The sequence below is a fragment of the Leptosomus discolor genome, chromosome 25 (genome assembly GCF_034619465.1).
Source record: "Leptosomus discolor isolate bLepDis1 chromosome 25, bLepDis1.hap2, whole genome shotgun sequence".
In the NCBI taxonomy this organism is placed as follows: domain Eukaryota; kingdom Metazoa; phylum Chordata; class Aves; order Leptosomiformes; family Leptosomidae; genus Leptosomus; species Leptosomus discolor.
Genome location: NC_141415.1, coordinates 7,086,247 through 7,219,070, shown reverse-complemented (window position 1 = coordinate 7,219,070; position 132,824 = coordinate 7,086,247). Strand labels below are relative to the sequence as shown.

At 60.3% G+C, this 132,824-nt stretch overlaps 11 protein-coding genes across 14 annotated transcripts; 4 read left to right on the top strand and 7 right to left on the bottom strand.

Annotated features, from left to right (window-relative positions):
- The first annotated feature begins 659 nt into the window (after positions 1-659).
- On the top strand, positions 660-1,442 carry LRRC3C (leucine rich repeat containing 3C). Its single transcript, XM_009954726.2, has one exon. The coding sequence runs from the start codon at positions 660-662 to the stop codon at positions 1,440-1,442; it is 783 nt and encodes a 260-aa protein (XP_009953028.2).
- A 21,489-nt stretch (positions 1,443-22,931) lies between these two features.
- Positions 22,932-55,127, top strand: IKZF3 (IKAROS family zinc finger 3). Of its 2 annotated transcripts, XM_009956736.2 has the most exons (8): positions 22,932-22,983; positions 25,681-25,734; positions 26,936-27,046; positions 39,854-40,111; positions 40,806-40,973; positions 42,667-42,783; positions 49,121-49,237; positions 54,424-55,127. In XM_009956736.2, the coding sequence occupies exons 1-8, from the start codon at positions 22,932-22,934 to the stop codon at positions 55,125-55,127; spliced, it is 1,581 nt and encodes a 526-aa protein (XP_009955038.2). The 2 variants fall into 2 exon arrangements, with proteins under 2 accessions (XP_009955038.2, XP_086333989.1); XM_086477863.1 differs by lacking the exons at positions 22,932-22,983; positions 25,681-25,734; positions 26,936-27,046 and having other exon boundaries at positions 39,943-40,111; positions 42,667-42,787; positions 49,125-49,237.
- A 7,475-nt stretch (positions 55,128-62,602) lies between these two features.
- LOC104350935 (retinol dehydrogenase 8-like) lies at positions 62,603-64,683 on the bottom strand. Its single transcript, XM_086478100.1, has 6 exons — positions 64,587-64,683; positions 64,322-64,483; positions 63,716-63,895; positions 63,543-63,636; positions 63,268-63,451; positions 62,603-62,842 (listed from the first exon to the last, which is right to left on the bottom strand). Exons 1-6 carry the CDS (start codon positions 64,681-64,683, stop codon positions 62,603-62,605), a joined length of 957 nt encoding a protein of 318 aa, XP_086334226.1.
- Positions 64,684-65,661: 978 nt separating this feature from the next.
- On the bottom strand, positions 65,662-69,106 carry GRB7 (growth factor receptor bound protein 7). Of its 2 annotated transcripts, none has more exons than XM_086478114.1 (14): positions 68,961-69,106; positions 68,633-68,780; positions 68,387-68,543; positions 68,156-68,277; positions 67,956-68,033; positions 67,690-67,860; positions 67,496-67,606; positions 67,278-67,376; positions 66,928-67,008; positions 66,722-66,838; positions 66,568-66,628; positions 66,369-66,456; positions 65,894-65,987; positions 65,662-65,808 (listed from the first exon to the last, which is right to left on the bottom strand). In XM_086478114.1, exons 1-14 carry the CDS (start codon positions 69,104-69,106, stop codon positions 65,662-65,664), a joined length of 1,620 nt encoding a protein of 539 aa, XP_086334240.1. The 2 variants fall into 2 exon arrangements, with proteins under 2 accessions (XP_086334240.1, XP_086334241.1); XM_086478115.1 differs by having other exon boundaries at positions 67,690-67,827.
- Positions 69,107-73,561: 4,455 nt separating this feature from the next.
- MIEN1 (migration and invasion enhancer 1) lies at positions 73,562-75,541 on the top strand. Its single transcript, XM_086478123.1, has 4 exons — positions 73,562-73,650; positions 74,237-74,334; positions 74,790-74,866; positions 75,291-75,541. The coding sequence occupies exons 1-4, from the start codon at positions 73,562-73,564 to the stop codon at positions 75,372-75,374; spliced, it is 348 nt and encodes a 115-aa protein (XP_086334249.1). The 3' UTR covers positions 75,375-75,541.
- Positions 75,542-77,034: 1,493 nt separating this feature from the next.
- On the bottom strand, positions 77,035-87,223 carry ERBB2 (erb-b2 receptor tyrosine kinase 2). Its single transcript, XM_086478113.1, is given in 28 exon segments — positions 77,035-77,378; positions 77,517-77,790; positions 78,019-78,189; positions 78,292-78,389; positions 78,485-78,631; positions 78,713-78,788; positions 78,898-79,053; positions 79,147-79,332; positions 79,412-79,510; positions 79,606-79,728; positions 79,838-79,976; positions 80,122-80,169; positions 80,286-80,446; positions 80,544-80,634; positions 80,760-80,892; positions 81,015-81,214; positions 81,333-81,423; positions 81,508-81,581; positions 81,692-81,818; positions 82,023-82,139; positions 82,243-82,384; positions 82,502-82,614; positions 83,189-83,276; positions 83,278-83,483; positions 83,486-83,521; positions 83,906-84,092; positions 84,173-84,324; positions 87,151-87,223. Coding segments are annotated over 28 exon segments (3,852 nt in total).
- Positions 87,224-89,650: 2,427 nt separating this feature from the next.
- PGAP3 (post-GPI attachment to proteins phospholipase 3) lies at positions 89,651-94,145 on the top strand. The gene is made up of 8 exons (XM_086478117.1): positions 89,651-89,849; positions 90,759-90,856; positions 90,952-91,104; positions 92,021-92,083; positions 92,274-92,335; positions 92,828-92,964; positions 93,069-93,273; positions 94,046-94,145. Exons 1-8 carry the CDS (start codon positions 89,651-89,653, stop codon positions 94,107-94,109), a joined length of 981 nt encoding a protein of 326 aa, XP_086334243.1. The 3' UTR covers positions 94,110-94,145.
- Positions 94,146-95,125: 980 nt separating this feature from the next.
- PNMT (phenylethanolamine N-methyltransferase) lies at positions 95,126-97,201 on the bottom strand. Its single transcript, XM_086478119.1, has 3 exons — positions 97,048-97,201; positions 96,619-96,826; positions 95,126-95,561 (listed from the first exon to the last, which is right to left on the bottom strand). The coding sequence occupies exons 1-3, from the start codon at positions 97,199-97,201 to the stop codon at positions 95,126-95,128; spliced, it is 798 nt and encodes a 265-aa protein (XP_086334245.1).
- A 1,758-nt stretch (positions 97,202-98,959) lies between these two features.
- TCAP (titin-cap) lies at positions 98,960-100,050 on the bottom strand. The gene is made up of 2 exons (XM_086478122.1): positions 99,902-100,050; positions 98,960-99,215 (listed from the first exon to the last, which is right to left on the bottom strand). Exons 1-2 carry the CDS (start codon positions 100,048-100,050, stop codon positions 98,960-98,962), a joined length of 405 nt encoding a protein of 134 aa, XP_086334248.1.
- Positions 100,051-101,948: 1,898 nt separating this feature from the next.
- STARD3 (StAR related lipid transfer domain containing 3) lies at positions 101,949-118,766 on the bottom strand. The gene is made up of 15 exons (XM_086478116.1): positions 118,655-118,766; positions 115,601-115,880; positions 112,675-112,752; positions 112,295-112,372; positions 112,150-112,203; positions 111,930-112,047; positions 110,720-110,818; positions 109,946-110,001; positions 109,055-109,147; positions 107,606-107,668; positions 106,471-106,566; positions 105,856-105,935; positions 105,405-105,509; positions 103,959-104,052; positions 101,949-102,124 (listed from the first exon to the last, which is right to left on the bottom strand). The coding sequence occupies exons 2-15, from the start codon at positions 115,814-115,816 to the stop codon at positions 102,020-102,022; spliced, it is 1,335 nt and encodes a 444-aa protein (XP_086334242.1). The 5' UTR covers positions 115,817-115,880; positions 118,655-118,766; the 3' UTR covers positions 101,949-102,019.
- Positions 118,767-122,777: 4,011 nt separating this feature from the next.
- PPP1R1B (protein phosphatase 1 regulatory inhibitor subunit 1B) lies at positions 122,778-126,630 on the bottom strand. Of its 2 annotated transcripts, none has more exons than XM_086478120.1 (8): positions 126,550-126,630; positions 125,454-125,514; positions 124,924-124,946; positions 124,378-124,453; positions 124,073-124,201; positions 123,356-123,427; positions 123,003-123,152; positions 122,778-122,866 (listed from the first exon to the last, which is right to left on the bottom strand). In XM_086478120.1, the coding sequence occupies exons 1-8, from the start codon at positions 126,628-126,630 to the stop codon at positions 122,778-122,780; spliced, it is 681 nt and encodes a 226-aa protein (XP_086334246.1). The 2 variants fall into 2 exon arrangements, with proteins under 2 accessions (XP_086334246.1, XP_086334247.1); XM_086478121.1 differs by having other exon boundaries at positions 123,356-123,424.
- Between the last annotated feature and the right edge of the window lie 6,194 nt (positions 126,631-132,824).

Sequence of the window (132,824 nt, the reverse complement as noted above, 5' to 3'; positions counted from 1 at the left end):
GGACAGTGGTGCCTGGCCACCCACCTGCACCAGTCTCCCTCAAAGGGGAACACCCTGCGTGTGTCTGCGTGTGCCCGGGCGCTGCCGGAGAGCGGAGCTGGGGAGCGGGAACCAGCTCTGCCTCTGCCCGCATGTGTTTTCCATTGCATTCCCGGGGGGCTGCCTGCAGCGGCTGCCTGCCTGGAGCCAGGGCTCGCCCGCTGCTGCGTCCCGCCGGCCGCCGCTGCAGGATGTGTTGGCCTTCGGCGAGCGGTGACCTTGGCGGGCGGGAGCTCACCCCCGCCTCTGGCTCAGCCCGAGCCGTCTCCGTATGTTACAGCCCAGCTGCCGGCACGCAGGAGACGTGACTTCGCTCAGCCCCTCGGGGCCTGATCCTGCCGCACAGGAACCCCGAGCAAGGCCGCTGGTGGCCGGGGATGGGAGCAGGTGTGAGCCATGCCGGCTGTCCTGCTCCCTGTCCCGGTCCCTGTCCCGTGGCCAGGCTGCACTGGGGTGGGTGCGATGCTTCCAGCTGGCACAGTGGTGGTTCTGCCTCTTGGCACCCCTGCTCTGACGCTGTCCTCTTGCTGTCTCCGTCTCAGATGCCCCAAGTCCAGCCGAAACCACCGCAGGTGAGAGTTGCCAGGCCGGCAGCTGTGTGACCAAGGCAGCGCAGCACCATGCCTGCGGCAGAGCGCGTCCTCCTCCGCTCGGTGACCATGTGGCTGCTCCTGCAGAGCCTCCTCCTCCTGGCCTCCTGCCTCCGCTCGGCCGCTGCATTCCCCAAGGGCTGCTACCCCTCGGAAGAGGAGGGGCTGAAGACTTTCCGCTGCAGCAACGCTCGTCTGACCGAGGTCCCCAGGGACATACCCAACGACACCAACAAGCTCTACCTGGACTCCAACCGAATCCCCTTCCTGCCCCGCGACGCCTTCCGGGACCTGCCGCTCCTGCTGGAGCTGGATCTGTCCCACAACGCCATCACCAGCGTCGAGAGCGGGGCTTTCCGGGGCCTGGCAGAGCACCTGCACTCTCTGGACTTGTCTTCCAACAGGCTGGTGTCGGTCAGCAAAGACACCTTCAGCAACCTGAAGGCTAAGGTCAACCTCTCCGACAACCCCTGGCGCTGTGACTGTCGGCTGCAGGAGCTGATCCGCACCGTGGACCTGGCGGCCGGCTCCTCGGGCGGCATCATGTGCGACTCCTCCGCGCAGGAGGAGCACGTCGGCAAAGCTTTCCTGCAGGTGATCGCCGACACAGACTTCTGCAACGTGTACAAGAAGACCACGGACATCGCCATGCTGGTCACCATGTTCGGCTGGTTCGCCATGGTGATCTCCTACCTGGTCTACTACGTGCGGCAGAACCAGGAGGACGCCCGGCGGCACCTGGAGTATCTCAAGTCCCTGCCCAGCAAGCAGCGGAGGTCGGAGGAGTCGTCCACCATCAGCACCGTGGTGTGAGGCGCCGGCATCCCGCAGGTCACGGGGACCCTCGGAGCTGGGGATCGGCCGCTCCGCAGGCTTGCCGCAGCTGCAGGAGCTGTCACGAGCCACCGTCATCGCACAGAAACAGTCACAGATTTGTTCTGTTCTCCTCGGGGAAGCGGCGTCTGGCAGCGGGGCTGCGGCTGGTGAGTGCCTGGCTCTGGCACGGCGAGGGGCGAAGCGGCTGTGGCCGGGGGTGATTATCAGCGGCGAGCGCAGAGCAGCCTTGGCATCCGCCCGCTGCCTCTGTGCTGTGAAGGACCAGAGAGACCCCAAACATCCCCCCGGCGCGCGGCCACTTCTCCAAAACCTGGACGTTCAGACTTCATTTGAAACTTTTATATTTCCTTTGCAGAGATCCCTTGGGGCATTAACGAAATCAATGTTTTAATCCCTCCCCGGCTTACCCTCAGCTGCCTGAGGGATGTTCCTGGCAGCGCGGGGCAGCCTGGGCCTGGCTCCCTGCCTGGACGGGCAGCGGGCAGGGCTGGGCCATGGGGACGAGCGGTACGGCCACGTGGCCAGTGTCCTGCAGGGTCACTGGCCCCGGGAGGGTCAGGGGCTCTGACCGCAGCCCGGCAGGACCAAAGGATGGGGCAGGAGGTGGGGACACGTCGGTTGGGAAAGGCAAGAGGCAGGTCTGGGGGTGCCCCGCTCCAGCTCTCGTGCTGGACGCTGCCACCCCATCTCCCGTCTCAGTTCCCGCTGCTCCCTGCTCCTTTCCCGGCACCCCTGGGCCAGGCAGAGCGAGGGGTGTGGGGGGGTCCCGCTCGGAGATGGGGGGCTGGTGGGCAACCCCAGCACCTTCCCCCTTGGAGCATGAAGTTTCTATGAGAAGCAAATGGGAAATGAGCTCCCCGGGGGCTGAGCCCTCCGGGGCCACCAAGGGAAGCGGGTGCTGATGGAGGGGAACCGAGGGGTCCAGGCGGGGGGTCCAGCCCTGCCGGGATGTCAGGGGGAGCAGGTTTCCCCTCGGTGCTCCCTGGGGACCGCACGGGTGGGTGTTTGCAGCTGGGCAGCACCCCTCAGCAGCCTGCTCCGATCTGCCGCCGGAGGAGAGCTCCCACCTCTCGCTCAAGGACTCACAAGCTGCCGACCGGTCACTGTGACGGGAAGCAGGGACGGAGGGAGCTGCCGCGGCCCCTTCGGCCTCTTCCCCACTCCGATGCCGCTGGCAGGAGCCTGAATCTTCCCTAAAATGCCCCGATGTCCCTTCTTGGCAGTATTGGGCTGCGGGTTCCTGGTGTCGGTAGGTAGAGGCGGGGCCGGGGGGGCCGGCGTGGGTGGGGGTGGGTGCCCACCTTTGGGTGCACAGGGTCCAAGCGGTGACTCAGAGCAAAGCCAGAGCAGACCCAGACTTTTCCAACTGAGTGTCTGGCCCCTGAGAGAGCTGGTTTTGCTGGGTTTGCCCTTTTTTTTAAACCAACTGAAGTCAAATTGCCTTAATTCACCAAGAGCACCAACCAAAGCTGCTTGAACATCCTCTGTACCAGGCCAGACCTGGCTCTGGCTGCCCCGGCACAGCGCGGGGCTTGTTGCCAGGTCCGGCCTCAGACCCTGGTGCGGGCAGCGCGTTTCGGCGCAGGCAGAGCTCTGGCTCCTGGCTGCTGCCCGTCCTCCGGTGCCGTCGGGAGCCGTGGGACGGGGCTGGCCGGGAGTGGCGCCCGCACCCTTCCACAAGTGCCTACTCTCCCGGCGCAGACCAGGGGCTCTGCAACGCACAACCGCCTCAGCCCCAGCTCCGACCCCGGCATCCCCTGGGCCCACAGCCCCACGGCAGCTCCCCCCTCCGTACGACCGGCCGTGGAGAAAAGGGGCTGGGGGGGACCCGACCGAGCCACCGTGAGCCCCGGGTGCTGCTTTCGTGGCCGCGGCGTGCGGGGGTGCCCGGGACCGTCTGACCCAATATGTGTTTTGTTTAAGGGACCTTTTATGTTCTTTATACGACAATAAAGTTGGCTTTTACTTTGGAGCCTGTGCCCAGTGTGTGCTGGTGTGTGTCCGTCCAGGGCGGGCACAGGGCGCCGCTCTCGCGGTTTTGACACGACCCCCTGTGCCAGGGCTGCCCTGCTCCCCGGTGACATCCTGGCCACCAAGGAAGGACGAAGGTGCCCTTGACAGCTGATGTCTTCCCAGAGCCCCGTCCTGCTCTGCTGGGTGCTCCCGGGCTGGCGCTTCCAGAAACACGACACTCGGTGCGCCGGTAACCCTGCCTTCGCCTTCAATAAATGAACACCCCGCGGCTCGGCTCTTGCGGCACGGCTCAGGTCACTGGCATGGTGCCGGTCCCTGAGCCACGCCGTGCCAGGACCCTGTGAAGTGGTTTGCCAGGCCCTGCTCCGCTCCCTGCCCTCCCGTCCCCATCGGACCAGACCCAGGCGTCGTGTGGCATCGTGGCCTGGCAGGGACAAGCCCTTCCCGATGCCCAGGGTCCCCCCTGGTCCCCACAAGCTGCCTCTTCGGTCGCGGCATCCGCAGCAGTCCCGTACGGGTTTGCCAGCACCTTCCCCTGCGTGGTGCACGCCGAAGCGTGGTGCCACAGAGGGTGAAACCCGGGACCTAACGCGGAGTGACAGCTCCCGCTCGCGGGACATTAACCTCGTTTGTCACTCGGCTGTCTCCAGACGCGACGCGGCACGGCGCGGCCACGACAGCCCGCAGACCCCAGGCTCCCGAGCAGATGGCTGCCGTCCCCCACCCTGGTTCACTCCCTGGGGACCCTCCTCCTGCGGCCCTGGGAGCAGCTGGGGAGGTTTGGGGGACGCAGCAGGATGGGCAGCCCCGGCTGCCACCCTGTCCGTGGGGCTGTGGCTCCCCGGGGCCCGCCGGTGTCCCCCCATGGGGCTGGACAACACCCAGCCCCTAGGGGCCAGCCCAGCTCTGGTGCCTGTCCCGGCTTGAGGAGTTATTGGGATGGAAACCACCCGGCTCGTTACAGCCTACGCTAACGAGCACAGGGGAAAGGAGGTGGATTCTGGTGGCAGCCCCCGCCATGAGGGTGGTTGGCTGGTTGTGGAACAGCCGCCAGCCTGCGTGGGTGTACAGGGAGATAAAATATATAAGAAACCCTGTAAAAATCTGCAATAAGCTTCAGGAAGTTATCTTGCTCTGGGACAGACTGAATGGCTCTGGATTTATGCTGTTTAGCAATGCTGGGTATTGAATCAGGTGTTGCAGGGAATGGGGGAGAGCAGAAACCCAGGAGTGCGGGAAGATTTCCAGGAGGTGCCTGGGTGTCGGAGGGGTGTCGGGGGGATCTGGCCGAGCCCAGGAGGAGGCTTGGGGCCAGCAGCCTGCCAGGCGCCTCGGGCAGCTCCCCACATCCCGAGGAGGGACTCTGCTCCCCTCACCCGTTCCCCTCCAGCAGCGAGGTGCTGTGGGAAAGCTCCTGCCGGGGAGCTGGGAGTCGGCGCTCGGCGTCGGTGGGTGCGGGGGGGGCTCAGCTCAAAGTCAACACTTGGCCTTAAGCGAGGAAGTAGAACCATCCATTTTCATGCTGCGTCTCTGGGTAATTCGTTTCCCGGTGTACTGTAGATTTATCTGCTGGGATCAGCAACGGGAGAATTAGCAGCGTGACCTCCTTCTGCACCGTTCCAGCACGCCGGTAAATCTCGGTTATTAACTTCCAAGGTGCTCTGCCCACCCATGCCGGGCGGGTAATTAACCGGCCTGCCCGGGGAGGGCCGTTCTTCCTCACCGGGATGGAGGAAAATGTGTCACTGGGGCAAGATTCGAGAGCCGGGTCCTCACTGGCGGAGACGCCTCTTCTGCTCGCCTGGCCCTGGAACCCCGCCGGGAGCCCCGGGACCGAGCGGTGCCCCCAAGCTCTGCCTCGGCCCCGGCTCCGCTGGGTGTTCGGCCGGTTGCCGAGCTGCCTGGTGGGCAGCCTGGCCGCAGGCCCGTCCGTTCAGCAGCGGTGATGGAGGCTCTGCTCCGCGCCAAGGGCGAGCGCTTTGCTTTTTTTTGGGGGGGAGCTGTTTTAGGAGAAAGGTGAAGCAATATTTTTCTCAGCCCATGAGTGAAGCGTGTTCAGCAGCGGCAGCCCCAGACTGCATCCTGAACTTTTAACTGATTAGATTTAGAAGAGGGAAGGAAGGATGTCTAATTGTTTAATTTCCACAATTATAAAAATATTTATAAATAATTAGAACTGATGGCAGCAATTACACTGTGATTAAAGCTGGTCTACACTTCATCAACGGCCCTTCAGTTATATAGCCTTATTTATTTATTTTCACCACAAAAAATCCATTTGCAGCGGCCTTGCTGCCAATAATGAATCATACTTATTCACTGCCTGCAAAGGACTCATTAATCTGATGATGTTGCTTGTTAGAGGATCGGTGCTGCGCCGAAAATGTGGTCACTGGACTTTGGCAGAAGGAAACTTCATTTCAGTGGGTAGGAAACCGAAGCAGAACTAAAAATCACAACGTTTCTTCCCGTGCGTGTGGGTGAGAGCTCAGAGTTTCGGCCGGCCTCACGCTCCCCTCCTGACTCGCCGTTAATTTTCCCTCCCACCCCTCGTCCAAGTTGGGCATCGCTGGGCAGAGGGGTCGCTGCTCTGATCGCCGTTTTTCTAAGACGAGGTTGTGCCTGGTAATAAAAGAGGGAAAATCTTCCCCTGTCAGAGGGAAAAGTCTTTCCAGGCACTTTTCCTGCCTCGGTGGGAGAGGTGGGGCTGCTGGTGTCCGTGTGCTGGGGCTGGTGCTCGTGTCCGTCCTGCCCTCCCATGGGAGCAGCGCCGGGCTGGGGGCTGCGGCACCCGCCGCCTGCCCACAGCCTTGCTCCAGGCCAGGATTTTGGTGCCAGAAAGCAGCACAAGCTCTTCTATTTTTTTCTTTTCCCCGGTTCCAGTTCAGCAGAGCGCCTGAAAATACCCGTAATTTTATATAAACAATCGGTCCCATCGAGGAACTCCCTGCGGCTGCTGAGCCCAAGTGGACTTTGCCGTTCGCACGAGCCCCTCGGCTCCCAGCCGCCGGCTTTGACTCAGCAAAACAGCCGATGCCCCCCAAGCGCGACGTCCCGGCCCTCCTCCCGCCTCCACGAGAGCGCGGCCGCACGTGGGATTTCATCTCTCCTAACACACGTCCTCGTCCTAACACCCAGCCCCGGTGTCACCTGGGGGCTCCTGGGGACAGAAATGACACCCTCGACTCTCGGCCAGGCTTCGTTTTCAAGCCACTTCCCACCAAAGCAGCTCTTGTCCCAGGTCCCTGGGGGAATCCCCGGGGGGTGGATTAGCCGGGGCTGCACCTGGTGTTTCCTTGGCTCAGCTCCCCCGTCCCAGGTGCAATGAGTTCCTGGGATGTGCTGATCTCAGGGCACCTGGTCCCGCTCCTCCCCTGCCCTCCTTATAATCTGCCGGGAAGGCTGGTGCCCTCCAGTGTGGGGAGGTGAGCTGTGAGCTGCAGCGTGTCCCGCTGGTGTCCTGGGCAGCCCTGCAGCCTGTTCAGCTCCTCTTGGCTTAAATTTTGGGGCACAGCTCGCTCGTGGGTCAACAGAGGTGCTGCGGGGAGTTTTGAGACAGCCTTCCCACCGGAGCGGAGGTGTCACCGTCGCCCTGGCGGACGCGGCCCCGTAACCGGCTCGCTGGCGCGGCAGCTCTGCAGTGAGTGCTTTGCCGTGTGTTCCTTAAGTGTTTCGCGAGGGGTTTGTTCCAGGCTGGGAAAAGGCAGCTCTGATGCTAAAACAAGGGGCTGCGGCTTCCAGTTGGTGGATTAATTTTGTCACTCGTGGATGTTTAAAAGCGCTGTGCGCTGTTGGTGTGCGGCAGGTGGGAAGGGCTGCGCTCCCGAAGGCCTGTGCGGGGAAAGGGACAGGAAGATTTCAGTTTGAAATTTATTATTTGTGAGGAATCCTCGCTACCCCTGAGGTGTTGCTGTCGTCCTTCGCAGAAAGCGAGATCAGAGCTGCGTGGCCGGGGCAGGTTGTGGCTGAGCCTTGTGGGAGCAACCAGGGCTTCCCCCGCTGCACCGAGAGCACCGGCTGCAGCCCGTGTTTCCAAGAGCAAGGGGGGTAAAACCAGAGCAGGAGAAAAGAGGATTTAGAGAGGTGGGGAAGGCTCTCGCAATCCCTGGTGAGCGTTGCAGCTGGGGGAGGCAGGGAGGGATCCTAAAAAGTAAAGGTGAGGGAGAGTGAGAGCTGATTAGAGCGATTTGTAAATCTGAGGTGTGACAGCAGCTCAGGAGGAGGGGAGGGAGTTGTGAGGGATGGTGTGTCGTAAATAAAAGGTTCAGCTGCGTTTTGGGCTGCCGTAGGGACCGGAGGCTCTGGCTGGATGGAGAGAACTTTCACACAGGAAAGGTCAGAGCGAAGCCGTTTCGCATCAGGTTTTCATGAAAGGGTCCACAGAATTAATGACACAAACGCCTTTGCAACGCTGAAGTATTTGACCTGTTTTTCTACTCCTCGGGCCCACTGAAAAAGTTGAGGCACTCTAAGAGCTTCCTGTACCTCCAGTTTTAGAAGGAGGAGGCCGTAAGTGTTCGCGTGACCTCACTTGCCGCTGCCCTCGGTACCTACTTGCTGCCATTTTTCCCCCCCGATCGTTTCAGCGTGTGGTGTTCCTCGCTTGCGAAATAGGCCAAGAGACGCAGGCAGCGATCGCCGGGCCCGTCTGCTTAATCTGTATAAGCCCGAGCCGTGCTCACAGTGTCCAGTTGGCAGCTAAGATAATCAGCCTACAGGCAGTTTAAATGCTCGTTACAGTACATGTTATTTGTCAGTACTTAATAAGTAATGATTCTGAAAAGCTCCGAGCGTGGTCTGTGCCCGTACCATCTCCTGCTGTGTTCCTGTCAAAATGGATAAGTTAAACCGGGTTGAATCTGGTCGATTTTTGGATGAATACACACCAAGGGATTTCTAGATGCCACAAGAAGTTGCGGTTATGGAGTAGGAGGTGCTCTTTTGCTTGACTTAGTCCCACGTAATCCTTTCTGTTTCGCACTGGCTCCTGCACCGTGGCACAAGCGGCTTTGAAAGGGGCCGTGTGGGTCGGCTGTGCTTCAGGAGGGAAGGGAGGGTGGGAGGTCTCTGGGCTCCGTGGACAAAGTGAGCCGGGCAGGCAGCAGCTCCGGGCAGGGAACAGCTCACAACGAAACAGGTTCTAAACGCCCGTGTTCCGGTTGCTGCACCGTGGGCTCCGAAGCCTGTGGCCGGCTGGCCACTCCGGGGGGCTCGCACAGCCCCTGCTCTGCACCGCACAGGGCCCGCAGAGAAGTCGGGGCTACCTGGGGAGCTCGAGAGCAGTAAAATAAAATCTTTACTGACAGCGCTTTGTGAGCAACATGATCAACTGCCGCAGGTCCAGCAGCTACCCTTCAAAAGCGGATCGGCGGAAGTCTGCTCTGGGAAGAGAACTTTCCCATTATCTCAGCGCTTTGGCAATTTGTGTCTTGACTTGTTACTCATCCGGTGAACTTGTTGGGAATTTACAGCTGGGCTAAGAGGATCATCTGCTCGTACGGCCCAGAGCAGGGCCAGCAGAGCTCTGCCGTGAGGATTGGATGCAGCTGAAGGAAGCTCTGCAGCCTCTCCGCTTCTCCCCGGGGACAAACCCGCTTCTTTCTGGGGAGCAGTGGACAAGGAGAACCGTGAAATCTGGGTCCTTAATTCTCCTGAGTGCTGGGCTGTAGGATTTGTTATTAACCCCCTCTCTTGCCTCCCAATTTCACTTTCCACTCTGCTGCTGCCTGCTCCTCAGCAGAGCTCCCGCTGGCAGGGTGGTGCAGGCAGCCCTGAGCAGGCCGGGGTCTGTTAACGGGCGAGTTGTGCAGTTTAGCACAGGGCAGGCTGGAACGCTTCAGACAGGGAGAAAGAAACGTGGAAAAACGAAGGGAAGGGCATTCACTGTTTTTTTTTTATTTTAAATCACGAAGATTCGATACTTCTGTTAATATCTGCTAGAAACTGCTCAGGGATTCTGGCGCACGTCCCCCCGCAGCTATCTGCCCTTTCCCTGAATTGTTTAGAGCTCCTTTATGCTCTCTGAGCAAAGCTGCGGCGTGTCTGGTGTCACCACCAAGAAACTCTACACTACAGCCACGTGACAAACTTTTTTGGTTGCATTACTTTACCTTGCATGGACACTTCATTTTGTGCGTCGCTGTTCCAGCCTCCGTGGTCCCTGAGTACAGAAGATCCAGGGGTGCAGGAAGGATGATGTTTGGTGGTGGTTCAAAAACGAATGTCGGATTCCAGAGCTGGCAGCTAGAACCGCAGAGGACACCACGACCCCGGGAAGGCTTTCACAGCTGCTCTGCGCTTCTCCAGTCCGTCCTCAGTTTATCAGCAAGCTCTTGCTCCGCGCTCTCTGACTCAGCCCTGTACAAATCTGGCGGGTCACTTCGTTGTCAGGGCTGTGAGTTCTGGGATCGCAAACCACTGCGGAGAAACCACAGCCAGCGCTTCAGCCAGCTCCCCTCGGCCTCAGCCAGTGCCGCACCATGTGCCTCCCTGATGCCGTGAGGGAGATCTCGTCCTTCCCGAGCTCGCGGAGCCTCTCGCTCAGGAGCTCCAGAAGGAGCAGTCGCAGCTGTTGGCGGAAGATCTTTTAAACCAGCGGATTTTTCCAGCAGCATTGCTGCTAAGGTCCTTTTCTTACCTGCTCTGTGTCCTGAGCAGAGTCACTCCCCAGTGACCTGGAAGAAAAACCCCTGCACGGCTTCCACTTACTCCGTTTGGAAACACGGCCGCACCGAGGAGCGCGCTGGGGCACGCTGCCAGCTTGGCTTCTGCTTGGTCGGGTTTTCTTAAATCCACGAGGTGACTGTCTTTCCAAAAGATGAGTGGAACTATCGTCACTTTGGACCCGGATATTTACCGAACGCCCTTCAGAGCAGCCTGCGATCGGAGCTGATAACCTCCATTTAAACCCAATATTTTCATTTGTGTAATATAGAATATTATTTCTATTTTATGTTTACCACAGCAACTACTGCAGTTCTTGTGGGTCACATCACTTTTCCCAAAACCTGATTGACAACTGTCAATCTGAGTAACTGAGAAACCATTGCCCATGTAGGGTTCTGCAGGAGCAGTCTGACACTCGTGAGCTGAAGCGTAGGTGTGCTCCTTGAAACCTCTCCAGTTCCATCTCCAGTTCCATCCCTAAAATAAAGAAGTTGGGTGTTCTTACCAATTTTAAAAAAATGTTGGTACATGCTCTGTAGTCCTGATTTCCACTCCCCTGCTGACCTGTCACCTGAACTGGGAGGGTCTTCCTTTGCCCGCAGGGCGCCCGGGATCGCACCCACCGTGCCATCCGATGGTGTCCATGGATGTTAAGAAGGCGGATCTTAGAAATCAGCTGCAGCAGACTTGCTCTGAACTGTGTTGCATTTACCAAATCATAAATCAAAGATCTGGTTTAGAGAGCTGGAAGTTCAGAGCACTGATTATAAATACTGACTTTATAATTCTTTATTCGTAAAAGTAAATATAAAACAAATAATGAGCCTGAGTTATTTTTAAACTGTTTGGATCAATTGGACTATTCAAAACAGTTTTCCATCCTGAACGGAATGATTTGAACTCCACAAATCACCATTTGCAATGATATTAATCCCATAAAAGCTGGATTACTGCCAGCCAAATCCGTAGCTGCTGAGGCAGAGGTTTGTGCTCACTGTGCAGAGAAGACACGAGGGCGGCTGACACACAACCTCTTGAAACTCTCATGTTTGTTGCATCTTCACAATCGTAAGGAACCTGGTGTTGAACTTCTTCCCATCCCGGTGTGAAAGGATTGGCTATGGGTGAGGGGGGGAAGAGAGACATGTGTACGTGTGAAGGACATGTTGCGGTGATCCCTGGTACCTCAAGCAGAGATCTTCAGGTTCGTTGCAGAAGACATCGACAAACAAACTGCGCTACTGCCTTTGGCACCTTCCAGTGCCCACTGCATCCTGCCATACCCTTGGGATTTGGCCTCTAACTTGTGAGGAATGGTGGGGTTTTTCTTTCACCTGCCACCATCTGCAGCCGAGATCATGTTTTGAAACGGTTCTTTTGACAGGGCGCGTCTGAACGTTGGAAAACTCCTGATGGATAAAAGGGGAGAAGCTGGAGCTGGTCCTGGTGGCTTCTATGCAGTTACTTAAATCGCTTTGTTCCTGTAAGAGGCAGAGGCCAAGCAGTGAAACAACGTGGGGAAAAAAATGTGAAGCTGACAGGAAGAATGGAACTCAATTCTCACACAGTACCTCAGGTTACAGAAAGGGCTGAAGTTTCACGTAAATGTAGAACTTCCGGGTCCTCGGTTTGTTGTGAATATTTTTTGACTTTACGGAGGGGAAAATGGCCCCAAAATTGTTCCATAACCTGTTGGATAGTCCTGCTTGGCATGTGAGGAGAACAGACACAGGAGCAAACGTGATCAAAGCGTTAATGAACAACGTCCTTTCCTCAGGGATAAAACATCCCTAAATTAGGGCAGCCACCAGGGTTGAGTTAACCCGCTTTGCAAGGCAATTCGGTCACATCAGCATTACCACACGGGAGCTACGAGGCTCTTGCTTTTAACCTCTGTGCAGTTTCCTAGAATCAACTAAACTACAGAGGTCATCGACTTACTAAAAATCAAATAATGAAAACCAAATTGGCCATTTTCCTTCTTTACAAAAAAAAAAAAAAAAAAAAAAAAATCATGGCATCTTATCAGCACCTCCTTCCACCAACCCTCTCCAGCTGCACACCTTGAGAAGTAACGTTCCTCGCTGAGATTGCAAGGACAATACTACAAATTCAACATATCGACTGCATTTTAGCTCCATCTGTGGGCTAGTGAGAAAAAATACAGGGACTCTGCAAGAAAGGGGAACTGCTCCGGAAGGTGCGTTCCGGCGTGGTTCGGAGGCTGCCTGTAGCACTCCCGGGTGGCTTCCAAAAAGACGTGATCCCTCCCAAGCAAACACTGAAACCTGGTGCCTTGACACCTAACCACCAGCTCCTGCAGGAGGCCTTGGCTCGGTCTCTGGATAGAATGACACGGGTAGGAAGGCTCCACGATGTGACACGTCACGTCAGAGACGATGTTATTTAAGATTTTCTTTGGTTCCTCAGAGAAGCGTCTGCTGCCTCGCGTTCCTTCGTAGCGAAGCGAACAACCCCCGGTGCGCGCGGTCAGCTTCCCTGTGCGCTTGGAGAGAACAGTTTGGGTGTGAGTTCTGGGGTGTAATCGCAGCCTGAATCTTATACAGAGCCTTATCGTCTGCATCTCAAACTCGGGCTCTTGTTCAAAAGTAAACAAATACGTCAAGCTTCCCCACTAACCATGGCAGAACGCATTTGTCTGTGCCAGAGCTGACTCAAATAAGAGACGCCTTGGTCTGAAACATCCACTGCTTCTGTTACCGGGCTCTGCTCCCAAACAGCGAGACAAAAAGGGGGCAAACAGTGAAGTAACGCAGAACCAGTGTGTCTGCAGAGCTGGGTGACTGGGCTGGACTGGGCGGCTGCAAAACCGTTCTGTGCAGTTACGGTGCAGCAGTGAATGGTTTTTAAATGGTTGTAAAGCTTGGTGCTTCTCAGGGATTTTTGGGATGCGGTTTTGTGGGTGGGGAGCTGGCACCGGTGGGAGAAGGCTCGAGTGTGCAGCCGGGGCAGAGGGCTGGTTCTGCCCCAGCGTGGGCTCGCCTTGGTAATTTCTCTCATGGGAGACTGCGCTCGGACACGAGCTTCCTTTTCAGACCTCGGGTGTCACCAGAATTGCTGAAGTTCGCTTCGTTCTTGTAAGGGTCGAGATCAGTTTATCCTTTGGGTTGCCGTGTGTTCTTGGTAGCAGTTCTTTAAACCTTTCCAAAACTGGGAGACACAGGGTGTGTGTATAAATATGAAAAAATTATTTTCTATTCTGGGAGAAAGGGTTAACTAATAATTTTTTTATCGAGCCTGGCCATAAGCATGCCCCTCACAAACCCACCGAACTACAGAGGCTACGTGCAGTAGCTTGCTAGAAAGTCACCAATCTTACCGCATACCATAAATTCATGCGCCTCAAATATTTCTCTCTCTTCTTGTGTTGTAGTTTCTATGATCTTGTGAGAGAGGGTGCAAGGGCAGCCTCTGGACGTAGGCTCCTTAAAACCCATCACCATCAGCTTTCCTGTTTCTGCAAGATTCACACATCTTTGCCCTAGAACAGAACCAGGAAACACTTGATTACGGGAGTTGGTCGGTCTCTGAGGCTCTGCTCATCCAGAACATTTGAAGATGAGATCTTGCTTATGTACATAATGACGCTGATCCATGTTAGTCTGAAACATTCTAAAATTCATGACCTTTAGGACTTATTGCAAGTTTCCTTCCCTCTCAAGCATTTGAAAAATTTAGAGGGGGAAGAGAAACACGGTGTAATGTCAGAGCTCATGGAAAAAATTGACAAATGACCAAGTGACTGTTTGGACCCACCATCCTACTGCAGGGTGGTGTTAACAGAAACAAGGAAAATATGTGATTTCACGTACAGTAACCTACTTAGCCACCTGTGGTTGGCTTTTTCCCTTATAAATAGAAAACAGAAACTGTTTCTCTGTCTCAGCCTGTTTTCCTGATCGCCTCCCCGCCCTCCGAGGCAGAGGCTGTTCCTACCTTTGTGAAGAAAATCCTGTCCTATTAGTGTCTGGGGAAAAAATGGCTAAGGCCAGTGGAGTGGAAATCCTTTGCAGTCCGAACGCAGTGACTAACCTGCTATTTTTTTTCCATCTGGACCAACCCACAAATGCTTGGGGTCCATTACTTCTTCTCAAGAATGAGCCAAATCTGTACATACCAGAAATGGGCTATTTGTGGGCACCTTGACATGGATGTTGACTGTAACGCAAGAGAACAAGGTGAATGACATGAGATGCTTACACTGCATGAAATCGCCAGAACAGTCGTTTCAAAAATCTATTCAACGTAACGCAAAGTTTATTCTTCACGTTTGAACGGTGGGAGGTTGATCTTTGATCTCCTCCCGCTCTTATTAATGTCACGGAACTGTCCACGGCGCGGCTGGTGCTGACACTGCGCAGGAGACGCGCGAGTCCCGCACGAATCCCCTCGCAGGGTCACGCAAAACACCAGATCTTCAGCCCGTGGCTGAGCGGGACCCTCGTGTAGACGTTCAGAAGCGCTTGTAGTAACCGTGGGACAAATGTATTTCTGAACCCACCCCCCTCGTTACTGCGGTACATCGGGAGCGGGTTCTGTGGTCTCCGGTGCCGCGTTCAGCTTTGTGTCGCTTCCATGTGTAGCGGCATCTACGTGACGATCACTGCAATTCAACCTCCATTTTTAAAGTCCAGGAATACCTAGATATGTGTATAAAAAAAAGGACAAGTTTACCTTCATATTTGGTGTTGCCATAAACACAATTCTTTTCAATTAAATCAACAGAATGTTGCTCTTCCTCAGGTACAGCTCTCGCTGTAGGGAAAAGGACTTGTTACAGGGAGAAATCTAAGTGTGTGGCTGTTAACCATTTATTTCATCCTGGCGAGCTGCTGTCTCTTGCCTTACTTCTTCTTTCTCCCCAAGCCCTTTTGTTTAAAACAAGGGCTCCCATTTGTTGCGGACTGGCCAGTTTTTGTTGCTTTCCTGCCCAGGTCGCAAATCTGTCTGGATACATCAGGTTCCAAACCTGCCGAGCCTTTCTTTTTACAAAAAGCCAGCAAACCGGTTATAAAATCTAGCTAGAAAGCTAAGGCTGGTCGTGATGACCCTGGGGAGGGCCAGGACGGGTGCAGCGTGGTGACCGTGGGAGGGGATTGAGCCTTTGAGCATCCGTCAGCCTTTCGGGAAAGGGCGGGCAGGCGACTCGGCACGAGGGTTTCTGTCACGAGAGCCCTCGCGAGAGGTGGAAATCATTAGAATTTGTGCCGTTTTGGGCCACGGTGTCAGCCCAGCCCGACCGCCACCGGCCCCAGCTCAGGTCCAGTGGGACAAGGGCGCTGCTGGCACCCGTCGAAAAGGGCCTTTAAGGACGGTCCTGGGGAGGCCAAACGCTCTCCACAGCCGGTGCCCGGCGGCCCCAGCCCTGCGGCCGCCCCTCTGGCGGGACCGTGCCTCGGAGAGGACACCCGCCGCCGCGGCCCTGCTGCTGCCTCCCTCGGTGCCTCCCCTCAGGGCACCCAAGCCCACCGCCATCACCGCCATCGCCCCCGCGCCAACGGCCGCCGCGCGGCGCCAACCGCCCGCCCCGGGCCGTGAGGGGAAAGGAGCGCGGGGGGGGGGTGGGGTGGGGGGGGGCGCTAACGGCCCGGCGCTTCCCGCCCTTTTCTTCCCCTCAGCGCCGCCGGGGGACGGCGAGGCGGGGGCGGCCTCTCCTCGCCTCACCGCAGCGCTTCGGGCAGGAAGGGGGGTCCCCGGCTCCTCACTCTTGCCTTCCTCACCCACACCCTGTGCTTTTTAAAATTACTATTTTGGGGGTTTGGTTTGTTTGGTTTTTTGTTTTTTTTTTTTTTTCCTTTTTTTCTTATCTTCGCAGGCTCATAAGGCCGATGGGGTGAGTGAAGGGATGGCCCCGCACCCTGGGCTCCTCCGCTGTTGTGCTTCAGCCCCGCGCTTGAGAAACTACCACCTCGCTCCTCCACAGCGCGGAGCGAGATTTTATTTTTGACTCGAAGGTGGTGTTTCCAGCGGCGTGGGCCAGGGTAGGAAACTACAAGGGCGGGGAGGGGAGGGAAGAGGTTCAGGCCTGGGCGCGCTGAACCGCAGGGCCGGCCGGGCTGCGGGCTCCAGCTCCGCGTTGTGAGGTTACTGCAAGCTTTGCACGCCAGGGTGTTCTTCAGCTGCAGGTTTCTGGAGCAAGTCATTATGGGACGTGTACTTTCAGCTTAAAAAAACATTCCTGCCACTTGCTGTGAGAAAGACTGAAAATAAGAGCTGGGCATATCCTGTTGGCTCGAAAATACAGCCGAATGCCGCATTATTACTTCAAGTACTTGGTGGTTTTTAAGTCGGTTACATGTTTTGGAAGACTTGCTTATGACTTTTAAACTCTTAAAAGTAGAAATGTTTTGTTTCTAGAGTGAGCGTTATAAAAATCCGTAGGAAACGCAGCTGGACAGGGACGGGCGGGTGCTTGCATTTGACCACACCACACATCATGAGACGCTCAAGACCAGGAACTGTGGCCAAGCCACGGGTAATGAGCTAAATCATATTTATCGTGCAGCCCCAGACCATGCCAGTGTCCAAAAATGATGTAATAGTATTTGCATAACAAATATGGACCCAGCCAAGACAGGAATGATAGTTATTTTTGTAGCTGTAAAAGTTTTAATTCAATGCTTCCATGTAAAAAAAGCACTGAAGTTACGAGTTTTCTTTAATGAAGCATAACAAAAAAAAGTGTGAAAGAAAAGGTATCAAATTATTGACAGAAAATACTTTTACTCAAGCCTGGTGGTACTTTGAAGTAGCGTCCTTCTCATTTCATGTCTTGCAAAACTCATTGCTCTACTGGCTGTGTGCGCTGCCTCATTATTTCACTTCTCTCTCTTTGCAGGGAAGCGGCCTTGCTTTCTTCTGCCTCAGACCTAGAGATTAACTCTCAAGTGGTCGGTGAAGGTGTAAGAACTATGTCAGGGTTTTCATTTTTAATTTCCTTGAGCTGCTGGACAGTTTGTAATTGGGACCACCTCAAAAGATCCAGCGTTCCCATGTGTTGAATGTTTTCAGTTTTACTCAAAGTTAACATTTCACGCGTACGCCGCATAAGCAAAATGATTCAGTTTTTAACGTGTCTGCTCTAAACTAGTCATATTTCAGTCTGAACATCCTCTGTTCCTGAGGGTGTTTGTAGCCCATTGGCATGTAACTGCCCTACAGAGCCCATCAGTCCCCACCGCGTTAATCATCCCAAAGCGGTATCTTTACTGTAAAGCTTTGTCTCCAGTTTTGAACCTTTATAAACTTAGGCTCCTAGTCTGTGTCTTTAGTCAAACGACTCATTCCTTTTCCAGTCTACGATATTTCTAAGCTACAGACCGGTGAATTGCCATTACAGATGTGTAAACTCGGGGAGGGAAAAAAGCTGGTTATTGTTAAAAAGAGGGTATTGGCAGGGGGAGGATTTGACAGGACAGGGTGTGAAGTCACATGTTTATGAATTACTGCGTATTCTTGCTAACAGCTAGAAGTTCTGTCAGTAGGAAATGATAGAAGAGGAAAAAAAATCTATTGTAAACTTCATTGTGGTGTGAGTAGATATTAAAAAGGCAAATATTTTATACTAGGAAATACGTAGAGAGATTTCTAGGAGTATGGGGTGGTGTGAAGGACGTCTGGAGCTCTGGAGAGGTGTTACCTGGGGTGCAGAACAGAAGCTTTGTCTCTGAGCTTTGAGGCAGGTGACCTAAAGCAGGGACAATGCGAAGGACGGCCATGATGAACGCGGTGCCATTTCTTACAGGCTGGCAAACCCAGGCCCTTTTGATTTCTGCCCTTGAAATAAAAGCAGAGAGAAGACGTGATTGATTGTCTGATGGTAAGTGTGAGGGAAAGTAAAGATTTAAACTGGAAAACAGATCTGGCAGTAAGAGAAAATGGTGGGAAATAATCCTGGGAGGGAAAACAGAAAGAGGTTTCTGATCATCGCACAGTAGATCCCAGGGCTCCCTCGAAGTTCAGCAAGAAACCGGCCTAATTATTACATGGTTCTGGAAGGGGAATACAGAGATTGTCTGGAGTAGCAGAGAATTGGGCTTGATTAACCCAGATATCTTTTTTTTTTTTTAACATTGTCTTTCCAGAACCTCTTTCCAAGCGATGAAAATGCATCGATTTCAGAAGTAGTCATTGGCACAACACAGAAAGTAGGTAGGAGAATCACATTTCCGTGTTGTCTTGTTACTCCACACCTGAGCTATGGTAATTCGCACTCGCTGTCTTGGTTTGATGTCCAGGCGATCAGGTCAGCTCACAATTCCGTTTGCCACTTGGTTCACTTGTGGATTCTCAGGTCTCCTGACTGTTATTACTGATTTCTGGACCTCTTTGTGGAAAATGTGGTAAAGGACCAAAATCCATTAAGCCTCTGTCAATCATCTTACCCCAAAACATTCATTTCTCAGTTTTAAAATATAGCTGATTGGCAGAGCCAACCCAACCCAACCTAAAAGCACAGTGTGATGAAATAAGTACAGAACTGTCATCAACAGAGGCAGCAATAACCCCAGGGGTCCAGAAGTGCCCCTGCCCTGCTCAGGCTGCAGCTCACCAGCCAGCCTTCCATCTACCCCATCTGGGGTTTGTTGTTTTCCTCTGTCTCTCGGGTGTCTCTGGCTCATCAGAGTTCGAAGCTGCAAACACAAGCAATGTTGATGTCAAAGCGTGCCAGGTACAGACTGTTCTGCACTGATGTTCTGTGCTGATCTGAGATCTAGGCCAGCTATTACCTTTTTAGGCCTTTTCTTGGTAAATAGCTCTGGGCTTTGGGTGAAGCAAAATGCCATGACTAGTGCTTAGCTTGCACGTAAAGTTGAGGCTGTGTTGGTCTGGCACAGCTCGCGCTTCCTCGTGAATCACAGACAGGTTTGGGTCGGAAGGGGTCTGCAAAGGTCATCTGGTGCCACCCCATGCTGCGGGCAGGGATGTCCTGCGCTGGGTCAGCCCCATCCCAGAGCCTGCTGCTGAGGATCTGTACTAGATGTTCCAAATCATTATTTAACCATTCCCTGAGTGCTTTGAATTTCCTATTTGCTTTAATATACGAAACAATTTTGTAACTTGGATTTTCTTCTAAACAGCAATGCTGTTTTGTTAAGAGCAGCTACCTTAAGAGTAAAATACGATTTATCTCAGTCATTTAACGCCCAGTCTGAGGAGCGCGAGCTGTTAAGGAATAATACAAAGAAAGCAGCGTTTGTTTAACCATGGAGGCTGCCTTACCGTGTTTACACGGTGTTAAACCAGAGCCAGGACAAATTGCACACCAAGGAAACGCGGCGTGCAGAATGGCACTCACTCTTTCATGTGTGTGGGCATCCCAGCACCCAGTTCTAATAGAGGCTGAGGCTACTCGGCCCTGCGGTGTCAAATACAATGAGTCAGAGTCTGCCCACGCAACGTCGCTCCGTGTCGCCCTGCGACACTCTCCGTATGAATGGCTGTTGTCCCCTGAGTGACCCGGCCCAAGGCATCGCAGCGGCGTTCCCGCGCTGGCCTGGGCGTTAGTGCTCGCCGCAGGCTGCCGAGGTGCAGGGCTCCCCGAGGGGCTGCCTCCGGGATGGCTTACGGGTCCGTTTGTCTTGCTGGCGAATCCCTTCGTGAAGGGGCAGGCCAATGGCTTCCCGCCTGGGGAAAGGGGTGAAAGGGAGCTGGGGGGAAAGGGAGCTGGGGGAAAGGGAGAACGCTTCTCCTTGGATGCATGTGTGAACAGCGATGTGGGTTCCCAAGCTCGAGACATGGCGGGCAGCTGGGGGTCTGTGCCATGGCGGGGCAGGGTTACTCCTGTTTGTCTCTCCTGGGGCTGCTCCCCCTGGTCCCACTCCTGACGGTATCCCCCACCCACGGACCTGCAGCCTCTGATGGTGGGCAAAGAGCTCATCTCCCGGGGAGCTGAGCGGGACATTTTCACTGAAGTTTTCTCAGGGTTTGGGTTGGCCCCTTGGTGCTGTGGGCGAGCAGGGGGGCTCCCGGCTCTGCCCGTGCTGTCTCAGCCGGCCGTCGCCCCTGAGTCCCCGCCGCAGGACGGCCTTTGCCGCGGTGCTGGAGGGGAGTGGGGCGCTGGGACTGGTGTCAGCTCCCTGTACTGGAGATGCCCTCCGCGCTCGGATGCCATTTGTCCTAGAAAACGTCTGGGGCCTCCCTCAGCCCCCCCAGAACGCACGCTTTGCCCTCAGCGCCCCCCCCCCCCCCCCCCGTCCCGCCGCTTTCTCCCCCGAGGGGCCCCGCCGGTGCCGCTGGCCCCGCCGAGCAGCCACCGCTTAGCACCGGCGGCGAGCTCCGGGGGCGGTCGGGCGGCCGGCACCGGGAAGCGGGTCGGCTCCGCTCGCCGCCGCCCGGCGCCGCTCTCCGCCCGCCCAGTGCCCCGCCGGATGTCGCGGTGCCCGCGGGAGGCGCGGCGAGGCCGGTGAGCTCCGCCGACAGCCCCGAGCCCGGCCGGGCAGGTGGAGCCGGGAGCCGCCGCCGGAGCATGGAAGGTGAGAAACGACCCCGCTCTTTCCCCGAGCCGGGGGTTGGGGCGGGGGGCGGGAGGCGCTGCCGCTCCCCCCGTGCTCCCCGGAGACCCCCGTCGGGGCGCTCGCACCGCGCTCCACCTCCCGCTTACTTCCAAGGGGCTTCTTCAGCGCTTTCTGCCAACAGATTGCAGCCTCTGGAGGAGAAATCTGTTCGCGCGTTGCAATTAAACAGGAAACGAACGGGGCTTTTTTCCCCCTTCTGTTTCGTTTCAGAAAGATCACAACGCGGATGATAAAGTTGGGTGGTAGAGCCCGCTTTAGCTGCCGCTCCTATCCCAAGTTTTAACGAATCAAAGGGCGTGTTGGTTTCTTTTCACTTGGAAAACGCACGTGTAACTTTCAGAGCCGGCTAAAACCAAGTCGCGAGTTAATCTTGGGCTACAGCGTAATTGGCTTTTGAAGAAAAGCAAGATCCCGGGTTTTTAACAAGCCTGGGGAAGCAGCGTTGCAGAGCATCAGTTGATTTGTTATTTCCGAGGTGGATATTCTTACTTCGACTCATCATTTTAAGGGCTTGGGTTTAGATTCTGCTGGGCTCAATGACTTCAGGTTTTCTGTTATTTTAAGTTCGATGCAGTAGCCTAGTTAAAAGTGCATTCTCCTTTGCTAAAGGCTTTTTAAGTGTTTGTGTTTAAATAATCACTCTCATCGAACCTGAACGGAGGCTGTCGCTGCTTGAGAGACGTAACTGACGTTTTGAAAGAGTGGGTCTGGTGGCAGTTTGGCCCTTGAAAACGCAGCCTCGTTTTCTTGATCAAGTCGAGCCGCTGTATGTCTTTGCTGGGAGAAGGCGGCTTTTTGGGTATGTCAGTACAGCCTCTGATCAGAAAATGAGCAGGTTTCTGCCGTTACAAGTGAGGTGCTTCAAGAAGTCTCTTTTCTGTGTTCCTATTTCTTGTGCACTTAAAGTTAATGTGCAAATAATCCTTTTAGTTCTGCATGGGGGGATTATGAGGATCAGTGAATGTGCTTGAGCTTGTTATGTTTGGGATGAAGTTAACGCAGAAGTGTTAGACTGCGTTATCCCTGGATGCGATGGCTGCCGAGTGGCTCTGCTTCCATGGGTCTTGGGAAAATCTCTGTTCCACTGGAGCCAATGGGAAATTTGTCCCGGAGGACAAAGGGGCAACGCTTCTGTCCTCAGCTTCCTGTGCTCAGAGTGAGGAGACTCAGTTCGGTCACTGCCCAGGAGACGGCAAGAGCAGGTGTTTGAGACCTGGCTCTGGGAAGCCAAAATCCACAATCTTTACTTGGTTGCGTCTCCTTGTGACTTTGTTTTTGCAAAGATCGCAAGAACTGACCTCATGCTGTCATTTCCATTTGCTGTGCTGGGATAGACATTGAATTACTGGAAGATACTCTGCTGCTTTTAGAAGGTCCTATGCTACAACGTGAGAGAAATGATATCCTCAGTTAGGCACTGCTGACTAGGATTTCTTCCCAAAATGACATGTGCACTTAAAATGCCCCTCTCATTTCAAATGTTACCTGGCGCTTGAGAGCACCAAAGCTTTAGAGACCCTGCAAAGAGCTTATCGGGCCCCCGAGGCTGTGAATGCTGCTGAAGGCCGTTCAGTGGCTTTCCCGCTGTAATGGTCCACTGCCGGTTGAAGGTGCAAAACGTGTCGGGGTGGAAGAGGTTGGCTGCTGCACGTAGCAAAGGCACTGGCTCTGCTGCCAGAGTTTGGGGATAAGGCTGCGGGGGTCTGCCCCTAGGGCAGGGGCCAAGGTTGGTGTGTGGTTTGTTTTGGCTTGCTTGTGCCATTTAAGACGGTGCAAAGATGAGGAAACAATCCGTGTTTGCTCCTTGTGCTGTGACACAAAGACTGAGAGCATGTGGGATTTAAAAAGTGTCCCCTTTGGGCTGAAAACTGCAGCTGGCAGTAAAAAGGCAAGTGCTGGTTTTCACTCTGGCGGCAAACAGGTAAGATTATAATAATCCAAGGTGTACCTCCCATTCCGTTGGCTACAGCTGTATCAACAATAGAAGGGTCTTAATGTTATCATTTGTTTGAAAAACATCATTTTAAGGAGGTTAAAATACAGGCAGGCTGTTTTGTTTCTTCTATGATCTGGTCTACACCAGGGATAAAGCATTAATACAGCTAGATATTAAAATGCCAGAGCGCTTTTTTAGCAAGCCATTTGAATATTTTTGCTCGCTTTGGCTATTGGTGTAGGACGCAGGATGGCTAAGGATTGGTTTCAAAAGCACACGAATTTGACTTCTGCTTTGTAAATGAACATTGTGCGTCAGCTGCAGCACGCACAGGACAAGCGTCTTCTGTCCATGCACCCTGGTCTGTGGATCTCTTTGAAGCTTGGGAAGACAAACGTGTTCTGTAAGTGATTTCCCACGTTGTGCTTTTCTGAACGTTAGGCAGAAACATGGTCTTACGTGTACCGAATCGGGGGTGGAAAGAGAGATCCTAGACCTTCTCCTTCCAGCATACTTATGTGGCATAGTGAAGGATCTGGCTTAAAATACTTTACTTGCGAAAGAGCCCTGAGGTTAGATATTCCAGGAGCACGAAGGCTGTCAGAAGCTGCTCTAGACCAGTATCATAAAGAAACCAGGTACTGAGGGGTGGATGTTGGAGGCTTGAAAGCGATACAAGGGCCGGGGTATTTCTCAACAGAAAAGGGAAACGTTGTGCGCTGTGTTGTCGTTCTTATCTCCTCAGAAGGACTGTACTGCCCAGCAGGGACAGGAACCTGCTGTGCCCCACAAAGTGTAACTAAGTACACAGAGACCACCTCAACGTGAAGGAGATGAGCGTCTGGGGACCGAGCGGGTCGCACTAGGCTGCCGCGTGGTTCAGGCGGTGCCATTCTCCAGCAAGGGCTCCTGCGGCTGCGGGTCGGAGGTGCCCTGCTCGGCGCCGAGCAGTTGGCCGGCTGGCGGGGCGCTGGGCTGAGCCCTGTGCCCAGCAGCTTGTGCTGGTGTGATTTACCCAGCGAGCTGTAGCCCTGGAGGTGTCCCCAGTGGAGGGGCTGTGCGCTCGGGAGGCGTCCTGGGGAGCGCAGTGGTTTCTGAAACAGGGACGTAGCCGTGCAGGAGCACATGCAGAGTTATCTGCTCTGAAGCAGCCCTGCAGGGGCTCTAATTCTTCGCCTCAAGACCTCCCGGTAGCCCGGGGAAGGCAGAGTTGCTGCAGAGTTTCCAGGCCACACCTCTCGCCGCAGCCAGCAGGCGCCTTGTTTGCTGAATCCCGGGGCTTTGAGCGGTTGGTTCAGTGCTTTATCACCCAAACGAGGCGACGGCACAGGATTTCTGAATACGATTAAAATCAAATTCAAGTATTACAGAGTAATGGGGATTTTGTTGTCTTGCCCAGAGCTTAGTTATTTGCACAGTCACAAGGGTTTGTGTAATTTAAGTATCTATATTATGTCAATGTAAAATGAAAATCAATACTAGGGAGAATTTTGTTTGTGCATTTACTGATGCCATTATTCACAGCATAAACTGGTCTGTTTGCTGCTTTGTACCTCACTTTTCCTGGTATGGTAAAATGAAACCATAAGGCAAATTAAGAGCCGTAACTGTGGAGTTCCTTGATCTTATTTATTTTAAAAATACCGATTTAGTAAATACCTGAACTTTTTGGCATTTAGTCCTGTGGCTATGACAGAAGGCAGCGTTCTTGGCTCTAATAAAAGACACTTGATGAAAAGCTTGCATTCGTGCTAAATTTGCATGAAAGTTCAGGAGCTCTGTTTTAATTTTAGGATACATTTTGTAAGTGCTAATTGTTTAACAGCTTGTCTCCAGTCAGGAGCTACACCCCGAAGAGCTCAGGCCACTGCTGCATGGCTGGTGTCATTGATAGTGGGGTTTTCTGGCTGCTCTCTGGTAAGAGCTACTTCAGAGTAATGAGAACTTCATGCACGATGGGACTCTTAGACCCATTACTGAGCAATGGGAGCTGAATGCTTTCGTTTAGGAAACAATGGAACCAAACATTAAAAAACCCCTTCTTTGGACAGTTCTATTGTTGCTTTTTTTCTTCTCTGAGTTTGCCTTTATTTTGTTGGAGGCATCAGCCCATCTCTTTGTGCAGTTTTTTGGACAGCCTCACCTGATACTAGGCGGCTCTGCTGCAGAGTTAACAGAGCTTTATATTTTGATGTTGCAGAGACCACAAAAATGTTCCATGTGCAGGAGTGGTAAAGCAAGATAATTATGGGGTAAATGTCACTGGTGGTTAACACCTCACGGCCACTGCGTGTGTATTTCTGTTATGTAACTGCCAGGAATTAATTTTACGAGTCTTGGAGCTATTGTCGTCTTCGCACATAAAAATGAAAAGATTTTCTGGTATGAAAAAAAAAAAAAGAGGAAAGAGAGGAGGAAGGAAGCAGGTAGCTGTGCTGCTGTTGAGAAAGTCAGCCCTCCTATCAGTGGCATCTCAAGGCATTGGGTAAAGACAGCTGGAGAGGTCAGGTCTGTGCCTCCGGCTGAACTCGCCAGCCTCGATTTGGGCACTGAGGTGGGAGCTGTAAATACCTCAGGGCAGCCTGCCGAGGGCTCAGCGCTTCTGGAAGCCAGCCCAAGGATGCGGTCTCCTAAAACTCTTAAAATTCCCCATGTTTGATCCCTCTCAGAAGTTCTAAATGGGAATTAGACTTGCATTCACGTGGACACCGACCGGATCTTGTGAAGATAACAGGGGTTTCCCTTTGTGTTGGAAAAGGGATGTAAAAATATCTTGTGCTTTGTGCTTTATAGAAGTTCACTTCACAGAGAGTCACTGCCTCTGTGCTGTGCTCACAGGGTGCAAAAGGAGATGTTAAATCGAAAGTGTAAGTTATTCTGTTCTATAGTCTATGGGAGTTAGAAAATAACATTTAATCCCTTTTCTGGGCACGTGCCAATTATTTGTAAATAAACAATTATTTCTATTTATTTCTTTGAAAATTTTGCTTTTTCAATTTTGCCTTCGGTCAAGAAAACGGGAGTTTATAAGACTGTAATAACAGTGTCGTGAATGGTTCTATGTATCAAGCTACTCAGGCTGCTTTTCTGTCTCTTGCAGATTCACAGGCAGGCATGGACCTAAGTAATTCTCAGGAACAGCCCATGGCTGCAGGTACGGTGCTGTTCAAGTGATGTTCTTTCACCCTCTCTTGCAAATTTTAAATTTAAATGGAGAAAAATATACAAATTGCAGCTCGTTTAGATTCCCAGGACACTGAATAGCACAGTCACAAATACAAAGATGGGCATTAAAGGCAAAAAGTAAATTCTAGAATTGAATTAAAACTGTGGAAGTTCAATATAATATTGGAAAATGATACTAAAGGGAAAAAAAGACTGTTTAGTAGGAAAGGAAATGTTTTCAAAAGAAAGCTGGAAGTTTTGATTAGGGAAGCAAGAATAATGTGATTCTTTTGGTTGACTGCATTTCTGAAAATAGGAAAACAAACCTCTTGTGTGAGTTGAACAAGGGTTTTACTTTCTTTTAATCAAAAAATAAAACCTTTTTTTCAGATCCAATGTAATATTCAGCCTGAGAATCATTGGGTTTTTTACTATCCAACTGTTAATAAGTTAAACAGTTTTGACAGCAGTTTCACAGCATTGCTGTGAACTTTAAAAACTCACAGGATTGTTGAAAGAAAACTGTCCTTTCTTTAACAAAATACTGATCAGAAATTTACAGAAAGACGCCTGATACTGAGTTAGTCTGTATTATGGATTTTATGAAAGAGGCTTTATTTGAAAAACTTCACCAAAATAAATTTGGCTTTATTTCAGAGAAGAGAGGCTTGGATTTCTGGGACACGCTGTGCCGCAGTTCTCAGCAGAAAAGTTTCTGATAATGTTGATGTTTAAAATGACACATGTGAAATAAGCAGGGAGGTGCAGCTGGGTTCAAAGAGGCTTCCGATGAAACGTGCTCAAGCAGTTTCCTGGCCTGGGGCCAGAATGATTGATATTTTGCCCAAATGAACCAAGCAGAACTGTGATCTGATCCCTTACCTGCTAGCTGCAGAACACATAGGATAGGGTTACATGTACGGAAGTTTATTCCTGTTTTGGTGTCATTTAGAACAACCTCCAGTATAGTTAAACCTGAGCAAAAGCTTAAGACCGAGTTAAAGGCGTGTGCTCTGGGTGACGGCTTGTCTGTGACTTCAGGAAGCAAATTGCTTCAACCCAACTGCAACTAATGTGTCTGTAGGAAGAACGTTGGGGGCATTACTGGGAGTTTGCAGATGCTTTGAGGTAATCACATGGAAATATTCTTGGAGCATAAATAGTTAATTATTGGATTGGGTTTTTTTCAGAAGGACAGGAGGTTTTGGCAGACTGTAATCTGAACAAATCCCAGGAAATGGAAAGTATGGATAATGCAGAAGATATGAAGGAACACAATCAGTCTAATGAAGAAGCAGGAGGTAAAGTGTCGATTGAATTCTAAAAAATAATAGTTATATTGTTTTTTTATTCATCAGATTATGCTATGAGAGTGATTAGAAAGTTTTTTATGGATCATGGCTCTGCATGTCTGTGGAAGGAATAGTGCTACCGTTACGGTTTAGAGCATTTTAACGTGCAACTGTTTTCTGTCAGGAAATCTCACGTGCATTTTATAAAGGTCACTTTTACAGGGTCTAAGAAATATGGATAGCAAGAGAAAAAAGCATGGGCGTATGGTGAGCTCTCTTAATGTGCGTGTCACCTACAAAGTCTTAGAAGTGGTTTGCATGCAACAAATGCGTGTGTTACGGCTGCCCTTTTTGTCAATGTTGTTGAGCTACTCTGCTATCTGAAAAATAACTTGGCAATTTTTTTTCTTTTGAAAGAAAGGACAAGTTGCCTCAGATTCATAGGACAACTCAGCCCTGTAGAGTTTAAACCCGTAGCGGTAATCCTCTACTTTAAACTGGGAGTGTATAGAAGGCTGATCATTTTGCCGTTTATTGTTCAATTTGAACAGTAAACCCTTCCCACACAACTCTGAAAGAAGACACAGATATGAATAAGATATTAAACCAATATGCACTATTTGTAACTTAAGAGGGGTCCTCCATAAATGCGTATTTCTGTGTATCTTTAAAAACTAGTAGGCCCTCTTCGCTTCACGGATAAAAGCAGCAGCTCCTGGACTCAGCAACTGTAGAGGCCCCCAGCGTTCGGGATTTGTGTGTGTGTATGTGAGACAGATGTAGCACAAGAGACTTTGAATGTCTTCCTTGATCTAGAAGCACATAAACTGAAATCACAGCCTTAATAACCATTCCTGCCAGTGCGCCGAGCGTGTTCATTTATGCCAGTCTTCAACCACAAACAGTGAAAAACGCTGCCTGGCAGAGGATGTGGTGTGCGTACGCTGGGGAAAAGACACACGTTGTTTTACCAGTTTCATGTCGCCTCTCAAGTACTGCATGTCCACGGCAGTGCCTTTAGTTGGCAGGTTTGAGGTGGTGTTTGTGTGTCACATGGTTCAAGTAAATCACTAAAGAATTGTCTCTTTTTGGTTGCCCAGGTAGCCTTGGTTGTTCCCTGTGATCACATCAACGTGATGACTTTATTTTGGACTAAAACGAAATGTTCACCTGTTGAAATTTTGCATTATTAAAGATTAAATTTTTCTATTTAATAACAACATGAAACACTCAAAGGAGTGCTGCGCTAGCAGGAGAGTCTATGAGGAGGGTGAAATTAATCTCACTTAGGTATCTACAGCACCAGTGTCTGGAACCGTACTGGTGTCTGGCCTTTCTTGACAGTCGATGGAGAGAGAGCACGCAGGTTTTCTGACCAAATTTGGGTGTCTGGCTTTGGATGAAATGCCTCGTGTCCCCAGAGTCGCTGCTGCTCAGCAGGACTCCGTTTACATTCAGTGGAGAGCAGCTCAGTGTAGATGTCAGCGGTGCAGAAGATGCCTTAGGCAGGTGAGTTCTGCTCTGCTTACCCTAAAAGGAGAAGTTTAATGGGTTTATCCACACCATGGACGCTTGGGCCGTTCCTGCATCCAAGGCATCTGATTGCTCTTTCAGATCGCCCAGCACAGAAAATGTCCCCAGGCGCACCCCAGCTGTTTGCCCAGCCCTTGCCCCATTTCCACTGGCGCCGGCTCGCCTCTGCCTCTGCTCTCCCAGTGTCCCTGCCCCTGGCTCCTCCCGCCCACTGCGTGCTGGGCACAGGAAGCCAGGGCAGGGGTTCTTCCACAGACCCCTCCGTTTGACCATCCAAGGGGAGTTGCTCCAGCTCCTCCCCACCTTCCCAAGCCAGGAGCCCAGTCTATACCACTCGCACGCACGGTGTCGTGGCATCAAGCAAGACTTTTTTCTGTTCCTTGCCTACCCTGTGCCCGTCAGCTTCCGTACTGTTTCTCAGGCTCTTTTCCACAGGTATAAGTCAGGTGCAACTTCAGCGCTTGGGAGTGTTTATCTTGATCCTGCTCTTGTATACCATTCATTTTTTATATTGCTGCTGATCTCTTAAAGTCTTTTTACAATTTGTTCTGGAATGCAAACACTGAACATCTGAATCTCAAAGATAAATATCAATAAAACATCGTCTCCCTCTGATGGACTGCCTTACCATTAGATCTTTCATTCGTTATAAAGTGAGTACAAACCTCCTCAGTACCAGTGCTCTGATCTTTGATTCTCTCTGTAGGAATGAAGACATGATTGCTAGGAGAAAGCTGTTTTAAATGCACAAAAAAGATAGCTACAGAATCTTAGTGTTAAATGGCACAAAATAAAATACCTACTGTGTTCTCTTCATTGCTTCACATACAGTTCTCTACAGTCATTCTGATACCGGAAGCACAATAAATCTTAAATATTTAAGGACGCCGCGGTAGAACTCCAGGTTGTGCGAATATCAGTAGGTGCACTTGAATTTCTTCCTAACAGCACCAGTTCAGCTGCTGTTGGATACTAAAATTCAGAAATAATCTTAGCTTTCACATCCTGCCTACTGCATAAGAGTGGCAGCCACGTTAGTCACTGAGCAGTCCTTGCAGGTCAGTAACTGTCTGTCTGTCTTCTAGATAAGTGAAACCACATTCTGACAGTGCTGCCCCGAGGGGAGTATAATCGTTTGGCGATCGCTAACCCTGGTAAAAATGAATATGTAATATTCTCCAGAATCACAGAATAGAAATATTGTCAGTATTGGTGATGGCTCTTGGGAAATGGATTATGTCCTGCCCACACCTGAAAAGTCTGTCTGTTTAACGAAAAAAAAACCCAACTAAACAAACCCACCTCTATTTGGCACTTTTCCAGGTGTGATCGCTAACACCCTCATTATGTATCAAATTTAAAAGAAATAATGAAAAACCTTTCTGTGGTTCTTATAAATGTTAATCACGGTACTTGTGAGGCAGCCCTTCTGTGAGTGAGCAGGTCGACTGCAGTATCTGCACAAGTCATCGCTGATGGTAGCCTGCAACACAGAAAACTCCTTTTTTTAGTCCTGAACCCCTGCGTGATCCACACCCGCAGGGTCTGGTCCATCTGCTGAAGGCCGTCACAAGAACTTGAGGCCACTGGCTCGTCCAGTGCAATCAAGCATTCCACAGGCTGCTTCCCACTGCCTTGGTGAGTCTGTGCCGTGGTGTTCTGTGGTACAATTATGTTAAGTTTTTTTGTCTTTCATCAGCCGTTCGTAGGAAGTAGCAATCTCCCAGTTTCTTGGACTGTACGTTTTTTGTGACTCTTGCATTAGTAACGGGTGACACTAAACACACCGTGGGGGCACACGCTGAGCCTCTGAACAGAAGTTGGAGCTTGGTCAGAGCTGGATGTTGTCTGACTCTAGTTTGGTGGAGCCTTTTATGGTAGGTCTGCAGAAAACTGTGCTGCGATCCTTTCAAAGGGCTGCAGACATCTCATAAAGGCACTAAATAAACGAAGGTATCGGGCTGAAACGTCATCCTAACTGCTGCTCATCTGGCGTAAGAAACCTCACTTTTTCAGCACACAGTTCCGTGTCTGTACTTCTCCGAGCACACGCAAACGCGCTGCCTGGCGTGTCCTTCGTTCTGTCTGTGCCAGAGCTGACAGAGGTGAGACGCCGCTCAATGAGAACAGCCCAACCCGTCCTGTCGTACCCCCCTTTTAGACGGGCTTCGACTGTGATGATCGCTGAGTATAGGGCAAACAGTTAGGCGGAAGGCTACAGTAATATGTTCGTTAAAGTCTTGATGGAGAAGAAGGAAATAAAAAGAAAGAAACCCCCTTTTTCTTGCCTCGAGGGCATGGAAGCTGCACGCTGCGGTGCACATGGGGTGTGCTTGCCTGCAGCCATGAACACGCGCTGTTCCCACGGCGCTTCCTGTAGCTAGTCTGACAAGAGACAGGCAGAGCGCCAGGCAGGGGAGGCAGCGCTCCATCGCCCGGCGTTCTGTGGGCGCCTCCAACGCGGTTAGCTTTGGTGGCCAACACCGAAGTGTCCTTAATTTGAAAATTAAATTTAAAAAGCCACGTTCTTTGCTCTGGGAGTCGCAGTCACGCACAAGTGGTTGTGTCTTCATTCCCTCCGCTGTTGAGGCAGACAACTTTTTGGGTGTTACGAATGTTAGCTAGCTTTCGTGGTGGTGAAATAAAAAGAAATGGAAGCCGCATTTGTGGTTTATGGATGCTAATTGCTGCTGCACCTAGGTGTGTGAAAGGGGGCGGTTAAAAGGCTGGAGTGAGGCAGGAGAGGATGACAAAGCCTCGCTCAGGCGTGTACTGAGGTTCCAGTGGTGCTGCTAGCACACACACTTATCTGCTTGAAAAGGAAGTGCCGTTTTTTATCAGAATATTACATCTCCCAAGCCCAGATCGAGCCCTGCTGCTCATGGGACTCAGGGGTTATCTCACAACATCAGCAGTGCTGTGCTGCAGAAGTTCACTTAACCGGGGATTTCTGTATGTGTTAAAACCAGGCAAGGAGTCGGTGCTGCTTAACTGTGTCAGGCCTCTGCTCTGGTGGCTGTGCGTGAGCTGAAAGTCGCATCGGAGTGTTATCAACAAAAGATCCTCTTGGCTTTGTTTTAGCTCTGCAGCAGCGTGTTCTCAGCAGCAGGAATGCTGCCGAGCATGTTCAGTGACATCAGCACGGCCGGTTGTGTCACCGCAGCCTGTACATGATTGACATCAGCTTGGACTGGCCTGCACCGTGGGTAGCCCAGGGGGCTGATACAGAAACTCGGATATTCGGAGTGCCTTGAAATAGGCAGAAGAGTGCAGCTATTTCTTGTTCTACTTAACCCATTGTAGTCAGCAGAAAATAGCATTTGCTTTTGAGATGTCCTGACTGTCGGTGTAACCCATCAGACAAGACAAGGTCTGGAAGGAGAAGAGATGCACAGCGTTATTCAGCAGATGACAGACTCCTTTCCCTGACTTTTAAAACTGCGTTTTTCTTCACTTGTTCCACAATGATTGTCTTGGATTCGTACAAAATAATTCCTTGGAACTAAAGGTGAGAGAAATACTTATTCCTTTGGCATCAAAATAAAATCTAGTCCAGGGTAGATGAGTTGTGGTGTGTTCCCTCCCCAGCAGGAAATAAGTGAAGATGAAGAAAACGGCCCTATGAACTCAAATCACATGTCACTGTAGAAAATAATCCATTTTTAGAAATACGGGTTGGTGGAAAGGAAATCAGTTAATTAAGATGACTCACGTTTTGCCCCCAAACTGAGTTGCTCCTTCAGCACAAAACATGAGTGTAAGGGGCAGGTTCAGCGCTGTTTGTGCTGCTGGAAAGGTACCGGAAAGCAGAAATAAATCCGCAAGAGTCAAAACTTTGCTAAAATGCAGCAAATAGTTCCACGAGCGTTGGAACTGATGAGGCTCGCTTTCCAGAGGGCTTGTGTCTTGTTGCTGGTTGGCTGTTAATTGAGTTAGGCAAAGTTTGGTTTAATTCTGGTACCTTAGGCCGGCTTTGCTGTGTTCTCAACACCGTCTCCCATCAGACTGCGTTCAAGTGCTCCGGTTCTTGTTCCTCCGGCTGCTCTGCAGGAGCCGTCAGGAAGCTGGTTTAATTCAGAGCTCAGTCCCGTATATTCTTGTTGGACCGTGCTGCTGCACCTCACCTGCCGAGGGTGCCAGACGCACCGGCCTTCTCCCGGTGTGGGAGCACCACCTCCAGGAGTGGTGCTGGGAGAGGCGGGTACCGCCGGGCCGTCTGTGGAGCAGGCCAGTTGTCAGAACAGAGGAGTCCTGCGAACCTTCCCCTCTGCCAGGCAGGGCTGGAGTTGGGGTGCGGGTCTGAACGGCACGGAGGGAACACGCTGCCGTAGAAGACCAGGCTAAAAGCAAAGCGCGAGTGTTTGATTGTAAAAACATCAATTTGGAGAGAATGTACTTGTGATCTAAAATTCAGGTCTTGGAATCTGGATTATTTACTGCTGGGGAGTTTTTTATAGTTGGCTCAAATCAATACACTTGGTTTTGTGGAGATTATGGTGTTCAAGTATTTTGAGCAACTTCTTAACCAAGCTCCTGTCTTCCGTTTATAGGTGCTAAAATTCCACGGAGATTTACCACAGATTTCCCTGTTCCTTGTATTATTATATTACATTTTCTCTTCATATTCTATTTTTCTAGTGTCAAACGCAAGAGTGTATTGCATTGGAAGGAAGACTTTTGGGCGATGAATTAAAAAAGGCTGAAGAAAACTAACCTATCCGCTTCCAGATTTGAAAGAGCAGTTGACCAGAGACGATCATGCCTGAGCGGTCGTGTTAGTAATAGGTCCCTTGATATAACTAATGGAGGCGATTATCTGAATTTAACATGTGGCCTTTTTCAGTCTGACTGTTGGGTCCAGATGTTCTCTGATTAACTGTCTAATTGAAGTCTGATTTAACGGTTGTGACTGTATCTGCCTTTCTGGACTTTAGGAATTGTAAATTTAGAAATGTTTTCTATGAGTGATGTTAACTGTAACGGAAGGGAAGAGCTTGCACAGTTTCATCTTTTTCTGGCTTGGTTTTTTTTGGGATTTTTTGGTTTGTTTTTTTTTTAAGAAGGAGACTTTAGAGATATTAAGATTTGGAAGGATAATGTTAACAGGTGTCATAAGTGAAACAAAATTCATCTGGGACAGGCTGTGGAAAACCTGGGTCCTGTCGGCCCGGGGATGACGTTCCCTCTGTGCTCCTGTGCGACGCTGGGAGCGTAGGTGGCTGAGGAAGAACAGCAAGCCAGTGACCCTTTTTTTAATTAAAAAAAAAAAATATATCCTGTGATAGTTTTAATTTAATACTAACTGTGTTTTTCTAGCCCCCAGTCATCTTGTCGCAGGTAATAACATTCTGCTTCCCCAGACTCTGTTTGTAGTGTCCGTTAAATGCATTATTTTTCGTTTCCTTCCCCAAACCATGGCCTAATGCCGCCTGGTGTTGCACTTGCCCTGGTTAACTCCAGCTTTGGTAGCAGATTTTCCTTTATCACCATTTCTGTTGGTATAACTTTAACAGTTACATTTTAGAAACCCTCTGAATGGAAATCCTAAAAGCCCAGTACATTATTATTAGGCAGAAATTGGTAATAGATGGGCAGTATCAGGTATGAAATTAGAGATTTACACAGGAATATACATCTTCATAAGAACAATCCTTGTATATGATTAAGATGCTTTAAGAACTGGTTACGTAATTGAGGTTTCCTGATTCACGTGAGCTTGGAGATGATGTGTGCTGTTTGATTTTTTGTTGTTGTTGTTGTAATTAATTGTACAACTAGATAAATTATACTGTGTTTTAGTGATAGAAAGACACTGGTATTAATGAAGTAGAAAATACACATCTGAGTGCTTGGGAAATGATGCCTGCTTTGGTTTTTTTTCCTTCTTTCCAATTCTCAGTGCTGCATTTCAGTTTGATTTGTTTCTATTTTTGTTTCGAGTCACAATAAAAACAGGGAAACTCATTACCATAGAGCATGCACTCCATAAAGGGGAATTATGAAAGTTTCTCTCCTATTTTTAGAAGTGAAATTTCCACCAGGTGCACACTGCACTGGTTCATTTAGGAACTACCACTCAAGTGTGCTTTAATCAGTATCTAGACAAAATAGATGCTTGAGTTTTGCACAAAAATGGATACTGAACGGCAATCCTGAGAAAATGCGGGAAGATAAAATAAAACCAAAGCCAATATGTCCAAGTAGTAATTTTTGATAAGTCCAGGAAGCGAGCTCTGTGGATTGCCCGTGCGTTGTAGGGCAGAAGTCTGGATGCAGCACTTGGGATTTTGAGTGCAGAGGAATCTGCCCCGGCTGCAGCGGCACAAAGAGGCACCTCGGCTCTAGGGACGTGCCCGTTGATGGCCGCTGCGTCTCCGTTACCGCTGTTGCTGGGTGGTTGCTTCTTCCTTTGTTGGCAAACAAGGATCTCGTAAAAGCATCGCTGCCGTTGTGAAACAAGGAGCTTGTGAGTGGAGTCAGTGGGAGAAACAAAGCCAGGTTGGGCCAAAAAGGCTGGAACCCCTTTCCCTTCCCTAGAATTGGTATCTGCAGTGGTGTGGGACACAGACGTGGAGAAAAGTTGCCTTATCTCTGACCGTCTTGTCTCTAAAAAAAATAATAATCTCACATTGCTGTTGTGCCACTTCACAATTTATAGTTCTCCATTACTTATAGTCTCCAAGTTTTCAATATCTACGTGTCTGTCATGTGTAATTGGTTTCTTCGTGTTGTTTAAGGACAAAACCCGTAGGTATAGCATTGATTTTCTTCCCCCCCCAGTTTATGATCTCGGTGGGATGTACTGCAAACCTCCCGTTATCATTAAGGAACATGGGCAGGCTTTAATTCGTGACATGTCTTCCCCCACAGGGCGTTAATTCCATTGTAGGGGTGTTTTTCATAAACACGCAGGATTCTGACTTGAATTTGGAAACTCTGCTGACTTTTTCAGTTTCACCACGGATGTCGGTTCTGTTTCAAGCTGGTTTAGTTAAAGGAATCTCGCACTGGAGGGCACCAGCTCTAGTATGGGTACGCTAGGTTTTGGGTTTGTACTGCTGTTGCTGGGGACAATTTGTGGAGATAACGGTGATGAATCATCACTTAATACCTGTCAAGTCCAGGTAGTCACAAGAATCCTTTGCTATGCACACGTACAGACTCCCATCTTGTTCTTTGGCATCTGAATGCTATTAACAGCTGTCAAAACCTGGTAAACTATTTATATGCTTTCACAATTTGTTTAATTGGATAGTTAGGAAATGGCGTACGAGAAAAGCTTTTCTTTTTTCTTTTTTTTCCTTTAGTCTGGCTGAACATCTGTAGCATTAGGGGCTCATTATCTCTGAATTGGCATAGCAAATCAGCAGCGTCATTAAAACGCCACATTAAGATGATTAAGTTTCTTTGTTATCCAGTTGACTTTTTGCATGTGCTGAGGATTTCACGATTATGACCCCACTCCTTGTAAAACACTTGAGCAACATCACCCTTTTGTGCCGTTGTCTTTAATAGCTTCTGGGTTTTATTCTTTGTGCTCTTCATAACACTACTGTTAAACTTTGCTTAACACAGTGCAAAACTTATGGTTTTTTCTCTATATTTGATGCCAAGGTCTTGGATTAAATATAGTAATTGAGGGGTTTTCCTTCTGAGACTTCCTCCTAGAGAGAATAGCTAAGATAACGCTCTAGCTTGTCCCAATTGTTTGCTGCTATCAACTGCTTTTTTTTATTCATGCCTTTTACAGAAGGTATGCAAGCACTGTTCGTGCGGTGACTCAGTCTGAAGTTGCCACCACAGCTTTATTTTGGATTTTTTCCAGAACCCATTGTTTTTACAGTGTTTCAGGTGAAACAAAAATATTACTCTGGAGTATGTCTTTCATCTTGTAATCATCTCCCCAGGAAATGAAACCATGTGCATCAGCCTTAACGCATCACACTGGTACTTTGTTGTGTAAAATCTACAACATTTTGTTCTGCGGTGTGTATTGCCTTCGTGAGCTGCCTCCAGAAAAATAGTTACCTGGCTTGAACACCAGGAATGTTTTTTTCCTCTTACAACTTCTTTGCTTTCCTAAGCATAGAAGAGATGACAGCACTACTTTTTTCAACTGGTGGAACTTTGTTAGCGGTGCTAGGGATAATTGTGTTTTTCCTTAGTTAAATTATCCTTTTCTACTTGAAGTTACAGCCTCCTTCCTCTTGGTTAAGGTGGACCAGCCTGGAAACTCCCCAATCTCATTAAAGTACATTGATATGATTTTTAAGTGACAGATGCAAACCTTTCACACAGCTGCCAATCTCCTGATCCCCCAGTATTCCCCGTGCATGCCAGTACATAGAGCAAAGGTCAGGGCTGAAGAAGGAATCTGGTTGCTTCAGACCTCTGCAACCGCTTGGTTCATTTTAGGCTGAGCTGCACTGATCCGTCTTTTCCTCCCGACTGCTTGTACCAAAGCTTTCTTCCGTGTTGCTGTCAGGAAGGCAGAGTAGACTCTGAACAATAATGGCCGTGTTAGGACAGAAAAATTCCAACCCTTCTAACGTTTATTTGGTTAAAAAAAGCCTTTTCCCTAGTGGCTTCTGCTCTCTGTGTGCTCAGTCCTCAGAAGGTGAATTTTTCTGTTGAGGTTCTTCAAATGTCTACATGCAAACCGAAAAGCACTCGAGCGCTGGTGGGATGTGACTGACGGCTGGAGTGGTGTTTGCTGGGGGGAGGCGGCGGTGGAAAAGCCTTGGTCGCAACTCAGGTGCATCCTTCTCTGTTACTATAAGAAAACACAAATATTGCAACCAGTCAGCGTGCGATGCGGGAAGTGCAGAGATGATTATTTTCCACAGTGGAACCATAGGATGGCTTGCCCAGTTTGTGCCAGTCAGCAAGTGCTTGCCACGGGGAGCTCACACCGGCGTTGGTGCTGTGCTACGGGAACACCGGCATAACTCTGTAGAAGAGTGAAAAGCTGAGAGCCATGAACCGGTGGTGAGAAACAGTAGAAAACGGTAGAGTTTGGAGGTTACAACTAGTCCTCCACTGCTGCTAAGCAGTTGGGTTTGCAGACAAAAGGTGAGACGTTGAGTAGAAAGTGGGAATTGAAATTGTTTCTGAAAGTACCAACAAGGTGCAGCTGCAATACTTCCTTTTACCATGCTGTGCAGGATGTAGCAAATGATTTTGGAACTGCCTCCTTTTGAGAAGGAAAACAAACCAACCAACCAACACACCAACCAAAAAGCCTTTTTTTTTGGGGGGGAAAGAGATTCTGCTGAAAGCTGCTTTCAGCAACTGGCAGTGGTTTTTCCTTAGAGTGATGGAAATGGATGCATAAACTAATTTTGAGCAGAGTCTTGATAGCAGGAGCACCCTCATGCCCTCAGACATGAAGCTGGCAGCAGAAGGTACCTGCAGAGGAATCCCTGTTTCAGTGGAAGTAGGAATCCCCGGGGTGTGAAGCAGAGCCAGTCCTGAAGAAGGTGCTGAGAAAAATGGCCCATTGGTGGGGGAATGTAGAGCTCCCCTCTGAGCAAACACCCAAACCTGTGTGAGCTCTCCTGGGACCAGGGCAGCCAGTCCCAGCACCAGCCTCTCAAAACCACCTAGGATAGGGGGATAAAACCACACAATATGGGGAAGAAAGCCGTCTTTCTATGGATATCATCCCTAGGGGGAGCACCGAGAGGGATCTCAGAATTTTCCACACTACGGTGGATTCTTGCATAGGATGAAGAAATTATCACCTGCCTGTTTCTTCTGCGTCAGTTCGACCCAAAGTAAGACAGATTGGCTGGGCTTAGTGCAAACATTTAGGACAGAGGAGTGATTTTATCACTAAGATATGGCTGAAAATTTTGATTTCATGGAAGTATTGGTTGCCAGATATTTATTTTTCAGTGCTGCTTTTATGTTGCCACCTCATTTTCACTGTCACCCATTGTTTGTTCTCGGCATTTGATGTGGTTTATTACTCAGAACCAGAGCTAATACATATTCAGCAGTCCATGTTCTGTACTTTGGAGAAAGGACAAGTGTTTAAGTGCCATATTTAACTGTCTAACCCTCAGTTTGAGAGAGGAGCAGGTGGCCATGAGAACAACACTTTCAAACAGGAAACTATGTGTTTTATCTCTTTGTGCTTTTCTTCGCTTGGTAGCCTGAGGCATAACTCCAGTTTCAACCATGGCCTAGCTCTCGTCTAGATGGAAAAGTCAGCTTTAGGCAGAAAAAAGCTGTCCTGTCTATTAGTAAGGATTTTAATGCAAGTGCTGGTAATGCTGGAGTTAACAGCAGAAAGGAAACTCAGCAACTTAAGTTGGGAATCATCAGCTGTTTATATAGTGTGACCAATTTGCTTATATTTTTACATGGGAGCATTATTGTTAGTAAATTATTAGCTACTTGTTACATTCTCCTCTTGTCGTGAAATGGCATTCGTTAGACAATGTCTCTGGTTTTCTTTGGACCTGGCTGCAGGTCCAGGAACCTGTTCCAAGACCATGGATGCTGATCTTCATGAGTCTTTGGGTTCTTTGCCACATACTTGCCATATGACTTTGGACAAATCTTTTAACATTTCTGGGATACATTTCTTTATCAGGACATCGTTACCCTGCCTCTACTGGTTTTACTCACGTGGTAACCTTATGATACAGGTATCAAGAGTATCGGGCACTCCTCACACATTCGAGATCTTTGGATAAAAATTGCAATTTTCCAGTGAAAACTGGGGTTATTGGCTAGGCTTAACTGATGAGAATCTGTACCAAGGGAGCACTGGAAGTCTTATACTGGATCAGGCATATTTCTTAGGCACGTTCAAGCACCAGAGGTTCCACAGGAAGATCCAAGTATCCTTTTGAATTTGTGTCATTCTGTATTTCTGATTCACAGGAACAGCCTGTGACACTTGTCTCTGTAGGGGTAATTGTGAGTCGTGGGAGTAAGTATTTTCGTTTGAATCCTGAATAGTCCCCTGTAATTGCAGGAGAAGTTGGGACTGTGTTATACTTTTATAATCTGTAGAAGGAAATTATCCACCAAAGGTAATTAGCAGGCAGATCGATATTTTTAAAAGTTACCTCAGCGTGGGTATCATTAAGTGTACCTGACCCGTGAAGATTCGTGTCTCAACTGCATTTCTTAGTCTTTGGGGTTTAAGTAAAACTTTCAGAAAGATTGATAATGTAATTTTATGTAATTTTTGATGATTTTTTTTCCTAAGACATTTCATTGTGCCTAAGATGAGCATTTTTTCACTTTTGTGCTTTGTTTTGCCTGCAGATGATGTGGTTAAAGTGAAAGGTGAATACAGTGAAAGAGAGGAGAGTGCTTTAAATTCAGAGCCTATGGAAAACCCAGAAGAATCGGAAATGCCTTACGCCTATCCCAGAGAATATAACGAATATGAAAGCATTAAACTGGAAAGACATTCTGGTTCATATGACGTCAGGCCAGCTAGTGGGAAAATGAACTGTGATGTCTGTGGATTAGCCTGCATTAGCCTCAATGTCTTGATGGTTCATAAGCGTAGCCACACTGGTAAATATCCCTATGTTGTTCTTGTAAGAGCTGAATACTGAAAGGATAATCATTTGTAATCTAGACTACTTATTTTAAAGAAAGATGCCAAAATCAGGATTTCCTTGTTCTGTCCTTGACGCCACTGTGATTTCTAGCAAGTTACTCACTTTTCTGTGCCTCGCTTTACCCACCTTTCTTCTTACCAGGATTGAGTGTTTGTAAAAGCATGTTTGTGAGGCATTTTAAGAATTTTGGATGAAAGGCACTATGTCATTTAAGTATTTCAGCCACAAAACACAAGTTAGATTGGTTTTGTGCTGCCATTTCCAGTCTCAGTATATATTTCTCTTCGTGCTGTACTTTTTGGCAACCAACCAGTGAACATCTTAGGTTTCAACCTGCAGTAAGATCAGACTTTTTTTTTTTTTTTTCTCTTCTAAAAATTGCAAGCTTGTTGAAATCAGCCTCCTCCAGAATGCTTATTTCCATGGAAAAACCGTGCAGCGTTTTCCATAGTCGTACATGTTACAAGAAGCTCTGACGCCAGAGTCGCATGTAACTCCCACTGAAGTCAACGGAAGGGCTGCGGGTGTTTCTATAGAAAGAAAGTGATCCAGTATCTCATTCTTTCCTCTTCCAACAAGGAAAGGGTATGAGGACAGCATGATACCCACGTAACCATTAAATGTCCTTTTTTGTATGTCATTTTAAGGTGAACGGCCATTCCAGTGTAATCAGTGCGGAGCTTCCTTTACTCAGAAGGGTAACCTCCTCCGCCACATTAAACTACATACAGGGGAAAAACCTTTTAAATGTCATCTTTGCAGTTATGCCTGCCAAAGGAGGGATGCGCTAACAGGTCACTTAAGGACACATTCTGGTAAGTGACTTCAAAGACACTTCACGTGTTTTAGATGTGTGTCACTAGGGCACTAGGTGTGGCAAATCAAAGAGTCGGTCAGCAAAATTTGCTCAGCCGGTCGAGTTTTGAAGAGGCGACGAACAGCCGTGACCGCTTGCTCTGCCTGCTGTGCTGCTGGAAGCGTCTCGGGCCTCAGCCCCGCTCTCAAGGCAGGAGGAGCCACAGGGAAACCTGCTGTCACGGCTGTGTGCTGTGAGAAACAGCCAGCCTCGGTACCTGCTCGCACTAAGTAACCCCTCGGTGTTTCCCAGGGAGTGGAGCCAGCTCTGCCAGTGAGCTCCGCCGCTGAGGAGCAGCGTGGAGACGTGCTCTGCTGGGACTCCTTCCCTTCCTGTCCTGAGCTGTTGGGATGGCTCAGGAGCATCGTTCAGTGACTCTATTGCCGGTTAACACCTCGCTGTTGTGTAGTGCCTTTCATCTGAATGTCTTAACATGCTCAACAAATGCCAGTGGGTTTTCTCAAGACTGGTAGGGTGTTCCACCCATTTCAGAGATGGGAGAAATGGAGGCACAGAGCTGAGGTGACTTGAGTAACAAGCCAGGTATAAATCGATTCATCTTAGTTCCCCCAGTTCTGCAAGAGCCCAGTAGTGCTTACTCGTTGGTTTGTGTGTATCCTGTGTTATTCAGGGACCTGGAAAGAAAACATTCATTCTGAATGATAGATGTTATCTCTGCACTGCACTTTACAGAAAAAAAAAATTCAACCTCACAAAGAATCAAAGTTAAAAAATGACGCTATCTGGCGTGGATAAATGAGATTCTGATTAAATCAAGAGCCAGCACGGCGGTGGTGGCTGTCCCCCACCAGCACAATGCTAAAACCATCACGCTTCAAACGCATCGTGTGGTTATTGTGACTGCAAAGTTTTTAAGAGCTGGCTTATAAAACAGTATAAAGGAAATCTTTTCGAGTCGATCACATTAGTAAGCGAACAATTGCCTTGGCAGTAAGGAGTGTGGTCTTTTTGCGCAGGATACAACGCAAGGCTCGTTATATTTGTGCTGTGCAGGGACGATATTGTGCCTGGGCGTGTTAGAGAATGTCTGTTCACAAAACAGTAATGAGATAATTGAGCAAGTGCTTCCAGTCCTTGTGTATGAGGCACTGGGAGAGGCTGTGTGATATCCTGAGTTACAAACAGGTTTGCTTTAGCTTACATGAATTTGGAACATAATTCGCTTTACAATAAATGCCTTTGGAAATGAAACGAACCTCACATATGGTTTTGGTTTGGTTTAACTTCATCAATTTCATGAAATCCTTGGAAAATTCTATATAGCCAGGACCCAGGTCAGGCAGTCCCCGTTTAGCGGCGGTACAGTTGCTCTTCCCTCGGGAGGTTGCGCCAAGAGAAGCTGTCAGCTGGAGCGGGGCGCTCGGAACCTGAGCTCCTGGGAACAGTGTCGAGTTGTGGGTCCTTCTCTGGTGCTGAGCTCAGGGGTGAGGAGGAGCTCTGCGTGTCCAGTGGGATTCACCCTCACGTAGCCCCAATGTGGCGATGATTGCAGTGCTCGTAAACTTAACAGAAACTCAGGGCATTCTCCATGAGATGAATTTATGCTATTAGTAACTACACACTTGGCTGGCAGGGAGACGTGTTTTAGCGGTCTCCTGTGGTTACTTTACACTGTGCTCTTGTTTTTCTAGTGGAGAAGCCGTACAAATGTGAGTTTTGCGGAAGGAGCTACAAGCAGAGGAGCTCGTTAGAGGAGCACAAGGAGCGGTGCCGTACTTACTTGCAGAATGCTGGCATGTGCGAGGCTGGTGAGTTTATCACGTTACGGTGGCTTTGGGGGTTTGGGATGTGACAGTGCTTAAAGAAGGGCGAGCTGGTCATTCACAGCGTGAGAACAGTTTTTAGTGCAGTCCCGTGCAGTAACGTGAGGGGCTGTAACGTCTTATAAAAGGGTCTGGTGTAATGCATCCCTCAGGCAACTAGTTAAAGAATGCTTTTGTCTCAATCACTTTTCTTTCGCAGTTACTTTGAATGAAACATCTAAAATACCTTGTACGCAGCATTTCTGTAGGTGACACTCACAGTAAGTTAAATTATTCCTACATTAACGCTATGGTGTGGCTTATTTTATTGGACGAGTGGATGCCCATGGGTGTTGACGACAGCTGTCCACATGTCTCAGTCCGTTTGCTGCTTCCTTTTCTTTAGAGTAAGAGCTGTTGGTCAGGATGGGTTAGAATTGTAGAAGTTTTAGTGGCCTGGGTCTAGGGCATGGGAACGGGGCGGTACCCCAGAGATCACTGACAGATCAACTTAGGAGGCAGAGAGGGGTAAGGGACTTCTGTAGGCAGAGGGCTGACTTTGAAAAAGGCTGAAGGTAAAATGTGTCAAAACACAGGTTTTCCTACTTTCCTTTCAGTCTCAGTGCTGAAGTTCTGAAAATACTTTGGTGAAAAATAACTACCGTAACCTTTGAGCTTGCTTCACCTGAATATTTCTAATCCTAAAGTGAACTTGTGCGATTTAAGTCCCACAATACACCAGTAAGTCAGGAAAGAATTACTTCTCCCGTTCGGAGTCACGGGGTGGTTGTGACCTCCCAAAAGATTATCCAACTAATCCATAGTGGAGCTGAGGCTACAATTCCAGAAGTCAGGTTCCCATCCTTTTCCTACGCAGCCTTAAAATACCAACCAAACAATAACTTTTTAAGGGCTAGTTTTGATTGTGAATTTAAAATTGAATGTTCTTTTCGAGGAAAAGGCTAAACTGAGTTGTCAGAGGAGAAAACTAAAATGTAAAGTCAGAAAACTAAAATGTAAAATCCTTAGAGAGATGACAATGTTAACCAAGGCCCTTTAATAATAATAATTTTAAGAGATGTATTTAGTGATACGATTATCAAGCAAAGATTCTGCAGGCATCATCCCAAGCTGGGCCTGCAAACCAGTGTGAAGCCCTGTTGATACATGATGATAACTATGGGGGTAGGAGAGTCCTTTCCCTGTGCAGAGTGAGGAGGTTGATGTGTCAGGCTTTACGGCACGTGCACACACAAAAACCGCCACAAAGAAACAAAGATTTAACCGAGTTAGAGTTTTATAGGGTTTTTTCGTGGACTATCTTCTTTCCAGCAGATGACGTGTTTTTTGGAGCATTAGTAAAAGTAAATGGTTATCAGAACGTCAGCAAGTTTTGGTTTTCATGAGAACCCCTACGTATTGTGGCTGTGGTTTTATGTTGCAGTACATACTCCCATGATGGCAATCACTCCGAGATGTCCACCACATGAAAATGGAAAACGTGATACCTACTATAGATTTCTGCTTTTAGATGATCCTCATGGTTCATATTCATTTTGGGATAGCAACACTTCACTTAGCCAGAATCTGCAGCAGTACAGTGTGCCTTAAATTGGTCACAGAGGAAATGTAAAGTGCCAGGATGACACGGCGTGCTGTGCCCTGGGCCTTTAAGACCTTTGCACTTTGAAAAATATTGCCGTGTTTTTAGTGGAGTGGTGAGTTTTATGGAAAACAGGAACTCCAGCCTTTGCGAGGCATTGCCATGGAGCGCTCTGGTCCCAGCGCTGTCAGTGGCAGAACCGAGGGAGGGGAGGCTGGAAGGGCCCTCAGGAGGTCATTTAGTGCATTCGATGTGGGGTTTTTTTTTTCCCCTAAGAGCAGCATTTTGCACTTGTGTTTAGTGAACATCGTTTTTTGATTTCTGACCATTTTCCTACTTCTCCGCCTCGCTTTGAGTCTTGGTACTTTTCTGAACCCCTTGCAGCCTTCTCGTGTGGAGCCATCTGCGAGCGCAAGTGTGCTCTACGTGCCATCATCCAGTAGTTAATTAAAACACTGAAAAGCATCAGGACTGTAGTAACGGTTCTAGTTGCTTTTAAGTACGAGGTTTGCATGTTCCAAGTGTAGCAGTGTGGAAATATTTCTGAAAAAAAAAAGGTTTTATGTAACAATATTGTTAGAGCATTGCTCAGTCCCTGATAAAAATCTCTGGTCACATTGTTCTCACTGCACAGTAACCCACCTCTCTGTTCCACTCTCCATTATTTACTGACCACACAGAGATGCTACAGGAAGCAATGCCTCTAATTTGAGCTCTGCTTTGAACCGCGGGGTTTTGTTAACGATGCCCGCATGTTCTAAAAATTATACTCGCATTTACGGTGTGACAGAAACCACACCATGGAAACAGTTCAGTAAAGGCCAAACAACGTGTGTTCGCGCCCTGGGCTGGAAGAAGAGTGTCCGCTCTCTGTGCGTCTGCAGGATGACACGGTGGCTCGGTGACAGCACTGCTTTAGGAAGGGGGCTCGTCACCCAGCGATCACATGAAAGCATCCGTGGTCGTTCGTATGGACAAATCGCATTTGCACAACAATTTTCTTCTGGAAGGGTTTTACAAACCTAAGATCACAACTGAAGTGTCCACACGGCTGCGGTAGGCAGGAGCACTCCGCAGCACCCCGGAGACATCTCAGGTGGCGAGCAGGGAAGGCCGTCAGCAGTCACTAGCGTTAGCACAGTGGGAGATGGTGACCCGAGTTGAAGAGCGGTCGGGACATGGGAGCTAAACCCCGTCCTGCTACTGTGCAGAATGCCATGGCTGGGTGTTGGCTTTCCAGAGGCGCGTGCGAGAGCACTGATCAGGTCTGAGCAAGAGGGAAGAGGGTGATTTGTTTGATCTGCAGAGTTTCTTTCAGCACCCTTAGAGTTTTTGGTGTTTTCTGGCCGTGGCCCCTCAGAAGCATTTGGCTTGCAGGGCATTTCAAGATCACAGGCTGAAATAGGTTAAGTGCTTTGGAAGTCTGGATTTTCTTTATAACTGTTTGTTATTTCTCAGTGTGACTTTGAGCAAAAGCACTTGACCATTTCTGTCAGTCCAGCCTGAAATTTATTTTTAGGTCTGTGTTATAGGTAGATAATTAGTTCTTTAAACTAGTACCACAGTGTGCAGTGGGATCATCCAGTGGGGAAAGTAATTGAAGAGGGAGACAGGGCATGATTATTCCTCTCTGTTTGAAAAGTCTTTAGAGAATTTTGAGTGACTAAAAAAAAATGTTTCCTAAATATTAAGTATTATTCTAGGATTGTTTAATAAGTGATCCAGAAGGAAGAGGTGGATGAGATAATTTTAATAGCTTTTGGGTAGAGAGAGCAGTGTTGTGGGAGAGAACCAGTGTAACCGCCTCTGCCTCAGTGGGAGCAGTTTCCCTGAGGCTGTATTGTGAAGACATTGTCAAAGACCTTTTGTGGCCCATCAACAGAGATTTTTTTTATTTCTTTGGGAAAAAACGGCCATTAGTAAGGAGTGGAAGATCTTAATGTGAAAGAAAAGATCCTCAGCGCTAAAATAAAATGGCATGCAGGCGTCAAGCTGGAAGATTGATACTTAGAGATGCCCCAGAACATGTTATGTAGGTCAATGGTTACTGTCTCTTCAGCAGTCTCGTCTGAGGAACGACTATTGTTACCTCTGCAGGAAGCTGCTCGTCTGCCCTCTTGACACTAATTTAATCAAGCTCCCTTGGCGGCACATAAATAACGTTGACAAGACAAGTAGTCCCTGATGTGCTCCACGCAGCTTCCCGTGTGCTCCCAGGGATGGCTGAGAGGAGTCAGAGAAACTTCACTCTGAGTTCTGTCAGAAGATAGAGAAAAAGATTCTGAAAATGTGAAATTAAAGTTTTAGTAGAACGTGAGTACAGCTCGTGGAGGTAAAGACTTGAGAAAAAGAGGAACTGGAAGAACAAAATAAGGCAAATGAAGAAATGGTAGGACCAGGGAGCTGCTCTTATGACACGGATTAATTGTGTTTTCTTTCTTTTTCTTTTTTTTTGCTTTAGGTAAATTTTTGCATATGCAGCACTGTTTGTATTATTATCTTGTTCAGGGTAGTTGTGGGTTGTTGGGTTTTTTCAAATTTAAATTACTGTTATTAATAATGGCTTGTGCAATGATCCGGTCAAGATTACAAGCCTTCTGGGTTGGGGATAGTTCAAACACTGGACGGCAGTTACCTAAAGATAGTACAAAGAGCTCAGACAGCACAGCGCAGTTTTTGGAGCATGAGCATTAAAGAGAAGTTCTGAAATTAAAAATCCCGTAACATTATTCTCAAGAATTAACTTGAGTTTCTGGCCAAAATCCAAACGGATGGTTGTGTTCTGCCTGCCTGCCTTGCCCTTCTAGTTTCAGCTTCATCTGATATTTTGTCTCACTTGAGGTGAACTGTTACGTAGCGTCTTGGTATTTCGTGCTGGAAGCAGGTGCATTTTAGCAGCTGATGAATATATTTATGTAAGTCTCTAAGCATCCTAGAGTAATCTGGAATGAAAATCAGACTGGAAAAGCAGTGTGTTATTACCTTTAAGGCACTGTGCATGCATGGCCGTGTGTGTCACGGGGGTACAGCCTGATGAAACAGGACTGAGGCAGTGCAGAGCTGAGCCCTGTTATCCCAGCCGTCCTGAGTCATATTCGTAGCAGTATTTATGGCATCGAGTACTTAAGAAGCACTTTACATTTTCAAGACGCTGAACAAACATTAACAAATAGTTCTGGCTGAGGTTTGGTGAGTCATGGTTTGTGCTGCCTGAAACTCATATGATATCAATAACAGCAATAATAAACAAGTGAGGGGTGACTGACTCTGAAGTTTATAGGGAAACGCCGCGCACTGAGCTGTGGAAGGGTGACGCTGCGCTTTTATCACTTGCTGTACTTGGCAAACTGCAATTTAAGCCCAGCAAAACTGCATTTAGCAGGACCGAAGTGATGCCGAAGGGCTGTATCATTTTCCTCTGGCATTGCTTCTCTTTTACATAGGTTATGCTTCCTGTATTTAGGTATGCTAGCTCAGTGGTACAGTAGCACAGCAGCCAGGATCCTTTCATGGTGAGATCTGGCCTTTTGTATTAACTCAGGGAAGAAAATTACCCTTCCTTGTCTTCCTTTTCCTCTGCTTAGATCCCAACTCTTAAAGGCATGGGCGGTCTCCTAAAATGCATCTAGTTCTCGCCACAGGGGTCCCTGATGCTGAACCTCTCGGTGCTGCGTTTTAACCTAAAAGCGCCACCACCGACGCGTGGTCTGCAGGCGACGGCAAGCTCCTGGGGGGGAAGCCGCAGCGGTTACGCTCGGTATTAGTCTGGCGGTAGCGATATGAGGTGGCAGCCCTTGAGCCTGGCTGATCCAGCTCGAAAGCCTGCGCAGCCTCTGGGAGGTGAGAGCGAGCAGTCATTTCCGTGAAGCGATGGGCACTGGTTAGCACGGCCACAGGAGAGCTCTGGAAAATGGTGAGATCCTTAACACAGTCAGGGGTCCAGTCTCAAGGGAGTGGTCGTAGGGCACGGGGACTTTTCCTGAGAAGAGACGTTCTGGAGGTTGTAACGACCTGTAAAACACCTAATGCTAAAGCTCACAAGTGTGCTGGAGAGAAAACATTCTTAATTCATTTTAGCTGTAGCATTTAGGGGGAAAAATAAAAAAAGTGATAATGACACCTGGAAAAAAATGAGTTAGAAGTGCATATTGCAGGGTTATATTATTTTGACTTCAATGGAACGTTGGTGTATTTCATACAAGTTTCTCAGTGAGGAGTGAAGGAGGTGTCTGCGTATGAGTGATACCTAAAAAAGCGCAGCAAGAGGGCTGAGCGTCTTATACCAAAGTCTGAAGCACCGTGTCAGTCTGCAGGTGTCACCCAGTCTTACTCAGAATAAAAAAGAAAGGCTGACAGGGTTTTGTCTCCATCTACATTTTGTAACCAACCCTTCCAGCCGGTTTATTTTACACTTCCTCTCGCTAATGAAGCTGCGGGGTTTGTATGGCTCGTGCTCTCCTCGCCTGAGCTCGGGACTGCACGACTAGTGTCTGTGGCTGTGCTTGGTTCCACTGACCGCAACTGGTGCCCGAGACGCAAAGAGCAAGAACGGCAGAAAAAGCCAAACCAAGTTTACATCAGCTCTCCAAATTGTTTCCTCCCAGTTAGTGTGGCAACCTCCGGAGATTAAACCATTCATCTCTTCCTTTTTTCTTGATTTTTTTTTTTTTTCCTTTTCACCTACGTGTTGTTTTTTGTTTTGTTTTGTTTTTTTCTTTCTTTTCACGTTTTCCAAACTAGCAAGCGTGGAGGCAAGGCACATCAAGGCAGAGATGGGGAGTGAAAGAGCCCTTGTGCTGGACAGGCTAGCGAGCAACGTGGCAAAGCGAAAAAGCTCAATGCCTCAGAAATTTATTGGTAAGAACAAAAAACCTTTTTGTGTGCAACAGTTAAATATGTGCAAGTTGGTAATGTATATGCCTCTGCTTATTTTAAATATCTTTCTCGAGTTTATGATCTAATACAAGAGAGTATAAGCAAAGTAACTTTGATTATTCTGATGTGGTTTTAGTGATTTGTTGTAGGGTTTTGATTAAAATAAAAAGAATATGTTCTGTTAGATACTTAAGCTGGATGGAAGCTACCATTGGCTTTGTGTCTGTTTGTGTAGGCAATTTATAAATATGTTTTATGAGCTTCCATGTGTTGTTTTCTGTACCTGTGCATTTGAAATGTTCCCTGCTAGGTTCTTCACGGGCAAAGAACAGGAAGGCTTAATGCTGCTGAGAGCTGAGTGCTCTTTCTAGTCAGCAGGAGCTGAAGAAACTTGCAGGATGCCTGTGTGGAATAAGGCCTAAAGACAGAAAAGTGCTGGATTTCTGTTAGTCGTCCCGCTGAATTTGGATGTGACTAAAAAATATCTAATCCTTTCTTGTGGTAGTTGAAGCAGCAAGATGTTTCCGAAGCATTTTCTTTGCATTGAATTTTATGTGATCGCAGTTTTGCACGCCGGGGATCTTAAATAGTAGCCTGGCAGGTTCTGTGTTTCAGCAAACGCCTGATCCTCTCGGCCGGTCCCGTTTCATTAACTTGCCTTTTAAGAAAATGAGATGCAGCTCTTGTGTCCTGAGTAAAGACCCGACTTAGCAGCCGTGTGACGTTAGCACTAGTGATGCCTCGCTCCTTGTAGTCTCCAGGGCTGTGCAAGGCACCGAGCGCTTCTTTCCCTTCGTGTAAACTTTGCCTTCAGAGTAGGGGCCTGTGCGGTGGCTGGTGCCCCCCGACACGACTGGGGAGGGGAGGGCATGGGGCTGAGCGTGCGGGCAGGGAGCAGCGTCTCTGACAGACCCACCCGGCAGAGGGATGCTCTGAGGACGGGGCTTGAGCGCCCGGGGCTGAGGTCCAGCCCTGGGTAAAGGCGCGCGGCTGAATCCGTACGTCCAGGAAAGCAACTTCATTTCTGAAGGTAACGCAGCTCTCACTGGGTTTGGAGGGTGGCCCTGGACTTTCATCTATGAAACCTGGCAACTTTTATTTAGACGTCTTAGCGTGGCTGTAAGGAGGTCACCTTTTCATCCCGGGGTGAAGCAGCAGCAGCACGCTCCATCGGGGTGCCTTCGGGTACTTCATACTGAAACTGTTGACTGTGTGATTTAGACCTCACATGTCACGCTGTGGTTCCAACAGTAATACTAATGCAAATGTTTTTGAAAATCTTTAGCTTCCTTCTTGTTAGCGCTGAGATCAGCCTCACCCTGTCCTGTTTTACAATTGCTACCAATTCCATCTTCGTGTATTTCATTAACCGTATCCGCGGCGTGACGCAGCCGCTCAGCACGCGCGTGAGGTCAAGCACTAGTGTTTATCTGACTTGTTTTACCAGCGCGCTTGTTACCGTGTGGAACAGATCCTTTTCTGGTTTGTGATCGTGCTCAGCAACGTGCTCTGCAGATGGCATGAACTGATACCACATCACGCAAGGGGTTTAGTGGAGAAGCTGGAGGACCCAGGGCAGGTCACCTAAAGGAACAAAATAACCGATTTCCGAAACTCACTGTTTTTCTAGAACCTATGTGATTGGCATGTTCTTGTTAGGTAATGTGTGAAAGAATTACTCACTTGGTCCCTTTTATCCCTGGGAAGTCTGTTTGCAAGAGTAGTCTGTGCGACCTTGGTTTGACTTTTGTGGCTTTCTGAACTGTGTGTGTAGGAGTGCGAATCTGCCAGGACAGCTTTGTGATTTCTTGGGAAACGGCGTTCTCGGAACGGGTGCTGATTTTTCATTTTGTCAGGAAGAAGGGATGGAGATGTGTACTAACAAGGCATCTTTGTTTGGCTCATTTCTGTGAATGAAGGCTATTGATCAGAAAAAAAAAAACCCTTTATTATTATTTGAGGGCTCTACAGAGATTCATACGAGATTCATACAAGCACCAGGAGTCTTGCCCACTTTATTTTTTCGCATTTTCATCTTCAGTAGCTACCCCGTGTGCACAAGTGTAAGCCTCAAATAAGGACACAGATCAGCAGACCATGTACTTGACTCCTAACCTCTGCACTAGGGCCCCCATCAAAGGCTTCTGCTGCAAAGATTTTGTCCTCAGCTTTTCCTTTAATTACCAGGGAACAAGGATTTGAATGGAAGTTTATGATTTTGTGTTTCCTGTCTTGCTGTGGATTTCTATTTTGTCTCTATATAGACCAAGTCTACAAACCCGGGCTTTTCGTACTTCCTGCTTTGATCGATCAACAGATATTTAAAAAAAAACCCAACCCAAACAAACACCAAAAAACCCCAAACAAAAGCAGCCCAGCAGAACAGGTACCTGTGCTGGTGGCACTCCAGTGCTGCGTGAAACACTCGTGGGGCCGTACCTTCACTTGACGCCGGTGCAAGTAGCCAGTGCAGTCCGTGCCTCTGCCCGGTTACACCAAGCCGAGCGGCTTGGCCCACGGGCTTTTCTATTTCTTCCTTTTTAAAAACAAGTTCTCCCTGAGACCGGGAGTAAAAATATGTTTCTCACAGTGGTAAAAGTGCGAGTGCAGTTGTGACACGGTGACAGCACCCGTGTCCCCCGGCGCGCATGAGAAGTTGCCGGCTTGGTTAGCGGGCGGCAGGAAGCCGGGTCACTCCCTGTTGCCAGGGTCTGCACCTCCTCAGGCTGCAAAGAGCTACGGACGTTTTAGGGTAAGTGAAGCATCGCTGAGCAGCACGTGAGCGTGTGTCACACGCTGGGGCTCGTGGGGGTTCTGAAGGGGAAAGCTTTTGCATTGCTCTGAGACAAACAAACCAGAAAAAGAAAAAAAAAGAGGAAAGTTAACCAGCGGCTGCTTTGGAAGTGAAAACTAGAGAACCTGTGCGTTTGAGTTCTGGTGTGGTGTTTTTCAGTGCCCTTGTGGTGCAGATAGCAGCTCAGCTCAGAACAATCCATCGTGTTGTCCTGCTGGCCACCCAGATAAAACACCAACCTCTTTCGGCACAGGCCAGCTTACCCCCGTGCCCCTGGGCTCCTTTCCCTTTTTCTATGTCATCGACACCAGCTGCCTCCCGACTGATTGCTGTCGGTTTTGAGTGACGCTTTTTGTCCCCTTCCATGGAAAGATTTGCTGTATTTGACTGAGGGGAAACAAAACAAACCATCAAGAGCGGCCCCCCCCGCATCCGACTGCGATACGGTGCCATCGCTTGACGCTCTGGACGGGCGATCAGCGCTTTCTGTGGCACTTGGGTGCGGATTCAGCCTACCTAAATCTAGGCACCTTCCCGAGGTATCGCGAGCAGCCCTGTGCTTGCCTGGGGGTGTCTGCTGAGACAGTGAGGGGGGTGAGTGGTCGAGAAGCTGTCCTTACGTGAGGCCTTTTTCTCCCAAAGTATCTTAGAAATGTCACGGTCTGGTTTACAGCCGGGTTTCTTGCCCTCGCTGTAAGGAGCCCACAGCTGATGTGCCGTGGCCTTTTGAAAGCAACGTGACGCGTTGATGTACCTCAGAAGAACATTTGGGTCCTTGTGTTTCATTGGGTATAGCTGGGGATTTTGGGGAGACAGAACAGGCTCTCTGGGGACTCTAGAAAGCCACCAGCACCGTGGAATAACAGAATCATGTGAGAACTTCAGCGACCGTACGGTGCGGGTTTTGTTCCTGGCCTTACGGCAGTGAATCCTACCCCAACATTTCTAGGGAGTCCTGTCTAATTTTGCTTTTGTTGCCTTTTTTTTTCTTTTTTTTTTTAATTTCAAGTGTGTTCACACCTTTTGCTTGCCTGGAGCTGGTTTTATGAGTCGTACGAAGGTGCTGTATCGTTTTATTTCCTTCTGTGTAGAGCTGGATAGTGAGTTTTGTTGAGGGCTGGAAGCAGTTACACTCTTGTGGTTCGCTAACCTTTTTGAGTCTTTTGTAAGAGAAACGTGAGCTCCTGGTTTTCTGCCTCTGCAGTGAAACCTAACGAGTTTCATACACATTGAGTCACGGTGTTGACAGGTGACTGATAAACATCTGCACGATTTGAGTTACTGTAACTCAAAGATTAGTGGATCTGATGTTTGCACATCGCTGGCACATGAAACATTTGGTCTGGTCCGTTTTTTTTTTTTTTTTAAAGCGATGAACGATTTTATGTTTTGTGTAACCGCAGAATTCGGTTACTTATTTCTAGACATTCACCAAAAAAAGTGACTTCAGGCCTTTTGGGGTGTGGTTCTATTTCCTCCCTGCACCAGGCACGGAGAAGGCCAGTTGCAGTGCGCTGCCCAGCCCACCCTCCTCGCCTAGAAGCGGCGTGAGCGGAATTTCAGGTAGACGCTCGCTCGGCTCTCCTCCCATTCTGCCTAGCTGAGAGCTCTCGAAGCCCTCGCACACCCAGAGAGGAACACGTTTCGCTCTTCCTTCACTAGCCCCATGTCAAGTCACCCTGAATGTGTTGCTCTCTACATACGCCCATCGCTGCCCGCGTTAGATTGTCTGAAAACCTGTGTGGAATCCCCAGAAACCGGGCGCGGTGCAGAGGAAGCTGTAGTTGTCAGAGGACAGTGGGAAAGATTGACTTCGGTGTGCAAGGACGTGTACAAGACCGTCAGCTGGGTGAAAGTAACGAGAAGTGCCTCAAATCTCAGCCAGCAGCATTTGTCTTCACTTTTTCTGTTAGAGGGGAGCACGCTTCTCGAGGGACCAGTCAAGAGCAAAAGGTTGCAGTCTTGTCCTGAAAATGAAGTATTTCTGTTCATTATCCATTAGCTCTTTTACAAGTATTTTCATTAATGATTATTTGCATTCTTCTGGATGGAGAAAAGATGAGAGGAGTTAATCTGTGAAAGCTTTAATAATATTCTTCCCCTTAAATCCAGAATAATTTAAAAAATTCAGTGATGGTTTGTCCACTAAGCGTCCTCACCACCTCCTCTATTAGATTTTTTTGCCTCCAAGCCTGAGCTCTAAAAAAAAATAACAAGACCCAAAAACTACTTGTGTGTATGAGCGGCCTTTTTCCGCAGAGAACATTTTGTGCCTCTCTGCTTTCCAGAGACTGCTGCCATTTAGAAAAGGCATCATGGAGTGTAAACACTTCTTCACCCACCCGAGTAATTTAATGTCTCTCCTCTCTTGCAGGTGAGAAACGACACAGTTTTGATGTGAATTATAACTCGAGTTTCATGTACGAAAAGGAAAGCGACATAATGCAAGGACGCATGATGGACCAGGCCATCAACAACGCCATCACCTACCTTGGGGCTGAAGCCTTGCGCCCTCTCGTGCAGACGCCGCCAGCTCCCACCTCCGAAATGGTCCCGGTCATCAGCAGCCTGTACCCCATACCGCTGACCCGCACCGACATGCCCAACGGCACCTCGCAGGACGCGGAGAAGAGCCATGCCCACCTCAGGGACAAAAGCCTGTCCTCCGACAGAGGCCTTTCCCCGAACAACAGCGGCCAAGACTCCACAGACACTGACAGCAACCACGAGGAGCGGCAGAATCCCACCTTCCACCAGAGCCAGATGATCCCCGCTCAGGCCCGCAACGGCCTCCAGTCCTTGAAGGATTTCCCCAGGCCGTACGACATAATCAAACCACCCGCCGTGTGCCCGCGCGATGCCTTTAAGGTCATCAACAAGGAAGGGGAAGCCATCGGGGTCTACCGGTGCGACCATTGCCGTGTCCTCTTTTTGGATTATGTGATGTTCACCATCCACATGGGCTGCCACGGGTTCCGCGATCCCTTCGAGTGCAACGTCTGCGGGTACAGAAGCCACGACCGATACGAATTTTCCTCGCACATAGCGCGAGGAGAGCACAGGGTGGTGCTCAAATGAAGGGACGGCTGCTCCGAGGTCGAAGGCTTTGCTTTAGATCGGGGGGGGGAGGCTTGTTTGGTTGGTTGTTTTTTTAATTAGCGTAAAGAAATTTCTTGGGTATTTTTCTATGCCGGGTTTTCAATGTCACAGGGAGATGACACCTTTCTAAATGTGACAAATAATTCCGTGTTCTGTAGCGCTGGGCCTAGCGGCTGCGGTGAGTGGCACGGTGTGAAACACCAGGAGCAGAGACCGATTCTTAGATGAACTTTATTTTTGTGAAAATTAAGAGCCATTCAAGATGTTTTTATTTTTTAAGATGCATTTGGTTTTATAATGTATGCTTTAAAGGTTTTTACGCCCTGCTGCCGGTTTCCCTGCTTGGTCAGCTGTGTTGTCAGCGTACACAGGAGGAGACTTTCCCAGCTGGTCTCCCGCTGGTCGATCACCCAAACAAGGCGAGCGCGTCTCTGGGAGGGACTGTCAATTCCTCCTGAAAGGTTTTCCCCTGAGTCTCAAAGAGTGTGTGGCCCCACCACACTTTCATTTTTCTTCCCGCTCTGTTCACTTTCTTTGCAGTCACTCCCACGTGCAAGTTAGTAATAGCAAAGTCAGAAATGAGCCCTGGTTTGGGGTCGGGGGTTTTTAAGAGCGTGCGTTTTTGGGGTACCCGGTGAGAACATGGGTTGGCTCATCCATGCAGGCTGGGGGAAATCCTGCTTTTCGCTGACGGGAAGTCCTCCGTTCTGATGGATGCCAAGAACGAGGACGACGCTGCGCTGCGCGTCGTGCCCCCGCCGGGCTCCTGCACGGCCCCAGCAGCAGAACCGGCGGCCGAGCCATCCGGCCCGCGGCCAGCCCTGCCACGCGGCGTCCCCGCGGGGGGTGGAAGGCGTTGGGCTGGGAGTCGCCCTGTCCTGGCAGCAGACACCGTGAGAATCTGCATACGTGAATGTGTGGGAGCTGACAGCTCAATCACGCCGTCTGGTTTTACGTGGGGATATCCCTCGGAGTGAAATGTGCTGTTTTGCAAAATGAGTATTTACCATTACTTTGAAGCTGGTGTTTAAAATAGTTCTTTTAATCTAATCATTGCTCTGCAGCTGTATTATTAGTCACTGTGCTGAAGATAGGAGTTTGATAACAGTTTTGCTGAGTGAATGTTTATTCTTTGCAAAGTATTTTTGTATCATGTAGAGTTAGGTGTGTTCTGATGGACTGCGTGCATCCGCTGTACGGTTTGGTGTCGGCCTTGCTCGGGGACCTTTCCAGCGTTGCCGTGCCAGTGTCCCTGGTGAGCCGTCCCTTTCCACGAGGGAAGGTTGGGGCACAGAGACCTGGGTGGAAAGAAACACTGAATTCCATTCCTCCCTCTGATCTGGGCTCGCTCTTTCAGCTCAAATATCTTCTCCCTCCCTGATTTTTAAGGTACAAAAAAGAAAATTATCTTCATGTTTCCCAATAAGGGTACGCCTGAAGAAGGATAAGTGAGTCTGCCAAGTGCTGGAGTATCTAAAGTGCTGTAGAAGTGCTAAATCCTACATCCTGCTTATCTGGGGAGCGAGGAGACCTGTGGTGCTGCCTCGTGTGACGGTACATGCGTAGTTACAAAACAGGCGTAGGGTCTTTTCCAAGAACCGGTTTCCCATCGTGAGGCGCCTACAGCGAGCGGGTGGATGCTGGTTCTTCCCCGACAGAGTCCCCGTTGTCACGGGCGTGACAGACGATCCTTCCGTGAGCGAGGCCGCCGCTCCACCGAGGGCTTAACCCCGTCGCCTGAGGACTGCCTTCGGGCAGCAGCCTGCGTGTGGAAAACCTCCAGCCCCACGTCAGCGTGTGCGAGTCCGTCGATAGCTCCGGCTCTGCTGCTCTTTCGTGGGGGAAGCGACTGAGTTACATGCACATCGTGGCTGCTGGAAACGCTCCTCACGGTTCGACAGAAATGAATACGATTACGTGCAGTAAAATGTAACTTGTCGCTCGCGCAGGAAGCTCCTCGGATCGCCGAGCGTGTGTCACGCGGCACCGCCGGCTCCTTTCTCACGCCGCTACCGAATCCTTGAAAACGCTCTTCAGGTTGCTCTCCCACTCCTCACCTACCGCCAGGCAGGGCTCCAGCCACCTCCCCTTGCTTCCCAGATGAGGTGAGCCATCATCCGCTGCGCCTCCCAGCAGCTCGGCGGGAGCGATGCCGCCGGGGTTTGGGAAGGAAGGAGGGAGGTTTGCGCGGCGGCTGGCCTAGACGGCACCGCTTTCCCACCGCTGCTGGGGCAGAGTCGTGATTTCAAGAGAGGCTGAACCAGAAGTTGTTCCCTGTGCTGCCTGGAGCTGACGAGCGGGAGCCTCGTTACAGCTCTGCTCTTGAGCAATCGCCTGTTGTGGAATTTCGACCCAGTCATTTATTAAAAAATATAGAGAGAGATTTTTCCGAGTACCATTTATCTGCTCGCCGAGCGTGTGCCTGCGCCGCCCCGAACCGGGGCCAGACCTGGCTGTAGCTGTCTCCTGGGAGCAGGGCTGCAGAGCTGGACTCCCCAGCCCCACACCGTGCCAGGATCGGCCCCCTCTGGGCAGGGGGACCCCGTCCCGCAGCGCTGCCCCAAGCCCCCTCCCTCGTGGGCCAGGCCCCGGCGGCGCTGCCGTGGGGAGCAGGAGGCCCGTTGGGCCCTGCCCGTACGTCGAAGGGCTGCGCTCGGTCTCGGAGCTCAGAGGAGCTTTTGCAAATCACCTCACCTGGGAAAACGGAGGGGGTGAGAGAAAAAACCGCTGGTGTTTGTTGTGAGCCCGAGTTCTTCTGCTCCTGGTTTGGTTATTTTGGTACAAAACAAATTTCTGTTCGGACCGTTCCCTTTGACCGCGCTCCAGCAGCTGTGCGTCTGCCTCGCTTGGTTCCTTTATTTGCTGCTGAGCTGTACCTAAGCAGCAGGCAGCACAGAGACGGCTCAGGAAACTGGCTTTTAGTGTAAGAAACGAGCCTTTTGTGCTGAAAAGCTCATTGAATTTTTTTTTAACATTTCAATAAACGCTCAGACAGTTAAAGGGACCCCAGGTGCTGCGCTGTGCGGTGCTGCCTCCCCGCCCCGAAGCTGCTTCCTTCAGCCGTGACAGCGGAGGCGATGGGAACGCTCGGAGCTGGAAAGCGAACGGCAAAGGGGGAGCGAGCTCAGGGGAGCGGGCGCGGAGCGTCACGTCTGGCTGGGGTCTGTCAGCGCAACCGGCCTGGAGCCGTGGTGCTGCCATTCGGGGCTGCCGAGCGATGGTGATGGCTGTGGCTCGCAGAGCACCAGCTCGTTACTCAGCTGATGGGCTCTGAGATTCAAAGATAAGGCAGTCTGCTCCTCTAACTGCTGAAAAATGGCATTGGTCTTTAGTTTTGGTGAACAGATGACTGATACGGTCCAAGGAAACGCGCTCTTCTCTGACCTGGGGCTGCCGCCGGCTTTCCCAACCTCCCCGGCGAGCCCAGGATGAGCGTTCGAGGGAGGGGAATGTCCCAAACGTGCCCCAGTAGAGCGGCAGCGATTCCCGCAGGACGCCGGGGCTCCTGCCCGAGCGTGGGGGCAGGCAGCCGCTCCCAGCCCCGGGACTCGCTCCCTGCGACGCGATGTGTCACCAAGCGCCGATCTCCTCGCCCTGGTGTTACCGAGCACAGTCAGAGCGAACCCGGGCACCGGTAGAAGCGAGGAGCCCTGGTGTGTGCGGCGGCGGTGGTCTTGGCCGGGTGCTGAGCCGTGGTGCTGGCACACACTTGGGGCTGGGTTCGTGCCTGGGGTGCCAGGTGTCTGCGGGTGATGCCGGGGCGCCCCCCTTGCAGGCAGTGCCGGGGAGAGGAGCGATCGGGAAGGGGGCGGTGGAAGGAGCACGCGCCCCTCCAATTCCTCCCCACGCAGCCATGCTCTTGCCACGAGGCCTGGAGCAATGGCCGGCGTCCCCCGTCACGGGCTCGGGGACGGGTCTGCTCCCCCTGCAGAAGCGTGGGGTGAAGGTGACGCTCGGCCCCACGTGCCTGCGCCTGCCCCAGGACGTGTGGGGTGGGCTCGGGGTTTCCGTGGGGTGACGGGGGCTGCGCCCACCGTGCCGGAGCACATCAGTCAGACGGAAACGTCCCGGCAGGCGGGGAGGGCGGAGGCTCACGCCAACCCTCCCGCAGCCCTTTTTTAGCACCTGTGTGAGCAGGTTGACGTTATTCACACTTATTTCATACGCTCCTGACACCGTCTGCCACAAGAAGCTGGACACACTTGAAACGCAGAAAAGCAAAAAAAAAAAAGTGAGGATCCTTTTTTTTTTTCTTTTACCTTCACTTCCTTCCTAGCCCGGGTGAAACACAAGCACCGAGAGTTATTTTCCCTTCGCTGCGAGGCTGCCAGGTGACTCTGAAGCGGGTGCAAGGCTGCCAGCGCTCGCAGCCCCGCGCCAGCCGAGGGGGCAGCGGACCCCGCAGCGACTCCCCAGCCTGGCTTTTCCCTCAGTAGGAGCCGTTGTGATGCTAACCCCCCCCCTCAGCCCTCTTCTGCCTGCAGCCAGAGCCCCTTTGAAGCAGCAGGCTTTTACAGACGTTGGGTTGCTGTTATGACAGAGAGATCCTTATCTGCTGATACGCCGTAATTATGATAGAGCAGAGAGGAACTCGTTCCCCCCCGCGTCGTGTTGAAACACGCTTTGTAACGCACAAAAAAATCCTACAAAACTCTGCCGGGAGCTGAACCGCATCCTCTGAGCATCCCGGCCGGCTCCTGCTCCCCCTCAGGGACCAGCCCAGCACCCAAAGACCAGCCACGCCGGGAGGGACGGAGCTGGTGAGGAAGGACTGAGTCACTGCTGCCACCTCCTCCTTGTCCCAATTCTCCAGCCTTTCACTGAGTCACGCTCCTCCGTGCCATCCCACTGAGGACCCGCCGGTGTCCCGCAGCACCTCCGCGTGGGCTGGGCGCCTCTGCCGGGCTCCCGCTGCCCCCAAAAGCCGTGGGAGGCGGCGGGTGAGGTGTGAGCAGGGCGCTGGGCCACCTCTGCGTGCCCAACGCCTGCCAAGGGGGAGCTTTGCAGCCCCGGCGCAGGCAGCCGAGCTGGGACAGGGCCGCCGCTGCCACCGGGGCGCCACGAACGGGGGGGGCAGCAGGTTCACGTCACGCCTGCTGCCCCCCTCGCCTCGCCGGGAGGGAAGTGAAGCCCCCGGGGAGCCGCACACTCCTGCGCCACCGAGCCATTCCCTCCGGCGGGGTTATATCTGGCACCCCATTTGCATGGCAGCAAGCCGGCGCACCTGGGCAGCCAGCGAAATCCTCGGGGGAGCGAGAGCGCGGGGAGAGGCTGACGATTGTCACACGCAGGGGGAAGGAAAGTCCCGGCAGACGATTGTTTTTAGAAGAACCTGCTTCCCACCCCGGCGCCTTCGGCCCCTTTGGGCAAAGCCTCCGCCCCGAGCGAAGGCTGGGATGAGGATGACGCTCCGGAGCTCTGCGGCGCTGCTCCACGACCTGGGAAGATGCTCCCGGGCTGGAGATGATGCTCCTCAGCCCTAGACATGGCCCAGGTGTCCCCCACCCATGGAGGAGCCCCCCCCTCAGCCCACCCCACAGCAGCTCTCTGTTTCCCTCACCTCTTTGCCTGGGACCCCTTTCCCGCCGTGGGTGTCGGTGAGATGGGCTGTGAGGGGGGGGGTGAGGCCATTGCAGCGCTGCTGCCCCCCCGGACACCCGCTGTCCCCTCGCTCTGCCATGAGTGTTGGGGACAACCCTGCTCCCCGCCCCCCCCATTGCTTCCCCCAGCAGCAGCCCCATTGCCACTTCCCTGGGGACTGGAGGGACAATGTGGGGCTGGGGGTGTCTGGGGGGGTCCTGTCCTCCCCCAGCCCCATTTCCCACGACCCTGTGCTGGGGCGGGGGCTGAGCCACAGCCAGGGCCCCCCCACCTTGCTGCTCCTCATGGCTGGGCGCAGCCACCCCCCCCCCTACGTCCCTGCCCCCCAGAGTGGAGAAAGTTAGTCAAATCTGCAAAAACCGCAGCTTGGGGGGGGGCTGCGTCTCCCCCGCTGCTTTGATGTCACCCCTGCACGTCCCGCAGGTGCTGTGCCGTTGCCATAGCCCCGGTGCCACGGCCCCCGCCACCGCTTTGCCATTAACTCGCGCGAGAAGGGGGGGATAATGCAAAAATATTTCCTTTTCCCCCTCCACCCCACCCCACCCCCATCCTGTCCCCAAGGTGCCCGGAGCCAGCCAGGCCCAGGGAGGCCACGTGCGTGGCACGGGCTGGTGTGCGGTGCTGCACCCACCATCCAGCCCCTCGCACCTGGGGCTGGGCGTCCTGGGAGGTGTTTAGGGGGGGGGCTGCACGGGGGACCCCGCATCCCTGCCACACGTGCGTCCCCGCACCCTCCATCCTGGGCACTGGCAAGGCCGTGGGGCGTCCCTGGCTCCCGTGCAGCCGCGCCGGGAAGCGTGGTGGGAGCCAGGGAGGTTTCTGAGAAACGGCCCCACGGCGTTGAATCATGTCGGGCCTCCCTGCGGTTTCCCCCTGCTCTCATCTCCCGGGCGCAGTCACGCCAGGCGCCCACACACGAGCACCCTGCGCCCAGCCTGGAGGGGCGAGGGGGGGGGGGGGGGAGGCACGGGCTGCACCCCCTCTGCCATCACACCCCCCACCCCGAGCTGAAGGGGAGCCCCCAGGGCAGTGCAGGGTGCCGGGGTCCCCCTGACATGCCTGCTCCTGGTGCTGCACCCCATCCTGCACCCACCCTGCACGCTGCACCCGGCTGCAACCCACCCTGCACCCGGCAGCCCTGCACCCTGCTCCCAGCCTTCACTGTGCAACCCACACCCACTCTGCACCAACCCCTGCAGCCCCTTTGCACCCACCGTGCACCTCCCGAACACACCGCGCACCCTTTGCACCCCGCTCCCCTCCCTGCAACACCTCCTGCACCCAGCGCTGCAGCCGAGCCGCCGGCGGGGTGCCCTGCAGCCCCCCTGTGCTGCCCCAGTGCCGTGGGGCTGGGTGCTGGGGGGGGGGGGGTGGGGGGGGGGTGGGTGTAACACGGCCCATTGTGCAGGAGCCCCCCACCATGCAACACTGCTGACCCCGCAGCAGTGGCTGGGAGGAAGGAGGACGCAGCCGTCACCGTGGGCTGCGGGGGGGGACCGAGCCAGGGTCCTGGGGTGCCGCACGCCCATGGGTGCAGGGGGCCAGGTGGGCTGGGTGCCCCCAGGGAGCGGGAGGCAGGCGAGGGGGCAGCTGCCAGCCCTTCCCAGCCCCGTCACGGCCGCTGCACTCTCGGAGGAAGCCGCTCTGCTTTTTCACCCGGCGCTGGTTAAAAATACCACTCCCGATTTTAATACAGCAGCGGCGGGTGCTATTTCGGGCCGGGAGCGGGAAGCGAAACCCCATGCGGGTCCCGGTCCCGCTCGCCCCCCACCTCCGAGCTGCCCCCCGAGGTGAGCCGGGTGCCCAGGCGGCTGCGCCGGCGCCGTGCCCCGAGGTGCCAGGGGCCGCGGGGGCTATTTGAAGCCCAGCAGCCGGGCGCCTTCCTTCACCTTCTGGGCCTTCCAGCGGAGCAGGCGGATGGCACGGAGGCTGAGCCGCAGCACCGCGTCGTACTTGAACACCAGCTTGTAGAAAGCGTCGGTCATGAGGGCGCCGCTGGGGTCGGCGTGCTTCAGCGCGGCCATCGGCGTGTACGCCACGTTGGTCTGGTGCCGGAAGGGCGGCCGGGCCGACTCGATCACCCGCAGTGTGTGCTGCATGGGGGGACGTTACTGTCCCCATCCCCGTCCCCTCCTCATCCCCATCCCGTCCCCATTCCCATCCCCATCTCCATCTCCAAACCCTTTCCCGTCCCATCCTATCCCCATCCCCATTTCCATTCCCATTCCTACCCCATCTCCTTCCCATTCCCATCCTATCCCTATCCCCATCCACAACCCCTTCCCATCCCATCCCATCCCATCCTCATCCTCACTCCCAGCTGGGCTCAACCCCATCAGGATGGAGCCTGCGGGGAAGGAGTTGTCGAGCTGGGACCCCTCCCCACTGCCAACTGGGGGTGGCTGCTCCTCATCAGGGCTAATTGAGGCTTCCCTAGACAGCCCAGCCAGGGCTGCCAGGCTGGGGGGTGGGAATAGGGCAGCCCCCAGCCCAGCAGGGCCACCCGCCTGCCTGTCACCTCTGCAATGTCCTCGGGGGTCTGTCCTAGGCTGGCGAAGACGTCCTTGGAGTTCCTCAGGTAGAGGTTGGTGAAGATGTCGGCCGTCTCGGGGTCGGTCCGTGAGTAGTCGGCACGTTTGGCTTCCTCGTACACCTTCGCCTCAAACTCCGTCGTCACCGGCCCCGGCTCCACCAGGCTGATCCTGACCGGGGACAGGACGCTGGGGACCCCGGCACCCCCCAAACCCCTCTGTCCCGGAGGGACCACGCCAGACACCAGCCCCCAGCACTCACGCCACGTTGAAGCGCAGCGCCTGCACCACCAGGCTCTCGCAGAAACCCTCCACCGCAAACTTAGAGGCTGCATAGATGTCATTGAAGACGATGCCTGGGCAGGAGGGGGGTCCTGGTCAGCGCTGGGTGGGGTGGGCTGGTCCCACCAGGACACTCTGTCGTCCCCCCCCTACCCTGCAGGCCCATGATGCTGCTGATGACCACGATGTGGCCCCCGCGGCGCCTCTTCATGTCGGGCAGCACCTCCTTGACCAGGCGGACGAGGCCGAAGAAGTTGGTGTCCATGAGGTTCTGCATGGCCGCCAGGCTCTGGCACTCCAGGGGACCCGCCATGCCCACCCCGGCATTGCTGACTGTGGGCACGGGCCATCAGTGGGGTGTCCCCTGTGCAGGGGGGCTCCCACGCCCTGTGCTCCGAGGGTCCCCGGTGCTTGGAGGGTCCCCAGCATGAGACGCCCTGGGTGTGGAGGGTCCCTGGGACACCGTGTCCCCAGCACAGAGGGTCCCTGGTGCGGGATGTCCCTGGCATGGAGGGTCCCTGGTGCATGGGGTCAAGGGGTCCCTGGTGCGCAGGGGGTCCCTGACCCGGAGGGTGCCCAGCACTGGGTGCACAAGGGGTCCCCAGCACGGGACATGCTTGGCTCAGACAGTCCCCAGCGCACAGGTTACCCCTCGGTGCATGGGGTGTCCCCAGCACGGCAGGTCCCCGTCACAGGGCTCCCCAGCACAGGGCACCGTGGGGACACGGTGGGAGGGGGGTGGGGGGTCCCGGGGCTCACCCAGGACATCGATGTGGCGCCCGGGGATGCTGTCGAGGCAGGCGCGGATGGAGCCCTCGTCGCAGACGTCCAGCTGCTTGATCTCCAGCGTCCGGCCCAGCGCCGGCCCCGCCGCCGCCGCCAGCGCCCCGCTCCTGCCCACGTTCCTCATGGTGGCGATGACTGGGGACAGAGGCGGCTCAGCCCCGCATGGCATCTCCTCCAGGAATGAAAAGGGGGGGGGGGGGGGGAGGACAGCACAGGGTTCCCCCCCCACCCCGCTCACCTCGGAAGCGACGCTGCTTGTCCCGTGCCAGCCGGACAGCCAGCGCCAGCCCGATGCCGGAGGAGCAGCCGGTGATCAGCACCGTCTTGGGAGCCATAGCGCGGCCGTGGCCCCGCTCCCTGGCCCCCCCCGCCTTTAATAGCAGCTGGCCCAGCCTTGGACACCCCCCCCCAAATCCAGGCCCTTAATCCTCCCACATTAATCCCACACACACCCCCCCCCACCGCCCGGGGAGATTTGCTGGCGGCCCCGTGGCTGAGCCGCACGTGGTGCCCAGGGTGCACAGAGGGGCCTTTGTGCGGGACCTGGGGCACCGCGGGGACACGGTGGGACGTGGGGACGCTGCCAGCCCTGCGCCCGCTGGCAGTGGGGGGCTGTGGGGACAGACACACACACCCCCCATCACCCCAGGTTTTCCTTTAGAAGGGGCGAAGCGGGAGCTCTGAAAAAATAACCTTTATTTTCACTGGTATAAAACACGTCACAGTTCAACTGGCCTTGTGGGGACATGGGGGACGCGGTGGTGGGTGCCCCCCCCCTCACCCTTCCCACCCCCGGGACCCCGTTCCTGGGACTGGGTACCCCCGAGCCTGCCTGGCCTGGGAGCAAGGAGTGCCAGGCCCCCACGGGGACACTTGGGGACACTCGGGGACACTCGGGGACACTCGGGGACGGTGCTGGAGAAAGTGCTTGAGTGGGGGGGGGGGGGGGGCTTAGTGGCGCTGGCACCCCAGGACCCCGCAGGCAGAGCCGGCACCTGGGGCACAGGGCAGGCGGGTGGCGATGGAGAAGCCGTCCTTGTCCCTGGCGGCTGCGCCGAGCTGGCCCCAACCCTGCCGCCCCACGCCGGGCTGCACCAAGCCGTGCCGTATCGGCAGCGCCAGGCTGTGCCAAGCCGTGCCATGCTGGTGGTGCCGGGCTGTGCCAAGCCGTGCCGTATCAGCAATGACAGGCTGTGCCAAGCCGTGCCGTGCTGGTGGTGGCGGGCTGTGCCAAGCCGTGCCGTATCGGCAGCGCCAGGCTGTGCCAAGCCGTGCCGTGCCGGCCACGCCACGCGGTGCTGGCGGCGCCAGGCTCAGAGGGCCACGCAGGTGCAGTAGTGCCGCAGCTTGCAGGGCAGGATGCCGCGGTTGATCTGGTGAAACTCCACGAGCTGGATGAGGTCGGCGAAGCGGGTCTGCCCGTCGTCCATGGTGAAGTAGAGCCGTCCCTCCTCCTCGCTCTGCCGGGGGCGGGGGGCATGGGTCAGGAGCCCCGCACCCCCCTGGCAGCCCCCGGCCCCTCCCGGCCCCCGCCGCGGCACTCACCGGCAGGATGAGATAGTGTTTGACTCTCTGCAGGTGGCACAGGGACAGGACGAAGCCCTTGGGGTTGCGCTGGCTCTCCCGCACCAGGAAGACGCTGTGAGCCCCAGGGGGGGTGTCACCGCTGGCACCGGGCCCCCCTCTGCCACCCCATGTCGCCCCGGGGGTCCCAGGTACCCCCAACCCCGAAGCCCTGGGATTCTGTACCCCCTGGCAGCCCCGGGGGGCCTCTCTCCCCCCACCCAAACCCCAGGCTCCCGAATCCCTGGGGGCTGCAGATCGCCCACACACCCTTGGGGGTCCCAACCCCCCTGCCTTCCCCCCCCACCCCAGCAAGTCTCCCCCCATCCCTGCAGGTGTCCTGCATCACCCCACGGGCCGCAGGACCCTCCAGCCCCCGGGGTCATGTACCCCCGCCCAGGGGTCCCATGTCTGCTGCATGAGCCCCAGGGACCCCCACCCCCCTGGGGTCCCCTACCCGTCCACCAAGCCCTGACGGCCGATGAGCTGCTGGGTGTCCTCCCGGGAGATGCGCCCGTGGAACCAGGGCTGGGTGCGGTGGATGGCTGCGGGGAGAGGGGCATAAAGCTTGGGGGGAACCCCCGCCCGGGGCAGGGACCCCCCCTCGGCACAACCCGGCTCTGCCAGACGGGACCCCGCGGCCGGGCGCTGCTCACCGGCGCTGAGCGGGGAGCTCTGGCAGGCTGCCGGCAGGCTGTACCGGTGCGTCGTCTTCTTCTGGCCGTGCAAAGCAAGGAGCGGGCGTTAGGGTGGGCTCAAGGGGGGACACCCCCCCCACACCCCCCACACCCCCCCCTCACCCCAGCTCACCCTCCAGGCCTGCGCCTCCTCCAGCGCCACCGTCAGCACCTCGCTGGGGTTCTCAATCACCCGGCCCGTGCACCCCGAGAAGTCCATGGCCACCAGCGCGTTGTCTGAGACGCTTCGCTGCGGGGGAGCGGGGGGTGATCGGGGGGGGGGGCTCCCCAGGGGATGGGGGCTGTGGAAGGGGTGTGGGGGTGGGGAGCAGCGCTCACCAGGGGCGTGGGGCCGATCCAGGGGGGCTGGCTCAGTCGCGCCTGTGCTTGCTGGTAGTTGCGGTAGAGCTGCATGCCGTACTGGGGGGAACAGCCCCGTGAGCTGGGGAGGGTCCCGCGGGGTCTCTGTCTCGCAGTGGGGTGGGGGAGCACCCGCCTGGCGTGGGGACCTCCACGTCCACCCGGTGTGGGGATGGGGGACTCTACATCTACCCCCCCCCCCCTCCATGGGGATGAGGACACCCATCGTGCATTTTTCTAGCACAGGGATGGGGACATCCCCCCCAGCATCCCCCCAGCATCTCCCCAGCATCCCCCCAGCGTGAGGCCGGTAAGACCCTGACGGTCACCTTGAAGAGGCGAAAAGCTGCCATCCAGCAGCTCCGACTCTGCTCGTCCTCGCTGCAGAGCAGCTTCAGGCCCTTTGCGCCGCTCCGCACCTTGTAGGGCTGCGGGGAGAGGCCAGAGCCATCACGGGCGGCTCTTGGGGGGGGGCAGAGACCCCTTGGCAGGGGAAGGCACACAGAAGGACCCCCAGCCCCCCCAGCCAGGCAAGGACATCCCCCACCTTGATGCAGAAGCCGAACTCGGTAGGCGTCCCGTAGTGCTTCTTGCCCTGCGTCACGTAGTAGATGTTGGACTCGGTGAGGTCAGCGAAGTACTGGAGGTGTCGGGGGTCCTGGGGTGGGGACAGGGAGGGGGGTCGTCAGGGTCAGCCCCGCTGCACCCCCCCCCTGGCCGTGCTCCCACCCACGCCCTCACCTTGGAGGTGCCCTTGGTGGAGTAGTAGAGCCCCGAGCGGCGCAGGGAGAAGTAGAAACGCTTCCAGACCTTGCGCCTGGCCTCCCGCAGGTGCAGGAAGCCCTGGACCTCGGGGCAGCTCCCGGAGTTGAGGAAGTTCTGGGGGAAGACGAGGGCTGAGGGGCACGGTGGGGTCCCCACGTCACGGCAGGGTCACCACGGCACAGCAGGGACCCCACGGCACAGCCGGGGTCCCCGCAGCACAGCCGGGCACGGTGGCCCCGTACCTGGATGAGCTCGGAGTGTGCCATGCTCTTATTCGCCTCCAGGCAGCTGGACACCATCACCTCGGGGAAGAGGGACTGCTGGGGGGGCGGGGACAGGGGGGGTCAAGGGAGTCCAACGGGGCGCTCGGGGTCCCCATGGGGCATCCAGGTCCCCGTGAGACACCGGGGTCCCCGCAGGCTTTGCTCTGGTGGCCACGTACCGCGTTGCTCTTGAAGAGCTCGTACTTGGCGAAGTTCTTGCGGAAGACAAAGCGGCTGTCGGCGCCCGGGGGCCAGGAGCTCTGCACCTCCACCACCGACTCGTGGTCCTCCAGGCAGCGCTCTGCGGGGAGGGGGGTGAAACGGGGCTCAGCAGGGCCGGTGGGAGTCGGGGGGGGGGGGGGGGGGGGGGCTGTGGTCCGGTGCCACGCCGTGCCGTGCCGGTGGCTCACCCAGGGCCAGGTGCTGGTGCAGCTCGACCAGGGCCCAGCTGTGGTCCTGCAGCGCCCGCGTCCTCCGCACCAGCGTCTCGCAGAGCTGCCGCGCCGTCGTCCCCGCCGACGCCTCCAGCGAGCGGCACGCGCCGTCCTCGCCGAACACCTTCACCACCTGCCGGCACCCGCCAAAACGGGCGTGAGGCGACGCCCGCGTCCCCAGAGGGGGAGCCCCTTTCCCCAGCCCCCTGCTCCCCAACTTACGTGGGGGGTGCCTCCTTCGCGGGGGGACCCCTGCCCCAGGGCCGGGCTGCTGAGGATGGGCGAGTTGGAGGGGCTGCAGAGCTCGGGGAAGGGGTTGGGGATGCTGGGCAGCGACGAGGCGCGCGGCTCCTCCTCCGGCAGCTGCCGGCTGCGGGCAGAGAGGGGGCTCAGCACCCTCAGAATTCCCCCCCCCCCCCCCCCCCGCAGCGCCGGGTCCTGTGCCCCCCATCCCCATGTCCATTCTCCCCCCCTCCTCAATCCACTGGACACCCCCCCCCTCCTTCAATCTCCGCGGGAGCCCCTCGGCATCTGGGCGCCCCCCACCCACCTGCTGCCGTGGATGAAGAGGGGCTGGGAGCGCTTGACTTCGGGCGGCCCCTCGCCCCCGTCCCACTCGCCGGGGACCCCCTCCTGCTCCACGCCGCCCGGCCCGGGGGGCTCCCGGAGGCTGCTCTGCTGAGCCCCCCCGTCCATGGCATTATCTGAGGGGGGAGAAGAGCGTGTCCTGCTCCACACGAGGCCCCGGCTCCTCGTCCCCGGGGGGCCAGCAGGGCCACGGATCCACGGCCACGCGTGGGCAGCCCCCACGGGACGCCCCGCCGGGCTCCACGTGGGCCGCACGCCGCCAGCCACCGACGCGCCGGCGCGGGCAGCCGGTGCCGCGGTGCTGCCGGGGGCTGCCCACCCGTGGCACCCGCCCGGCTGGTGTTTTGGCGGCGCCCAGACAAGCGGTGAGTCAGCGCGCGGCGGCGTGACTCAGCACCGCCCCGCCTGCCCCCCGCACCCCACGGCTGCCCCACGGTGTCCCCGTCCTTCGGGGCAGGAGCCGGGGGACAGGAGCGTGAGCCCGGTGGCGGACGCAGCCTCCTACGAGACACCCGAGAATCCCCCGGTGCCCCCACGGCCCATGCGGGACCCTCGCCAGTGTCCCCATGTCACCGCTGAGCCTGGTGGCACTGGGAGACACCGACTGAGCCGGGCTGGGGCCAGTGGGGCCGAGTTGGGCTGAGCTGAATTGGGCCAAAGTGAGCTGGGCTGAGCCAGCCGGGCTGAGCTGTGCCGGGCTGAGCTGTGCCGGGCTGAGCTTTACCAGGCTGAGCTGTGCCGGGCTGAGCTGTGCCGGGCTGAGCTGTGCCGGGCTGAGCTTTACCAGGCTGAGCTGTACCAGGCTGAGCTGTGCCAACCTGAGCTGTACCAGGCTGAGCTGTGCCAGGCTGAGCTTTACCAGGCTGAGCTGTGCCGGGCTGAGCTTTACCAGGCTGAGCTGTGCCAGGCTGAGCTGTGCCGGGCTGAGCTTTACCAGGCTGAGCTGTGCTGGGCTGAGCTGTGCCAGGCTGAGCTTTACCAGGCTGAGCTGTGCCAACCTGAGCTGTGCCGGGCTGAGCTGTGCTGGGCTGAGCTGTGCCGGGCTGAGCTTTACCAGGCTGAGCTTTACCAGGCTGAGCCGTGCCGGGCTGAGCCATGGCAGGCGAGCGCGGCGCCGGCGGGAGCAGGAAGCGGAGCGTGGCGGCGGCCCAGCCCAGACACCTCCTCGGGTCCTGCCAAACCAGTTCTGGCGGCCGCTCCCAGCTCCACCTCACCGCGCTGGCATCCGGGCCGGGGCGGCCGCGCCGGCAGGCCGGGGGCGAAGGGTGCCAGCGCCCGCGCCCACCGTGGGAACTGCCCCGAGCCCACCCCCCGGAGCAGCCCCCGGTGCGGTGGCGTCAACCCTCGCCCTCGCCCGGCCGCCGCCAGCGCCCGGTGCCAGCGCCCACGCGGTGCCGCCGCGCTCGGGGCGCGCATCGACATGGGCCAGGGCTCCGGGTTCGGCCCCAAAATGATTCGCGACGGGGCCGCGGGATGGGCACGGCCCTGGGCCAGCCCTGCCGGGGCACGGCTCGGCACGGCTCAGCTCGGCACGGCTCGGCACAATCGGCCCCAGCGCCGGTTGCCCGGGCCAAGCAGGGGCAGGCGCAGCCCGGCCGCGGCGGCGCGGGCCCGTCCGGCACGCGGCACACGTAACACACGCGCGGCGCCCACGGCCGGGCCGGCGGCACTCGGTGGCCACGGGCACGCGCACGCCGGCCCCCATCGCTGCCGGGAAGCCACCCGGGGCCCGGTTAATCATTCACCCGCTGCCCATCCCTGTCCCCAGCCCCATCCCCCGCCTCCCGGCCAGCTCGGGGTCCAAGTCCATGGCTGGGCAGGGACCGATGCCATCCCACGGCTGCCACCGCCATCCCCATCCCATCCTTGTCCCTGCCACGTCCCCGTCCCTGCCCTGGCTGTCCCACCGGTACGTGCCGGAGGGGCTGGGCTGGGGTCTCCCTGCCCGGCCAGGTCCCGGGGTGAGCCCGGGGACACAGGGGACAGCCAGGGGTCACGCGGGGTGATGCTGCCCACAGTGGGACGCGGTGCAGGGCCGCCACGAGCCACACAGGGGACACCAGAGGATCTGATGGGGGATGTGACAGATGGGGACCCCAAGGGGCCCTGGGACAGTGGCACAGCCCTGCCACCAACCCGGCAGCCCATCACCGTGGCCTCAGGTCACCCCGATGCCAGCCCTGTCCTGGTGGCCGTGATGAGGCTCTGATGGGGTGGTGATGATGGTGGGGACACAGAAGGTGTCCCCAGGGTTTGGGACAAACAGGGGGACTAGGGTTGTGGGGCTAAGGGGTAAGGGGACCAGCGCCACCAGGGTTATGGGGTGGGGGAGTGGAGGGTGTCAGATCTATAGGGCTGGGCTCCAGGGCCACCAGGGTTATGGAGCAGGGGGACCAGGGCCTGTGGGTTTAGGGGATAGGGTCCCAGGGCCACCAACATCAAGGGACAGGGTCCAAGGGCCACCAAGTTTAAGGGACAGGGGACCAGGGCCTGTGGGTTTAGGGGATAGGGTCCCAGGGCCATCAACATCAAGGGACGGGGTCCAAGGGCCACCAAGTTTAAGGGACAGGGTCCCAGGGCCACCAACACTAAGGGATGGGGTCCCAGGGCCAACAGGACTGTGAGGCAAGGGGACTGGGGGATGTTGAGGCAATGGAGTGGGGCCTCAGGGCCACCGAGGCTGTAAGGCAGGGGGACCTGGGCCACCAGGTCTATGGGATGGGGTCCCAGGGCCACCAGGGCTACGGGGAGGGTCCCAGAGCCACCAGGTTAGGGGACAGGGTCCCAGGGCCACCAGAGTTGTAGGACAGGGTTCCCAGGGCCACCAGGGTTACGAGATGATTTCCCAGGGCCACCAAGGTTATAGGATGGAGTCCCAGGGCCACCAGGGCTACAGGGCAGGCTCCTAGGGCCACCAGGATTAGGGGACGGGGTCCCAGAGCCACCAGAGCTGTGGGACGGGGTCCCAGGGCCACCAGGATTAGGGGCCAGGGCGCCAGGGCCACCGGGGCTATAGGACGGGATTCCCAGGGGTCCCGGTGGGTGCCGAGGCGATGGGACGGGGCTCCCCCCCGGCCACGGGAGCTGGGGGGGGTGCTTGGAGGGCGCGGAGGCTGCGGGACGGCGGCGAGGCCGTGTGTGCCGGGGCGGCAGAGGAGGAGGAGGAGGAAGAGTCGGGGAGGAAGATGGGAGGGAAGGGGCGCGGGGGGTGCAGCGGAGTGGGGCGCTGGGGGTCGCGCTGGCTGGCTGAGGCCGACGTCTCGGGCCGGCCGGCGGCCCCACGGCGCGGGGAGCCCCCCGCCCCAGCCCCGCTCCTACCTGCAGGCTCCCGCCGCGTCCCGCCACCCTCCCGCCGGACCGGGGATTCCTGTTCTCCCCGGCTTTATCTACCTGCGCCAGCTCCCGCCCCCGCCTGACATCATGCCGCCCCGGGCCTGCTGCCCGGCTCCCGGCCCCCCACGACACCCAGGGGTGCCCCCCAGCCGCCCCCCCCCCCCCCCCCCGTCCTCCTCCCCCAGCTCCGGGATGGGGCATCCAGCCTGGCCTTGTGCCACCATGGGGGATGGAGGGGGTTGAAGCCCCCTGAACCCTCATCCCACGAGCCCACAGCGAGGATGGGGAGTTTCCCACAATGCACTGGGGTGACCCCAGGAGCAGCTGAATTGGGGGGGTGGGCAGGGCCCTGGGGGTGTCCTGGGGGTGTGGGTCAGGCAAAGCCCAGCCCACCCCCCCGCCCCCGGGGTTCCCAGCCCCAGGCTGTGGGGTTTGGGTTGAGGGTCCCCTGGGACCCCACAGTGGGTGGGTGGGTGGGGGAAGGGCTCCATGGGGCGGCGGGGGGGGGGGGGTGTCCCAAGGGGTCAGCCCAGGGACTGGGGCAGGTGGGGACGGTGTGGCGTGGGGGGCTGGTGGGGAGTTCGTGGGGGTCTCGATGGCAGGGTCCTCTGGGGTTTGGAGGGATGTGGGGACCCCAGCGGGGGGAGGGAGCTATGGGATGGGGGCGGGCCATGTGGGGGTCCCTTAGGGGATCTGTGGGGGTCCTGTGGAGGCAGAGGGTGGGGTCCCTTATGCGTGTCCCCATAAAAGGTGTGGGTACCCCACGGGGGGGGGGGGGGGGGGGTGTCACCACAGGGTGCTTGGGGGTCTCGTGGGGCCAGTCCCCCCAGAGGTGTCCCCATGCCTCCTCACGGAGGTTCAGGGGGTCCCCGTGGGGGATGCTGAGGGCCCACGGGCTGCGGGGGGGGGGGGGTCCCACGCGTCCGCGGGTGATCCCCTGGGGTCGGGGTGGGAGGGGGCAAAGCCCTTCGGGACTCCCACGGGGAGGGAGGTTGGGGGGGGGGGGTGTGTCAGAGGGGCTCCCATGGGTCTCTGGGGGTCCCCAGGGGACCGCGGAGCTGGGGGGGGGGGGGGGGGGGGGCGGCCCCGCCGCTGTGCGCCCCTCCCGCCAGCAGGTGGCGCGCGCGGTCCGCCCGGAGCAGACGAGAGGCGCAGGGCAGCGCGGCCGGAAGCGCCGCGTCACGTGGCGGCAACCCGGAAGCGGCGGGTGAGCGGGGGGGACCGGAGGCGATGAGCAGCGGGACCGAGACGGCGGCGGCGGCGGTGGCCGGGGCTGAGGGCGAGGCGGAGCGGCGGGTCCGCATCGTGGTGGAGTATTGGTGAGCGCCGGGCCCGGCGCCTTCCCTCGGTGCCGCCCCGCCGCCTGCGGGGGTCGCGGGGGCGAAGAACCGGGGGGAGGGCGGGCGGTGCGGGGGCCGTTCGGGGGTGCGAGGGACCGGAGAGGGCAGCGGGGTGGGAGGGGGACACTGGGGTGCCGGGGGCGGGCACTGGAGCGGAGCACTTGGGGGGCTTTGAGGCACGTGGGGGCCTGGGGGGTGAAGGGGGGGGGCGCTGAGGAGGGCGTTTAGGGGGGCTGGGGGGCTCTGCAGGGTGGGGGGGAGTTGGGGTGCTGAGGAGTGGGTGGGTCGTGGGGTGTTGGGACGTGGAGGGGGGCTGAGGGGGTGTGGGGAACTGGGGTAGTGTAGGGGGGGTGCAGGGGGGAGGAGGGTTTTGAGGAAGGGTTCACGGAAGGGGGTTCTGGGGCTTTAGGGGTGCAGGGAGGTCATTGTGAAGGATGTGGGGGTACAGGCAGTAGCAGGGGGGCTCCAAAGGTTGGGGTGGGTTTGGGCAAGGGGTGCTGTTGGGGGCTCCCTACGCTGCGGCCACAGCTCTGCCCCCTGTGTCCCCCCCACCCCCCGCGCCCAGCGAGCCCTGCGGCTTCGAGCCCACGTACCAGGAGCTGGCGAGCGCCGTGAGGGAGGAGTACCCCGACATCGAGATCGAGTCCAGGCTGGGGGGCACAGGTGAGGGCCCGGGACAGCCGGTGCCGTGGGGGGGGTCACTGCTGGGCGGGGGTGGGGGGCGCTGCAGTGGGGGCGACCCCGGCCTGCCCCCCACTGCGGTGTCAGCCTTGGCTTGGGGGGGGCTGAGCTTGGCTGCAACCTCGCCGTGAGGCTGGGGGCGTTGCGCCCCCGTTGTCCGAGCGCTGTGGGTGGCCGGGGCTGCCCCTCCCCGGGTGCAGAGACTCAGGAGCCTGGGGGGCTGCCAGGAGCGGGGCAGGAGCCCCCCCAGCTCTGCAGGGGTGCACTGTGTGCTCTCCCGGTGCTACCGGGGGTACGGTTTGGGGGTGCTGCCACGGCGTTTCGGCTTCCTGGGTGCTCGTGCCGGGGTTCGGCGCGGCAGGAACGGCGGCGGGGGGCGGGCGCGGGGGTGGGCAGCGCCGCGCGGGGCTGACGGCTCGGCCCCGTGTGCTTTCGAGGTGCCTTCGAGATCGAGATCAACGGGCAACTGGTCTTCTCCAAGCTGGAGAACGGCGGCTTTCCCTACGAGAAGGACGTGAGTACTCGGCCCCGCAGGGTCCTCGCCCCCGCCGGGCTGGTGGCCGCGGGGAGGTTTGGTTTCGCGGTGAGTTCCCCCCGTGGCTGGTGGGTTTTTCCCCCTCGACGTCTCCATTTCGTCACCCCCCGGCTCTGCCCGAGCGCCGGCGGAGCCTCACGGTCCTGCCACCCTGCCAGGACCCGCTCCAGGTCCCGCTGTGGCGCCGGGGGGGGTGGAGCCTGAGCTGCTGCTGGGGGAAGGCTCCTGGAGCTCCTGCCTCGGCGTGGCCGCGATTTGGGCCCCGTGGCACTGCCTGACCTCCCCCCGTGTGGTGTCCCAGGGGTCCTGTCCCCTGCGTGTCGCCTCCCCGGAGCGCCCCCACCACCAGACCTCAGGGCGAGCCCAGCCCCCAGCGCCCACCCCCTCCCCTCTGTCTCCGCAGCTGATCGAGGCGATTCGCAGGGCGAGGAATGGGGAGCCGCTGGAGAAGATCACCAACAGCCGCCCCCCCTGCGTCATCCTGTAGCCCCGCGGCCCCCTGGCATCTCCCGGTGCCCTCAGCGTCCCCCCGCTTTGCCCCTCGCCTGTGCCACCGGGGACGTCGGGGGAAGGCGGGAGCGTAAGGAGAAACCCCCCCCCCCCGGGAATGCCACCGCGGCGCTGGGGGTGAGAGCTGGGGTGGGCAGAGCTGTTGTACTGGTGTCACTGGGCCAGCCGTGCTGGGGGGGGGGGGTGCGGGCCCGTTCTGGCCCATCCCTTTGGGTCACGTCCCTGCCGTGCCTGACCTGCTGGGGGGGGGGGCATAGCTGCAGCGTGGGGGGGGGCTCCCCTGCCTGCCTTCGCCTTCCCCCTTCCTCTGCGCTCGCCTCCCCCCGCGCCCAGCGGTGCAAGGGCGGGGGGGGGGGCCTCTCCCCTCCCGCAGCCGCTGGGGATTTGGGGGACACCCCCCACCCCCTCTCTGCCCAGCCCGCGGGGGGAGCCAGGCGAGGCGCCGGAGGGGCCGTTGCCGCTCCAGCCCTCCCGGCAGGTGAACGTGGAGGGGAAACCACTCGCCGTAAACTCGTTAATGATTAAAATCGCTCCTGTCACTGTTTAAACCACCACGAGGGCAGCGGGGACCGGCTGCCCCGGCCGGGCCTGGGAACCCCGGCTCGGCTCCGTCCCCACGGCCAAGAGGTTTATTTAACGGCCCCCCCCCACCCCCTCCCCTCCCCGTTCTCAGGCTCTCGGCTCCCGCTTTCTGCCCGCAATGACCCTGCCCTGCGCCACGGGGCAGCCGAGCCGGCGGAGGGGCCCCTATTTATTCTGTACCGTGTATAAACCCGGCGCTGAATAAAGGACAGAGGAGAACGCGGCCCCGTCTTGTGTCCCTCGAGCCCGGGGGGTGGGACACGGGCACCGAGGCGCGAAAGCGGGGTCAGATCAGGTCCCGTCTCCTCCCTGCCCTGCCCTTGGTCGGCGGGCGGGCGCGATGGGGACTTTCACCCTCCGGGTCAGCGGGTCCTGCCCTTCGCTGCCTCCTCGGGTGGCGGCAGCTGAGGGAAGGGACACGGTGGTCCCCGGGAGACGGGAGAAGGGGCAACCACACAGACAAGGGGAGTAGAAAAAAGAAAAAGAACCACCACTGTACAATTGTCAAATATACATCTCGGTGCGACGCGCTGCTCGGCTTCGGGAGAATCCAGGAGGAGCCGGGACGGGAGCCCGGCCTCCGGCTGCGCTCAGTGCAAGTCCGTGTGTCCCAGGGGAGGAGGGCGACGGTGGCGACGTCCGTGGGATGAGCCGGACCGGGACAGCCCTGGAGAGGGGGTTGGGGGCAGAGGAGCCTTTGGGGGGATGGCAGCAGCGCTCGTCCTTCTCCCGGTCGCAGTCTGGGCACCATCCAGCTCAGCGCAGCTCGTGGGTCACCGCTGCTGGTGCCTGGCTCTGGGGGGGGGGGGGTCCAGAGCAGCACCTGGCACGAAGGGTGACCCCTCTCTGTCCCCACGCTGGCTGCTCCGCAGTCCCACAGCGTCCTGGGCTCTCCCGGCCTTCCGCGGCCGGTGTCACCCCACGGCGTTGGCACACACGCTCCCGGGCAGAGGGGACAGTCGCCGGCCCCGTGTCCCCGGCTCGCCGCATGCTGTCCCTCCCCAAGCTGCCTCGGCGAAGTGGGGGGGGGGGGGGTGTCTCTCCACAGCCCGACCCTACACGGCCACGTTGTCGGGGCCGGCCAGGCCGAGGTACTCGGGGTTCTCGGCCGTGGGCGTCGTGCCGGGGCCACCCTCGAGGCCGCCGGCCTTGGGGGGGTCCTGGTTCCAGTAGTAGGGGTTGTCGAAGGCCTGGCTGAAGGGGCCGGGGCTGGGTGGGCTGGGGGGCGCCAGGTACTCGGGGTTCTCCACGGCGTGGCCAAAGGGCCCCGGGAAAGGGTGCTTGGCTTCCTTGATGAGCCCGTTCTTCCCCTGGTGCCCCTTGGGCTTGTCCGGTGGGGATGGGGGCGTGTGGGGGTGCTGGGGTGGGGACAGCCGCTCCCCAGCCTGATTCACGTACTCTGCGGGGACAAGGGATGCGTTAGGGGCCGCCCCGGCCGGGCTGGGTGCTGGGCTGGGCAAGCAGCCCCCGGGGAGGGTGGGTGTGCTCAGCCACCCCCCTGCCCTGCCCCACAGGGTCCCACTTGTCCCCTCCCTACCTGGCATGGCGATGCGGGGGACGGGGGCGGTGAAGCCCTCGGGGTCCAGGCCCTCGCTCTCCTCGGCCACCAGCCCGGTGGGATCCTCGCTGTACCGCGGCAGGGCACCGGGCTCCCGCACCGAGGGGCTCTGCAGGGCCGCCTTGGCCACGCCGTCCCCCTCGGGGGCCTCCAGCATGGGGCCCTCCGGCCCCTCCGCCAGGCCCTGGGCGGGGAAGGGGAAGGCGCCCAAGCCCTCGCCCTCCTCCACGTCAGCCGGGGTCTCCGCCGTGCTCTGGGGGCAGGAACGGGCACGGAGTCGGGCGCTTGCAGCCCGCACCACGGACCCCGTCCCGGTGCCCGCAGACGGGGTCCCCCGGGGGGGGGGACTTTCCACCCCGCGTTCCCCCCAGCGGGGAGGGGGCTGCAGCCTTGCCCAGCCCCGGGCTGACCCAGCACCGTGTCACCCCACGGCTCTGCCAGGAAAAAGGGGAAACCCACCCCCCCCCCCCATCCCACCTACCCGTGTAGAGGAGATGCGGCTGCGGTAGGTGGTGGAGGTCTCGGCGCTGAAGAAGCCCTGGTGAGGGACCAGGTACTCCTCGGCGTCCACCAGGTCATCCATGTCCTCCTCCTCCAGCAGCGCCCGGTAGAAGGTGCTGTCGATGGAGCCGGGCAGCCCCACCGTGTCGTTCTGGGGGCGAGGGCGGCAGTCAGTTGCCCGCAGCGGGGTGCTGGGGGCGGGACACACACACACACACGCACACGGACACAGGACCCTTGGGGACCCACGTACCTGAATGACCACGAAGCGCTGGGGGTCCCGGGCCATGCGGGAGAACTCGGTGACCAGCTCCCGAAACTTGGGCCGGCACTCGGAGTCGATCATCCAGCCTGGGGCAGAGCCGGGCGCCGTCAGAGCCGGGAGCGAGGTGCCACCCCGGCGCCCCGTCCCCCTGCCGTGCCCTTGTTCCCCCCCCTCCCCGTACATTTCACCATGATCATGTAGACGTCGATGGTGCAGATGGGCGGCTGCGGGAGCCTCTCCCCCTTCTCCAGCAGGTCGGGGATCTCCCGGGCGGGGATCCCGTCGTAGGGCTTCGCCCCAAAGGTCATCAGCTCCCACACGGTGACGCCTGTGGGGAGGGGGACGAGGGGGTGAGCGGTGCCCCGGGCCCCACTGCGCCGAACCCGGGGATGGGACCACCCCGGCGTACCGTAGCTCCAGACATCGCTCTGGTGCGTGAAGCGCCGGCGGAGGATGGACTCCAGCGCCATCCACTTGATGGGGACCTGGGACAGGGAGGACGGAGAGGTGAGCAGGACTGGGGGGGGCTGGCTGTCCCCAAGGGGGGGAGCATCGTGGTCCCCGTCACTCTGTCCCCGCGTCCCCAAGGCCCACCTTGCCGCCATCGGCGTGGTACTCGGTCTCGTCGATGTCGAGCAGCCGGGCCAGCCCGAAGTCGGTGATTTTGACGTGGTTGGGGCTCTTGACGAGGACGTTGCGAGCGGCCAGGTCCCGGTGCACCAGCCGCACCTCCTCCAGGTAACTCATTCCCTGGGGCCACCACGCGTCAGGTGCCCCGGTGTCCCCCTCCGTGTACCACCCCCCCCTCCCAAGGTCCCCCCAGACCCTCCCCAACCGTCCTACCTTGGCGATCTGCACACACCAGTTGAGGAGGTCCTGGGAGCCGATGCGGTCCTTGTTCTCCCGCACGTAGTCCAGGAGGCAGCCGTAGGGCATCAGCTGCGTCACCAGCTGCACCGTGGAGGTCAGGCAGATGCCCAGCAGCCGGGACACGTAGGGGCTGCCCACCCCCGCCATCACGTAGGCCTCCTGCGGGCAGGGTTGGGGAGGGCGGTCAGGCTGGGCAGGGGGCTGCCGCCGGCACCGCTCGCCCGCCGGCACAACTCACGTCCAGGATCTCCTTGTTGGCTTTGGGCGACGTGTTCTCCCGCAAGACCTTGATGGCCACCGGGATCTTCACGCTCTCCCCGTCGGGGATCCAGATGCCCTGGGAGCGGGGAGGGGGGGGGTGGGGGGAATGTGGGTGAAAGGGTGCGGAGCAGAGAGGGTCCCAGCCCGCCGGCAGCACCCTCCACCCCTCACCTTATAGACGGTGCCGAAAGCGCCGGAGCCCAAGACTTTCACTTTCTTGAGCTCCGTCTCCTTGAGGATCCGCATCTGGGCCTGGTTGGGGAGGGCCCCGCTGGGCGTCAGCGGCTCCACCAGCTGCGGGGTACAGATGGGTGAGGGGGGGGCGCGCTCCTGGCATGTCCTGGGGGGGAGGGGGGGGGGGTCCGTCCCCACCCCGGGAAGCCGCGGGTCGCGGCGTCCCCACCTCGGTCTCCTGCAGCAGGCGCCGCATGGCGTGTTTGCGCTCCTGCTGCCGCCGGCGCTTGACGCAGATGACGGTGATGAGGAGGAGGACGACGACCAGCAGAGCCCCCACCACGCCGGCGATGATGGACGTCACCTGGCTGCGGGACAGGGGGTGACCCGAGGTGGGAGAGATGGGGATGGGCTTGGAGTCCTGGCTGGAGGAGCCCCCCCCCCCCCCCCCGCCACCCCCGCAGCACCCAGAGGGGTGGGGGTCAGGGTGGCACAGGGCACCCGCGCTCCTACCTTGGCTTCTGGTCCACGGGGCAGCCGTCCTCATCCCGGATCGTGCACCTGGGGAACACGGTGTGCAGCATCTCCCTCCTCTGTCAGCAGCCCCCTGCGACCCCCCCCCCCCCCCCCTCTGCCCGCACCCGGCTGGCCCCCCACCCCCCCCACCCCCGACTCACGAGTGGGTGCAGTTGGTGGGGCAGAGCTGGCAGACGCCGTCTTCGTCCGGGTACTTCCAGATGGGCATGAAGGAGGCGTCCGCCTTCACCCCGCTGGGGCACCGCCGCACGCACTGCTGGGCGTCCTTGTAGTGGGCGCAAGCCACGCACTGGTCCGCCTCCTGCAGAAGGTGGGGGGGGGAATTGTGAGGGACCCAGGTGCCCAGGGCCACCCCCCCCCATCCTCCCATGTGTGCCCCCCCCTCCTGCCATCCTCACCGAGCCGAAGCAGGTCTCGGTGCCGTTCTGGGGCTGGCACTCGGGGTGGCAGGGCAGGCACCGCGTCCCGTTGGCGTGCTCCCGGATGGCTCTGCCGGGCGAAGGGACCGTGGGGTGGGTACAGGGATGGGGTTCTGGACCTCCCCCCCCCCCCCCGCCCCACCCCTCGCAGTGGGTGGGGGGCTCTACCCACCGACCCCAGGGCCCGCCGCTCACCCGTCCAGGAGGTTGCAGGAGGCGACGCACTCCTGGCCACGCAGGAACCGCTCGCAGGCGACGCACTGGGTCGGGCCGGGGCCCCAGCAGTGCCCGTGGGCGCAGAGGTGGAAGCAGACCAGCCCCTCGCTCTCTGCAGGGGGACACCGCCAGCAACGGTGTGTGTGTTGGGGTCCCACCAGCTCCCCCCTCAGCCCCATTCCCCCCCCCCCCCCCCCCCCGACCCCCATCCCACCACCATGGCTGCTGCTTTACCGCACTGCTCGGGGGGTTTGTTGTGGGTCTGGAAGAGGCGCTGGCGGGGGTTGCGGAAGATGCTGCCCCACGGCACCTTCTGGAGGAAGCAGAGCTGGGGGTTGTGGTGGACCAGCACCATCCCGCTGCTGATCTCCTGCAGGGCGCGGAGCCCCAGCGCCCGCACCGCCAGGTCCCGCAGCGTGAGCGAGTAGGCGCCGCTGCCGAGACACCGCCGGGTGAGCACGCAGGGACCCCAACACCCCCCGTCATTGCCCCGTGTGTGTGTGTGTGTGTGTCCCCCCCCCGCCTCCCCTCCACGTCCCCGTTCCCGCTCACTTGTGCAGCACACGGCCCCGGATGACCCGCAGGTTTTGGAAGACGCCCAGGTCCTGCCAGCCGGGTGGCCAGGCGGCGATGTAGAGGAAGCCTGTGGGGAGCCGAGCATCACCACCCCGTGCCCCCCCCGCCCCGACATCCCAAGGCCCCAGCCCCCAAATCCCCCGACTCTCACCCGTCAGCTCCTCCAGGCTTTCGAAGATCCGCAGCAGTTTGGGGTCCAGGGGCGGCGTGTTGGTGCTGGGGTCCCTGCCAGGGATGGGAGGGAGGTTGGCGGGGCGGGGGGTGAGGGGGTGGGGGTGTCCTGGTGGGGGTCCCGGCAGCCGCCTGCGGGCTCAGGGAAGGGCCGAGGCGCTTACCCGGCGAAGGTCTCGGGCAGGAAGGCCAGGCTGCCGAAGATCTTGGTGCAGCCGGCGAAGTGCTGGATGTTGGAGGCGTTCACGGCGCGGACGCCCTTGAGGAAATCCACTCCCAGCCCGTAGCATACTGGGGGGGAGGGGGGGGCCACAGCAGGGCTGGGGTGCTCCACCGGGACCCCCGCTCCCCCCACAAAACACGCACTCCTCCTGCCCTGCCGACCATGGAGGGAAGCCCCCCTCCCCTACCCCCAGCCAGCACACCCCCACCAAGCACCCCTGGGGTCCCCAGAGCCCCCCCCCCCCCCAGGCGCCGGGGGAGGGGGCTGCTCACCCTCCGGGCAGGGTTTGCTGCACTTCTCGCACTTCTGGATGTTGTTGACGGTGACCTCCTGGCTGTTCTGGGGGCACACGAGGGTGCAGGACCCCACTTCTGTGGCGAGGTAGTTATCTGGGGTAGGGGCAGAAGAGGCGGGGGGGGGGGGGGGGGGGTCAGGGCCACAGCGGCTTGGGGATGGACCACCCCCCCCCCCCCCCACCAGTGCGGTGCTCACAGGGACACTGGCTGACGCAGCTGGCCCCGAAGGTGTAGCGCCCGTCACGGTTGGGCACCGACTCGAAGGTGTCCGAGTTGTAGATGACGAGGGGGGGACAGTGCAGCTCGCAGATCCCGCTCCGGTTGAAGTTCAGGCACGCCTGGAGGGGGGGGTGGGCAGGGCGGGGAGATAATGGCTGGTTTTGAGACCCCCCCCCCCCCCAACCACTCCCCCCGCCATGCCAGGACCCGCGGTGTCCCCCGTCCCCGGTGCGCACCAGGCAGTCGGAGTGCTTGGGGCCGGTGCAGCCGGCGGCGCACTGCTCGTGGCAGCAGTCGGTCGGCTTCGTGCCCTTGCAGCGCGGGCAGCCGTGGCAGATGCTGTTGGTCACTGCGGGGGGGACACGGTGAGCGACACGGTGGGGACCCTGACGCAGCCCGCCCCCCCCCCCCCCCCTTCCCAGGGGATGTGGGGGTCCCCAGGATGAGGAGCTGGGGGGTGGGTAGGTGGGTTCCCAGGGCAGGACATCTGGGTGGGGGGTGTCCTTGGGGTGGGGATTTGGGTGCCAAGTGGGGGCCAGTGGGGCAGGGATCTGGGGGGGGGGGGTAAGTGGGGGTCCCCAGGGCAGGGATTGGGGTGTAAGCGGAGGCCCCCAGGGCAGGGATGGTAGTGGTCTCTGGGGATTTGGGTGCCAAATAGAGGTCAATGGGGCAGAGATTTGGGGGCGTAAGCGGGGGTCTCCAGCACAGGGATTCCGCGGAGCCCATGGGGAGCGGGCACAGGGGGGGCAAACAGAAGGTCCAGGGGTTCTCTGGGCGCAGGATTTAGGTGGCGAGTAGGGGTCAATGGGGCAGGGACATGCAAAAGGCGGGTGGTCCCAGGGCTTTTGGAGGGGCCAGCCGGTCAGGGCCTTTGGGGGCTCGTGGGGGGGGAGGGCAGAGCTGGCTGCGGGCCCCATACTCACACGTCTGGCAGTCCTGCGGCCCCTCGCCCCAGCAGTGCCCCTCGGCACAGAACTTCCAGCAGTCGGGACCTGTGCCGCGGGGGGGGGGGGGGGGAGTCGTGAGCGGGCAATGCCATGGCGGAGGGGGGAGACGGCAACCCCCGGACCCCCTCCCTGGGTACAACCCCCCCGCCCAGGCCGGGGTGCCGGTGCTCACAGCTGCGGCTGCGGGTGCTCTCCACCTGGGTCTCGCCGCGGAGCTCGTTGTGCCGGTGGAAGATGTCGGACCAGAGGATGGTCTCCTGGAAGCAGAGCTGGGGTTCCTCTCGATGCGCACCCCTCCCTTCAGGATCTCTGTGCGGGGACAGGGCGGGGGGGGGGGGGGGGGGGTCAGCACGGGGATGGCGACGGGGGTCCCGCAGCCCCACGGGGACTCCCAGTCCCGCATGGGGACCTGCCACCCCGTGGTGGGGGGATCCAGCCCGAGGCAGGGACCTAAAGTTCCAGGCAGGAGCTGTTGGGAACCAGGTGGGACTGGCAGCCCTGGGCAGGGACCTAGAGCTCCAGGCAGGGACTACTGGGGACCAGCAGCCCCAGGCAGGGACTACTGGGGACCAGCAGCCCCGTGCACCCACCCCAGGCAAGACCCAGCAGCTCCCAGCCCCAGAAGCAGCAACCCGCAGCCCTGAGCCCCCCTCCCCGTGCCAGGAGCAACCACCCCAGGGAAGGGTCCCCGACCTGTGAGGTGCCGCATGCCGAGCTGGCGCAGCCCCGGCGTGCCGGCGGGGCCGGCGTTGCCCACCACGGCCAGGGCGTAACGCTCCTGGAAGAGCTGCGTCCCCCGGATGATGCGCAGGCTCTGCAGCTCCAGCTGGCTCACTTGGTTCTCCGCGATCAGCACGTAGCCCTGCACCTCCTTGATGTCCTGGGCATGGAGGGGACGCGGGTGAGGGGCTGGCTGGACCCCCGCCATGCCTCTCCCTGGGGCGCCCAGCCTCTGCGCACCTTGAGGAAGGCGGTGTCGGCGTCGGGGGGCAGGTAGGTGAGCTCCAGGTTGCCCTGCACCACCTGGCAGCCTTGGTAGAGGTGCCGCAGGGTCTCGTAGTGGCTCTCGGGGCTGGAGGGACGCAGCAGCTTCATGTCGGTGCCCGTGCAGACTGCGGGGATGGAGCGGGAGCTCAGCGGGACCCCCCCCCCTCCGCTCTCTCGCCCAGCCCGTCCGTGGGGAAACTGAGCCAGCGGTGGCGGCACCGGCCTCCGCAGGAAACGCCGCGGATCCGGTGGTGGCCGTTTATCTCCGGAGCTGCTCCCAACAGCTTCCGATGGGCTTCCTGGATCACCGCTCCCCCCGGCTCCCGCCCCGGCACGCGGCAAAAGCTGCTCCCGCTCTGGCACCCAGCCCCGCACGAGGGACGGCCGGGGACCGACGTCACCCCGTCCTCCCCCCCCACAGTGGGCGTCGGGTGCTGTTGGGGCGCCGGGACGGGACCCCCAGACCCCCTCCGTGCCACGCTGGGGGGCTGGAGCGGAGCAGAGGCCGCGGGCAGGAATGTTCTACCCACGCCGGCGGGGAGGCCACGCCGAGACAAGACCCGATTGTTGAGCGGCGACGGCTGCCGGAGGCCGGTGGCCCCATCCCACGGGGGGCTGCTGGCCAGGGCGGGGGGGAGGACCATCCCCGGGGCATCGGGGTGGGCAGAGGGGTGCAGGATGGGGGGTACGGGAGCCCGCCCTGGGCCTCGGGCCGGGCAAGTGAGTCACGGCCGCGGGTGGCACAGGGCCCCGGCCGCCTGCCCGCGGCAGGAACCGCCTTTTCAGGTCGGGCGTGTTTGGGGAGCAGCGGTGACGCAGGGCTGGCGGGCACGGCCCAGCCCCGGCGCGCCCGCGGCCCCCGGCACCCCGCCACCGTGCCCCCCACGCGTCAGACCCCCCAGCCCGGCTCTGACACCGAACCCCAGCATCAACCCCAGGGCCACCAGCCGCCGTCGTCCCCTCCACGGGGCAACCAGGCGCCCAGGGGTCCGGGCAGCCGTGCCCTGCCTTCCACCCAGGGTGGGGGTTTGGCGGCTTGGTCCCCAGCCGGAGGGGGCTGCCAGCCACTCCGCGGCTGAGTGACAGCCCCCGGTGCCGGCAGCTGCCTGCACGGCCTCATGGCTGGGGGGGAACCAGGCTGGCAGCCGCCTCCTCTGCCTGCTCCAGGGCCGCCGAGCCAAGGAGACTCCCCTGGGCGCAGCCAGGGAGGGGGAAGACCCCTCAAATTTGGGGTTCAGCTCTCACCCCGCCGTGGCGGCCTTCTGTGCGGTAGAAGGTGTGTCCTCCCCCCCCGTGAGGAAACGGCACCGTCGCTGCAGGCGGCCAAAGCTCAAGGTCTGCCCTCCACCTGCCCCGCGGCGCGGGCAGGGGATGCCACGGGCTTTCCCAGGGCGAAGGGCAGGTGGGACGGGTGAGCGGCGGCCGTGGTAGGGCCAGATCCTGGTGGGATCCTGGCTCCGTCCCACGGGCTTCAGCCCTGCCTGCTCCTCGGGGTCCCGGGAAGGGCGGTCAGTGATCCATCCCGCCCGGCTCACTCCGGCGGGCAGTGCCACCACGGATCACCCCGTCTGCCCGTAGCAGCCACCGAGGTGCCTGGCAAAGCCCGTCTGCCCCGGCTCCGGTGCTCCCCGAGCTGGGGCAGCCGGACACCCTCTCCCAGCCAGCACATGGGGACGGGGTTGGGGCTGTGGGGACATGCCGGTGTGTCCCCAACCCGGAGCCGGGAGCTCCCCCGGCACAGACCCCCTGAACGGGGCGAGCTGTGGGGTGCCGGGAGCGGAGGGCACCCGGCGAGTCCCCACGTCCCTGCCCCACCACCTTGCACCGGCTCAGCCCAGCTGGGGGTTCGCTTCCCAAAACACTCCCCAGTTCTGGACCTGCCCCCCCCCCACCCCCAGACGGGGCTGCGTGGAGGCCAGGCCGGAGCTGGCAGCGGGGTCAAATCCAGCCGGTTGCTTTTGGGGCTGCTGATGCCTACCTTGGGGCCACCAACCCCGTCCCCTGCTGTCCCCCTGTCCCCTGCCAGCCCTGTCCCTGCCTGCCCGGCCTCGGGACAGGCAGGGCTCCTGTCCAGGCGGCTCCCGCTCCCTCCCCGGCCGCTCTCCCGGGCTGGGCAGGGTGCGGCACGTCGAGAATGTGGATGGGAGCGACGGGGACGCACCCACCCACCCACCCACCCGTTCCGTGGGGCACCGCGCCTGCCCCAGCACCCCGCGTCTCCCTGCCCTGCACCCCGAAACCTCCCCGTGGCTCCGGGAATGGAACCCCGGGAAGTTGGGGTGTCCTACCCCCCCCTCCACCACCACACCACCCCGTCCCTGCTTCCCCGGGCGTTACCGGAGCGCTGCAGCCGGGGAGAGGTGGGGGCCCCGCTCGGGGCAGCACCGGGTCCCCCAAACTCCGCCCGGGGCAGCGGACCCGGGGCTCGTCCCGCTCGGGGTGGGGGGAGCCGGGGGTAAAGCGGGCAAGGCAGCCCCGTCCGGCCCAGTGCCTCCCAGTCTGGCCCCCCCCTAGTCCCCGCAGGGCGATCGCAGAGCGGAAAACCGGGGGAACAACCGAGGGGGCACCGAGGCGGCGGCGGGGGGGGGGGGGGACGGACACACGACACCGGGGAGAGAGGGATTGCGGAGGGACGGTCCCGTCACTTCCAACCGAGCAGTCCCCGGGGCACACCGAACCCCGGTGCCCGCCCCCCACCCCGGTCCTCCAACGCCCCCTCATCGTCCCCTCCCGGTGCCCCGGTCTTCCCCCCCCACCCCCCCCCCCCACCCCGGTGCCGGTCGCTCCCGTGTAAAACTTTGCGCAAAGTCCCGCCGCCGCCACCGAGGGGACGCACCCGCGGCCCGGTGTCGCTGTTGTGTATGTGTGTGTGTCCCCCCCCTCCTCCTCCTCCTCCTCCTCCTCCTCCTCCGCCTCCCGGTGTCCCGCCATCCCGGTCCGGTCGGACCCACCTTCGGCGGCGGCGGCGGGGCAGAGGGCGGCGAGCAGGAGCCCGGCGCAGAGGCAGCCTCCGGCGGCGATCATGGTGCTCACCGGGGGCCGCGGCCCATGGCCCCCCCCCCCCCCACCCCCGGCCGCTCCGGGAAAAGTTTGCGGTGCGGATCCGCCGCCTCCCGCCGCTCCCGGGCTCCGCCTCGCGGGGCCGCGCCGCGCTCCCGGCCCCGGGCGAGGGCGCGCCCCCCCGCCCCCCCCCCCCTCCTCCTGTCCCCTCCCCGCGCGCGCTCCCGCCGCCCCCCCCGCGCGCTCCGGACACCCCCCAGACACCCCCCCCAATAGCCACCGGGGACACCCCCGCTCCGGAGCTGGGGGCTGCCCCGGCTGCAGCGCCCCCCGCCCCCCGCTGCTCCCCGGGTCCCACCGCAGGCTGCGGGGGGGGGGGGGGGGGGGGCTGCAGCGGAAGGGGGGGGAGGTTTGAGGAGGATCCTGGGGTCGCAGGGCGGTGGGGGTTGGGAGAGACACCCCCCCCCCCAGTCCCGCCCCGCTGCAGGGTCGCCCAGAGCGGGTCGCCCAGGACGGCGTCCGGGTGGGGTTTGAGTATCTCCGGGGTAGGAGCCCCCCCCCCAGCCCCCCCTGGGGTCGGTGCTCCGGCACCCTCGGAGTTTTCTCCTCATGTTCAGGAGGAACTTTTCACGCACCAGTTTGTGCCCGTTGCCCCTCGCCCTGTCACTGGGCACCATCGAAACGAGCCTGGCCCCGTCCTCCTGACACCCACCCCTCAGGTATTTATAAGCCTTGATAAGGGAGGTCCCCTCTCGTGATGAGGTCCCCTCTCGTGATAAGGTCCCCTCTCGTGATAAGGTCCCCTCTCAGCCTCCCCCAGGCTAAAGACCCCCAGGTCCCTCAGCCTTTCCTCGTAGGAGAGATGCTCCAGCCCCCTCATCATCTTCGCAGCCCTCCGCTGGCCTCTCTCCAGTAGCTCCCCGTCCCTCTTGAACTGGGAAGCCCAGAACCGGACGCAACACTCCCGATGCGGCCTCGCCAGGGCAGAGCAGAGGGGGAGGAGACCCTCCCTCGCCCTGCTGGCCACACCTGATGCCCCCCCAGGATGCCACTGGCCTTGGCACGTTGCTCGTGGGCCGTTCGCCCGCCGCAACGCCCAGGTCCTTCTCTGCAGAGCTGCTCTCCAGTCGGCCCATCCCCAGCCCGTACTGGTGCACGGGGTCATCCCTCGCTGGGTGCTCTCCGGCCTGTCCGGGTCTGGCGGGACGGCAGCACAGGCTTTCTGGGGTGTCAGCTGCTGCTCCCCGTTTTGGGTCCCTTCACCCAGGCCCTTGATGAATATGTTGTTGAACAAGACCAGACCCGGTGCTGACCCCCCGGGGAACAACGGTGGCCACAGCCCCCCCAGCCGGACCCAGCGCCGCTGGTCACAACCCTCCGAGCTCTGTCCCCCAGCCAGTTCCCAATCCACTGGATGGGGGGGATGTGCCCCATCCTTGTCCCCTCACCCGCCCCGCTGGGGCTCTGTCACTGGTGCAAGGGAAAGGGGGACGGTAGTGCTGCCCCCAGGTCTGGGGACAGGGCAGGGACGCAGTCCCAGGGGGTGGGGGTGGGCACAGGCCTGGTATTGACAGTCCTGGGGTACAGGGACATTCCTGGGGTGCAGGTACAGCCTGGCAGCATTTGGGAAGTGGCCTGGAGCTGGCATTTGTCCCCCACCCTGGGCACAAGCCACTTGTGCACCTTCACCTGGGTGGGGAATGGGGGTCCCCCGGGAGCATGGCAGCCCATGATGGGGACCCCACACACGCCAAATGGGGCGTCGCTGCTGGGGGGCTGGGACAGGATCCCCCCATGGGGCTGTTTTTCCCTGCCATGTCCCATGCTTCCATACGGGCCACCATGGCCACCTGCAGGCCCCGAGGGAGAAGCTGGCACCTGGGTGGGCTGCAGAAAGGCCCCCCCCAGTGCCAGGGGACTGAGACCCCCCCCCCGTCTACCCAAGGCTGACGGCCCCACAGGGACAGGAGCAGGGACCCAAGCCAGGATGGCGGCCGCTCCGAGGGAAGGCACAGCAGGGCTGGGGGCGGCACGTCGTCCCCCCCGGTCTCCAGCCATTGGCACCCTACGGGGGGGGGCGGCCGCCTCGGGGTCCTCGCCCCACGGCCCCCACGCGGGGTCCCGCATGGCCGGGGCCTGCACGGCCCACCCCGAGGTGGAGGCAGACCAGGCCGCGCTGCTCCCGGGCCCTGGCCTGGCCCCGAGCCCCGCAGACCCCCGGGGTCCCCGCACACCCCCCCCGGGGCCCGGCAGCCCCCCCCGGGACACGCCGTGCTCGGGTGGGGGGATATATCCCATGAGCCTCTGCGGCGGGGGGATATATCCCATGAGCCTCCCGCCCTGGAGGACTGTATCCCATCATCCCCGCGCTCCGCGGAGGCGCTATATCCCATGGTGCCCCGCGCCGCCTCCATTTCCGGGATAGGCCGGAAGTGGCCGGGCCGGGCGGCGATGGCGGCCGGCGGCGCGGCGCGGACCGCGCTGCTGCTGCTGCTGGGGGCAGCGGCGGCGCCAGGCCCGGCCCAGGCCTCGCAGGGGGACCGGGAGCCGCTGTACCGCGAGTGCCTGGGCCGCTGCGAGCGGCAGAACTGCTCGGGGGCGGCGCTGCGGCACTTCCGCGCCCGCCAGCCGCTCTACATGGGCCTGACAGGTACCGCCCCTCCCCTCCGCGCCCATTGGCTGCCGGGCCGGGCCGCGCCCCCTACGGCGGGAAGGCCACGCCCCTTTAGGAGACCGCGCCCTTTTGGAGGCTCCGCCCCTCCCAGAGGCCCCGCCTCCCCACCGGGTGGCTGAGCGGGCGGGGCCGGGGTGTGGGGCCGGACTGGGAGGCACTGGGCCGGACTGGGAGCACTGGGCTGTCCTAAGGCCTGGCTGGAGGCTGCTGGGCTGGACCGGGGCTGGGCTGGGAGGCAGCACTGGGCTAGACTGGGAGCACTGGGGCCAGCTGCAGCCAGGCTTGGGGGGTGCTGGGTTGTACTGGGAGGCACTGGGCCATGCTGGGGGTCGCTGGGCTATTCTGGTCTGTACTGGAGGGTCGCTGGGCCATTCTGGTTCTGTACTGGGGATCACTGGGCCGTTCTGGGGCTGGGCTGGGGGGGGCACTGGGGCTGTATTGGTGGGCACTGGGCCATGCTGGTGGCTATTGTGGCATTCTGGGCTCATGGCGGGAGGTGTCGGGCTCTGTAGTGGGTACTGGGCTCTGCTGGGCCATACTAGGGGTCACCGGGCCATACTGGGGGCCACTGGGCTTTGCTGGGGGAGGTGCTGACCTCTGTCAGCCCCTTTTGGGAGCCACTGGACCATTTGGGCGGACACCGGGCCATACTGGGGGTTGCTGGGAGCCAAAGGCCTGGGTGCCCTCCCAGCGCAGCGGCGGCTCCCTCACCCACGCTGGGTGGTCCTGGCACTCCCAGCGCCCCGTCGTAGTCTGACCGTGCTGATGGTCCATACTGGGAGGGACTGGGGGTGGGGGCGATAACGACTTAGTAGCCAGGCCAGGGGCTGCACTAGCCCCCCCTCCCCACCCCTCCTTGCCACCCCCTCCTCTCCCCGGCCGCAGGCTGGACCTGCCGCGACGACTGCAAGTACGAGTGCATGTGGCTGACGGTGCGGCTCTACCTGCAGGGCGGGCACAGGGTGCCCCAGTTCCACGGCAAGGTGAGCACTGGGAGGCTGGGCGGGCGGGGCGGGGGGGGGGGGGGGTCCTAGGGGTCCCCCCTCTGCCCCCCTGACGCCGCCGCCCTCCCTCGCAGTGGCCCTTCTCGCGGTTCCTCTTCTTCCAGGAGCCGGCCTCCGCCTTCGCCTCCTTCCTCAACGGCCTGGCCAGCTTCGTCATGCTGCTGCGCTACAAAGCCGCCGTCCCCCCGGCCTCCCCCATGTACCCCACCTGCGTCGCCTTCGCCTGGGTGAGCTGGGACCCCCCCCCCACCCCCTCCCACAGGCCCCCCACCCCTTCCCCTCCCCGGGGAAGGGCTGGGCTGAGCCCCACGTCCTCCCTGCTCTGGCTGGGAGGGGAGGGGTGTGTTTGGCAGCCCCCGTTGTCCTCCCCGCAGGGTGACAAGGGGGGGGGGGGGGCACGGCCTGTGCTGATCCCAGGACCCCCCCACACCCACCCCTTCCTCTCCCCGGGGAAGGGCTGGGCTGCGCCCCACGTCCTCCCTGCTCTGGCTGCAGGGGGGGGGTGTGTTTGGCAGCCCCCGTTGTCCTCCCCGCAGGGTGACAAGAGGGGGGGGCACGGCCTGTGCTGGCAGAGCGGCCCCGGGGTGGCAACAAGGGGGGGGCACAGCCTGTGCTGGCCCCAGGACCCCCCCCACACCCACCCCTTCCCCTCCCCGGGGAAGGGCTGGGCTGCGCCCCACGTCCTCCCTGCTCTGGCTGGGGGGGGGGGGTGTGTTTGGCAGCCCCCGTTGTCCTCCCCGCAGGGAGACAAGGCGGGGGGGGGGGGGGGGCACAGCCTGTGCTGACACTGGGGCGGCACCTCAGGGGTTGGGGGGCCACAGCCTGTGCTGGCAGAGCGGCCCCGGGGTGGCAACAATGGGGGGGGGGGGGGCACGGCCTGTGCTGGCCCCGGGGTGGCATCTCGGGGGGGCTTTGCCACAGGGGGCTGAGCAGCACCCTCCCCCCCCCCCCCCCCCCCAGCTCCCGCTGCTGCCGCCGGCTCCTCCACGGCCAGTTTTCCGAGGCTGCCGAGGGGGGACGTGTCCCCACGGGGGGGGGGGGGGGGGGCTGGCAGGCAGTGGGGGTCGCTCAGCCTCTCGGGGGGGCTCCCCACTCCCCCCCCCCCCCCCCCCCCAACTCTGGGTTTCCCTCGCCCTCCCCCAGGTCTCCTTAAACGCCTGGTTCTGGTCCACCGTTTTCCACACGAGGGACACGGCTGTGACGGAGGTGAGTGGCCCCCTCGGAGCCGGCGTCACCGCGGGTTTGTCACCCGCCGTCCCCCCAAACCTGTGCCGGGGGTCCTGTCGTTCAGCCCTGCTCGGGGAGGGGGAGGGGGGGGGATGTGGGGGCTGGGGGCTGGAGCCCCTGGGCCCCTCCTCGAGCTGCCGGTGTGACTCACCCAGCCCCCATCCCGCAGAAACTGGACTATTTCTGCGCTTCGGCCGTCATCCTGCACTCCGTGTACCTGTGCTGCGTCAGGTGAGCCCCGCCAGCGCCGGGGGGGGGCACTGGGGACACTGGTAGGGGCAGGGAGTGACCCCTTCCTCCTCCTCCTCCTCTCCCCTGGCAGGGGTCACTGAGCCATGGGGCAGGGCACTGGGGATACTGGGGAGACTGGCAGGGGCAGTGAGTGACGCCTTTCTCCTCCTCCTCCTCCTCCTTTCCCCTAGAGGGGGTCACTGAGCTGTGGGGCAGGGCACTCGGGATACTGGGGACACTGGTAGGGGCAGTGAGTGACCCCTCCCTCCTCCTCCTCCTCCTCCTCTCCCTTGGGAGGGGGTCACCGAGCCGTAGGGCGGGGCACTGGGGATACTGGGGACACTGGTAGGGGCAGTAAGTGACCCCTCCCTCCTCCTCCTCCTCCTCCTCTCCCTCAGGAGGGGGTCACCGAGCCGTGGGGCGGGGTACTGGGGATACTGGGGACACTGGTAGGGGCAGTAAGTGACCCCTTCCTCCTCCTCCCCCCGCTAGGACGCTGGGGCTGCAGCGGCCAGCCTTAATCAGCATCTTCAGGGCCTTCCTCCTCCTCTTCCTCGCCTGCCACATCTCCTACCTGACCCTCGTCCGCTTCGACTACGGCTACAACATGGCCGCGAACGCGGTGATCGGTGAGGCTGGGACCGGGCGGGGCTGGAGCGGGGGGTTTGGGGGGGGGGGATGTGCCTGCGGGTGGGTGCTCCGGTGTCCCTCCCGTGTGTCCCCCCCCCCCCAGGGCTCCTCAACCTGGCGTGGTGGCTGCGGTGGTGCCTGCGGAACCGCCCGCGCCTGCCCCACGTCTGGAAGTGCGCGGCCGTGGTGCTGCTGCTGCAGGCGCTGGCGCTGCTCGAGCTCCTCGACTTCCCCCCCATCTTCTGGGTGCTGGACGCCCACGCGCTCTGGCACATCGGCACCATCCCCCTCAACGTCCTCTTCTACAGGTCAGGACCCCCCACCCCCGCTTAAAATTAGGGGCGCTGCGCACCCCAGTCCTTCCCACAGGGTGCTGGGTGCCCCTCGCTTGAAACTGGGGTGCTGGGAGGATTCTGAGGTGCTGGGGACCCCACAGGGTACTGGGTGCCCCTTGAAATTGGGGTGCTAGGAGTCTGTGGGATGCTCGGTGCCCCCCTCTGTTTCCCATCGGGGCGCTGGGGGTCCCCTCTTGTGCCCATGGGATGCACAGTGCCACCCCCGCCCTTGAAATTGGGGTGCTGGGAGGACTCTGAGGTGCTGGGGACCCCACAGGGTACTGGGTGCCCCTCGAAATTGGGGTGCTAAGGGTCGTACCCCCACCCCACCCACCCCCCTCTTAAAATAGGGGTGCTGCACACCCCAGTCCTTCCCACAGGGTGCTGGGTGCCCCTCGAAATTGGGGTGCTAAGGGTCCGTGGGATGCTCGGTGCCCCCCTCTGTTTCCCATCGGGGCGCTGGGGGTCCCCTCTCGTGCCCATGGGATGCACAGTGCCACCCCTCTTCTTGAAATTGGGGTGCTGGGGGGCGGGGACGTGGTGCCTTCTTGCCCGTGGGGCGCTGGAGGCGACGCTGCTGCTGCTCCCCGGGGGTCTGGCTGCGCTCGATGTGGGGTTTGGGGCTCCCCTGTCTCCCCACGCAGCACTGACAGCCCCAGGGGGCCTGGAAGCAAGCCCCCCCCCCACCACCACCCCCCAAACACTGCCCCCCCCTGCAGCCCCCCCCCCTTCTCCCTCTCCGCAGTTTCCTGGTGGACGACAGCCTCTACCTCCTGAAGGCCAACTCCGACCTCTTCAAAGCGGACTAGAGCTGCCCGGGGAGGGGCGGGGGGAGCGCAGCCCTTCCCCCCCCCCCACCCCCCACCCCCGGGGTCCTGCCCTGCTCTGTGCCAAGTGACCCCCCCCCCCCCCTCCTCGCCCATGGGCTCTTTTCCCCTGGTTGCCTTCGGAGGTTTGCTTTTCTCTCCACGACCCCCCCCCCCCGCCCCTCCTCCCTTGGGGTGCAGGGGGGGGGCTGGGCACCCCCACTGCTGCTTGCACGGGGGCCAAGGGCAGCTGAGCCCCCCCCCCCCAGCCGCGGGTGTTGAGGTGGGGGCCCTCCCTGCGGCAGCCGGGGGGGGGAAATGGCTGCTGGAGGGGGGGGGACACGACGGACGACACATGGGGGGCTGGGGGGGGGGGGGGCCTTGCTCAGACCTGCTGGCTGGCATTTGGGGGGGGCTGGGGGGGGGGAGGCATGTGTGTGTGATATGTGGGGCTGGAGTGGTGCCTTGGGGCTGGGGGGTACCCCCTGTGCCAGGGGGGGCTGTGCCCGCCTCCCCCCGGGGGGGATGCTGCCCCCTCCCCCCTTGCCTGGGTGTATTGTGGGATGTGAATAAAGCTGAGTTCAACCTGGGCCTGGCTCTCGCCCCCCCCCCCCCATGGGCACCCTGTGCCCCCCGCCCAGCCCCCACTGTCCCCCCACCCCCCAATGTCACCCCACCCTCCCCATTCCCCTTCCCCTCACCCCCGCTGCACCCCATTTCCCACCCTGCTCTCACCCCAAACCCCCCCCATGTGCCTCAGATCCCCCCTCCCCTGCACCCCCACCCCCATCCTCACCCTGCCCTGAGCCCCCTCTGTCCGTGTGTCCGTCCTCCCGTCCCAGGGACCCCCCCTGTAAGGCAGCGCCAGGCTGGGCCGTGCAGCTCAGGCTTTATTGGGAGCAGCGGGGGCTGGAGCAAAGGGGGGTGTCAGGGGCAGCAGGGGCACCAAATTCAGCTTTTGGGGTGATGGCGGCAGGTTCCCCACCCTGCCATGGGGGGAGGGGGGGTGTTGGGGTCCCTCAGGCCTCCGCCGGCTTCTGCGCGTGGGCGAAGAAGACGCCGTCGACGTCGTCCACGCCGGTGCGGAGGGCGGGCGGCATGGCGTAGGCGCGGAAGTCGCGGAGGACGAATCCGGCGCCTTCCAGAGCCCCGCGGACGTCGTCCTCCGCCAGCGGCACCACGGGCAGCCGGGCGGCCCCCGCCAGGTAGAAAGACTCCCCCAAAGCCCCCAGCAGCACCGCGTGGCCCCCCGGGCGCAGCAGCGAGCCCACGTGGGCCAACGCCCGGGCGAAGGCGTCGAGGTCGGGGCTGACGGCTTCCAGGCAGAAGGCGGAGAGGAGCGCGTCGGCCAGCGGGCGCAGCGGGGCGCCCAGCGGGTCCGGCCGGTGCACGTCGATGGGCAGGATGCGCCGCAGGCGGCCCCGCAGCCGCCGCTCCTTCTCCTGCCAGGGCTCCCTGCGGGGACGGTGGGGGTCGGTGGGGCGGGGGGGGGGGGGGGATATTCCCCCCCGCCCCAGGGATCAGCCCGGCACACGCGGGGATGTGGGGATGGGGTCCTGCAGGGGAGCAAGGCAGCGTCTGCGGGGGTGGGATCCCGTAGGGATCAACGCGATGTCTGCAGGGATACGGGGCTGGGGTCGTGCAGGGATCAGACCGGCGTCTGCAGGGACGTGGGGATGGGATCCTGCAGGGATCAACCCGACAGCTACAGGGACAGGGGGCTGGGATCCTGCCAACCGCACAGCTGCAGGGACAGGGGCTGGGATCCTGCAGGGATCACCCCAACAGCTACAGGGACACGGAGCTGGGATCGTGCAGGGATCAGCCCAAAGTCTGCAGGGACACAGCAATGGGATCCTGCAGGGATCACCCCAACAGCTACAGGGACACTGGGCTGGGATCGTGCAGGGATCAGACCAGCGTCTGCAGGGACACGGGGACAGGATCTCATGAGCAGGTGAGGGCTGGGATCTTGCAAGGATCAACCCAACAGCTCCAGGGACATGGGGATGGGATCCTGCAGGGATCAATCCAACAGCTACAGGGACACAGGGCTGGGATCCTGCAAGGATCAACCCAACAGCTCCAGGGATACGGGGCTGGGATCTTGCAAGGGTCAGCCCAGCATCCACAGGGACAGGGGAAGAGGTTCCCAAAGGGATCAGCCCAGCACCCCACAGGGTCATGGGGGCAGGATCCCATGGGCATGTGCGGGCTGGGATCCTGCAGGGATTAGCTCAGCATCTGCAGCGATGTGGGGGCTGTGATCCCATAGGATTTAGGGACACGATCCCACAGGGACCAGCCCAGCATCTGCGGGAACGTGGGGGCTGGGATCCCATGGGATTTGGGGACGTCATCCTGCAGGGATGAGCCCAGGGTCATGGGGCTGTGATCCAGTGGGATCTGGGGACAAACTCCTGCAGGGACCAGCCCGGCACCACCCACCGGGAAGGGGTCACCCACCACCCCACCGTGTCCCGTCCCCCCTGCCCCCCTGCGCCGCCCCTACCCGCGTCCCTCGATCTTGCAGACGTGCTGGATGAAGGGGCTCCAGTCGAAGGTGCCGGGCTCCCCCCGCGCCCAGCGCCCCAGCTCCTCCCGGTTCACCGCCAGGTAGTCGGTGGCCACGATCTCCTCGAAGTGGTCGCAGGCGCTCAGCAGCTGGTAGATGGTGGGGCCGGAGCCCACGTCGATCAGCGTGTGCCCACGGATCTCACCTGACAGCAGGACATGATGGGGGGGGGGGGTCCCACACCGAGCTGGGCACCAGAGGGGAGATGGAGGGGGGGTAGGAGGGAGCTGAGGGAGCAGGGAGGAATGTGCAGGGTGGGTGCCGAGGTGCTCTCCCACCCGCTGCCTCAGTTTCCCCACCCTGCTGTGGGAAAGAAAGAGGGGCGGGTGGGTGTGTGTGGGGGGTGTGTTCCCCATCGCCCCTCACCGCTCGCGAAGGTCTCGGCCAGGCATCGCAGCTTCCAGGGCACCACGAACTCCTCCGAGGAGAAGTCGGCCCGGGGGGGCAGGTAGTTGTTCTGCAGGTAGGCGCGGGGGTCGAAGCGCTCGTAGCCCTCCCGGAGGGCGGCCAGGCTGCTCATGGCGAGGGGCTGCGGTGGCTGATGGTGTCCCCCCACCCCTCCGCCCCCAAACCCGCCTTATATCCCCAAGTGGGCTGGGGCGGGGAGGGGGGGAGGACGACGACACCGTGGTGAGCGATGGCCCTGCCCGGCGCGGAGGTGATGGCGACCATCCATCGTGGATAACCAGGTTAGCGCCAGCGCCCCAGGGCCGGGGGATGCGGCTGGGCGCCAGCGCTGCCGGATCCGGCCCTGCGCTGAGCGATAACGCTCTGCTGTCCTCCCTGAGCTGGGGGGGGGGGGGTGGGGGTGGCTGGGATCCAGGAATCCCGGCTTCAGTCCCTGTGTCCTGAAGCTTTTGCCCACCCAGGATGTGGCTGTCCTGGCTGCGACACCACCGTGTGCTGCCCCAGCACTAGGTCTGCTCGTGGGTGTCCTGTGGGATGGGAAGGGATTGGGATGCAGATGGAGATTGGGATGGGATGGGGCTTGGGATGGGATGGGGCTTGGGATGAGATGAGGACTGGGATGGGATGAGGTTTAGGATGGGATGGGATGAGGACTGGGATGCGAATGGAGACTGGGATGGGATGAAGACTGGGATGGGATGAGAATTAGGATGGGTATGGGATGAGGATTGGGATGGGATGAGGACTGGGATGCAAATGGAGACTGGGATGGGATGAGGATTAGGATGGGGATGGGATGAGGATTGGGATGGGATGAGGATTAGGATGGGATGGGACCCATCTGAGCTCTCCCTGATGCCTCCATCACCAGTGAGCTGAGGGTGCTGGATCTCAGCCCAGCCCCTGGCAGGAGCTGGCACCACCAACCCTGCCAGCTCCCAGTATTCCCAGCACCCCAGGGGAGGATAGGACCCAGGAGAAGGAGCCCAAATCCTGTCTGTGCTGGAGCTGTAGGTGGACAAAGGTGGCGGGGACAGGCGGCTCATGGGGAGGGAGGGGACAGGATGGGGCTGGGATGGGGACAGGGACTGGCGGTGGCCCAGGGACAGCAGGATCCGGGCGGGAACAGCTAATCTGGGCTCTGGCGCTGGGGCCGTCCCAGACCCTGGCACCGGCTGGGCCGGCAATGGGGGGGGGGGGCAGTTATGTAAGGAGAAGGTCACCCCCCCCACACACACACCCCCCACCCCAAAACCTGAGCTCCCCACAGGACACTTGGGTCCCTCTGGCTGCAGACAAGGCGCTGTGCCTCAGTTTCCCACAGTCCCCAGCAGGGTCCCCCTCCCCACAGTCTCATGGGGGAGGGCTCGTACCTCCCCCCCCCCCCCCCCCTCGCTCCATCCCACCCCCCCCCGAAATGATGCCACCGCACCAGGCTGGGCATTTTATTGCCGTACCAAGCGCATCGTTTGTACAACCCCGCAGAGCGACCCGCCGCAGCCCCCCACCCCTCCACAGCCCCCCCACCCAGGGCCCCTTTTGGCCCCGAGCAGGGGGGAGTCCTCAGCGCTCCCCATCCTTGCACCCCTCCTTCTCTTTGCCAGGGAAACTGAGTCACGCCCGCGCCCGGTGCTGCCAGGAGCCCCCCGAACCGCAGGCACCCCGTTGTCCCCATCGGCCTCCTCGACGCCCGCTGCGGGGTGGGGTCCCAGGCGAGCGGGAGCCCACCCCCACCTGCCCCCCGCCTCCTGCGCTGCCTCTTCGGGGCGGCTGAGCGGATCCAAGCATCTGGGTCCCCCCAACATCAGCCTCCTGCCCCCCCCCCTCGACACCCACCCCCCTCCCCTCTTCGCCCCCCCCCCCGTCACCCTCAGCCCCGCTGGGCCTCGTGGGAGAGGGAGCGGGAGAGGGTGCGGGGGACGCCCGCCTTGGCACCGCGGAGGTCTGGGGGGGCGAAGAGGGGCAGGGGGAGGGTGCGGGCGTAGGGCAGGAGGTGCTGGGTCAGGGGCTGCCCCAGGAACCCGACCCGCAGCACCCCCCAGGGCGAGCGCTGCTCCAGCACCCTCGTCTCCCCGCGATGCTCCAGCGTCTCCCGGTGCTCCTTGTCCACCTCCCGCCGGCACCACCTGGGCACGGGACGCTCGTGGGGGGGGGGGGTGGTGTGGCAGTGGGGCCCCAGCACCCCACGGGGTCCCCTGGACACCCCCTCCCCATGTCCCACACCACCCCGTGGGGACCACCCACCCCTCTGGAGATCCCCATGTCGCCAACGTCACTCTGGAGACCCCCCCCCCCCCCCATGCCCTCACCCACCCCATGGGGACCCTTGGAGACCCTTCCAGACCTGCACAGCCCCACGGGGACCACCCCACCCCATGGGGGACCCTTGGAGACATCCCCACCCCCCACCCCCCCCCATCCCTCATGTCCCCAGGTGAATGTCCAGCCTCCCCCAGCCCCATGAAGACCCCCCCACGTCTCCCCACAGGAACCACCAAGACCCTCCCAGTCCCCCTTGGATACCCCTCCACCTCCCGGGAGCTCCCATGAAACCACAGGGACCCTCAAAGCCACCCCCATCCCCACCCCCACCGAGCCTTGGGGACCCAGAGACCTCTGCAGCCCCCCCCCCCCTACATCCCCCATGGTCCCATCAGGAGACCCTTGGAGCCCCCCTATAACCCCAAACCCTTACGGAAACCCCACAGCCCTTGGGGATCCTCAAGCGCCGAGCGCCCCGCTATGGCCCCAGCGCCCCAAAGGCCCCCCCCCCCCCCCCCCCCCCCCCCCGGGTGTCAGCGGTGCCCCTCACCCCTCCTCAGGCCTGGTGCTGAGCTCCAGGTCCAGCCACTCGGCGCTGAAGGTCTCCCGCCGCCCCACGTCCTCCTCCCGCACTCGGCAGCCCAGGCGGGCGCCCGACAGCAGCCCCCCGCTGCGCACCACGGCGCTGGGCACCAGCATCCTGCCCCTGCCCTGTGTGTGTGTGTGTGTGCCCCCCCCCGCCCCCCTGCCCCGCTTATATGGCCCCACCGAGGCTATTTTGGGACGTGTCGCTGGCACCGAGGGGACAGGAGGGTGCCAAGGGCCCCCGCAGGGCAAGCGGGGGGGGGGGGGGTGGCTGGTGGCACTAGGGACACGTGTGTCACCCCGTGTGCGTGTCCAGCCACGCTCGGCTCCATGTGCCCACCAGCTACTTGCCACCCCGCCGTGGCACAACCCCCCCCCCCCCCAGCCCTGGGTTGTGTCCCCTGTGAGGACGCGGGGCAGGACCCCCTGGCCCCGGCCCAGGGTACGTCTGGGCTTGCCCTGCCCGCCGCGGCGCTGGCACCGGCAACCGGCACCGGCACCCGCCAACCCGAGGGACCCTGGAGGTGTTAACGGCTCGGCCGGTGCCCGCTGCCAAGGCCGTGGCCACGCCACCCCGTGCCACCTGGCCCACGGTGGCCACGACGGGCCATTGGGTGCCCACCCAGCGACAGGCAGTGCCGGGGGAGCGGGCAGGGGGGGGTGCTGGCCACGGGCCGCCCCCCGCCCCCCCAGCCGGGCTATTTGTGGGGCCAACAGACGGGCGCTCGCCGGGTGCCAGCGGCCAGGGCTCACGTGGCCACCACTGCTGCCCGGGGGGCTCCAGCCCCTTCCAGTCGCTCCAGGGGGAACAACCTGGGGCCACGGGGGGGCTTTTGGGGAAAGCGGGGTGACCAGTGCAGCCGAGGAGCTGCTGGGGCCACCGTGGGTTGGGGGACAGTGGCAGCCACGGCCAAAGGAGCCTGGAGGACCCCTCCTTTGAGCGTGGGGGGGTGCAGAGCTGTGGCTACTGCCGGCCCAGCTGGGCCACCGTGGGTTGGGGGACAGTGGCAGCCACGGCCAAAGGAGCCTGGAGGACCCCTCCTTTGAGCGTGGGGGGGTGCAGAGCCGGGGCTACTGCCAGCCCAGCTGGGCCAGCGTTCCTCCTCGCGTTGGTTCGCCCGGGTCACGAAGACAAGGGGCTGCAAACAGTGCGAGGCTTTTAATTCCCACCGGTGCTGGCCAGGGGCATCGCCCCTCGCAGGCATGGGGGGGGGGGGGGGCTGGACCCCCCCCAGGCCAGGGTGTAGGGGGGGGGGGGCAGAGAACCCCGGGGGGTGGGTTCTGGCGGGGGTGCTCGCCCTCGCCGCAGCGCTGCCGGCGCGTGCCCCCGCGCTGCTGCCGTTTATAGCCCAGAACACAGGTAGGGGGGGAAAAAAAAAAAAAAAAAAAAAAAAAAAGCCGCAGTCGCCCCCGCATCTCCCCCCCACCCCCACCCCGCTGCACCCCCCCCCCCAAAAAAGGAGAAAAGTCTCTGCTTAAGGCAAACCACGCTCTGCCTGCGCCCGGAGCTGCGGGGGACGAGCTCAGCCGAGCCCCCCGGGGCAGCCTAAAACACCGGGAGGGGGCCCCTGCACGGACCCCCCGTCCCCTCCTGCAGGGAGCTGGGGGGGGGGCACAGGCCCTGGGGGGGGGGCAATGGGCACAAGCTGCGCCTTTGCCCCCACAGGGGGAGGGGCAGAGCTTGGGGTTTTGAGAGGGGAGGGAGCTGCGTCCTCCCCCTAACGTGGCCTTCCCCGCTGGCCCCGCTTTCTCACGGACCTGGGGCACAAGCGCAGGGAGGTGGGGGTCACAGCTGAGCCCCCTCCACCCCTGCGTGAGGGGAAGGGAGGGAGGTTGGGGGCAGAGGAGGGCAGGGAAGGGGTTTGGCACATGACAGTCAGTGGTTTCAGGGCCCCAATTCCGGGTAACTGCAGTGGCGAAGGAGCTGAGCACCCCCAGCCTCTTCTCAGCGCTGTTAGTACGGGGCAACCTCTCCTGGGGGGGGGGGGGGGGGCGGGTCACGGTGAGGCCACAGGGTCCTCTCCCGGCCCCAGAGGAGAGAGGGCAGAGGAATGTCCGGCGAGGGGCAGGTCCCCCCCCCTGCTCAGGGCTTGCCGGCGAGCTCGCCGACCCGCTGGCGGAGGTGGAAGGCGAACTCGAACATGGTGGCAGCCAAGCTCTGGTGGATCAGGTAACGGGGCAGGCGACCCTGCGGGGAGAGCAGAGAGACACGGAGCCGTGAGGCAGGGCTGGGCTCGGGGCTGACACCCCACCACCCCCCCACCCCAAATCCGACCCGGAGGTGTCAGCCCCGGGGCTGAGGGACGCAGCAGCACCGCAGCGGGGAGCTGCCGCTTTCCCGGCGCTCGCTCCGGGGGAGGAACTGAAACGGTGGTGATTTCTCTAAAAAAGCCCTGCACGACTCACCCCCAACCGCCTCGGCCTCTGCTCTATTATGTGAGATGCAGGGGAAAGAGGAAAAAAAAAAAAAAACCAACCAAAAGCCACCCAACAAAACCCAAACCCCCTAATCCTTGCCTCCGCCGGGGGCCTGCACAGGGTCCCAGGGCAGAGGAGGGGTCCAGGCAGCTCAGAGCAGCCCAACTATCCGGGGGGGGTCAAGTAGGCACAGAAAGACCCCCCCTATCCTTGGGTCGGGGTGTTCGAGCAGAGACTTTTCCCAGGACACAGGGGCAGGAGATGGCGAGACTGTTGGTCCAGGGGCCATTTCGGACGCCCGCCTGCACCGAGCCCCCACGGCCACCACCACCCACCCACCCACCCACACGTGTGTGCAATTCCCAGCCTTCCCTGCAGGAAGGGATGAGCCATGGGCTATAAATACTTCTTCAGGGCCAAAGGAAACAGCGAGGCAGCGCAGAAGAGGGGTCTGGGCACCAGCGGAGCCCTTCAGGAAGATGGTGGAAGCCGTTGACAGGCGAGTTATTAATAGCTCGGCCGCTACGGCATTTCTCCCAGCAGCAGAGGCGGGCAGTGGGCGAGTGCTCTCCGGCCCGGGAAGCACAAGGAACATCTTTCCTCTCTAAGCCCCAGCTTGCACAACCCCGTGGGGTTCATCCTTCCCGTCCCCCCCTCCCCCCAAAACCCCTGCTCGTTCCGGCCAAGAGGCCTCGCAGCCAGGCCCGTGAGGGCAACCGCCTCTGCGGGGCGGAGGGGCACGAGGCCCCGGGTTGCGCCGCCCGGGCGAGCGCTTCTGCGAGCCCCTCGCGAAGCGTTTCACGAGGCGAGAGCGGATCCCACTCGGCGGGGAGGGAGGGAGGGACGTGGGAGGGGAGGGGGCCGCGCAGCTTTGCGGCAGAGCGCCGATGAATGGAGCCTTTGTGCTCGCTGCCGCAGCGCTGTTACCACGTCAGCCTTCAGCGGGGTGGGGGGGGGGAAGAAAACGGGCCAGCTCGGCTCCCCGCACCCGCCCGACCCCGGCTCCCTTTTGTCTGGGCCGCCAGCGAGGACTCGACGCGCAGCTCCGCCAATAGCTCCGAATTTGGGTCACCCCCTACGGCCGAAGCGCCTTGCCCCGGCGGGGGGACACGGCCCCACGCGCTCCCAGGGGCGGCCGCGGTCGTACCGGGGTGTCCGGGCGCAGGGGCAAGGGAATCACCCCTTGGGTGGGGGCTGCTGGGGGCAGCAAGCAGCCGGAGAACACGTGACCAACTATTTTTGGTCCCCAAAGAGGATTAAAAAAAAAAAAAAAAAAAATCTCCCCTGCCCCAGTCCTGCCCACAGAGATGTGAAACCCCCCAGGCAAGAGCCCTGCCAGGTACGGAAGGGCTGCCCCGCCTCCCACTGGGGCAACTTCAGGGGGAAAAAGGGCGACTTTCAGGCAGCGTTCAGCCTCCACCTGCACAACTCTTCCCTTTAGGGCAGCCTTGGGCAAACGAGCCGCTTTGGCAGCGGCCGGGGGGACCGCAGCTGCTGGGAGCACCGGGCAGGCCCTCACCCTGCGGCACGCAGGGGGTGCCGGGAGCCTGGCGGGGAGCTCTGCCAGGGCCCGGCCGCAGCGCTCGGCGAGGAACTGGCTCTACCTTGAGGTCCGTGTTGAGAATCCAGACGAAGGTGCAGACCCTGGGGTTGCTGGGACATTTCAGGACGATGAATCCTCCGGGCCCGTTCTCACCCCTGCAAAGGGAGCGAGAACACACGGAGTCAGAGCACGGGGCTGCCTGAAGAGCCCTTCTCCCAACGCGCCGCGGCCATCCCGCGGCAGCTCCCGCGGCGGCGGTGGCGGCCGCCCCCTCCGCCTGGCAGCGGGGACGAGAGCCCCGCGGGGTCCGAGCAGATGCGCCGAGGGCCCGGGAGGAGATCTGCTCGGGCTGCGGGCACGCGAGCCAGCGCGGCGAGGCAGGTTTCCCACAGGTGCCTTGGCAGCGGCGGTGCCAGGGCTGCCGGCTGAGAAGCAGCCGCTGCCCACGGGCCGTGCCAGCCCAGCCGACGCGGGTTTCTTCACCGCCGGGGAGGTTTTTTTTTTGGGGGCACAACCCTGGGGAAACGGGTGGGAACGAGGAGGTCCCAGGAAAGGCGAGCAGGCAGGGAAAGCCGGCGCGGTCGGGACAGGCTGGGCGCGGGGAGCCTCGTCGCTCCAGCCCCCAGATCCTTCTTTGCGCCATCTGATCCGTCTCGGAGAAGAGCTGCGCTCGCACGCAGAGCCCAAAGACAGATTTCCCTTCCCTGTTCAGGAACACACTATTTTTGCTGCGTACGTTTGTAAAAAAGATTTTTCTAGGCCCTGAAGTCCCCGGCTCTTAAATAGACTGAGGCAGCTGCGACGGCTCCGAGTTAAAATGTCAATTACTTTAACCAGATTATTAGGAAAAACAAAGTCAGCGCGCGGAGTGGCACAGCTGGGCCCCAGGCACCGGAGCAGACAGTAACAAGGAGTCCTTGTTCGACGAGGCTAACCCCGCCGAGATCCATCCCCAGCTGGGCGAAGCTGCCGCTTCGGAAGGGGAGAGGCCGAGGACCCGCGGAGGCTTTGGGAGCCAGGCCGTCCTGACGCAGCTCGTTTCACCCCCGGGACCAGCTCTCGGTGTCCTCGGCCTTTAAAGTCAGTCAGCGCCTGGCTTACGAGAAGCAAAAGGCATCCGAGAGGCTCCAAGCGAGCCCCGGGCAGCTGTTGACAGCCCCTCCGCAGCGGCAGCCGGCCCTGTTTGGGAATTAACTGTTACATAAACAGGATGCGGAGCGGGAACGGGGTTTGCGCTCTGACTGGCCGGCACCTCCACCCCCCTTGAGCGGAGCGCTGGGAAACGCCCGAGCAGCACTGAACGGCACAGGGAGTTTCTTTAACAAAGGAAGAAGAACAAGGGAAGCAAGGTTTAGCTCCACAAACAGATTAGCTTCCTGCAAACGCTGCCAGGGAGACAGCAGGGTTTTCATTTAAGTGGCTCCTCGCCCCGAGCTTCAGCAAAGTGCGTGTGGCGGATACCAGCTGAAAAAAAAAAAATAAAGAAAAGCCAGAACCTGCCTCTTACCTGACATACTTGGAGAGCGGAGGCTTTAGGCTGTGCGTGGTCGACATCCCTGAGGAAATGTACCTGTCCCTTCTCCTCTCGATCCGGCGCACGTTCACGAAGTCCCTAAGCCAAGAGAGGGGGCGACTGCTTTAAAACGCGCCCGGGGACGGTGAAGGAGCAGATCCCGCTCCGCTGGGGAAGGCTGTGGCGGAGGGATGTCAACACCGGGGCGCAGCGCTGCCATCAGGGGGACCGACTGGCTGATCGGGACAGATTTTGAGCGCCCAGGCTCCTGCCAGGAAGGTCTGGAGGAAACTCCAGGGGCTCCCGCGCTGACCCCGGCAGCTCCCAGCCAGCGCAGAGCGGCAGAGCCGGGGCAGAGGCTCTCGCCACGCTCAGATGCTTCTCTCCGTATTTCAGGAGGGTGTTGAGGGGCTCAGTCCAAAACAGACGGGGGGAATAAACTGACCTTGGGGAAACCACACCGCCCGCAGCCCCGGCTGCCACGTCGTAGGAGACGATCGTGTTGTCCTCAACCCGCTGCAAGATCTGCCGGGGGGGGGGGGGGGGGAAACAGGAGAGAGGTTTCCTCAGATGATGCCTGCAGGCCCGCACGGGCCAACTGCCGGGCGATACGGACCCTCCCCTCAACCAGCACCGGGATTCAAAGCAACCAGGGTGCCTCCAGCAGCCGAGCTGAGGCCGAGGGGTCCAGCTCTCCTGCTCTGAGCCCAGCCCCTCTGCTGTTTTGGGGGGGGGGGGGCCCCCAGCGTTGCCCCCCCAGCTCCCTGCCACGCCAACGGCGCCCAAGCCCTACCGAGGGGAAGGCGGGGCTGGCTCCGCCGCTGGCCCACCTCCCTGCCCACCTCGTGGGCTTTTGGACGGGCACACGCCTGCAGCTGGCGAGCGCCGAGCGCTCGGATCGTACGGATGAGCGGCGGAGATTTAACGCCTCAGCGCCTCGGATCCAGCTCAGCTCCAGTAGGGCCTGGGCACCGCCGACAGCCGGTGTTGGACTGGGAAGCTCCAACTCTCCGCTCCAAGGAGCTCCTGTGATTAAGCCATCTTTGTCCGGCACGCTCACCTGGCAAGCTGCCACCGTTCTGTTCCACAGGATCATCTTCTCAGGCTGGAGAATAACCTCCTGGTAAACCGTTTCAGCAGAGCACGGCAGGAAAGCCTGAGGACAGAGCCAGAGCAGTGAGCCAGTCCCCCCGCTTCGGCCAGGTCCTGTCGAAGGCCGGCAGGGCAGATCACAAAGAACGACGGGGTCAGCACAGGAGGGGAGCGGCGAGGCTGGCCTGGCTCACGCGCACGCAAAGCCAGTGCTGTCCCCCCCTCCGCCACGGCGCCCTCGCTCCCAGGGGCCTGGAGGGGGTCAGAGAGGAGGGAGCCCAGGTTTCGGCCGTCGCCGAACCGCCGCCGGCCGAGGCCCGTGCCGACGCGAGGGAGGGCAAGCGTCCGTCTGTCTGGAACGCGGCGAGACAGACCGACCCCGGGGCTGGCTCCCCTCCCACCCTCACCCCACTTTATCAGCAGTTCCGCTGAGAAAGTCGCCGAAAAGCTCTTCTGAGCTCCAGCCCAAGACACCGCGGGTTTCTCCAGGTCCCCGCGGGACGGGGGATCTTTGGAGGCAAACGGTTAATGCGGCAAAGCGGGACCATCCGGCTTTTTCTCGCGAATACCGAGCTGCTCCATTGGCAGCTCCTGCCAGCGAGGCAGCATATGCACTGGAACAAAGAAAAGCCACCGCAGCACCGACGCTTCATTAAAGCGTGGTTTACAGCCAAGCCACTCCAGCGAGAGGGCACAGAGCGAGGCACTTCCGAGCGGCTCTTCTCCATGCCAGGCGGCAGCAGACGCACACTCAGCCCTGGTCTTGCTGGCAATTAGTTCCAATTAGCCTCCTTGGTCAGATTAAGTCCTAGATGCTGGGGTTGGAAGCGAGTCTTGCAGTCACCTGCTCCCACTTCTACCAGCAGAGACTGGGGCCCAGCATATTTGCTGGGGAGTTTGTCCGCCAGCCAAGGGGCTTTCCTGGAGAGATTCCCTAGAGCGGGCAGCGCGGTTCATCTGTCTCGAGCAGAGTGTGCTCTGCAGCCTGCCCTGTCCTGCCAGGGCCGGGAGAGAGGGTGAAAGCCGAGCCGCGGCTCCGAGCAGGGCAGTCGCCCTTCGCCTGTACCACACAGCCTAAGGAAGCGACCCAGGAAGGTTCTTACCTTTAAAATAAAGGTCTTGCCATGGAAAGGTATTTCAAAAGTGTAAACAACGTCACCGAAGTCCTGGGCGAGAAATAAGAAAGTTACTTTTCCGTCAGCAAAACAAATCAGCTCTATCTGGGGTAAAGGCTGCTGGTCCCACACCGCTCTGCAAGGACCCTCTCCGGCCCTCAGGTGCCCCCCGTTTCCCCCACCACCCCCCCCCCCTGCACCAGGCAGTGACCCCAGCACGGGAACTGCTCCCAGCACATTTCGGACGCACGTGCACAAATTCCCATCCACAAAACAACACCCAGAGCGGCAGCGGTGACGAGACAGAAAAAGAATCCGGCCCACGCCAGCCTGCAAACCCCACGTCAAGGTCACAGTCTCTTTGCAGCGAGCGACCCAACACCGGGGGTAGGAGAAAGGGGTCCGTTTGCCAACGCTGCTGTTGTTACCTACATCTGAGAAGAGACTCCCTGGAGGGGTTAGGGATGGACAGATGATAACCTTTCATCATTAGCCCTGTGTTAAACTCCGATTAGTCTATTTAAATCCGTCCCCCTTTGGATAAAGAAAACAATCTGCCCAGCTAGTTTGGCATCAGACAATGGATCACTTGACAGGGGAATTTTAAACACCAGATGAGACTGCAGTTTGCAGGGCTCTCCCCCCAGTCGTGTTGCGAGCCCGCAGGCAGAAGGCAAGGCTGGTTTTAGGGGGCAGAGACGCTGCCCCTTTCCCTCCACCCTCTGGAAGGAGAAAGGAGCTCGAGGTACCCCAGAGAACTCTCCTGTCGCTCAGGGAATGAGCCAGCACAGTGAGGAAAGAGGCAGGGCAGGGCCTGGGCCCGCTTTGCGACTTGCAGACGGAGCCCTTTGGCCAAGCCACCGTGGAATGACGCAAGGCAGACCCTGATCTACACTCCAGCACCCACAAGGTCCCTCTCCCGGGGAAGGGGAGGGGTGACACAAACGGCTTTGGGCGTGGGATCTGCGCCCCACACTCTCCTGCTCCCAAAGCTGGCCAGAAAGGCCAGACCCTGGCTCGGCTCGGTGTCCCCAGCGTGCCCCCAAAGGCACCTTGCTGTGGAGCTGCAGCACCGACAGGGCCCCCCAGCCCCACCGCAGGGCCCGCGTGCCTCCGCTCCTCCCGGGGCTCCGCATCCCAACGCCTACCCAAGGTGAGCTGTCCGCCCCTGCCCGTCTAGAGGGAGGAGTGATGGGCTCTCTCCTGTCAAACGGGAAGGCAATTAAATGTCTAATTAAATAAGAGGGGATTTTACATTTAACTGAACTGGAATAGATTCCTAATTCAATCAGGTAATTGTAACGCTTGTTAATTTTTCGTGTCGCAAGGAGGTTTCAAAAGCCTCGTTCGCCCTCCCGTTTTTGCTAAGCCACCCGTGCGCTCTGCCGGCAGCGCTGCCCAGCAGGTGGGGCGGGGCGGGGGGGGGACGACACTTGCATTGTTTTTCTCGAACTTCCAGTTCTCCTCCTGGGCGAGGATTTGGTCCACGACCTCCATGGCATCTTTGCCTTGTTGGACATACTCCTTCTCCTAGGAGAGAAGAGCATTTCATGAGCTGGGGTTGCAGAAAGCCCTCAGAGTGAGCGCACAAGGCCGGCTACCCGCCTCTCCCAGGGCTGGCGGAGGGAAAGGGGCTATCTCCCATCACCACACCGCAGAAATCTCTTCATTTGGGTCACAGAAGCCTCATTGTGGAGCTCAAAGTCACGCTCCCCGCCCTGGCTGGTATCCACGCACCAGCTGCGTCTACCAGCGAGCCTCCCGCCTTCACGTAAGGGTTTCCAGCAGGCGAAGGGCTCTGGGATGGGCAGAGCTTCCTCCTGGGGAGGTGCCAGAACCGGGGCTGAACGGCAGCAGAACCGCTTGGAAAAAGAGCAGGAGGCAGCCCGTGCCCAGCCAGGCTTCGGGGAGGCGAAGGACCAGCCCCGCGGGGACCGCTGAGGCGATGCCCTCCTCGGGACGGGACCGCGTCACCGGGGAGCAAAGAGGGGAAAAGGGGAGAGAGGGAGGGGCAGGAGGCAGAGCCAGGATCACGTCCCTGCGGGATGCTGCAGGGAAGAGCGGGCAGCCCTGGGGGAGGGGGTTAGCGCCGGGCGATACCCAGAGGACCCCCCTCCTGCGGCGGCCACGGTGCCACCGGTGCCGAGGGGCAGGCAGAGCTCCTCGGCCACGTGTCCCCAGAGCCGAAGGCTGTGAAATGAGGGACAGCAGCCTCTGGTGCTCTGCAGACCCAGCACCCTGATGGGCCTGCAGGATGGTCAGAGACACCCCCCCCCCCCCAGCCCTGAATCAGCCTGGAGCCGGCCTCACGCCGCGCTGCCTGTTTACCTGAGCTGTCAACGCCTTCCTCCCCGCACCTTCCTCATCCGACTCGTTGTCCGACCCTGGGGGGGGAGGGGGGAAGCACACAATTAACACACAGTTGATGAAGACCCCCACTTGCACCATCGCCCTCTGACTTTCCCCCTGGGGGACAGGGTCAGACCCCCACACCCTATCCGATGGGAAGGGGACAAGCGCAGGCCCTGCCGCCCCGAACGCCCCCACCGGCTGCCAGGAGCTGCTCCGCTCTCCGGGAGGCTGAGCACGAACCGGGTGTCAGCTACACCGGGACAACTGCTCCGGCTGACGCCTCCTCGCTCCCGAGCAGGGGAGGTCTCCGGAGGCAGCACGAGGCGGTGTCACAGGGCAGCGGCGCGCTGCCAGCTCCGATCCTCACCTGCTCGTGGCAACTCGCCCCCGTGTGCCCTCATCCCGAGGGCAGCAGTTTTTTAAGCACTTTAGCCGCAGCTAAGAGCGTTTAATCCCCCAAACCACAAAAGGCTCCGCTTTCCCACAGAGCCGGAGCCAGGCACGAGGGGCTGAGCGCCACTCCGCTCCACAGGGGGCGCGGGGACAGCGCGGCCGTGCCCTCCCCGGCCCGGGGACAGGCGCAGGGCGAGGAGAGGGCGGCCTGTTTGGCAGCATCAGGTCTCGGAGGCCCTGCCGCCCGCCACGGCCGAGGCAGAGCGCGAGGCGGGGAGGAGGTTACGGAGGCGAGGAGCCCCGGGAGGCCCGGCTGCCGGCGAGGCGGCGGCAGAAGGGGAGGAGGGCGCGTCGTACCTGCGAAGGACTCGGGCGGGGAGTAGAACTGCCCCTCGGAAAGGGCTCTGGGGTAGAGCAGGGGGCCGCGAGAGGCCGCAGCCTGGGCCGCCAGGTACCCTGCGAACCAAAGCAACGAGGTTTGACACACGGGGCACCCAGGGCTTCAACGCCAAGGGCTGCTGGGGCCCCCCACCACGTCCACCCCTGCTCAACCCCCCCCCCCCCCCCCCCCCCCCCGCCACTTTCTTCCAGATACAGCCGGTGTTTTCGCACCGACACCAGCCAGCCCACCAGCTTTTCAGCTCCTGTTGCCTCATCTTTTGTTTGAGACATTTTATCTGCATGGAGATCAATGGGCTCTTTTGCCTGTCAAATCCAAAGGCGATTAAGCATCTAATTAAATAAGAGCTTCCCCTGGAAGCAATTTAGAACCTGAGCCTAATCCAATAGAGGCATTAAACACTTGATCATTTTTCATCTTAAAGCCTCCTTGCAAGACCCAAACATCCTCTGGTGTTTTCCAGTCAGCCACCGCACTTCTGACCGAGCCCCGCTTGACAAACACTCCTGCGGTTACGTGCCCTTTCCCGGTCCCTCCTTCGCCAGCGAGGCCTGGGAGAGCGACAAAACTCCTGCTGCTGCTGGAGGGACGGGCAGCCGTGCCAGCCCGCTCCCTAGAAGGACCCCTGGAAGTCAGAGGCGCTCAGCACCGCAGGGCAATTTATAAAGCATGAGGTCAGACTCGATCTCCCTTTAGTCTGACCTCAGCGACCAGAGGCTGTAAAATTTCACACGCCGCGCCCCTGTAACGTGCCTGTGACTGAAGCAATCCTCCCTGAAAGGTCTCCAGCCCGGATCTGAAGACAGATATCCAGAGAGGGAGAGTCCAACAGTCCGCCTGGCATTCGTCCCACTGTTTCAAAACATTTTCTCCGATGCGGAGGTAAGCTCCGCTTCCAACACGCCTGGCTTCAGGATCCAGACATTGGGGAATTTGGCTCGTTTTTCTCCACTCAATTAAAAGATGCTTTTTATAATCTGGTATTTTCTTCCCCTGAAGGGACTTATATACCATAACAGAATTGAGTCAGGCACTTACCGTCACAGCCAGCCTGGAGATCACTTCTCCATAAATGTCATATCTGTCAAGGTGCTGCCAAAGCAGCAGAAACCCCAGGCCTGGGAGTCTCATCTGCCAACTCGTACCACAGAGGAGCAAAATACTCACATCGTTCCTCTTCTGCTTCCTGAGTTAGGACTTTAAAATCCAGGAACCAAGTCTCTAGCCAAGCAATGACAAACGAGACGATGGGGAGTAAGTAGCCGAAAGCCCCTTTGGTCAGAAGCTGCGTGGAAGCGAGCAGAAAGCACAGGGAGTTTACACGAAGGGGAAAAGAGCAGCATCAGGTAACCACAAAGCAACCCCCTGGGAGCCCCAGGAAACCAACCTTGGAGAGGATGACCTTCACGATCAGGAAGGCACTGGATACCAACGTAGTGACCTGAAAAAACAAATCGACGTCTCTTGGATCGCTGCAGACTCCGGGCGGGGAGAGAAAATTCAAAACAGGAAAGCCGAAATTGCCTCCTTACCGCTATGACCCACCAGTGGCGCAGCTTTACGACGGCGTAGGCCAGCAGCAGCACAAAAAACCGGAAGAAAGCCAAGACCTTTAAAAACAACAACAACAACAACAACAACAAAAAAAAGCCATCGACACCCGTCACTGCCCTCGTCCCCCTGCCAGGCGCTGGGAGGACGCAGAGGCGGGCCAGCTCCCCAGGACTTCGCCACCCAGACAGATGGGGCCAAGGCTGCGACCTGCCCCATTTCAGGGGAGCCAGGTGAGGGGCAAAGCTGTGGGGAGACCCCAGCCCCGCCCCAGCACACGGGCCCTCCCTGCCCAGCTTTCGGCTGTGCCACCCCCAGCTCCGAAGCCGTTTCCTCACCGGCAGCAGCCTGGGATACTCACAAATATGTCAAAGAAAGAGGTCTTAAAGTCGTACTTGAAGATTTCGTTCTCCAAGTTCTTCTGAATGCCATCCTTGGTCTGGAGGGGAGAGAGGAAACCAGAAAGCCATTGAGCGCGCTGATAAGAAACTAACGGCAGAGAGCGCCCGGCCAAGCGGTGCCCGGAGGTTACTGCCAGGTCAGGGTGGGAGCCAGGGCACACGACCGGCAGCGCAGGACGGCGGGAGGCCACAACAGCCCATTTCACCCTCGGTTTCACACCGAGGAGCGCGAGCCGGGCAGCCCGAGCGGGAGCAGCACGCGGGGGCGTTAAATGCTTCTGCGGGGAGGGGGGGGCTTTCTAACACCAAAAAGCCGCTCCCTGGGCTCAGCACGTCCACGCCACCGGATCACAACTGCCACAGCCTAAAGCCCTCGGTCGGACACCACCTCCCACTCGTGCCTGTCACCCCCAGGTGCGGCTCCGGGTGACAAGACTTCGGCTGTACGGGAGGAGACGCAGAAAAAAAAAAAGGAAAACCTCAGGAAATCGCTTCTCTCGCACGTTCGGTAACGCTGAAGGAAGCATCTCCCACAGCTGGACAACCAAAACATCTCCCCTGCGAGGGCCCTCAGGGGGCACTCAGCGACCTGGTGGAACTGAAGCTGCGATCGTCCTCCTCGTGCAAAGCCCCGAGGGGTCCCCTCCCCTCCCCTCCCCTCTCCTCCAGGCCAGCTGGCTCCCCACGGCTCCCAGCAAAGCCCAGCCGCCCTCCAGGAAATCTGAGCGAGGAGGTCAAACCCGGCGGGTTCAAACGCGCTGGCAAAGGGGAAGAGGGAGGAGGATGAGGGACACGCGCAGGCACAGAGAGGGAGGAAATCTGAAAGAGGCAAAACTGCTTTCTGGGGTGCTGCACGTGGAAAGAGCTCACAGCAGAGCTCTCCTGCCTCACCCCGAGACAACCAGGGGCCCGACGGTGTCCCCCCCCCCGTACTTTTGACACCATCAATCCCGTTCTCGGGAGGCTGGCACCGCTGGCGACGAGGAAGCGGGTGGCTCAGGTAACTGGAACAAACGCTTCACCTTTAGGCTATTGGTTTGAACGCAGCCCAGCTGGCCTGGAAGCCGGTGCAGGCTGACAGCTGTTTGATGATCTGTGAGAAACAAGTTGGTGGATCTCAGGCCAGTTCTTGGCAGCCCGGTGGCCTGGCACCCTCTTGTCAGACAGTCCAAGGACAGAAGAGGCAGCCATCGGGAAGCAGTCCCTCTAGGTCAGGGCTGGTGCTTAATATTCGGGGGGGGGGGGGGGGGGCGCAAAGCAGTTCTGCACTGTTGCTTGATCCGATCCGCGGCTGCAGGACTCGTGCCAGGCGGCTTCGCTGAGCTGCCACCGGCAGCCTCCTCCCCACACCACGGCTACGCGGTGCTGCAGGAGGAACGAGACGCAGGGAAGGCTTTGGATTATGATTTCTGGGAGGTGTTTTCAGTTTAAATAAGGGTCACTGCCACGAACGAGGAAGAAGGACTGTCTGAGGCATCTCTCCGTCCCCGAGAGCAGCCAGCTCTCAGAATTACAGGCAACAGCCATTTAACGAGGGCCAATTTGCTCAGCTTATCTCGCAGCGAAGGAAACCGTTTGATAAAAAAAGCATTAGTCATGATATAAAAATCGTTGCTCTTCATAACTAGGCAAATAAGCTGTCCTAATAGCTTTAAATATGCAGCATCTCAGCTCGGGGCCCAAATATCAGCAGTTAGTCACTCATTAATGGCTACCTGCAAGACCTACGCTCCGAATCACCCTGGTGACCGTGCTGGCAGATGATCTCCCCAGGGCTTGGGGTTTTTTTTTTTTTTATTTGTACAGAGTACCTCTCCAGAGGAGAGCAGGGACAAGAGCAGGAGGCCGGGGTCCAAGCTGGGTGTGCGGGACACCGTCGGCATCGCTGGAATGCTGGCCGAGAGACTCTTTTTTTTCCTAGGTGGGGAGGGGCAGGGGGTCTCTTCAGGCTCTCGACAGCGGGCAGGGTGAGGGAGGTGCTGGTCGAGACAATCTGCTAAGTGCAGAGACCCAGGAGATAAGCAGGGCAGAGATAAGAGCCGCTAAGTGAGCGCAGGATCCAGGGCTGATAAATAAAGGCCAGACACGGGCCGGGCTGCACGCAGGAGCGCTGGGGTCTATCTGTTCATCTCGCCTCTCTGCTCAGGTTGTTCCACGGGAGGACATGTAGTACCTGAAACCAGTCAGGACCAGTTCAGGAAAAATAAAAATCAAACCACAGCCCAGAGAATAACTTGGACCTGATGGGACTGAGGGAAATCAACTGGATTTCCCGGGTCGTTGCAAGAGCTGACACACCGAGCCTACGCAGATGCGACAGCCGCTTCGGAGAGGACCAAAACCCTCGTGTTCCCCTTCGCTACTCCCCTGGGTGCTGGAGCAGCACCTCCAGCTTTCAGAGGCTGAGATCAGAGGCAGGATGTTGGGACCGAAGCTCAAAGCTCCTTTTGTCTCTGCCCAACGGCCGGGTGGGCGAGAGGAGGGTCTGCCCATCCCACCCTGAGGCTCTGGGAACGAGACGCTGCGGCAAAGCCGGCGGCCGCCTGGCGAACGCGGCGAGCGGCTTCCCTTCAGGGGAGCAGGAGAGAAACTCGGCCAAGGGCTCGACCCGGCGATCCCACGAGCCGCGGAGCTCGTTACGCCGCGGCACGGGGCGCGCCCGCGCCGGCGCGAACGACCCCGGGGAGGAAACGAGCCGGACTGGGGGTGACACCGGCCTGCGCGGCGGTTCCTCGGCCAGCACGGATCGGCAGAGCGCTGGGAAGAACAAACAAAGACTTGGCCCGAGACCCGTGAAGCGGAGCAATTAGCGCAGAGGGAGCCGCGTTTGAAAAGCACCGCTTCGAAGGGCAAAGCCTCCGCCGCCCCGCTTCCCCCCCCACTCACGTTCAACTCGATGATCCACAACAAGGAGATGAAGAGCAGGTCGAAGGTGACAAAGAGGCAGAAGGTCCTCCTCACGTCCGAGATGGCTTTCCTCTTCTCCCGAGAGAAGTAGCAATACGGGGAGAAGCCCTGGCTCTGGGAGAACGAGGTGCTGATGGACGCTATGGCTGGGAGGCTCCGTTCCAGGGCGTGCTGCAGGTCTGTCGGTTTGCTCATCCTCGGCCCAAGCGACTTGGGTCCTACGTCAGTCGAGGCAACATCTGCCAAGCCAGGGCATCACCTGCGGGGAGACACAAAGGGGACCCTCAGCCCTCAGGTCTCGGGGCACCCCTTCTCCCCTCCCCCTCCAGAGGCAAACATCCCTATTACCAAAGCGGATCCCGTCTGTTTTATACAGTTCCCAAGGGAACAGGCGAATCAGTGGCTTTTGGGCAGCCAAAGAGCCTCCTTCTCGGAAGCAAAGACACCCAGGGCTCACCCCAGGGCTGCCCCGTCGCACCCTGGCACCCCGCGTTCACCGGCACAGGCAGAGACCTTCCTTCCCCTCTCGCTTGCTGCGGGGAAGGAGGAATCGGCCGCTCAGAGGGGCAGGGGTTCTGCAGAGCCACCAGCACGTGTCACCGGGACCCGGAGGCAGCCACCCAGAACACGCTCGCAGCGCAGCGAGCCAAGCTGGCGGCTCCAGCCAGCGGCCGGAGCAGCAGATGGCAAAACCCCACGGAGACGCCGCGGCAGCGGGAAAATGGGGCCTCACGGCGTTTCCGTGGAGGCCCGTGATCCGAAAAGGAGCAACTCCCGGGATCCCGGAGCCGGCCCAAGCTACAGCAGCCGCATCTACAGGGAAAAAACCCCCAGGGTCTGTGTGTGTGTTCCACAGGGCGAATCACAAAGCCTCGGGAGCCGGTTGTCCCGGCAGGTCCCGTCCCGGCGGGTCCCGTCCCGGCGGGTCCCGTCCCTCAAGGCTGAGAGCAGAGCCCGCTCGCTCCAGGAGCGCGACGCCAGGTTTCACGCCCGGCTCGGGCCGAGCGGAGCGGCGGGAAGGCGGCGGGGGAAAGCGCCGCTCTCCGCCCCGGCGGCTGGCGGTGCCGGGCACCCAAGCCCGGCGCGAGCGAGGGGTGGAGGTCTGCAGGCTGTTCTCACGCAGCCTGTGCCAACCATTGTGTGGAAACTGCTCCTCTCCGCCAGCGAGGCACAAGGAGGCCGCTACGTCAACGGACCGTGCGGCTGAGCACACGCTGGAGACAAGCAAGGGAAGAAGATGCCAGAACAGGTCAGGCCAGGGAGCTGTCAGCCCCCGGCTCTGCCACCTCCGAGCCACCCACGGCAAAGGCACGGCGACCAACCCCTCTGCAAAACACTCCCGCTCAAGGACGTCTTGCCTCCGAAAAAACCCAGATTCTTTGTTGCATTAGCTACCGCCCCAGCGGTTCTGCACCCTCCAGGCTGGTTTGTCCGCAACGGATCACGCTCGCGACAAGCGGGAGGCTGCAGCCATGCAAGGTCCGAGGGAAAAAGCCCTGAGACCGCGCCCGCCCCTGTGGGAAGGGGCCATCCGCGGGGGGGCACACGAAGCCAGGGGCGCTGCCGAGCCCCACTGGACGCTGGGGCAACCGCAAGAGCCAAGTTCAACGCGATTTGGGGCAATTTCGGGTCCCTGCACCAGCGGCTTCTGCATCCCGGCCCCCCCCTCCCCCCCTCCCACCCCCGCCAGGGAGCTGGAAAGGGAACAAAGCTGGGACTCCTGTCAAGTCCCTGTTGGTCTCTCTCGGAGGCGCTTCGGAAGGAGCTGGAAGACTTGTCACTTCACATCAGCCGCAACGACCGCGGCCCTTCGCCGCTCCGCGCGAGGGGCCCATCTCAAACTGGGAAAAGTTGAAGACATCTGTGAGCGCTTAAATAATACATCACCTCAGGCACGGGCTGCCTCCTCCTCTCCGGCGGGGTGTCGCCGCCTCCTTCCCTCCAACACCACTTTGCACTTAGGCAGCCCCCCTGCAACTTTCACAGCGCTTTAAAATCACCCTGCGAGGCTCGGCGGCTCCGCTCCCCCGACGCCGAGGCAGCGCCGGGGCCGCTCTGCGGTGCTGGGGACGCGGCAGAGCCTGGGGGACACCGAGCCCGGTGGCCGGTGTGAGCCCTGGTGCAGCTCAGCCCACCGAAACCCACCCGTCCTTAAACCCCAGCCTTCCCGGGGGGGTTTCACACCACTTCAGCGGCGCACCCATCCCAAACCAACCGGCGCCAAGCAACTTCTGGGGAAGAACCGGCAGCAAAGGCTTTACCTTCGGAGCACCGTGGGACAGAGCAGAGTTTGGCAGGAATATTTGAAGCCCACACGAGGCCCCCCTCGGCTGGGACTGCTCCCTCAGGCAGGAGAAAGCACCGAGCAGAAAGAGCAGGGCGGGGGGGGGGGCGGGGGGGCTGGATCTCGGCACGTCTCCACGTGCCTTTTTTCTGGGTGACAGATAAATTATTGAGCGCCCCGGTGTTGTATTATGCATTCCGACATCCTCCGCAGCCCGCGCCGCACCGGCTGCCGAGGCGCTTTCGGGGGCTCTCGAGCAGCGCAGCCCCCGACAGCCGACACGACAGGCTGGGGACCGCGAGGGGCACCCGCTGCCCGGAGGGACACCAACACTGGGGACCCCTCAGAGCTCTTCTGGTTAAAAAAAAAAAAAAAAGAAAGAAAGAGGGGCCCTCGAGACCCCGAGGAAAGATTTGGTGGGTTTTTTTTGCTGGGGACAGCCCGTTTTGAGGACAAAGAGGGGCCGCAGGGGCGAGAAGCGATGCCGCCGCCCGGCAGCGATGCCGCGAATCCCAGCGGGAAGCAAACGCCAAGGAGAGGCGGCCGGTGAAACCCCGAGGCACCACCAAGCACCAACACCCAGCGAGCGCTGCCAGAGAGGCCCGCACGGCAAAACGCCGGCGCCCCAGCCCAGTGCCAAAACGCCGGGCACCGAAACGGAGCCAGGACCCGTGCCGAGACGCCCCGTCCCTGCGACAGGCCAGAGCTGCCCCTGCAAAGCTCCAGCGTCGCCCCCTCCCCAGTGTCACCTTTTGGATGCGAATCACAAGCTCCTCATTAGCACACGTTTGCATGTTAATGACACGTCTTGCAGCAAGAAGCCTTTCTATCTCGTGACATCGCTTCTCCTTTCCTCCGGCGCCCCCGACTTCCCATTAACGTGTCTTCTCAGCTCACATGACGACTTCAACAGCTAATTCTCATGTCACCTCTGCTGAGAGTTACAGCCTTTGCGCCAAACGCTGCACCAGGAGAGAAAACACCTGGAGAGCCAGAGGGACGGGGCCCTGCAGAGCCACCGACCGCGGGTGTTTCACGACGCCAACCCGCGTCCGAGCTTCCTAACGGAGAAGCCTTTAAAACAAAAAAGGTCAATATTAAAGCAGACACTAAACTTCACCCGAAAAAAAAAAAAAACCCACAAAGTGACCCAATGTCTGCAGCAAACCCCTGGACAGGCCCCGTCACGCCCGCAGCCGGGACCCTGTGGGATCGGGGCCGTTTGGTTCCCAAGCGCCGCCGGATGCCGCCGTGACCCCGGAGCACCGCAGCGAGCTGGTCCCCGTGCCAATCTCCAGCCTTCCCTAGAGCACCTTCCAGGGCTAATCCACGCCCGTGCCTACGCTCAGGAAGGTCACCCGGCCGGGCACGCGCCGCGCCGGCTCCCGGCAGGGCTGGTGGCACGAGGGACAGCGGGCAGAGGCGGCGGGCTGGCGGCAACGGCCGAGCAGAGCGACGAGGGGGATGGAGGCTGCGGCTTCGCTCTGTCTGCACCCCAGCGGGCACACGGGGTGGGCACAGAGACCCCCGGGGAGCCCGGGCCCTCCCCGGGACCGCGGGCAGACACGGGGGGAACTCGGGCAGCCTCGTGTTTCCCCGCAGCCCGCACGGCGGCCTGGCCACTGGCTGGTTGCCCTCGCCAGCCCCTTGCCCCACTCGCTCCCCGAAGGGAGCTCCCGGCACGGCAGCCCCCGGGCGCCTGGTGTGCCGAGGGCGGGAGCGGCGCAGGCGGGGGCTGGGGGGGCGGCAGCGCTCGGCCGCCGCTTCTTCAAGTTGCTCTCTTGCTCCTGCACCGTGTGTCGGGGCGGGGGGGTGGCCTGCAGTCCCCCCTGGAACCCTGCAGCGTCCCCCATTTCCCTGCAGCCCCCCCTGGAACCCCGCAGCGTCCCCCATTTCCCTGCAGCCCCCCCTGGAACCCCGCAGCGTCCCCCATTTCCCTGCAGTCCCCCCTGGAACCCCACAGCGTCCCCCATTTCCCTGCAGTCCCCCCTGGAACCCCGCAGCATCCCCCATTTCCCTGCAGTCCCCCCTGGAACCCCGCAGTGTCCCCCGTTTCCCACCCCCCGGCCCCGTGTGCGGCCTCAGTTGAGCCGTTGCCCACCAGGGGCTGAGCAGGGTCCTGCCTCTCCCCCCGCAGGCAAAGGCGTCCCCACGGCTCTGAGCAGCCAGGCCAGGCGCTGCCCCCCACCCCCCCACCCCCAATTGACCCTTCTCTACACCCAATTTGAAGCCGCAGCCCCCCACAACCCACCCCCCCACCCCGAGCATCCCCCTCGCGCCGTCGCACTGATTTTCAGAAGGTTTCGGTGGCGACGCGGCTGCGTGAAGCCCCAGTTGGCACCAGCAGGGACCTGGGGCCCAGCCCTGTTCCTGCCCACCCCCACCCCAGGGTGCCCTCGGTGGGTGCCAGCCCCCCACCCAGCTCGAGAAGGCAGCGAGAGGCACCGTCTGCCTGCACATTTGGGGGGGGTCCCCACCCCGGGAGCTGCCGTGGGACCCCGCTGGCAGCGTGACGGAAACCCCGGTGACATCTGGCCCGGTGCGGCCCAGCCACAGCCGGGTTTTGGGACGTGGAGGGGGACGTTCAACGCTGGGGACGGCCCCGGTTCCTGGCCGGAGGGAGGCTTCGTGCTGCCCTTACCCCGGGGCAAAGGGTCTCCGAAGACCACGGCCACCGGCCCCACGCAGCCTCGTCCTTCCCCCCGTGGGCACCCCGGGCCACCGGGGGCGGATACAGCTCGGGGTCTTCACGGAGACCCCAGACCCGAAGCAGCGGGGATGGGTCCGTTATCACGGACCCAGTGGAGCCTGGGCCGCCCCCCACCCCACCGCGGGATCCCCCCGGGGGGCTCCAGACGGAGCCGTTCGGGTCAGCGTTCGCCGAGGGACTAAGGGGAGAGCAGCACCGGGACCCCCGCCAGCTCTCCGCCCCTGCCCGCCCCCCGACGAGCCCCTCCGCGGTCCGGTCCGGGGGCAGGAGCGAATTCCTCCTCCCCGGAGGGGCCGCCCGGTTTCCTGAGCTCCCGTTTGTAAGAGCACCCGCGTTATTACCGCGATTAGAGGCGGGCGAAGCTTTTACCCGCCCGGATCTCCGCTGCCGGGAGCTCCTCATCGGGGCTCGGCCTCAGCCCCGAGCTGCCGCCGCCGCCGCCCGGACGCCCCCCGCTCCCCCCCGGTGCCCGGACACGGAGCAGTCCTAAACACGGGCTGAGGCGGCTTCGGGAGGATGCGACCGGCATCAGCCGCTGCTCCTGGCCCCGGCCTCGGGGCCCAGCGCCGGGCGCGGTTCGGAGCGAGGCCGCAGCCGCACCAAGGGCTCCCGGGGGAGAACCGGTGCTCCGGGCCCCGCCGGTGGAGCCGGGGAAGGCAGAGGGCACGGCCAGGATCTCCGCCCACCCGGCGCTCCCCTGGGGAAGGTGCCCTCGGGGGAGCCTGCACTACGGGACGCCCGGGGCTCCGCGGACCCAAAGCCTCCGGGCAGCCGGTAACGGGGACCCCAAGGACTGAACCCCGGGGCCCCGGTAACTGCCCTCCCCGCCTCGCCCAGGACTGAAACCGGGAGCCCCCAGGGACAATCCCCTCCCCGGCGGCCGCACTCCCAGACCCGGTACCAAGGCTGTGCCGGCCCTGCCCCCTCTGGGGTCCCGCCCCGCTCCGGGACCGAGCGACCGGGGCCCGCCGCCCGCGCACGGCCCGGAACCGACCGCCCCGGGAGCGGGGCTGGGTCAGCCCCACGGCCCCAAGCCCCGGGGCCCGCCCGCGGTACCTGCCGCCGCCCGGTGCCGGTCCCCGCCGGAAGCAGACCCCGGTAAGAGCCGCTTCCGGCCCCGCGCGCAGCGCCGCCGCGACCTCTGACCCCGGAAGGGAAAACGCCAGAATGAGGCTGCGCTGGCGCCGACTATCGCCGACCGTGGGGGGGGGGGGGGGGGGGATGGCGGGGAGGGGAAGAGACCATTCCCCACCGCGGGGGAGGTGGGGTGCCAGTGGGGCTGGGAGGGACCATTCCCCACCGTGGGGGGGTGCCAGTGGGGCTGGGAGGGACCATTCCCCACCGGGGAGGGGGGGGGGGGTTGGGGTGTCAGTGGGGTGAGGGAGAGACCATTCCCCACCGTGGGGGGGGATCAGTGGGGCTGGGAGGGACCATTCCCCACCGGGGGGAGGGTGGTGGGGTGAGGGAGAGACCATTCCCCGTGGGAGGGGGTCAGTGGGGCTGGGAGGGACCATTCCCCATCGGGGGGGGGGGGGTGTCCATAATGGCACCTGGGTCTAAACCCAAAGCCCTGCCCCATAGCTCCCTCCTCACGCCCCCCAGACGCCCAGACACCACCCCCCCCATCCCCTGCCCCACACCCCCGGGCTGTCACCCCCCAGACACGGGGGTCAGGCCCCACCATGGCCGCAGCCCACCCCCCCCCCCCCCCCTTCAAGCAGGCTCCAGCCTCTCTGTACAGCCGTTTATTGCGGGCGGGGGGCTCTGCTCCATGGGGGGCCGGGGGGGGGGGGGGAGGCAGGAGCTGGGGGGGGGGGTCCCAGACCCCACCAGCGCCCGGGGGTCCCGGCCCCAGCTCCTGGCCCGGCAGCCGGGGGGGGGGGGGCCCTGAGTCCTCGCCGGCCCCTCCCACGGGGGTCCCCGGGGACGGGCCCCCCAGCACCGAAGCGGGGCGGGGGTGGCCATGGCCGTGCGGGGAAAGGGGAGGGGGGGGGGGGGGGTGGCCTGGCATGGCGTGGCACGGCATGGCACGGCACACGAAGCGCAGGCAGGGCAGGCAGCGGGCGACGGGGGCAGCCGGGGCGAGGGCGGAGGGGGGGGGGGGGTGGCACAGGCGAAGCTGCTGCGGCCGGGGGGGGGCGGCCGGTGGTGGCCGGTGGTGGCTAACTGGTGCCCAGCGGGAAGGTGGGCGAATGGCGCTCGGTGCCGATGGGCCGTGAGGGCACCTCCGCGAAGCCGACGTGTCGCCGCTCTGGGGACGGAAAGGCGGCGGGGGGGGTGGGGTGGGGGTGGTGGTGTCAGGCGGGGGGGCCCACCGGTACCGGAGCAGCCATCGGGGTGGGGGGGGGTGGGGGGGGAGAGCGGGTGGGATTGCCACCCCCACGTACCCCCGGTGCCACTGTCCTCCTGCTCCTGTCCCGGCTCCTCCTCGTCACCCTCCGCTCCCTCGGGGTCCTCGGGGATCTCCGACACCATCAGCGACTTCAGGTCTTCCCCGCGCTCCTCCAGGCCGCCGGCGAAGGACACCTTCTGCCCGCCTGCGGGCAACGAGGCCGAGGGGACCCCGGGGACCCCCCAGCACCGGGGTGACCCCGCTGCCTGCCCCCTGGCCCGGGCAGCACCGGGGAGGGGGGACGCGACGCCAAACCCCCAGCGTGTGCCCAGCATCCCCGGGCAAGGGGGCTGCAGCGGGTGGGGGGGCAGCCGTGGCCCCCCGCCATCGCCATCGCCATGCCGTTACCTTTCCGCTTGTGAGCCTTGGGGCCGGCGGGGAAGAAGCTCCGCTCGGCTCTGGCCTGGCTCCCCAGGGCTTCTCAGGCGGGCGGCGATGAGCCGGGGGCAGAGGAAGGCACGCGTGGCACCGGGGGGGCACCGCCGGAGCCGGCAACCGCCGCGTCAGCCGAGCGGCCGGGGGTCCGGCTGGCGTCAGCACGGCCCCGGTGCGGGGAACGTGGGGACCCCCGCGGGCCCTGCTCAGCCTGGGGCGAGCGGGCAGCAGGTCCAGGCAGCACCGGCAGCAGCCAGACTCTGTCCCCCTGGGCACCTATCCTGTCCCTGAGGGCTACAGGGGACGGTGGCACCCATCCCTGCACCCCCGGGGCTCCAGCAGCCGCCTCCCCATGTCCCCATGTCCCCAGGCTCCAGCAATCTTGTCCCCATGTCCCCCGGGCTCCAGCAGCACCATCCCCATGTCCCCGCATCCCCTGGGCTCTGGTGTCCCTGTCCCCGTGTCCCCATGTCCCCTGGGTTCCGGCAGCCCTCTCCCCATCTCCCCATGTCCCCCAGCCTCCAGCGATCCTGTCCCCATGTCCCCCAGGCTCCAGCAACCCCATCCCCATGTCCCCACATCTCCGGGGCTACAGCATCCCCGTCAGCATGTTCCATGTCCCCCAGGCTCCAGCAATATTGTCCCCATGTCCCCTGGGCTCCGGCAGCCCCATCCCCATGTCCCCCTCACCAGACTCAAGGGCACTATCGGGGTCACAGGCGTGGGCCAGCTCGTGCTCCCCGTCATCGGCCTCCCCGTCGGAGCTGTCACCCCCGGCCAGGCCACTCTCCAGGTGGGACTGCACGATGCGCTGCACCGCTGGGGAGACGCCGCCATCAGGACCCCACTCCGGGCACTGGGAGCACTGGGGTTTCCCCACAGAGCCACGCGGCACCAGGAGAGGCATGGGGGTCCGGCATACCTGGGTGTCCCCAGCCCACCCCGCACAGCCCCTTGTGCCTCAGTTTCCCCATTCAGACGGCATCGGGCGGTACCTTTGAGCGAGGGCGGCGTGTAGGCACACGGGTTGGTCCTCTTTGGTTTAAGCAGGCAGCCCTCGCCGGACGCGCGCTGCAGGAGGGGAGCGGCGTCAGGGATGGGGTCCCCGTGTGTGTGTGTGTCCCCCATGCCAGGGGTCCCCACTGCCCCAGGGGGAGCCAGGCCCCCCCGTGGGGAGGTGGGTGCTGTGACAAGGGTCTCACTGTGACAGGGGTCTCACGACGGGGACCCGAAGCTGACCCGCTCCCCAAGGACAAGGACCCCACCGTGGGGATCCCACGCTGGGGACCCTGAGGTGATGTCCCCGTGATCCCCAGGGACGGCCAAACCCACAGCCTGGCTCGGCTCTGCGTCCCCGTCCCCGTCCCCGTCCCTGCAGCGCTGGCGCCGTGTGCCCGTGCCGGGCAGGGAACCGATAAGCACCAGGGCCAGGCTGGGACGGGGCGGCGGGCGCCGGGGCTGGGCCCCGATAACCCCCCGGTGCCCGGGGAGCCATGGGACGGGGACATGGGGCTGCCCTGGGGGTCCCGGTGCCCACTCACCTGGTAGGGCAGGGACTCGTCCTCTGGGTCGGCAGCGCAGGGGAGAAAGAGGTGAGCGGGACGGGGGCTGCGGGCACCCAAGGGAGCCAGGCAGGTCCCTGCCCAATTGCCCTGCCCACCAGGGACCTGCCACCATGTGCTGTCCCACCACCATGTCCCATCCCTGCCACCCCACCGCATACATGACACCCTGTTCCCTCTCTGCCACTGTGTCCCATTCCTGACATCCCACACCGTAGGTGACACCGCATCCCGTCCCGCCACTATGCCCCCTCCCTGCCACCACGTCCCACCCCAGACATCCCAAACCGTGCGTGACAGCCCGTCCTGTCAGTGACACCATGTCCCCTCCCTGCCACCGTTTCCCATCCCAGACATCCCATAACATGCGTGACACCACGTCCCATCCCTGCCACCCCACCTCATGGGTGACACCATGTCCCATCCCTGCCACCACCTCCCGTCCCTGGACCGGACGTCCCCTGCCCCGTGTCCCATCCCCGGCTGGTGCCAGTCCCTGCCCCGCTCACCTGGGGACGAGTGCTCGGAGAGCTGGAAGAGCATGGCCGGCGTGGGCCTCCGCCGGCGGATCTGGGGCACAGCGGGGTGTCATCGGCTGGGGACACCCGGGGTCCCCTGTCCCCTGCCCTGCACCCCAGGACTGAGGCCCCATGCACATGCCTGCACGCGTGTAAGCGTGTGTATGCGTGTGAGCACGGGTGCGGGCAGGGAGCGTGCGGGGCCACGTACCCACCCGGCACAGGGGGGGGACACCCAGCCCGGGGTCACCAGTGGGGAGCAGGGGATGGGACAGGGGCAACCAGCTCCGGCCGGGGCGGGGGTCCCCACGGTGGGGGTCCTCGCTGAGCCGGAGCCACTGAAAGGTGCAGGGCCCCACAGAGGAGCCACAGCCCCATCCCGGGGTCCCCACGATGTCCCCGGTCCCTCCCAGCCCCACGAGAGCCCCAGCTCCTGCCCAGCCCTTCCGCGGGTGCTCTGGGTCTGGGGACGTCCCCTCGGGCCGGGCACGGCAGGCTGGGGGTGGCTGCACCGTCCCCCAGTGTGTCCTGTCCTCTCTGTCCCATCCCTTCCCTCCTGTCCCATCCCCGTCCCCGCTCTGTCCCCCTGCACAACTCTCCCTCTGCGGGACCGCAGCTCACACAGGGACCTTGGAGCTCTCTCGTCCTGTCCCCATCTCTTCCCCGTCCCATCCTGTGCCCCCCTATCCAGTCCTGTCCCTTCTGTCTCTCCTGTCCCATGCCCTGTCCCCTCTGTCCTCTCCAACTCCCCTTGTCCCGGTCCCATTCCACCTCTCCTGTCCCCTCTGTCCCCTCCAGTCCCCCTTATCCTCCTCTCCCGGTCCCATTCCTCCTGTCCCCTCCGATCCCCCTTGTCCAGCTCTCCCAGTCCCGTCCCTCTTGCCCTACTCTGTCCCCATCCCATCTCACCCATCCCTCCTGCAGGACCCAGCTCACACCAGCACCTTGGGGGTCTCCAGTCCCGTCCCCCCCTGCATCCCTCCTGGTCATGCCGGGGGGTCCCTCGTCGTCCCGAGGTCACCACCGGTGACCTCGGGACGACGAGGGACCCCCCGGCATGACCCCATACCCCGACGTCCACCCTCACCATCTCGACGGCGCGGGGGTCCAGCTGGCTGGGGGGGGCCGGCACCGAGAACTGGATCTTCTTGCGGTCCTTGGGGTCCATGGCCTCGACCACGCGTCACCGGTGCTGCCGGAGGAGGGGGGGGGTGGTGGGTGTCTCTGCCGCCGGTGCCACCGAGCAGAGTTCGGTAGCACCCAGGGCTCGGTACGGCGAGGACTGAGAGAGGCGGGAGGTGGGGAAGGCAGAGCCGGTGAGGAGGAGGAGGAGGAGGAGGAAGGAGAGGGAGGGAGGACACGTCTCCTACCAAGCGCTGAATTATTCATCCCCCCGGGCAGGGGGGCTGAGGCCTCGGTAATGAGCCCTTGGGGAGCCCCCCGAGGGGGGGGAGGGGGGGGTTCAGCCAACTCATAGGGGGCTCTTAACCCTTTCCCTGCCAGGGGGATGTGTCCCCCGGGTGCGGTGGACAGTTGGGGACAGGGGTGAGAAGGGGTCCTGCCACGTGAGTCCCCACCCCGTGTGCCTCAGTTTCCCCACAGAGCTGCAGGCTGGGTGGGCAGGGGGCAGGGACACGGCCCCGCTCACCCTGGGGTGGGTAATGGAAAAAATGTGTCCCCCCCCTACGGCTGCTCTGTGCCACACGGGACAGGGACACCGCTCAGGCAGGGATGGGATCCCGCAGGAGCTATGGCCAGGGGACATCGGTGGGGACGCAGGACCCCCAAAACATCCCATTGCCTGTGTGGCAGGACTTGTCCCCCCACCAGCCGCAGCCCGGGGTGTGACAGAGGCAGGGGTCTGTGCCCTGCCCGGGGCTGTGCCCGGCTGCCCTGGCTCTGCCCTGGCTCTTGGTGGTTTTCCTGGTGGAAAATTCCACCAAACCCAAAGTTTTCCCCCCAGGAAAGTGGGGGCTCAGACCCCCCAGCACAGCCTGCAGCCCGGGCACTGCTTGTCACCGATGCCCGGTGCTGCCCATGCCGGGCTCTGCCATGGCCCTGCCAGGACGGACCCGGGCGTCGAGGGCACCTCTCCCGGCCCTGCCGGGGGGGCACAGCCAGGGGGTCCCTGTGCAGAGGGACAGTGGGGTCACCAGCAGCCGGAGCAGCGGCGCCTGTCCCTTCCTGGGGTGTCCTGGCTGGGGGACAGGGCCGGGGCGGTGGCGTTGGTGCCGAGGAAGCCACCTCCGAGGAGGAACGAGGAAGGGGGAGCCGGGAGCTGGCTTCGGCCCCCGGATCTCCCGGTGCTCCAACGGCTGCGGGTGGCCGTGGGCCAGCAGCCGCTGCTCCAGCAAAATATTTACCCGAGTGGCACCGTGCCATGGACCAGCCTCCCGCCCGCCCAGCCCCACGCGGCGAAGCACGGCGAAGCCCGGCTCTGCGCGGCGGAGCTCGGCTCTGCGTGGCAAAGCGTGGCAAAGCCCGGCTCTGCGTGGCAAAGCCGGGCTCCGGGCAGCCGAGCTCGGCCCTGCGGCACAGCGCGGCCCCATGTGGCAGAGCCTGCGTCCCCATGGAGGGGACTGTGGGGCCGAGCTGGGGGGCCGAGGTGAGGGGTCCCTCGGTCACCTTGTGCCCGTGTCCCCATGGAAGGGACTGTGGGGCTGAGACAGGAGGATGGGGCGAGGGGTCCCTCGGTCACCCCGTGCCCATGTTGGCCTCAAGCTGCGGGTCCCCGTGCCAGGCTCTGAGCATCGTCCCGGTCCCCAGTTGTTATGGCAACAGGTTCCCGGGCTCCTTCCCGCTGCCGTTCCCGTTCCTCCCACCCGCGAAGGCGTCGTGTGAGGGGGTGGCCGGGCCCCCTCCCCTCCCCCCGCTGCGGCAGCGCCAGCACCCGCAGCCCCCCGGGATCGGCACGCGCCGCCCGCGCCTGCACCCACGCACCTTGCGCCCACGGGTGGCACCCGCAGCTCGGCGCAGGGGGGGGTCCCGCGCTGGGCCCAGCACCGCGCTGGCGAGGGGACGCGGTGCCTGAGCCCCCTCTGTGCCACGCGGCTCTGGGCACGTGTGGGCCACACACGCTCCTCGCCAGGTCAGCCCCATCCCTGGGCACCCGGGCTGCTCCGCGGTGGGCGGTGGGGCAGAGCCGCCGGTGCTTGTGCCGCGCCACGCCGTGCCATGCTGCACCCATCCCCGTGCCATGCGGCGGGGGCTGCAGCTCCGCGCGGCAGCAGCAGCGAATTCTCCTGCAGAGAGAGTAAAAATAGCAGCGGGTTCGGGGAAGCGGCTCTCGCCGCCTCGCCCCCCGCCAGCGGGCACCGGCGAGGAGCGGGAGCCTTCGCCCGCCGGCGGAGCGACGGCAGGGCCGCGGTGCCGGGCATGGCAGGGCCGCGGTGCCAGAGGGGCAGGGTGCTGTGGGGCTGGGCGTCGAGGCGGGCGGGGGGGCTGCAGGGATGGGGCGTGGGGGGGACGGGGATGGAGCATCGTGGGGACAGGAGGGCACTGGGGATGGAGCATCGCGGGGACAGGAGGGCACTGGGGATGGAGCATCATGGGGACGGGGTGCAGCAGGGACGGAGCATCAAGGGGACAGGAGGGCACTGGGTTTGGAGCATCGCGGGGACAGGAGGGCACTGGGGATGGAGCATCATGGGGACAGGGTGCCACGGGGACAGGGCGTCGTGGGGACGGGGCACCGTGGGGACAAGAGGACACCCACAGGGGCGCCGGTCCAAAAAGGTGAGTGTCGGGGGGGGGGGGGCGGGGCTTATGCGGTGGAGTGGGCGGGCCCATGGGGTGGGCGGGGCTCGGGCGGGGACGGGGGCAGTGGGTGCCAGGGCCCCCCAGAGCCCCTCACCCTGGGTAGCCCCCTCTGGACTCCTGGGTCCCGTGCCCGGCCCTTCCCGACGACCCCCCCCCCCCCCCCCCCCGCTCCCCAGGGGTCCCCCCTCAGCTCCCCCTGGGCTGTGCACCCCGAGCCCCCCCGGCACCCCAGGACGCACCGGGGGTGCAGCCCCCCGGGCACAGCCCCCTCCCCCGGAGCTGCAGCGGGGGCGGCCGGTGCTCCCCCGGGTGCAGAGGAGGTGCGGGAGTGGGAACACGCGTGGGAGCCCGAGGGGGCGGCGGGCGATGGGGGGGGGCAGGCGGGCAAGGGGGCCTTAACCCCTTCCCTGCTGGAAGCCCCCCCCCCCCCCCAGCGACAAGCCTGGGATGCTGCAGATGGGAAGGGGGGAGCTGGGAGCTGCAGCCTGCCCAAAAGGGGCTGCAGGGGGGGCACCTGGGGACCTGGCCACCCCCACGGTTGCACCCCACTGCTGACAGCACTGGGAGGAGGGCTGCACCCCCATTGTGTGATGGGGAAACTGAGGCACTCACTGAGCAGCGCTGGTAGGACTGGGGGGCTGCAACCCCATAACCCCACCATAATGGAGGCGGGGGGGCTGCAACCCCGTATCCCTGGAAAGATGCGGGGGGCTCCAGCCCCAGTGCAAGGAGGGGACACGTCCCCAGATCCCCGGGGGGCTTTGACCCCACAGGCCTGGCAGGACTGGGGGGGGGGGGGGGGAAACGGTGTCCCCAGCATGATGAGGAGGGGGTCCCATCCCCACACCCCAGCAGGGTGGGCAGGGGGGGGGCTGTGTCACCATGTCCCCTTGGGCTGGGCCCGGCCTCGGTGCCCTCGCCAGCCTGGCCGTGCCCGTCGGCGCTGCGGCACGCTGCCGGCAGATGTCATCCCCGGCGCGGCTGGCATGGCGGTGCCCAACGCTGGCATGGCCGGCCTGGCACGGCCACCCCGGTGTTGGCACAGCCGTGTGGCGAGCACAGGCCTGGGCACGGGCTCAAGGGCTTTGGCACTGGGCAGCCAGAGCGAAGCCACGGCTGGAGCCATCCCGGTTGGCAACCACCGGCCACTGGCACATGCCAAGCCTCGCGCCCACGCCCCGGGGTGCTCCCAAACAGGGTGGCACTGGGGGCTGAGGGCACTGGGGGGTCCTGGGACAACACCCCCGGGTTGGGCACCCACCTGGGCAGGGGGATGCTCTGGCTCGGGGAGGGGGGGGGTGTCTGTGAAGACAGAGCCCTGTGCTGGGATCTGCCTGCCCCGGGAGGTTAAAACCTCGGGGGGGGGGGGATATGGGGGGGTGCAAACCCAGAGGTCTCGAGGAGGGAGGGGGTGCAGCGGTGGCACCAGGAGAGGAGAGGCAGCTGGGGGATGTCAGTGCCGGCCGTGCCTCAGTTTACCCACCTGTAGCATGTGCCCTCACAGCCCCAAGCCCCCATCCCCGGGGAGGTACGACCCCAGGGGACCGGAAAACCCGTCCCAGTTCCCCCGCAGTGCCCTGCTGGGGGGGCTACCAGCCCCGCTCCCCCCACCCCATCCCCATCGATGAGACCCTCCCAGGGAGGGGGCCCGGCCAGTGCCCAGCCGCCAGCACAGACCAGTTTGCTGCCTCCGTTCCCAGAAGAAAGAATAAAGTTAAAACATCTGTTAATTTATAAACCAATTTAACCATGACTGGTTAATAAATAGCTACCAGCTGCCAACCCCCCACCCTCCGCCCGGGTGAGGGGCGTGCGGGGAGCTGGGGATGCGCAGCCAGCCGGGCTCGCCCGCTCTCCCCGCAGCCCCCCGGTGTCATTGTCCCTTGTCCCAGTGCGGGTGTCACCAGGGTCCCCGGGGGATGCGGCGGCCCAAAGGGTCCGGGGTTGCTGGGGAGAGCCTGGTGCCCGCAGGGTGGGCGGCACGGCCACGGTGCCTGGCCCGGGGGGGGTCCCAGCAAAGGGGCTCACAGGTGCAAATCCATCAGGGAGGGACATGTGGGCGAGCGTGGCCTGGCTGGGGAGGGTGTCCATGAAGGGGGGGACATGGGGACACGGGTCCCTGCAGGTGGGGGCTGCCCTGCTTCGGGGTGGGGTGCTTGGATGGGTGCTGGTGTGGTGGGAACCAGGGCGGGGAGGGGGGGTGGTGCCTGGATGTGAGTGCATGCGTGTGCAAGGGCTGTGCATGCGTGTGCAAGGGCTGTGCACGCACGTGTGTGCATGGGAGCGTGTGTGTGTGCGTACATGCGTGTATGTGCCAGGGATGTGCGTGTGTGCACAGGGGTAGGCGTGCGTGTGTGTGCATGTACGGGCCAGGCGTGTGCACGTGTGCGCCTCCATGTGCGCATGCACGTGTGTGAGCGCACGCACGTGTGCGCAGAGGACTGTGCGCGCGTGTTTACGCGCGCGCACGGGCGCGTTCGCAGGAGGACGCATGCCTGCGCGCGTGTGCGTGCCAGGGGTGTGCACGTGCGCGCCAGGGAAGCGCACGTGTGCGCAGGAGCGCGTGTGTGCACACGCGCAGGAGCGTGCAGGGCGCACGCGTGCGCACACGCCCCGTGCACGTCCCCACCCTGGCAGGGCCGAGTGGGGTCTCTCCTCGGGCACCCGCCATCCCCGCGGGGCCAGGGGACAGTGACACGTCCCTCGGCCTGTGCCAGCCCGGCGTGGAGCACCCTCGCTGCGCGGGCATCCAGGACGGCTGCGGATGGAGACGGGCCTGGCCCCGGCGCTGCGGTGGAACCAGCGACGGTGGGGTCCCCACTCCTGCCCCCCCAAGCCCCGCTCCCTGTTCCCCTCCCAGGTCCTTCTCCCGCCTCCGTGGGGCCGGAGGGCACAGTGGGGTCGCGGTGCCGGGGCACGAGCCCCTTCCCGGGCACGCGCGCCCCGACACGTGTCGCAATAGTAATGTAATTTGTACGTTAACAATGGGCAGCTTGAGGTTGATATTTAATTACAACGTTTGCACCAACCTGAACTCACCCTTATTCATCAATAATGCATGGGTTTGTGTTTATCGCTGCTTAATTAATCTGTGCTTACGACAATTAAAGGCTTGCAAAATCCCCAAAGGTGGCGGCGGGGAGCGGCTGCGCGGTGCCGGCGTGGTCGCGGTGCCGGCGTGGTCGCGGTGCCGACGCGGTGCTGGTGGTGGTGGCTGGCAGGAGCCGGAGCAGCTGCAGAGCGGGGTGACCCCCCCCCCCCTCTGGGTACCCACATCCTTGGCGGCCTCCCCATGCCAGGAGAGGTCAGACCCCTCCTGGGGGAGGGGAGACCCCCTGGGCGCTATGACGGCGGGCACTGTGCTCCCTGCCTCAGTTTCCCCAGGAGGAGACAGCCGGCGCTACCAGAACCACCGCGGGGCCCTGCACCCCCAAACCGCCCCCAGCCCTCCTCCACGTTGCCGCCTTCTCCGTATTCTCTGTCCCCTCACCCCCTCCCAGGCACCAGGGCCGGGGCTGCCGGTGCCCCCCAAAGCCGGGCAGCGTGGCCAGGCCGTGCCGCGCCAGCTCTGTGCCTTTAAGCGCGGCGCGGCGCGGCTGTCCC

Excerpts from the sequence above, each read along its gene's own strand:
- TCAP (XM_086478122.1), bottom strand. The coding sequence starts at position 100,050 with ATGCTGGTGCCCAGCGCCGTGGTGCGCAGCGGGGGGCTGCTGTCGGGC. Across the intron at positions 99,216-99,901 it reads AGCACCAGGCCTGAGGAGGG|GTGGTGCCGGCGGGAGGTGG; the intron begins GTGAGGGGCACC and ends TCCCGTGCCCAG.
- PGAP3 (XM_086478117.1), top strand. The coding sequence starts at position 89,651 with ATGGCGGCCGGCGGCGCGGCGCGGACCGCGCTGCTGCTGCTGCTGGGG. Across the intron at positions 89,850-90,758 it reads GCTCTACATGGGCCTGACAG|GCTGGACCTGCCGCGACGAC; the intron begins GTACCGCCCCTC and ends CCCCGGCCGCAG. Across the intron at positions 91,105-92,020 it reads CCTGCGTCGCCTTCGCCTGG|GTCTCCTTAAACGCCTGGTT; the intron begins GTGAGCTGGGAC and ends GCCCTCCCCCAG.
- GRB7 (XM_086478114.1), bottom strand. The coding sequence starts at position 69,106 with ATGGACGGGGGGGCTCAGCAGAGCAGCCTCCGGGAGCCCCCCGGGCCG. Across the intron at positions 67,607-67,689 it reads CCACCAAGGGCACCTCCAAG|GACCCCCGACACCTCCAGTA; the intron begins GTGAGGGCGTGG and ends TCCCCACCCCAG. Across the intron at positions 67,377-67,495 it reads AGTTCGGCTTCTGCATCAAG|CCCTACAAGGTGCGGAGCGG; the intron begins GTGGGGGATGTC and ends CTCTCCCCGCAG.
- IKZF3 (XM_009956736.2), top strand. The coding sequence starts at position 22,932 with ATGCACCCTGGTCTGTGGATCTCTTTGAAGCTTGGGAAGACAAACGTG. Across the intron at positions 22,984-25,680 it reads TGGGAAGACAAACGTGTTCT|ATTCACAGGCAGGCATGGAC; the intron begins GTAAGTGATTTC and ends TGTCTCTTGCAG. Across the intron at positions 42,784-49,120 it reads TGCTGGCATGTGCGAGGCTG|CAAGCGTGGAGGCAAGGCAC; the intron begins GTGAGTTTATCA and ends TTTCCAAACTAG.
- PPP1R1B (XM_086478120.1), bottom strand. The coding sequence starts at position 126,630 with ATGGACCCCAAGGACCGCAAGAAGATCCAGTTCTCGGTGCCGGCCCCC. Across the intron at positions 124,947-125,453 it reads CTCCGAGCACTCGTCCCCAG|AGGACGAGTCCCTGCCCTAC; the intron begins GTGAGCGGGGCA and ends CTGCCGACCCAG. Across the intron at positions 124,202-124,377 it reads CACGCCGCCCTCGCTCAAAG|CGGTGCAGCGCATCGTGCAG; the intron begins GTACCGCCCGAT and ends GCGTCTCCCCAG.
- STARD3 (XM_086478116.1), bottom strand. The coding sequence starts at position 115,816 with ATGAGCAAACCGACAGACCTGCAGCACGCCCTGGAACGGAGCCTCCCA. Across the intron at positions 109,148-109,945 it reads GGAAGGCGTTGACAGCTCAG|GAGAAGGAGTATGTCCAACA; the intron begins GTAAACAGGCAG and ends CTTCTCTCCTAG. Across the intron at positions 105,510-105,855 it reads GGCGGTGTGGTTTCCCCAAG|GGACTTCGTGAACGTGCGCC; the intron begins GTCAGTTTATTC and ends CTCTTGGCTTAG.
- PNMT (XM_086478119.1), bottom strand. The coding sequence starts at position 97,201 with ATGAGCAGCCTGGCCGCCCTCCGGGAGGGCTACGAGCGCTTCGACCCC. Across the intron at positions 96,827-97,047 it reads GGCCGAGACCTTCGCGAGCG|GTGAGATCCGTGGGCACACG; the intron begins GTGAGGGGCGAT and ends TCCTGCTGTCAG. Across the intron at positions 95,562-96,618 it reads TGCAAGATCGAGGGACGCGG|GGAGCCCTGGCAGGAGAAGG; the intron begins GTAGGGGCGGCG and ends CCGTCCCCGCAG.
- MIEN1 (XM_086478123.1), top strand. The coding sequence starts at position 73,562 with ATGAGCAGCGGGACCGAGACGGCGGCGGCGGCGGTGGCCGGGGCTGAG. Across the intron at positions 73,651-74,236 it reads CGCATCGTGGTGGAGTATTG|CGAGCCCTGCGGCTTCGAGC; the intron begins GTGAGCGCCGGG and ends CCCCGCGCCCAG. Across the intron at positions 74,867-75,290 it reads GCTTTCCCTACGAGAAGGAC|CTGATCGAGGCGATTCGCAG; the intron begins GTGAGTACTCGG and ends CTGTCTCCGCAG.
- LOC104350935 (XM_086478100.1), bottom strand. The coding sequence starts at position 64,683 with ATGGCTCCCAAGACGGTGCTGATCACCGGCTGCTCCTCCGGCATCGGG. Across the intron at positions 63,896-64,321 it reads GCGCCACATCGATGTCCTGG|TCAGCAATGCCGGGGTGGGC; the intron begins GTGAGCCCCGGG and ends CCGTGCCCACAG. Across the intron at positions 63,452-63,542 it reads GCGCTGCGCTTCAACGTGGC|GATCAGCCTGGTGGAGCCGG; the intron begins GTGAGTGCTGGG and ends GTCCCCGGTCAG.
- LRRC3C (XM_009954726.2), top strand. The coding sequence starts at position 660 with ATGCCTGCGGCAGAGCGCGTCCTCCTCCGCTCGGTGACCATGTGGCTG.